Raw genomic sequence first — 144179 nt, 5'->3', positions numbered from 1 at the left:
TACATGATGACAATGAAAACTCTCACGTCGGGTCAGATGAGGTTTCAGTTGTTGTTGATTGTTTGGTGATAGTGTTGTTTGGCGACAGTGTTGTTGTGAAGCTCTCTTAAAGCGAGGAAGGTCGTGTAAGGTGTTACCGTCATCATTTATCATCAAGGATTACCATTCCTGACAGATCTCTAGGCTTGGTTTATCAAATCAAAACACTTCGACATAATTACCCACATGACAGCCCTACTCTGTGCTATTTCAGTTTGTGTAGCAAGATAAACTAAATTGCACTAATTTCAGATTTGTAATAATCTTGACAGTTTTCTGATATCTATTGAGATCAGTGTGGGGGAAGGTGTGTGTTTATTAGTGAGAATTAAGAAGAGAAAACACTTTCTTTACTAAGTTTGAGCTCCTTACTCAATAGTAACTGGTTACAGAGGTACTCTAGTAACTTGTTAGAGTACTTTCAATTTGCCCAAATTAAAGCGGCCTTCTTAAATATACATTTTGGTGATGTCATCACTGCTGTTGGAAAAAAAAAAAAAAAAAAACCTTTACTGAGTGCACTGCACTATCAAGTCTGAAATCATTATAGAGAGGGCCGCTCCTTTTCAATTTACTGAGACAACTGAGACTGACAAATATTTTCAATGTACACGCAGCAAGTAACAAGTCGGCCTGAGTGAGTAGATAGCGTGCTTTCAATCGATTTATTCTTGATTCTTAGAGGAACTCACCAACCACAATAACAGTAACATGGCTGATATGGACATAACATTTTTCAACTAACCTGTTATGTGTTCGTCCATTCTGCCAGCCAACTCGCTTCCCAGCATCATCAGCATCAGCATCAGCTAAACCGGGGGTGTGCGCCACATGTCGCTTTTCAGCCCCTCTGCAGCGGCTCCCTGTAGCTTTGACAAAAACACGGAAAAAAGACAAGTTATTGAAAATATGTGTCACATCCTACCACGTCTATGGCCCAGCGCCTTTCCCAGCAAGTGGCTAATCTTAAATTTCCAACCCCTGGCCTTGGACCACGCCAAGTTAACCATGGATAAATTCAAAAAAGAAAAGTCTCAGAGGAAAATAGAGAGTTTAATTCTGCATGCAGAGAGTCATTTGCTTTCACTGCCAACAATGCTGGCTGATCTGTATGCTTGATATGTGGCATCATAATTAAATACAAGCTGGCCTATTTTTATAGTATAGTCTTTTCCTTTGTTAACGTTCAAAATAGCAATAAAATGCAGTTTTCTCTATTGCCATTCTATAATTTCATAAATGCAACAAACCATAGTTTTTGCATATACACTATGACCATATATAAAACTTTACAAGCTGTGTTATCAAATATGTTTTGCAGCTCCAGATTCATTTTAATTTGGTGGAGGAGGTGGTAAAATGGCACTTTTGATGGTAAAGGCTGCTGATCTCTGAGCTAAACCAAAGATGCTGGGTTGCCTCTGGATAAATAAACAAGTAAACAACCTGCCAGTTCAGTTGCAACATCTCATGCATCATTGCCATGCAAGATCTTCTTTTTAACTTCATAGATTTAAATACAAAGGTAATGCAAGTAAAGTTTTCAAAAGTGATGAATAACCAATAACAATTTATAAAAAAACTAGGGACTCATTTAAAGTAATGCGATGACTGGCTGAGGCGTTATATGTGAGATAAATACTGCAGTGTGACTTTGGAGGGAAAGATGGATGACAAGCGCACAGGCGTTGCCTACACAAGTCTATATCTTGAAACATAAAGAGGACTTTCAAGTCCAACACCATAGCAACACTCTACTGCTTACCTGTTCGACCCACGCATGACTCAGTACTTCTAATCCACCACAGTAATCCTCCTTATGATATTATTTAAATAAAAAATTCATGATGTTGTGAAGCTATCTTTGTCCCAGAGTTCACAGTGTGATTGTGGAAAAAAAAATGAAAAACAGAAAGCTTGTGATTCAACGAAGGCTCGGTTTCTAATTTGATTCTTAAATGTATTCATTTCTTATGTTTAACCAAGGTTTAACTGACACACTGGGATCTATTACGCTGACATGCTATGAACTGCTCACTTCCATGCCTCCAGCAGCTCGGAATAAAATCAGAAATAATGGCATCTCACTTCTGAAATCGCGCTACAGTTGTGAGGGATCTGAAAATAGGCACAATAATTATTCCCTCAGTACTTTAAGCGGATTTGGGTTAATCCACTGGATGACTTGAGAAAACTTGGAGGTGAAACATTTCTTGATCTTGACGTAAACACAGCTAGATGGTTTGCTGAAATGTAGACAAACAAAGGACCAAAAAACAGAGCTGAAAATTCCATATTAAAAAAAAAAAAAAAAAAAAAAAAAAAATCACTGGAGCACTTGAGTTTCAACATGTTTTTCTGATTTTTAATGACAAGAAACACTTTGTAGTATTTATTTTTATTACAAGTATTTATTTATGGTGAACTGAAGAAATTTTATTGGAGTGATACTAGGGGTGAATGTGTATTTCCTTCAAAATAAATTAATGAAATAATCAAATCAATAAAATAATGATAATAATTACAATAAACATCGTGTCTGTTGATCCCACCACTGTGTTAGTTCCTTCTGTGGGTTGAGATATGAATTGTATGTTCCATTATTATAAATCTCTAATTAATTGTTAAGAGCTCGGGGCCTGATTCCACTTTGAACTTGTTCAAAGACAGAATTTCTCTATAGCTTGCCGGGAATGAGATGCATTAATTAAAGAAATTGTTGGCACTCGCCATCACTGCGTGCAAAAGCAGTTTTGTTGGGGAATTCAGTGGAGACTTAATGAAACAGGTACTATTACCAGCAATTTTATGTGCTCGCCATAATGGCTTCTGCATTAATAGATGAAAGGTGTAATGTGCCAAAAGAATCAATTGTTACAAGAAGAAACACCTCAAGGGAATTGGGCGTTTTTTGGCCACACTTGTTGAAATCCTCACTAATGGATACTACTGAGCGTGATCGGACGGGATTACCTTTGCGTCCGCGGCACATCCTCAGGGAAGATGATGATGAATTGCTCTTGAGGCCGTTGGATAAGACTAATACTGGTTACTGAGTATAGCGAGGTGGGTGTTGTGGAATTGGATTGCCTGTCTGATGAAAAAGCAAAGTTATATAATACAGCACTTGGCTTTCTTTCAGCGTGTCAGATTGATATGCCTTATTGATTTAAGTCATTGTCCTTCCTGTTGAAATGTGCTATTTGCTTTCTTGCTTAGCAATAACCGGCTGAAATGTCTGCTTTTAATGCTTTATGCTGTACTTTGATGTTGTCAGTATGTGGTTTTTATATCAAGTTTTTGATTCCTCACTTCCTGCACCCATACCAGAACTTCATTTTGGCAATAATGTTGAATCTCCAGGGTTTCCATCAGGGAAAATGAGACACCATTCTCTACTGCAGCTTTACTCTGTGATTTAGTCAGATAATATGGCTGTTTGTTTGTTTATCTGCTTTAAATTTTGCTCGGTGAAGGTTTAAATTTGTCGGAAATTAAACCTCTTTCTGCTTTTTACGCCGGCATCCTGTTACTTTTTCATTGTTTTTAGTGTGAATGCTTTCGGATATTAGGCTGTGTGATGAATGAACAGGCCAGCCATCTGTTTCAGAGTGGAGACACTATCTTCTTTTCTGTCTCATTTTCAGGTAGGAATTACTTTCTGGTTTGAGGGTTATTGGGAAAAATGATTTTTAGGGTGAACTGTTAACAATCATCGTGGCCCTAGAGTGGAAATCTGAACCCATCTCAAGTTTATTTCCTATATGGTGGCAGTCTTCATTTGAATAATTTAATAATATAAATGCCTTTCAGAGGAAAGTAAATTAGAAGACACAAAGGATACTACCAAGGGGCAGAAAAGAACAGCCCGAGTCAAACATAATGTTCCTGTTCAGTGAGCACATTAAACTGGCAGATTTTTGCTCTTTGTGGCTGACAAGCCCCGGACACCGAGTACACTCGAGGAAACACATTTGAAGCTTAGCCGGGAGTCTTTTCAAAACAGACTCTAAACCAGAGCAAACACCATCGAGACCCGCAGAGGTGCACACCTCCCTAACCTTATCAACCACCACCGTTTCCCACTTCCCACCCCCACACATTCACACACACCTACACACACACACACACACACACACCAACACACACAGTGCTCCCTGATGTCCCGATGCTTTTGTGAATGATGACAAGCGGTGCACTCCAACTCTGAATTGGTGCTGCCGTATTGTTTATTTAGTGGAGCTCAACAGGAGAATTAAAAATATAGCCAGCAGGAATAATACAAAGTGTCAGTGTTCTATATGTTTGGAAATATGCAATGTGAAGTTTATTAAGAGTGGCGTTTCCAACGCAGCAGCCAGAATAAAATATTGCCAATTTACGTTACTATAAACCAGCGAATACTTTGAAATGTCAATGTTTTTTAACCAAAAAATATGTTGCACATCAACATTTAGACTTACAGCCAATGTGGTGGTGGGGCCTGCGTCCACATCACACGGCATTCAAGCATGTGTAAATGCTACCGAACGTTAGCTTATTAGCTACTTTAGCCACTTTCATTTGCTTCATTAGCTCTGTTAGCTTCGTTAGCCACCAAAACTACTTGGTTAAAGTTAGGATAATGTTCACGGTCATGGTTAAGGTTAGGAAAATGACATGGTTAAGGCAGAGTTGCCAACTTTTCAAAAATCCTTGGAGTGAGATTTCATGGGGGGGGGGGGGGGGGGGGGGGGGTTCATATGCATACCTTAACAGTAGGACTGCATGCAGTCCTATGCCTGAATTAATAGCCTACACCTCTTATTTTTCCCGATTTCCTGAGCATTTATATGGGCTAGGCAAACTTCAATCCACATGAAAATAACGTTTGACTGTTTAATTAAATCAACTTAACCACGGTTGGAGGGGGTGTGCTCCAGTACGGTACGGGCGCTCATGCACGAGCACATGCACAGTCATGCACGCAGCGTGCGAACGTGGATACAACGTAAATCATGCCGTCTTCCTGCTTCCGTAAAATAGTTTAATGCGCACAGCGCGATTAACTGCGAGTCGCGGCATTGCACAATCAATAATCAACTAATAATAATAATCAACCAGATCCAGCACACCTGACCGGATGGAGTGGAAAAATTTACAATAGAAAACAAGTCAGATTTGGCGTGAGATTTCTCTCTCGAGCGTGAGAGGGTGAGATTGAGGTTGAATGCGTGACTGTCACGGCCAATGCGTGAGAGTTGGCAACCCTGGGTTAAGGTTATGAAACGTTAGTAAATGTTCACTAATGGTACCTACTTAACGATTGCTAAAAACAAACATGGCTCTCGTCTGAAACTGGTCTGCAGAATAAAAGCCCTCTTGATTGTATCTGCCAGCCCACCCATCTCTGAACGCTGTGTTTTTCTGCTCTTTTTAATACTACATCACAAAACTTGAAAATGTGACATTTCAATGCTGGTGTTTCATAGAAATGTAAAATGCCAACATTTTTCCCTGGTGACTGGGCTGAGCGTTTCAGTCAATTTACAATAATTATGTTTCATTTACAGTCACACAAAAATAGTCCCAGGCTTCCCAGAGAGAACAGTTGCAGCTGAGATTTAAAGGGACATTAAGCCATTTTTTTTTTTTTTTTTTTTTTTTTTTTTTTTTTTTTACTTCTAGCAACCTTTATTAGTGGCTACAGAAATACATCAAAATGAATGGGTGTGTTGCACAGCTTTTGGGAGCTTGTCAAACAACACAGACGTCACATGTTCAGAACATAGACAAGTAACTAATGAGAACAGAGACCCAGTAGAAATACCTGGCGAGGCGGTAATGGAGTAAATGGTATTGACTGACTCCCCTTTCAACGCTCCTGAGATAAGTTACAGTTATTATGTTGTATGTGAAAACCTACACTTACTTAGCCACTTTAAATGCATAATAAATCTTTAATTGTGAAAATCTCTCTTCCTCTATAAATTAATAATATAAGAAGTAGATCACAATACAGTAGAATCATATGCATGTCTCTTAAACAAATAGTATTGTTAAAATTCAGACACTGCTTCCCAGTATATTTTTAGAGTACAGTTCCTCATTATGTCAAATATGATGAGGAAAAATAGACCTGCTAAAATATTTTGTCATACTGTAACCCACGTCTCCACCAGTCCAAACCTCTATTAATATCAGTCAGTGGCTTTTCCATTGTTCCATACTCTAACCTTCATTGAACTCTGGGACTGCCAATGTGTCTTGGTGAAGTAATGCAATCCTCATTCAGATCCACACTCGAGCTATGACAATGAGTCACAAACCTATGGAATGAATGAGAAAGAGCTATTCATCTTTCAGGCTGCGCTGCCTGGTGAATCATACATAACACTTTATTTCATCAAGGACTCGGGCGCTGCAAAGCACAAACCATGAAAGCTGTGGATAATTACTAATCATGAGGGTAAGGAAGCGCTTCAGTGTTGCTTACAGTGACTCCTGAACTTCACTTCTTTTCATGAATGTCACTTCAAACATTTATAGCAAAAAACCCTGTGATCGCCAAGTTCTCCGGATGTTAGATAACCACCTCACACACTTGAATATGAAACTACCGCTGTTTTTTTAAAATGCTTTTTACTTGAACACCACATGTATATTCATTAACATCCATTCTCTTCCCATCTAAATATAGTCCTGATTCCACCGAGATTTTTTTTTTTTTTTTTTTTTTTTTTAATCAGAGATTTCATTGACAAGAGAGAAACACTCCAGATTTATGTAAACCAGTCAAAGTTTTTGTACTCATGCCTCACAGTGACACTATACAGTATACAGTGTGGCAGACTGGATAACATATTATGGTAAGAAAGACCAGTAATGGGACAGAGAGGCAATTTGCTGCAGTCCCCCATTTTTCTCTGTGACCTTTCCTCAGGTGTGTGTAATGTATCTGTGTGCCTCCTGCTGCTCTAAATAATGCCCAGGCAGAATCACAGACCTGCCACGTACCCGCACTCAGTCTGCACAAAATGCCACCCAGTCATCAAACAGACAGACCCAGATTGATGAATGAATTTAAGGTGGTCCGCCTACAAAGACATTGCCGTGTCACTGTAAAATATTGTGCCCATTACGTCCCCCTGAAAACAACACCCAAATGGTCTCAAAGTATTCATCAAACGCTGAATTGGGCATCATCTCAATGTGAAATTTCTACTGCAACCGAAATTAATGATGGCGGGGAAAACACAAAGGCCTGATAACGGATGGGGTTTCAAATTGAGGAAGTTTATTTCAAATGAGCGTGTATGCCATATGATGAATAGGAGAGCCAATTTTCTATCATATTTCCTTGACAATTTTTTAAGTCGAGTTCTGGCTTTTGTCTTCATACATGTAAACAACCTGCATGCTGGTGATAAACAGCGCACAGTGACGCACAACACCAGCGCTGTACCACACGGCACAGCTACACAACGGAAACCGGCTCTCAAAAGAAGCGCCAAGGCCTAATAACAAAGGATTGTCAAGACAGCTTGTGGATTTCCACACATAATTTCCCTACCTCAGCCCAAAATCTGCACCCTGCTTTCCTCCTTTAAGAATATGAGATGACGACCTGCAGCCCCTCCACCTGAATCTCCCGCATCTGGCGCCTCAGTTCTGTTTTGAGATCACATCGTAATTAAAAGTTTTTTCGTCTGCTGACAAAAGCTCCCTCAGTTGCTCTCCATGCAGAAGGACGGGCAAGAGAGACAAGAGAGCTTCCCGTGCTGTACCCCCCCCTCCTCCTCCGAAACAGGAACACTGAGAGGCTACTGAAAAATTGAGTGCTGTGCAGAGGCTGATCTGGGCAGAAAATTAGAAGCACCCATCCACACAGAAGCCACCGGTGTTGTTTTATTCATTGATTGTTTCGGTGTTGGGAGTCGTGTTGGCTGAACGTTCTCAGGCCAAATGTGCAGCCGATTCACAAATGGCATCTTAATATAACGCATATATCACGTGCGGCATTCAGATGGTAACAGTGGAGCGAGGCTAAGGGTTCAACTTTGAGCGCTCTGAAATATTCATATCACGTATGTTCTCATCTAACATGAAACACAAGACTGGATGTTTGAGATGTGATAAGATGAATTGTATTCTGCACTTCGTTCACCTGCGTGTTTCTGCTTTTTTGGGGCGGGCAGTATGGGGCTGCTAAGTGAATCAATCACAGTGCATTACAGAGTCCTTTTCTGGTGTGACAGTACAGAGTAAATAGTGTATGCACTGCTCCACAGTTTGAAGTGCCTCATCTGCTACCTCTTCAGGGATTTGTGAATGTCTAACTGTGTTCAATTAAAGGCCAAGTCATTAAATATGCAGCCAACTTGAGACTGCTCGGTAGTGAGCTGCTTTGGATTTGCCTAGTGGTTCAGTCTACACAAAGGGACACACATAGTGCTTTAACTGTCTACAACATTTAGAGGCACAATTACAACAAACAAACAAGCAAACAAGCGATAAACAACAGCAGGATATTCTGTGAGTCTGAGTCTGTGCTGAAAAAGCAAGACAAAAAAATTAATTATTGCTTCAAAAGGTCAACCAACCAAACTGACAAGAAAAAAAAAAAACATAGCATATTCGTTTTTTGTGTTTTTTGTGTTTTTTTTTGTGTTTTTTTTGTGTTTTTGTGTTGTTTTTTTTTTTTACAGCTGACAGGTTGATGGGGGCAACATGAATCTAAGAATTTTTTTTTAGGGAAGTGATGGATGAAAAGCTAACTGATGAAAAACACAATTCTGTTTGGGCACAATGCCTATAAATGTTGAATAACAGTGATTTACTCTTCACTAAACAATACATTTACTTACATCTGACAGTTTTAGTCATATATTTGAAGGTACTAAAACATATATTCAAAAATGTCTTGGTGAGCTGAAGCATTAAGATTTCCCTTCACTGGAACTAAGGGGCCGAGGCCAACCCCAGAAAAACAAGCCCATAGCCCATTATCCCTCCACCACCAAACTTCACAGCTGGCACAATGCAGTCAGGCAGGGAATGTTCTCCTGGCATTCACCAAACCCAGACTCGTCTCCACCGCTCCAGAGTCCAGAGGTGGCATGCTTTACACCGCTCCATCCGACACTTGGCATTTCGCTTGGTGATCTAAGGCTTGCATGTGGCAGCTTCATGGCATGGCATGCCATGAAGCTCCCGGCTCCCAGTTTTTCTGCTGTTAATGCCAGAGGTTGAAGTGGTGGCATCCTATTACATTACTATTACAGTACCAGGCTAGAATTCAGTGAGCTCTTTAGGACGAGCCATTCTTTTCCAAATGTTTGTAAAGGCAGACTGCATGGCTAGCTGCTTGTTTTTATACACCTGCGGCAATGGGACTGAATGAAAAACCTGAATTCAGTGATTAAGAGATGTGTCCCAATACTTTTGTACATATTGTATATCATATCACATGCACTCTGTTGTAATAGTATCACATTATACATTATGCATTGTTTACCTTTATTTAAGCTATTGTCTTAAATTGCATTCATCACTAAAATTTCATCAAAACTCATATCCAGATTTCAAAGTAAAGCAGTAAACATATGGCAGTGGAAAAAGTTCTCACACTGTGTATTTCACCCACAAGTTAAGTCAGTTTCTGCAGTATAGGGACAAAGTTTCGCTACAAAGTACAAAATCAATATAATCAATAAGTGGGACAGCTTTATTAAACAACTTCACAATACTAGAATAATGAATTGGGGTTAAACTGATTGTATTTGTGCATTTGTATTTGTTCCTTTGTGCATCTTTGTACTATATACTGTGTCAATACACATTGTATGCAAATGTATATAATGATAACATTTATATTTTTTTTCTCTTTTCTGTTTTTTCAGGTGCTAACACAACTATTAAGTTATATCATTCCAGGATATTATTATTATTATTATTATTTGTTGTTGTTGTTATTATTTGTTGTTGTTGTTATTCTTCTTCTTCTTCTTCTTCTTCTTCTTCTTCTTGTTATTGTTATTATTATTATTATTATTATTATTATTATTATTATTACTGTTGTTGTTGTTGTTGTTATTATTTTATCATCATTGGAGTAGTAGTAATATTCTAATTTTATTAATTATTATTATTAATGTTTGCGGTGTTGTGTTTTCATTTGGTCTTCTCACTTTTCAGTTATGTATTTATTGCTTTGCTTTGCTTTGTTTTGTTTTTTTCTTTCCTTGCTATAACCCCCCCCCCTCCCCACCCCACCCCACTCCCCTCCCAACCCCCCACACACACACCTCACCCACCCCCTCCAAGTGTGTTTTTGTGTTTTGTTTACCATTGTGTGTTTTGCTACTGTTGGTTATATAAAACATAATAAGATATCATTATAAAAACAAAGAACAAAGTCCCTCCTCAGGCTACGCTGACTTGCCAAACCTATAAATGTGTCAAGAAGACAGAGCATGGTGATGAAAGTATAGAAAGGTATGAATGAATGCATCCGTGATCACCATCTAAGATCCGAAACACATTATTATTAAGTTATTCTCAGTCTCCCACTGACTTTCAACCCTGCTAAAGAAGATATTACACATGTAAACATAAGAGACTGTAATGGCAGTCGGTGCAGTCACAAAGATTAAATCACTGCTGTAAAATGGAAATAATCGCTGCATTTCTAAGTTTTAATAGTCCAGTCATTTTATGAAAAAAACTAGGATAAATTGCAAGAGAAGCAAACTCAACTGATTTTGTATCCTCAGTTTGTCCTGAGTGAGGGAAAAAAAAAAGTCCCAAGGAATCCCATTATTGGAAAATCACCTATATTTATGACCATATAATACCAAAAAATGCTCTTTTTAACACATAGGTGAAAGGGGTTCAAAATTTTACTTTCAGATATCACTATAAAAATTCACAAGTTGATTACACACACAAAGACAAGAAAAAAATTCAATTACAAGTTCTTTGAATTATTCTGTTTGCACATTCATATCACACATCATCTGATTTGATATGCGCTAATTGGAATAAATGCCAGATCAGATATTTAATCAGTGAATTAAAAGGTTACTATATAAAAGTGAATTAAAAGGTTACTATATATAGTAACCTTTGAATTCACTGTTTAAATATCTGCTCTGGCATTTATTCCTTATATTCCTTATTAGCGCATATCAAATCAGATAATGTGTGATATTCATGTGTAAACAGAATAATTCAAAGAACTTGTAATTGACTTTTTTTCTTGTCTTTGTGTGTGTAATCAACTTGTGAATTTTTATAGTGATATCTGAAAGTAAAATTTTTAACCCCTTTCACCTGTGCGTTAAAATGGGCATTTTTTTTGGTATTACATGGTCATACATAGGTGATTTTCAAAACTTTCCACCAATGGGATTCCTTGGGACTTTTTTCCCGTCACTCAGGACATACTGAGGATACAAAATCAGTTGAGTTTGATTCTCTTGCAATTTGTCCTAGGTTGACCCCAATTTTGGCCTAAAATTACTGGACTATAATGGAGTGTTGAAGCTGAGATTTCTTAACATCACATGGTTTCAAATGCATATGTCAGGGTTTATAAGGCAACACGCATGGAATATAATACATGACCCCTTAACCTTTTGAACTGTCCATTGTTATCAAGAGAAGGTAAGAGTCAAAATTGTGGTTAAGTTATTGTCCTTAAAGGAAAAATGTGACTCTATCACATTGTTGCAAATAAAGGGCTTGTGGTGATTGCTGATTTCCAGTTTCTGAGGTGTCAAGGAAACAGCAACTCGCCATCTGTGACAATACACAGGCTGTAACATTTATAGTGACATTCTCCTCTACAATTTTCCTGTTGTCCACCATAATGAAAACAGACAAGTCAATGCACAAGTGCACGTAATTTATTTTCACTTAAGAGTGACAGGGTGATAATCGGAGTGCACTGAAGATGTGAGATTGTGACCAAAATGAAGTTTAAAGTCTGCGTCAGAGCGCCTTTAATAATTCAATTAGGAATTATATTGCTGCACTGGATATCAGTATTAATTGATTGGAATATTTAATTTTTCAGCCAGAACATTAAAAATGCCTCCCAGCAATGCTGATTTAATGAGGTGCTGCATCACAGATCAGGCAGATGATCAGTGGAACAAATTAACAAAGTTATTTGAATTAATCAGTCGGTACATTTAGGTGAACATTTAAACAGTACTAAAGGGCATACTACTTATGTTTCATTTACATGCACATGTCAAGAGGCAGTTGAAACTGATTACAGTTGATGAACTCGTCAACCACATTTACTTAACTATTTCGCCAGTGTCACTGATACTCATTAATATCTCTTAACTCAGATTAAATAAATGTCATCTTGTGGCGATCACATTTTCCTAAATGACCAAAAGTACCTCTCACCCTGCAAAGCAAACAGAGGTGAGCAAAGATATCATTAAACAATAATTGAGTCAGTGGTAATGGTTAAGTTGTAAATGGTTCAGGACCAAATGTTACTTGTTTGGGAACAAAATAATAAATATCAAAAACCACTGCTTTTAAATACTGGGGCTAATTGTGGAAACTGCTGCAAATCAAGAAGTTCCTGTTAATGGAAGATGAAAGGGGATAACTCCACATCACAGAGCATTATAACACGTGCAGAGGAGACAGGCACGTTTAAAAGACAAAAACACATGTTGGTCTGTGCTCACTCAGTGCATCAGAGCACCGAGGAAGCTCACTCCAAGTTAACAACAAATAAGGAACAGAAGTGCTGGAGGGTTACCAATTACATAATGCAACCTGCAACTCTTGACATGATATGGTAATAATAATAGTGCACAGAGCTCCTACTCCCACTGTGGTTCTAAGAAATATTTTAACATTGGTTTTAGTATGGAGATCTCATAAAGGTTTATTCCAAGACACGCACTCACATTCAGTTGTATAACCACAATATAGTGGGCACTGGAAAAATATGTATATTTACATGATATTTTGTACATTTTTTGGAATTATATTTTTTAAACAGCAAAAACAAACAAAACAAAACTGCATGACAGGGCACATTTTTATACAGCAAGGCTTTTTCTAGTAATATTTGCACCACCATTGCTATATGTCAGAAATGACAACATTTACCTGAACATAAAATGAGGGCTAATGTACTGTAAGGACTACAATACTTGAATGCAGTATTTTCCCTTTAAGAAGCTCTGGTGAGGTCTGCTGATCATTCACAGTCACAGTAAAGGCCTTTGACCAAGCTTATGGTCAAAGTATGTTTGCAAAAAACATTACAAGATCATCTTTGAATTTTTTTTTTTTTTTTTTTTTTTTGCATCACAAGGCAATTTTATTCTTATTCGTATTCTTATTCCTTTTATTACTGTTGAATAAATAATGGCACTTTGATTTAATTAGCATTCAGAAAGAAGTGATTCATGCTGGTGATCACAGGAGAGAATTAGGGAGAAATTCACAACACTGATTTCTTGATTTTTTTTTATTACCTTTGATCAGACAGTAATATAATTAAAGCGCTCAAACACCTTGCTACTGACTTAATTTGTTATTTGACAGATAGCCTAATCGGATTATATTTGGTTTAAGAGATTAGCTTAGCATGGGACAGTTGTAAAAAAAAAAAAAAAAAAAAAAAAAAACGAGTAGACTCATTATCACATATTGAATTCTTAATGGCCGACTTTATTGCTCCAGCTTTGGGGCAGTTCTTGTACGCTGGCTTTTGGTTTGCATATTTATGAGCGTGTAAGGCCGATGTCCACTGTCACTCACAAAGTAGAGCAGAGGATCTCTCCTCTAAACAAACACATGGAAATGAGGACGTGACAAGAAAATTGAAGTACAAGCATCAACTTTCAATGCTGATGCCAAATTTCTGCCCGTAAACCTAAAATTTAGCTCATAACTGTGCCACATTTGAATGCTTCACTCCTTATTATTATTATTGTTGTTGCTCACAGTGTTGAGAAATTAAACAATGCTTTTCCAGTGGCTCAAAGTAATGCTTGACAGATTTATGACACTCTTCCAGCCATCCTGTCCCTTTAAGAGCAAGTAATGGACACACAATGACAATTCAATTTACTAATCTCACAGCTGAGATTAGTAAGATTGCTAACAAGACCAAGGTAATACCACAATGCAAAATACAGTGATGAAGACACCACTCTGCTTTTTGCTTTTGTACCTTGAAAACTAACTTTCTTGCGATGGTGGTCAGTCGGACTTCACGCTGCTCTCTGTTGCTGAGCGGTTGGAAATGCTCGGGGAATAAGGGGCATGGGAGGTTGAGAGTGAGTGCACTGACTGGGAACAGATATTACAGGTTGGAAAGTGAGTTTTGAGAAAAAAAAGTCTTTACCAACTCTTTACCAGAAAGAAAAAAATTCAGCACCTGGTGAAGTAATCAAGGTAATCAGTCAAGCAATCAATCAAAGCAATCAATGAGTCACCAACATCATATTTATGTGGTGCTATGGGCAAGAAAAAAAAAAAAAAAACATACATATAACTTTAATTAGTCCCTTTGAAATTGATTTCGATCCATGCATCTTGAACAGATTGATAATGTAAGTCCAATGGCAGAGGGTAAAGACATTATAAACACTTTGTAATATACTGTAAATACACATACAGGCAAAATACTGTATATAATCTGAATTTCAGATTTTAAAAAATGCAGATATTAATCCTTAGGAGTGCAATGTAAAGCTTTCATTTGGTATCACTGCTTGTAAGTGGGTGGTATGCAGGGAGAAAATGGCAAACCCAGCTCTGTTTATTGAAGCATTCTAAAAAAAAAAAAAAAAAAAAAAAAAGTCCCTAATATGTGCTTTTTTTTTCTTCTAAACCCATTTGCTTTGCCTTTGCCTATATTTTAAACATTTAATGGAGGCTAATCCCAGTGGCTAATCTCACGTGGCAAGAGAAGAGCACAACTTTCAAATGTCATTGTGAAGCAGCTTCTGAACTCAATCTGTAATACAGCACAGCACTCTAGTGGCCGCAAGGGTAATGATTGTGTATGTGTGTGTGTGTGTGTGTGTGTGTGTGTGTGTGTGTGTGAGAGAGAGAGAGAGAGGGAGAGAGAGAGCTTATGGCCGTGCACTACAGTGGCATGAAGGTGTCCCCTCTTTACCAGCGTCCACCTCTAGGATTTACGCCCTTTATAGGATGCAGATGTGTATTAAAAAATTGCTTGGATGCCAGTGTCATTTGCACGCACATTGTTTATAACAGGGTGCATTTACATGCCTGTTTTCAGACATCAGTGATGATGACTAAGTACATAATGTGGAGGCAGTTGTTGCTCAAAGAGTGTAAAGAGGAGAAGAATGAGCCGGCATCATATTTATTCAGACTGCATCGAAGAGACTTGATGAGGCATACACATGCAGCAAATCTGAATGTGAAGGTGTTATGCAGGATGGAGATGAGTGGGAACTGTCTGCAATTAAGATATTCACGTCTGAGATGACGGTTTGACATGGGGGAACCTTTTGCGTGTCTGTGTGTCTGTGTCTGTGTGTGTGTGTGAAGAGAGAGAAAGAGAGCAGCAGAGAGGGAACATTTGTATGTGCGTATGGACCAGTTGACTAGTACAAAAGGTGTTAACTGCTCATATATGACAAGCTGGGATGTGTTTCTAACACTGATAACACTGAAGCATCATCAACTGTTTTGTGCAGCAATCAAACATCCTCTCTCCATCTCTCCCTCCCTCCCTCTCTCTCTCTCTCTCCCTCTCTCTCTCTCTCTCTCTCTCTGCATAACGCCAACGCTCTCAGGTTTTGGCATGCAGGTGGTGTTTCTAACATTTTTAGTGCCCCGAGTGAGATCATGAAACAACACCTCTTGAGAATGTCTTCCAAGGCAACTTAATAGTGCATCTGGGTCCTCAATTTCTGCTCAATCATTTCATTATATCAGAGGAACAAGTTGATCAGAGCAGAAATCTAGTTGGGCTTAATTTACAACAATAATAAATCATCATCATTGCATCGCATCGCAATCATCACATCATCCTTAAATCTGGCCATATAACCCAATGTTCTCACATGTTTGGCCAACAGAGCATTAAAACCTGTGACACGGCAGTCATTCCTGTTTCATTCTTATCCGCTCCTATCCTCAAATTAGTCAAATAAGTCAAATTAGTCTTCCTCATTTTGTCTCAGACCCCCTGGAGCTCTCTCGGGACGTTTTGGAGTCCCAGGAGTAACCGCTCTCAGCCTTAGCCTCAGTCTAAATCTTTAACGCCCAGTATGCGTTAGTAATTCGCTAAACAACATTACATTCATGCAGCAATATGAAAGAGTAATATACTACAAAGCCTCAGGAGTATCTCCCATCAGCTACACCAATTACTGACCATGATGAAGTTAGCTATGTGGATAATTAAGTGATAATTGACAATGAAGTAAAGCTTGAACCCATGAAATGGCTGCGAGCCAAGGTGAAACAAAATGATAATTAGACATTAATTATATTTTGCACCTCCTGCACAGCATTGAAGAAAGACCATGTGGATCCCAGAGCCGATTCTTAATGTCACTGCTACAATTGCTATTATATGTTGTTAATATGTGCAGATAAGCCAATTCTGCAATGCGGTGTGACCTTACTTGGCGATCATTAGTATGTCTATGTTTTATATCAGTGAGACCTCTATCCTTCCCTTGATTTAGTGCTCCTGTGGGCACTTGCATCTAATTTCCATGAATAATGCCCACTGGTGACTTGATCCCTTTTACTGTCTATGTAGAGGTTCAAGGAAACAAGGGCAGTGGTGAGACTAGTGAAGATGACTTACAATTCCCTGCTCAAGAAAGCTAACTGACGTTTGTTGTTAGTTGCTTGGAAATAAAACCAATAATCTGAAATCATCGCTCTCTGACTAGATATTGGAGATGGCAGACACAGTCAGCAGCCTGTCTGCTGACCTCAAATGTCAAGCATGCGTCTAGACAAGAGGCTGAGAAACATATTGCTGTTGTTGTGTGAAAACCTTGTAATTCCTGTTTTAGTGACGTTTTCACTCCATTTCAAAAACTATATGGACTTCTAAGGTGTTGAGAAAATTCACGGAATCCCATCAAAACCAAATGGATAAGATCAAAAAATGCATTATGGTCACTTTAAAGTTGAAATTTTTGAGAAATAAGGTTTTCACATGATGGCAACAGTGTGGAAAAGTGCCAAAAAGAAATGGATGACGTATATATCAAATAGCATACAATATCTTACAAGCCGTTTCACACCACACATTGTCACTGCTAACTACTAACACCTACTTCCAATTAAAAACAACAATCACCGAGAGATTTGTTCCTTTTGAAAGCTGACATAAGGACTGAATCAATATTGATGACTGCGCCTTGTAACTACACTATATTGCCAAAAGTATTCGCTCGGCTGCCTTCACAGACATATGAACATGAGTGACATCCCATTCTTAAACCATAGGATTTAATATGATGTGGGCCCATCCTTTGCAGCTATAACAACTTCAACTCTTCTAGGAAGGCTTTCCACAAGGTTTAGGAGTGTGTTTATGGGAATTTTTGACCATTCTTCCGGAAGTGCATTTGTGAGGTCAAACACTGATGTTGGACAAGAAGGCCTGGCTCTCAGTCTCCGCTCTAATTCATCCCAAAGGTGTTCTCTCAGGTTCAGGTCAGGACTCTGTGCAGGCCAGTCAAGTTCTTCCACACCAAACTCGCTCATCCATGTCTTTATGGACCTTGCTTTGTGCACTGGTGCGCAGTCATGTTGGAACAGGAAGGGCCATCTCCAAACTGTTCCCACAAAGTTGGGAGCATGAAATTGTCCAAAATGTCTTTGTATGCTGAGGCATTAAGAGTTCCTTTCACTGGAACTAAGGGGCCGAGCCCAATGTCTGAAAAACAACCCCACACCATAACCCCCCTCCACCAAACTTTACACTTGGCACAATGCAGTCAGACAAGTACCGTTCTCTTGGCAACCACCAAACCCAGACTCGTCCATCAGATTGCCAGACGGAGAAGCGTGACTCGTCACTGCAGAGAACACGTGTGCTCTAGAGTCCAGTGGTGGCGTGCTTTACACCACTGCATCCGATGCTTTGCATTGTGCTTGGTGATGTAAGGCTTGGATGCAGCTGCTCGGCCATGGAAACCCATTCCATGAAGCTCTCTACGCACTGCTCTTGAGCTAATCTGAAGATCACATGAAGTTTGGAGGTCTGTAGCTATTGACTCTGCAGAAAGTTGGCGTCCTCTGCGCACTATGCGTCTCAGCATCCGCTGACCCCGCTCTGTGATTTTATGTGGCCTACCACTCCGTGGCTGAGTTGCTGTCGTTCCCAATCACTTCTACTTTGTTATAGTACCACTAACAGTTGATTGTGGAATATTTAGTAGCGAGGAAGTTTCACAACTGGACTTACTGCACAGGTGGCATCCTATTACATTACTATTACAGCACCATGCTGGAATTCACTGAGCTCCTGAGAGCGACCCATTCTTTCACAAATGTTTGTAGAAGTAGTCTGCATGCCTAGGTGCTTGATTTTATACACCTGTGGCCATGGAAGTGATTGGAACACCTGAATTCAATGATTTGGATAGATGAGCGAATACTTTTGGCAATATAGTGTATTATGAAGTTGATGATGTTGTTTAAACATTACGATGTGTGCTTACTGCATGACAAGTTCAAGGGTGACACATTGTTTTTCAATTATGTGAAAGTGTGAATTCATGGTTCTAATAAGCTCTAAGCGGTAAGTGACCCAGAAAGCTTGCAGCTGAGGGTTGCTCACAGAATAAATGTCTCCAAAACGGTTGGCATCGTTACTGTAAGACATTGTGTACTGCAAACAAATCATTAATGAAACAAAAAAAAAAAAAAAAAAACTCTTATTTGTGCTTCTCTTAGTTGATATATTTTTTCAGTTTCAAAAAAACATTTGACATCCCTAATAAATACTGACCCTATAAACCCAACTATATAATGCATATTACATAATTACAAAGATTAATATGAAAGTCGTAATCTTACTGTACTATACTATGCTGTACTCTACAACTATACTATATATTCGGGCTGCACAATTAATTGTATTGAAATATATGCAATATTCAAATCACAGCAGCTGCAACTTTTTGATGAAGGTTAAATGTGACAGTGCACCATTATAAATGACATATTTGTGGAGCTACAGAGATGCCCTGGCCTACAAAATAATATTCTCCATGCATAAAAAAAAGATGGATTGCTGCAAGCCCCAGCAAAAATCACAACCTCCTTATTTTACTAGTTTTTCTCAGTTAAAATGAAAATTATGATGCACAAATTATCACTCAAACTGCACTGGAAATATTATGGGAATCACAATATTTGTCTAAATAATCTTGATTTTTTTTTTTTTTTTTAACCATATTGTGCAGCTCTACTATTGTGCATGGTCTTACAATGATACATGCTGTTAAGAACGGCAAACATCAGCTACAGCACAATAGTATTCCCAGTGGTCTGGTATTGTCTAATAAATACCAGCGAGCTCGAACAAAGTTCTCCCAAAGCCAAAGCCCCAGAGAGCCCAGACACAATGACGGCATGATGGACAGTCACATGTCATCAGGATGTACGATCTAACACTGCTGTGGTAGTGATGAATGGGAGGCTTCCTTCACTACTGTCTGAACTTTTGTAACCAAATAGTATCCGTCGTGAACAGGGAAGTACTTATATCATTTCCAAAAATTAAAAATTGTACTGTTAAATACTCATTTTCCACCTTTCATAATTGTTTCCAGTTGTATTGTCATAACAAAGTCTATTCAAAGTCCATTGACAAAGTCCATAATGCAAGTACACACAGTATGCCCACCTATTTTTTCTCACAATTTACAATACACCCACTTATAGTCGTTGAAATATACAGGAGAGTATACCCACTTCCTCCTCAGTAATCTACCCAAATATTTTTTTTTTTTACTGACATCATCAACTATCACTACAGCCATGGGAACAAGTGCTTTCATACATTAATATTGACATATTGTATAGTGATATACCAATTAACATAATAATGGCAAGCATAATTACCAAGCTGCATTCATATGTTCCCAATATATGTTCATATGTTGTCCAATTTATGTTACATAATAATCTCAGGTCCCTAACGGGTTTCCAGGGGGTACAGAGAAAAAATGGGGCATATTTTAATTTCACTATTATTTTATTGACTATAACAGTGGTTCTCAAATAGTGGTATGTGTACCACTAGGGGTCCGCTGGAGTACTGCAGGACGTATGTGAGTTTTTTTTTCAGCCTTGCAAAATTCCTAACATAATTAGCTTATGCTTTAATCAGTTCAATAAAAAATGTAAATGTAAGTTTGAAAGGCCACATTTAATATTTAGCTTTCCCTCCGGGTTTTCGAAGGTGTCAGATGTGTGTGTTTGTGGTTTAAATCTGCTGCTCTGGTCATCGAGCAAGGACGTTGATTCACCATGACCGGAAAGCCAAGAAAAAAAAATCAAGAAAATGGATTTGTTGCTGAAACGTAGCAGCAATGCAGGTCAAAACAAGGAGAAAGAAGTGAGAAAGAAGCAAAAACAGAGCCAACAAAATATCCTCAGTATCAGATTGTTTTCAGACACTGATGGAGCTACACTGTACCTCTTTATTTCTACCTTTTCTGGGGGGGTTGTTTGTTTTGCACTGCTCAGGGGATACTTGGTTAGAAAAAAGCCAAAATTTCAAAGTGGTACAATATTGAAAAAAGTTGGAGACCCACAGGACTAGAAGTTAGCCCAGTGAATAAGAATGACTATTCAATTTCACACTCTTCACTGTTAATCTACCAATCCACAGTATAGGCAGTTATGGAATAACTAAATCTTATTAGATGGGTATCCTTGAGACTCCATTTTATCAAATACCGCAGCCGGGTGTGTACTAATCTGGGGGTCCTTGACACCAAAAAGGTTGAGAACCACTGATCTACAGTATATTTTTGGTAATCAAAATGATCAGACAATGACAGAGAGGGTCAGCCGGTGATTAAGCACAACGTAGCATCCAACCAATTTCATACCTCTCGCCGTCTACTCACAGTGCATGAAAATTCTGCTGAGCCTGTTCTATTTGACATTGTGTGTGTGTGTGTGTGTGTGTGTGTGTGTGTGTGTGTGTCGTGTTCACAGCCATGGCTCCTCATGGATCAGCCTGATGCAGCAGTGGCAGACTTCAGGGGAGCTGCACATCCAGTTGGAAAAAAAAAAAAATGTCATGCAAGCATTTTTGGTAACAGGAGTGTAAATCCCTCAATTGCCCATCTCTCCTTGACTATGTGAGCAGATGTGACTACTAGGCCAGTAGTTAAAATGTAAAAGTCCTACTCATTGCTCTTGCACAGCCTACATATATATTTATGCACTTTTTTTTTATATTTATGTATAAATGCACTTTGAGGCCAGTTTCATTGCTGCAATATAGCTCATTTTAGACAAATGCCCCTTTTTTCCCAATGTGCCTGATAAATGTTGCTGGCTTTGAATGTTGTTGGCTCTCACTGTTTGTGGTTTGCAGTAAACCATTCTGAACTTTTAATGCTGTAGGTCGACAATTAGGGTGTCAGTCATGCCATTTTTGCACCACTAGGAAAACCACAATAAAAGAAGTCAAGTAGCTGATAATTACTGCTGCCTCCTATGCTTTGTTTTCACTCCATCTCACAGCGCCTCAGTTATTTTGCATCTCTCTGCATAAGCAAAGAGGATTCAAAACACCGTCAATGAACAAGACCCCTGGCTAACAATTAAACGACTTTTCCTGCTTTCAAATTAAGCACCAGTGTGAAACTCCAGTGAGAATTCATTGGCAAGGATCCTGCCTCTATGCTTTTTTTGCTGTGGGAGAGAACTTTTTTATATTCAAAAGTATTGATTGAGCTGGGCCACAGGAATATTGTTAGCATAATATTTATTTATTTTTTAAAATTGAAAAGAATTCCTCCTTGATACAGCTTAGTTAAAATTCATTTAAAGTCTGGTGCAGACAACCAAGGAGGCCTGACCTCATCACAGAAAAACTAATTTTCAGGAAAATAGCTGTGCTGTTGCCTGATGAATTTAGTCTGATAATCATGTATTCTGAACGGCGGGTCCTCCCTCTCACAAGAAGAGAAATATACCAAAGAGAAACACAACTTAAGATGCATTAATCCAACCTATTAGTCTTTAAATCTCCAACAAATTTCTGACAGTAAATTCATCAGAAGTTTACCACAAACTTATCTGCAGAATTAGGATGCAAAATCAGGTCAGTGTCAAGGATTATTTCTAAGGATATATGCACAACAAAAAGAACAAAAACCAAAACAAAGCAAAAAAGATGCAGCTACATGTGTGTAACACAACAGGATGTGGGCTAAAGTAACTAATCAAACACTAACTTACACTATATGAGCTGTTAACACTATATTAAACTCCACTGTAGAATATTTCCAATTTGTATCTTCACATGCCAGCAGTCTAATTTCATTGTAATCATTACGGCAGCCAAAACGTTGGCTCGCTGACAAAATGAAACAAGTCTACAAGAAAAGCTATGATATTAACATCAGTCAAACAATAAAAAAAAGATTGTTGAAATGTATGGTAAACTGCCATGACAGCCAGGTCCCAGCTTTATCCTTGGTCACAGGAAATATTCTTCAATGTGCATAAATTCCTTAAAGTCCATGCATCAATGGGAGTGAAGGAAACGGTCAAGCTGCTGCATGCTGATTGGCCAAAAAGGAGTTTTATGAATCTGCACTCAGTGAATTGAAAGTGAGCTGAAAAGAGAACTGGAAGTGGATGTATGTAAACAGTTGAATTTTCAGTGAGGATCAAATACAGTTTAAAATCATTTCATAACACTACATTCAGTCTTAAGTTTATTGAAATTAGGTTCCAGACTCAATTTAAAATAACGCTATTCAGATTCAGCTTTTCAATGCGATTATTCAGTGTAGGGGCTACTACATACTACCACAAGCCACTGAGGGGCTAAACGAGATGTGTTTGTTTGAGGATGAAACTCAAGTCCAAAGCCAAACATCTGTTTATTTTCTCCTTGCAAAAATAAGGGAAAAGTTTCAGCATTCCTGATATCAACAAGCCCATTCATTCACAATGCAAAAGACATTATATACATTTAATAGGACACAGCTTATGGCTCCTGCAATCAAGTCAAACATCATGTGATTCAAATTCATTTTTTAATGACATTTTTCAAGTTGAGCAATTCAAATTCACATGCAAAAGATTCAAATTCAGTTTCTAGTGACACACATTTCCGCTCATACTTATCCCTCTAGGGGTGGAGAAACTACGGCAAAATGTCAGCTCGAAGGCATCAAAATCTGGGGGAAGTTTAGCACAGCTGAAGTGACAGGAAGGAAAAAATTCACCACATTTATCATTAGTCATTGTGAGAATACAGAACCATGGAGCGCCCGCACCTTGGAGGCACTGTCTAATTGGATTTAAAAATGTGACTGATTCTGTTGAAGTCTGAAGCATTAAATCTTTCCTCCAAATATCCTCTACTGATTTTTTCTTTGTCTTATTGTTGAAAATAAATCCAAACAAGAGAGAGAGAGTGTGTGTGTGTGTCAATGGCTGCACAGGTTTTGCTGTCAACATAAAGAGACAGCCCTGAAACATGCTTTACCCTCTATAGCAAGAGACAGTCTCTAATTGTAAGATCATCACTGTAACTGTGAATTTAATACATTTTTTTTTTTGTTTACAGCTTGAGTAAGAAATTCTGTGAATTGTTTCCAGATGATGTTTTGTTTATCACATTACCAAAAGTATCAAACTGATTATTGTACTAGCATCCCACAGTGAGATATTTTGTCAGAATCATGTCAACACATTAAATCACTCTTGAGCTGATTCACAGTGAGATTAAAGGCAAATGGGGCACATTTAAAGCCTTTAAAATAACTGGAACCTGACTGATGAAAACAACAACAGCAGGCTGATTATCATGTACTTGTTTCTGATTCTACATCATGCAGTGAGGGACAAATAAATTTTAAAAAAGTGATACTGAACATCTCTGATCTCTGGACTATGAACATTAAAGTGAGCATGGAGACATTTCCATCAGCCTAATATTCCTTTAAAAAGTTTGGATCACTCTTCCCACAGCCTAAAATGTTGTGAAGCTTCAAAATGAGCGCTCAGCACAAACACAAAACCACTGCATTGTTATTGATCAACTCTAGATAATGAATCATATTTTGTTTCAAGTATGCCTTCCTTCAAAGACGTCTTTGTGTAGACTATTTGAAGTAATTTCATCCAAACAAGCCTTTAATCCTCTGTCATACAATTGTGATAGTAGTTGTGGACCAATTGGATGCTAGTTAACCCGATAAAGATTTGAGTTTAGCTCTTAATAAGTTCTAACGTCACAAACTGAGATAGCTCTTTGTTTTGTCGGCATTTATCTTAAGGATCCAGGATTAGTTTTATGATAGCAAAAAGTAATTTAATATTCAAAGGGTAATTAACCCTAACCCCTAACTACAGCTAGCTCTCATCTGTTTCTGTCTTACGTCATCACGCAGACAGGACAGGAATGTTCTGCGCATGCGCCGGTGAGCGAGGGACGTTTGGTTTATCAACAGCCTTTCACTTTCAAGACACAAAGACAATGACAGCGCGAAAATAAAGTTGCTGCAAGTGTAGCGGTCGTCGAAGCAGAGTCAGGTGTTCACCCTGTGGATACGGAGATTAGGTGAGTATTTGTATGCCCGCGGTGGTTTCGTAAACATTTAATCCTTGACGTTTCAACTGTCGTGTTTACAGCAGGAGCTAACGCTAGCTAGCCATGTAGCCGCGGCGTGTCCTACTTCCGGTAGCCGGCACACTAGCACCAGTTGTGGGGAGTCCCGTGTTGAAGTCGAGACAAGTAGCTGTGTGCAGGACATGTGCTGGGATGGTGGTGATTTATTTATTTTGTGGCAGCAACATTTGCCTCGACAAGGTCTGGAAATGGAGCTAGCACATTTATATTACGCAAAAGTGAGTGAGTGCATGTCAACATGATTTGGGCATCACTTTATAAAGCCTGTTTGAAGAGCTCTATCATGGGTTACTGCGAAAAAATTGCAAAAACTGATGCTGTGGGTAATTGGAGCATGCTCAACATCTCTGTTACAGGAAGAGTGAACACATTCGAAAGCCTCAGGGTCGCAACCCTCAAGTTACACCGAATAAGATCCCTGACTGTATGAAAAAACATGGCATTTGCACCTCTGCAGTATGAGGCACTCTAGGGCTAGCTGTTGGTTATGATAGGAGAAATCAAGTCCTAATTAAAGAGCAAGCAAAATGCGCAGTGGCATCAGCTACATAGGCCCATAGGAAATATTTCTATGCTGCTAATTATCTTGCTGAGTAATTCTCATGTGCCTTTTCCCCCCTTCTCCTCCCACAGGATTAATACAGCATGTCTGCCACCGAGCCCCTCATCAGAACGAGACAGACGGAGACAAAAGTCAATGGAATCTCAACTCAGGTCGTCTGTACAGAATTCAGCAATTACATATTCATAGTCCTCACCCAGTACGGCAAGATTGGGACATTGATATCTGTCACGCCTGACTCCAGATCTAACGATATCGGCACCCCAATGTTCTCCACCAAAGTACTGCTGGGAAAAGACGAGGTATGCCGGGTGAAGTCATTAAAATAAATACCCTATAAGTGCAATGTAGACTTGCTCACAGGATGCTTGATAGAATATTGCCGGCGTATAGGGCATCTCATTTCCTACTGTGATTGGGCAAATAAGATTGCTCCCAGACTCCTCGGGGAGACATGTTTGCAGGCTGGGAGTTTAGCGGTCTGTGCCATAATTAACACACAGGAAACCTATTACTTCTTTCCATTTAATGTTCTAATTGGCATACAGTGTCAGTGTGGCTCATAAATAGAGAAACTCATAATCATCTTGGTCTGTTGTTTACTGTTTATTTGGTAAGGTGCACAGACTGTGGTCAGGTGTTTTTGCGTTTTATTTAACATTCTCTTGGTTAAATGTGCACAGGCTTGGCAGGCATATGTTTGCTGTAGAATGAGGATGAGTTGCAGTGTTGAGGCCCTCTCACACAGATTGAAAAACCTTGATTGAGTATTGTCAATAGTGTAATTAGGCTTTGTGCAGTAGCCCACTCTGCCTGTCAGTCAGTGACGATACATTTTAAACTAGATTACATAGCAAGCAGACAGCCAGCTACAGCGACTGTGTGTCAGGGTTGCCTAAAAACAAAATTGAGCCACATTATCAGATGTGCAGAGGGTACATACATACGTTGTCATCTAGGTGAATTATATTTCTCCATTCATATGTGAAATACAGTCAAATCGATGATGCTGTATGCCAATATATGCAAGTCATAAAGTGTGTATTTGTCAAACATGCTGTGACTGTATTTGCAAAAACTGCGATTGAAGAATTATTTTTCAGTCTGCTTCTTGACAATATGTTGCCAATGTATATTTGTGGGGCAAAATGATTTGCAGTGCACTTGGAGAAAATTTTTTTTTTTTTTGGATGTTTGTTTGTTTTGTTTTTGTACAGCCCCAGTCGACAGCCCCCAGCAACAAAACCGCAACTTTTACTTTTTTCCTGACAGTTATGTAGAAAAGAAACAGTAGCTATCCATAATATCAAAAATGTATCAAAGTATCAAAACAGTAGTGTTGAGTGTATTGGGGGTACAGTAATTTTATACCTGTTAGGTTGCACAGGCCAGGTTTATATCAACATGTGTTGGAGGTGTTAAAGAGTACAGTCCTGCCCCTCAGCAAGCGCTGTGGGAGCGTGTTGTGCACTGCCGTCACCAGATAGAGCTTCACAGTGCAAGGTGCGAATGCCCAGAGATGTGGCAACCCTGTCCTGTTGTGCTGCTAGTAGAGTTTGTGGGCTCAAGAGGACAGAGCAGTGGCACAACTGCTTAGATCTGCACCCTTCTGCAGAGTTGCGGGTCTCCGGTAACACTGCTGAAGCGCTCTTCCTGTTTTGTGTTTTCAGCATGCTGTTGAGAGAGAGGGGCAAGTGTTTTTTAATTTTTTTTTTTTTAGTTGATAAATGGGAAGGAAAACATTTGCAGACTAGAGGTGGTAGAAACATCACCAAGAAACTGCAGCTCTTTCAGAGTGCTTGCAGGTGTCTTTGTGGTTTTCCTCATGATGTTTTTATCACTGCAGAATGACAGTCAACATGTACACACTGTATGTCAGATGTTGTTTGGATTAAATCATTTTCCTGTCAACCATTTTACCCCTGTTGAACTGTGGGTTGGGTTGGAAGGTTTACTGGTGCTGCAGAACTCTGATTTACTTCATTTTTGAAAGTGTTACAGTGCGGCATTATGCAATAGTCTAATGTCTCTTTGATGTTTCTATTTTCAGCCTCTCACACACGTCTGTGCCAAGAACCTGGTAACGTTTGTGTCGCAGGAAGCCGGAAACAGGCCTATCTTGCTGGGACTGGCCCTGAAGGACTCTTCCTTAGAAGCAATAAAACACATGAAAGAAATCATCAAAAGTTGTCAAGTCTGGTAGCAGATCATGAGTGGGAGCAGTAAAATTACTCACCAATGGACCAGAAGCCTGAAAGTTTGGTGAAATGCAGCCCACTTGTTTGCCCTCGTGCGGCTTCTTTCTTGTATCTTACCTTTTCTAGCTGCAATTTATAATGTTTTACTCTTCTACTCTTTTCTAAATGCAACTGAAGTAAATGTCAGTCTGTAATAAAGAAGCCTTGAGGCTAACTTTTCCGAGCTCAGTTTCATTGATTCTCATGTTGAGACTTGAGACATTAAAGCATCGCTAGCAAGCAAGTTATTTTGCATGTCACTGGGTTCTGTAATAAATAGGGATTTGATGAATGGTCTATGTTTAGGTACCTTGCAGTAGATGGACAGTGTTTCCAACAAATATCTGAAATACATGTTAAACCGTTGTGTATTTTGTAACTAAAAATGAGTGTATTTTCATATTCAAACCTACAAATAGGCATACTGACACTCAAGATTTGTTCATAACAAAAACACCTTATACTTCAACAAGTAACTGCAATATGTTGATGTCTTTTTTGCCTGTCTCTGAAAACTTGATCCAACCAGCCCCACTGAAAAGTAATTTGAAGTTAGCACTGTTAACTTTTTTATGCACAAGAAAATCACAGTCACTTAGCAGACTAATCCCTACCAAACTGGAAAATTAGGGAAGCCCTAATCTAATTCGGTTGGGGTCTTCATGTTTTATTTATCAAATATAGTCTCATTACAGTAGCTTCCAGTGCAGTTTGGCGTTGATTTTTTAAAGTCTTATTCATCATCCTCAAAGCAATGCATCATTTGGTGCCAATTATATTGCAGATCTTACAGCACCCCATGAGGAAAATCAGTTTTACAGTTGGTCCACAAAGCTCCACTTACTATCCCCAAGTCAGGACTGCATGATGACATTTGACTTTGTGAATCTCTCCACATAAATTTGATACTTTGCAAAAATGTTATGTTGCACTTTTTATAACTACTAAGAATACATTAAAGTTTCTTTTACACTGTCAATTTGTGTAAGGCCTCTTGTCATCTATAGAAAGCAACACTTATTTTGGATTTATTGGCTCATAAGCACTATTAGATAGATATCTAGTTTTTTTTTTCACAGCACTTAAATGTAATTTTGTCATTTTAAATGTAGCTCTATGTGAGATTCCCTTGCATTGATCACAGATTAAAATAAACAATAAATAAATAATCATAAACTTTGCTGCAAACAACTCACACTGACACCCAGTGACTGTGCAGCATCATGCCAGTCAAAGCACGTTGTGTCTACATGTAGTTGGCTCGGCCTGAGGTTCACGTCATGGTAGATTATTCATCCCTGTTGGCGACGTGATGACGACCAACGTGGCCTTGCAGTCACGTGACCCATTCACCTGTATCCAACCTGTTTATCTGCTGCCCCAACAACTTCGCGTGCGGGGATAAATTTAATCCCCCGTCGTTTTATGGCTAAAGAGTATTTTGTTAGTGATATTATAAAGTCAAGTAAATACCATAGCATGATTTTTAAACGTTTTTCATGATTTGTTTATTGTGCGCGTCCGTGTGGACTTCGACCTCTGTGAATTACCTGTCAGACAAGGAAGTGACTCTCGGCTGCTGAAACTCTGTGTTGATGCAAGTGACAGGCGATTTGTAATGGCAGCACAGGCTGACGATAGGCCATTTTAAAAAGAGGAAATTATTTTTTTCTATTTAGTCGACAGCTTGTTTCTGTAGTAGCCGGGGCGACTTTGTGGAGCGTATTTTTATTTTTCACCTGCTGTAAATCTGCTGGGATAAAGCCGGTCACACTCACAGGGACGAGCTGAGCTGCTGGGAAAGGTAAAGAGGTTCATAAACTGATAAGAACATTTGAAAAACGCGTTTAAATTTATTAATGTAAGCCTGTGTATATGAACTACAATGAGTAATTATAATAGAGCTTGAAAACCCCGGTGTTGTGACAAAGCAAGGTTTCTCTGACGCAATATTTTGACCGTGTTGATGTGAAATAGGTAGCTTTGTTGAATGTCTCATGCAATTATATAACAGATGAAATGCTCCTAATTTCTTTTGGCATATCTGTGGGCCTTAACATTTAATGTTTTGTCACAGATGAACAGCTCTGTGGAAGTCATGGACTCGGCAGTCCAAAATGACTCTGTGGTTCACCTGGATGCACCGATCCTCCCAGACAAGTCAGACATCTCCAACATGACCATTCTTCGCACGGGGAATGGCTCCATCATAGAGGACCAGATGTTTTTGAACACACTGGCTGCTCAGGCCCTCTCGGGGATATTTGTCTGGTCTGCATTGCTGATAACTTGCCATCAGGTGAGTTTATATTAAAAAAAAAAAAAAAAAAAACGCCAGCATGCTCTCAATATGCATGCTCCAAGGAAGCAATCACAGCATCAAGTAAGAGTCATCAGTGAGACAGGCAACCCCAGGCGTTGCTGGTGCAGTATATTCAAATGCAAAAGTGTAATGAGAGACGGCGGAGCACAGGACAAACGCTCCACCCTTGCCAGAGGACAGAAACAATACCTAGGATTAATAATGGCTTTCGCTAACCTACATTCAAGTGAACCCATCAGGAATCCAGTACTCACTTACAAATAAGTTAATCAACCATATGTTTTCGTCATTGTTTCTTTCTTAGGATGACTCTAGCGTATGGCATCGTAGGAATGTTTTGCACGCTTTTTCCTTCACAGTGACAATCAGATTAAAACAGAAAGGCATCCAGCTAATTAAAGTACAAGGAAAACAACACAACAAGGAGTTTCTGTAAAACACAGCACCCGTAATACCACCTTCGCCCAGGTAATATGTCAAGGGCTGTGTACTACAATATTGCCGTAAATGAGTTTTTTCCTGTTGCGTGGGTGTGTTACCCACTGTGTGCTGATGATAGCTTATCATTATGGTTTTATCAATTGCAGAGAATGCAAGAGGGTGCAGTGTGTTATCATCAGGGAAATCAATTGATATTGAGATTGCATTTACAGCGTTATGAAGGATTAGGATCCTATTTTCAAAGAGAGCCCATTTGCCATGCTTTTAATGCTGCTCAGCAGTGGGAATGATACTCATGTTTAGCTGATGAATCGATAACACTTTGTGCTGAATTTGCCTCCATTCAACTTTGTTTGGCTGTGTGGCAGAACGTTCATCGGGGAGTCATTTTTCTCTGAGTGGTAGCTATATTAACTTTAAGTTACTTGCATATCAGGGCTGTGCAGTATATCTCTTTCTCATGTGTTTGTCTCCATTCTCTAAACACCTTAAACTGTGGTCATCAGTTGGATTTTTTCATACACACATAACATAACATGGCAAATAGCCTACTGTGGTCCTAATTGAAAACTAGCCCATTTTTTTAGACACTGACAACTTTACATCCTGCGCAGATCACTCTTTTACTTTGTAATATGCTACAGGGTCATTTGGTTGCTCAAATACAAGGCATTTAATTGAACAAGGGCGGTGCTAGGGCATCAGATATTAAAATTAGGCTATGGAAACGATACACCATCTCCTTGTGACTCTGGGGTGTAAACTCGCCTAAAGCTTTCAGGTTCATTTTTGTAATGACAATTTTGGGGAGGCGAAGCTGCTAATAGTGCTGACTACAAAAAGCGTTTTCACAGGGAGAGGCTGTATGCAGCAACAGGTTCACATCAGACAAGCCCATATGGCGCACAGGGGGAGAACAAATGGTTCGCAGGACTAGTTTTGAAATGCTGGTGGTGTTTCATCTGACTTTGCTCCAGAAGATTGGCTATAGACTCTTCTACTCACATTCTGAATACTAAACGCAGATAGACAATGACCTTATCCTCTTTGCTGTAAGTCACCACTTGTCTGACTAGTGGGGTGTGGCTCATTTTTCTCAATGGGCTTCATGGTCACACTGCAATTCACAGCGTTTGGGTTTACAAACAGCAACACATGCTTATTTTGTGTGGATGCGGCATGTTTTGCACATTGCCCTCTCATTTACATATAATACATAATATCACGACTGCAGTTATTTTTATGGTAAAAACTAGGATGTCTTTGCCTTTCACTTAATAGATTGATCAGGGCTCAACCGAAAGCATTATCCAGGGTGCAACTCTGTATTATTGTCAGGACAGCATTATGGAGTCAAGAAATCCATAGCCTTTTCTGCCCTTTCAAGCAAAATGCAGGGCATCAGTCTCCAGCCTGCTTCACTTCACATCTCAACATGGCCAAATACATCACACCCCCACACTCACAGTGGTCAGCCTTTAATGTGCAGCCCCTTTAACGGGCATTTAATCAATCTGCATCCATCCAGTAGAGTGTACTTGAAGTTGAGCTATTAATAACACAGAGCCTTTTTTGTTTTGTTTTGCTCTGTTTTGTTTTTAAAATTTCCATACCCGGTGATGGTTACTGCAAGGGCAAGGTGCACATTTGCTATAACGGAATATATTCTGTATTTCAAATTTTATTCATTCACAGTGTGTTCCGGACCGAATGTTGTATTTTCCAACAGCGTATGCGCTACAAACCCATACACTTTAAATAAATATGCATAGTATAGACACCATAACTCTTGAGAAATTGCATCAGCTGGCATGAGTTTGTTAAGCATCTACAAATTATGTTGGACCAAGGTCTACCAATTAATATCTGAAAAATGGCCAGCGTTTTCCCGTCTCTGTGAAAGCCACTGCACAGGGGAACTTTTCCTCATTAAATGATGTTGCGAAGTTGCTGTTTGCCTCCATCACTTCACAATGAGGTAATTCCAATTAGATCACTCCTGTTCTTTCAACCTCACATTGGCACCTTTGAACATATTTTCACTGAAGTCTCTCTCATTACATACAAAATCACTTCATGCCCTTGCACTTGCTGACATAAAACGATATGCTACACCACTGACAGCCTGCCTGCCTTTGGAAAATATTCAATCCCCTTGACCTTTTCCGCAACTTTTGGTGTTATAGCCTGAATTCAAAATGCACAATAGAGCGGCAAGAATCCACTTTTGTTTCCCATGTGCCATCACAATGTGGCTGGGAATGCACATGGCCCTCTGTGGTTTTGCAGAAAGTCATAGATTATACAAGAGATTGCTCTGCCTACTGATAGATGGCTTGTGTGCCAGTGTGGTTGTGTGTGTGTGTTTGTGCATGTGTGCCTGTGTGTGGTGGTGGTGGTGAGGGGGAGTCTATAAATAAATAATGAGTACAATTTAGTGTTTTCAGACCCTATCTGCCATATCTGTTTAATATGCAAGAGTAATAAACTCCATTCAGTTAGTTGGTGGTTCATTTGCAAGGCCACCATTAATGCAGAGCAATTTGGTACCGGTCAGCAGTGGCATGAAAGAAATAATCTCAGGTGTTTATGTTACTTGTTAACACAGCTAACTTTCAACTGTGTTTTGTAACATTATAGTGTTAGATCTATAAACCTGCACAAATAACAGTTTTGTTTTCCTCTCACAACTCGATGATCCCAAAACGATATGATCCTTATGATACCAGTGTGCTGCTGGGCTGCATATGCTGCTATTGAACATTGTGTGAAACATTGCTTCAGGCTAAGTGGGGGGAAAAAATGCCTGCATGAATATGGAATTGACTATAAAGCCCTGCGCTAAACTCTGGTTGCTCCTAGTATATGGCAGCACAGTATAGCCGAAATAATATTTTGTGATTATTTCGACATGCTGCAGTTGCGATCCGACATATATTGTGACTCAGAATATCAAGTCTTTGAAGTGTACTTTACCTTTTTGATGTTGTTTGAATTTCTTTTGCTTTAGAGTACGAGACGGCTACACATTTCAGGACACATTCACATTCCTTCAGATAATTTACAGCTATTCCTGAATTACAGCATATAAATGGATAAATGGGTATTATGTTGAGACATTTGCAGTGTTTCCTCAGGGCAAGCTACAACAAGCCAGCTTTCTGCGGCTACTGTCAAAGTATCTCATTTTATTCACTTCTGATGATGACAGTTTTATTCTAAGGCAAATGAGCACAAAAAATGATAAGAATAATAATAACAGTAATAACAAATAACTCTTTTAGTACAGCATTAAAAAAATATGAAAAACATAAAAAGATAAAATACAATGAAATAAATAAGAAACATTTATTAACCAAAAAGGTAAAACACATGGATAAAAATATGAATAAGATGCAGTGGTATGAACATAAAAATAGAAATAATGAGGAAGAGACAAGGCATAGAAAGTGCAATATGACACCAAAAAGCCAATCCGTGAAACCTTAACAACTGGGACATAGCATGTTTAAAACCCAGGAGCACTATTATATACACTTATGTCTTGCTGTTTCTTCCCTTGTGGACACACACAACAGAAGACTCTGAAACTGAACCAGTACACATTCCTAGTTTTGAGCATGGATTCCTGTCTTGTTAAGGGAGAAACATGTTTGTGAAAACGGTAACGCATGACTGCAGGATTTTGAATAAGACAGTCCTGACTGCACACATGCCAACAGGTTGTGGTAAAAAGCTATAGGGGCTAGCTGATGACACTTAGGATAATTATAACTTGTGCTAGAACCTGTAGAAACCTCTACCTACTAGCAAATACCATAGATTACTCTGAGGGTTATATTAGTGCTGGGCAGTGAAGGATGAACAAGCTTTATATTCCTTGGTTCCTGCAAAAGAATCACTCTCATGGACTTCTTAGATAGTATACTATGGATATTTTGAAAAATGCAGGGAAGTCATTTTTATTCCATACTGTTTGCAGGGGGTCAAGGGTGGCGCAGTGTGCAGACACTCCCTGTGATTGACCAAGTGGGCTCCTGGTCACAGTGAACTTGTTTTTGCTTTTTGAAATTTTGTGATTTGTAAGCAAGCACAGCTGATGATGAGCTAAGCACTTGAATGAGGTAGTGATGCTGTTTGTTTTTCTGTTTCTTGAAAAAATAGTTACAGTCACGCACCTTTGTCCAGTTACATTTGCAAGAATATAAAAACAATGCCAAGTAGAGTAATTTTGTTCCAAATCATTTGTGATCTCAGTAAAAAAAAAAAAAAAAAAAAAAATTATCTCTCTGGATAAAGGGACTTCATCCTTGCTGCACTGACAAACCTTGCTTTTAGCATTGATGGTGTCTGGATGAGGCTGCTGACTTTCATATGAGCAGGAGCTTTTTGTTTGGCCGTTCCAAAACCTTATCTGAAAACTAAAGGTCAGTCAGGAGCTTCTTCTGTACAGTCAACAGAGTTTTATCTACAGATCTAAAGTCTTCTGCTAGACACAGGAAGTTAAAAGTCCAAGTCCACACTATAACTCGTTGCCAATTTGTTTAATTGGTAATGTCTTAAAATATGATCTTAATTACTCTTGACTGGAAGCTAATGCAACATAGTGGAAACAGTTAAGTGATTGATCTCTTTATTCCTGTCCAGCCCTGTTGCTGCATTGTAAACTAGTTACAGATTGTTATGGTTGACGGAAGGAATTACAACAGTCAATGCAAGATTAAATAGAGACATAAATAATATCATCCAGGTAAAAAAAAAAAAAATGTTTGGTCGCCATTAGCCTGTCAGTAATGTGACTGAATGGTGTGTTTATCACATGGCATGTTGATTACATATTGCAGGGAGTTGGGTCGACCTGTCCTTAGATCTATAAATCACAAGTCCTTTATATATATTAAAATTATTGTCATGTATTATTATGGGTATAGCTCAGAAATACATTTTAGCTTTCTCCTTTGATTCCTATTACAAGCGAGTTTGAAAATGGATGTTTGCCTCTGTAAAACCACTAAATTGTCACGTTTTTGCCACCATAAAGCAGGGCATATTTGCTATAATAGCTCGCTGTGGCAGGACAATTATGTATAATTTAGTTTTTTTTTTTTTTTTTTTTTTTCACATGTGCAATTTTCCGTCAGAATCCAAAACAAATTGTGTGTGCATGTTAAAGTGTGAAGAAGTTTCAAAGGAGCTGTTATCATGGCCTTTTTTACTGGAAGCTTTGATCTTCAGTGCTCACCAGCATTATAGGAAGAGATTATTTAAGTTAAGCTCAGGGCTGGAATTGGCGTTTTGCATTTCTTTGCTCACAGCCAGGCGGTGCTTTTCATACGCTTTGCTTGTACTTTCTTTTGCAGATCTTCACACACCTACGGTCCTACACTGTCCCCAACGAGCAGCGCTACATCATCCGCATCCTGTTTATTGTACCAGTTTATGCCTTTGACTCGTGGCTGAGCCTGCTCTTCATCAGCAATGATCAGTATTATGTGTACTTTGATTCTGTCCGAGACTGCTACGAAGGTGAGTAACATTATCCTGCCCATCCCTGCTGTCACCTTGCTGCTCTCTGTCTGGACAGTCATGACTGCAGACGCATAACAGATGAACCCCCCTGCCCCCCGTGTTAGATAGCTGCCACAATAGAAGCGAAAAGAAACTGACCAAACTAGTTTTCTCCCCTATCAGTGTTCTCATGTTGGGACGCATTGTTTGAGGTGCTTTATTTCCAGAGGGTGAAACCTAAGTCTGTATTCTTGAAGCAGTGGTGCACCACCGCCGCCTGAGAGAATGAGAAATTAAAGAATGTTAAAGAAGTTATCTAAGTGAAGTCCTAATGTTTTACAAGTGATGATTATATTATGGTTAAAAACATTTTTTGAGCACCAGAACCTCCACAATCATCGCCCAAAGCACCACAGCTGCAAAGAATTACAGATAAAACACAATTGACAATTTGATGATTTATATCAATTTTTTTTTCTGTTTAACTGAGCTGTGCTTTTTTTTATTATTCAAATACTGTGGGAACATTTTCTGGCAGCCATTCTTTCTTTGCTTGAACTTATTCATGTTCTGTAGATTGCAGTTTTAATTATCTTTATATAACACTAATTATGTGCTGCAGCACAGACATACTTCACCAGTGGCAGAGGTGAATCATATGCAAAATGGATTACATGTAATTTGAGAAAGAGAAAAGTAAAAAAAAAAAAAAAAAAACACATTATTCAATGGATTAGTTTCCAGTTTGCAGGCCAATTTTGTTGCTGACTGACAGTGCTCTGCATCAGAAAGCAGGGAGACTGTGCAGTAGCACTAGTGGCCTGAACTAAGACATAATGAACCTTCTCTTGAGTGGACACCATCTGCATTAGCTCTGTTTAATCCCTCCTTAAATAGCAACAAAGGATTAGGAAGGGATTTCCAAGACACAGAACCATTGGAAGCTTCTTAATGTTAGCACTGAAACATTTATTGTTCTAATTATTTTCTATCATGTGGAACTTTTTTTCCCTATACATTTTTTTTTAGCTGTTAATGAGTTGTTAATGACAGCATGTGTGGAGACGATGTGAAATTATTTTACAGTACAAATCAGGTTGTGGCATATACATGATACATGATGTAAAAGTGTAACTATTGTGTTTACATTCCAGCGTTTGTCATTTACAATTTCCTGAGCCTGTCTTTTGAGTACCTCGGAGGAGAGAGCGCAATCATGTCAGAGATCCGAGGCAAGCCCATACAGTGAGTGCTCCCATTTAATTCCTCTGTACAGTTGAGACCTATATGTTTTCTAGAAAGGACACCACAATGGGGAGCTTTCAGACCAGCCTCCTGCTACTTTTCACCAGTCATAAATGTCAGATAAGTTGACCCAGACTCCAGAATTTCACACACTGTGCCTTATTTCTGTTGGCATCTGTGTGTGTGAGTGTGTGTTGCACAGGCCAGCCATGGTTTGGGTTGGGTCCTCTGTGGCAATATTGAGCGAATCTTGCATGCATTGTTATTCTTTTCCCAGTTGCTTATTTTTTTATGTTTGCATTTTTTATACTTATGCATGCACCTTTGCACCAATTGGAGGCACATTTTAGCTTTTTGTTGTGACCAGCCTTGGACAGGTCTGGCGAGGCTGCGAATCCTGACTGACTCAGCCTCAGGCCTGTCAGCTTTTTTGCCAGGATTTGAACACAGTATAAACATTGACTGAGCCAGACAGGCTGCAGCACCACTTAACACTGGCCACTGGGCTGTATGTTTTATTGCATGCTCTGTTGTTGTTTCCCCACCATGCCTGGATTTCCATTTGGCCTGGGATCATAATTTGAAATCTTTTTTTTTTTTTTTATAATCACAACAAATGCTACATTGTCTTTATACAAAAGGGGTAATAATTGTCAAGGTGTAATAAGTCTATTACCTGTTTATGCATTAAGAACATGACTCAGGCAATAATTTCAACACCAGAAACATGCAATGAGAGATATGTGGAAATAAATAAAAAGATGAGCATATGCAAAATAAAGTACATAATAAGTATTTAGGAATATAAAGAAGACAGTATGAGAATTTACAGTATAGTGTGTATACAGACAGGAAAATAAGATAATACGTTATCTACAGTGTATATGCATAATGTGAGCTGTGAAAAAAATTCACCTTATCATAAGTGAATTGATAGATACTTTGGTAGATCAAGTGCATTGCACACAAATTTGAATATGTAGATGCTAGAAATTCAAATGGAGGAACTGTGTGTTGAGAGAGGTGATAGTGTACAAGAGTGCAGTGTTGACTGACATAGCATACATGGGAATATATGGAAATACATGCTAAGCAGAAACTATGCAAGCTGTTGTATAGATAATCCGCAGCAGAAGAATGGAGAAGAAGCATCCGGATAGTTCGTGTTGGCAGTAAGGGTGTTCTGTGCAACAGCCTCCTAGCTGCTGCAGCTGGAGCTGCTGGGACAGGAAGCACTGTACTGTCAATGGTTGGCGGCACAAAAGAGCACCTAAAGTGCTCTGTGCAGCACCTTGATATGCTGAGCCGGAGGCTGAAGTTGCTCTGAAGCTGCATCAGCTCACTATAGAGGGGGTGGGAGGTGTTGTCTGAGGTGGAGCTGAGGTTAGTCTTCATCCTCCCCTCTGCTGCTGCCTCCAGGCTGTCCAGGCTCAGCCTTTCTCACCCCTTTGTTCATCCTGCTGCCTAACCAACACAGCAGCACATTGAACTGAGCACTGCCTATTTAGTAATGTGTTATATGCACTGAATACCTGCTCCCCCACAAGAAAATCATTCTACTCTGCCCTCTCTTGTCCAGTGCCCAGCACCTCTGCGTCGAGAGTCCAGTCAAGTTTCTTGCTGATGTTGTTGTTTTAGCCCAAAAGTGTTCCATTAATTTACAAGAGGCCTTAAAGGCAGAATGAGTAGGATTTGTCAGTTGTGTTTTGTAAACACAACATTCAAAGTTGGCCCCTCCTTCCTGGCTAAACTAACTGCCAGCCGGCACCTACCTGTCCAACTGAAAACAGGCCAACACCACATCACTCTTCATCCTCATCCTCTCCCTCAGCGCTCGCCAGCGGGTGAAAGCAGACCTCAGACTCACTCTCGTTGTGGAACAAGCTTTGCACACTTGATCTTTCAACTCGCTGTATTTCCTTTTTCCCGCGGTTCGCAATTTTCCCAGCTTCCTATCAAATGTTGTGCTATTGATCTGGCACTGAGTGCTTTTATTGGCTGGGAGCTGCACACCCTCTGCCCAAAGGACAACACCCAAAAATGTCCTGGGCTCAGCAAAACAAGAAAACCCAGGCAGAGGGCAGGGTCTCTGCAGACACACACACCAACACACACTGGGTCATAATTGATAGTTTAGAGGGATTATCAGAATCAGAAATATTTTATTGATCCTTCAGGGGAAATTTGGTAATTAGTTTTAATACCACTGTCTCATATGACACATGGACATGGACAGTAAACATGTTAATAAGTGCATATTCTGTGGACTAAAAGACAGGAATCTGCTGTTTTTTCCCTGAATACTGCAAGTCTTGTGTTTTTCCCCTAAGGCAGAAGTATTATATATGCATCAGGAAATTCAATAACTAAGTAGCACACACTTGCTGCATGCAGCTCCTCTTTCAGCATCCATTGTTGTATACTAAGTTATTCCCATTTGGGATATCACCATGGAGGAGTCCTCACATGAACAATATGTGCTCTATACACTTTGCATATGTAGCCTGATTCAACTGCCTTTTAGTGGAATTGCAATTTTCTCTGGTCAAATTCTAATGTAACCAAGACATTTGTTTTCAGTCACATTATATTCTGATGTCTTCACAGGTCAAGCTGCCTGTATGGCACCTGCTGCCTGGTTGGAATGAGCTACTCCATTGGCTTTTTAAGATTCTGTAAACAGGTGAGTTTCAGCCATCCCCTTATCTCGGTCGCTGAGATAAGGGGATGGCCACTGAAATAAATTCACACACACTGAAGATACGGACACACCAGACTGTACAATGGGTATAATTTAGCCCTTTATAATGATTACCGGGCTGCTTGAAAATGACAGTAGTTATAATTGGCTGTCTTCTTTTCAGAGGATAATATCCACTGGTTAAAAAAGGAAAACAAAGGCAATTTAGGCCAGGTGAATCCAGCTTGGTAATAAGCTGAGCAGAGATGATATGAGCTGTCAGTTCAGAGCTCGCCTCCCAGTGTCTTGGGATGCTGCACAAGCTCCCAGTCTAACACTGATGGAAATTGGAACTGAGGGGTATGTCTTGAAAAGAGAATAGATGGTGAAATGAACATTTTTTTAAAGAGGGAGTGATAAACACTCAGCATGCTTTGACAGGACTCCTACGTGAAGTGTTTTCAAAGCAAAACCTCGCTGTTCTCTGCGGTGGCATTTTCGAAAAGGATCATAAAAAATATCCTCTGTCTGAGAGGACAACTGAAGAAATAATGCATAAGATTTGAAAAAGAGCATAGCATTTCCATAACGCGGTTACTGGCACCCACAGGGATGTGCTCTGATCTCCATGGAGTACTTTTAAAAAATTGTAGAGTGGGTACAGTCTGTGCTGCTGAAGTTTATACCATGTACTCGTGACATTAGGTCATCCTCATTGTCATTCATTGAAAAAGGCAAATTTCAGTGGTGTTACACTTACATTGATGGGGTGGAGTGCTGTGAGGAGTCTTGCAGTTTCTTTTATATCAATAAGACAGATTTTACATTATAATTGTCAAGTAGCACTTTTATAGTGTTATAGTGGTACAGTGGTAGATTCTGTTTGATCTCTTTTCCCTTAATCATTAATATGAAACAAATGAGTCAAATGTCACAACAATGTACAGGCACTGCTATTCAGGAGTTAATAGGCTACATTTGTCTCAAACAGTTGGCCTGGTCTCATGAGATTAAGCATCACAGGGCAGTTTGTAATGTAGTTTTTTAGACGGTAGGTTAAGTTTGACTGTAATGTACGCAGCTTTGTTACAGTTTTGACCAAAGGAACTCCAGGTGCCCCCTGAAGCCCCCAGCAAGCCTACATAATGTGAACTTCCATTTTCAGGCATCAATTTATCCTCCGCTTAAAAAGTTATTTAATAATCTTTCACTGGTCCATGTAAATGCTGTTTTATGCTAAAATGCCATGTGGAAACAGCTATTTGACTAATATTACTCCACAATAAGGACCAATAGCTGTAATACAGGTTAGTTTGTCTTAAATTGCTTACTGAGCATGGCATTATATTGATTACAATACAGAGTAGTGACTTTTTGAGTAGTTTTTTTTATATTGGCACTATGCTACAGAACATTCTGATTTTTGGCAATGGGAATTGCACTTAAAGACAAAATTGGTTATGCATTAACACCAGCAAACTGTTGAACAATGAGATTATTAATTCTGTTGAGTTAGGGCATGTGTGAAATTTGAATTGCCTGCTTGACAGACATCTAGATGTGCTGCATGCTCTCAAACACTCACAAACAAAAGCAGGCTATCACACGCTTAGTAGTACCCGCTATTGGCAAGATCAAACAGCAAGCAATCAAAAAACTTAAATGGGGTCAGTCAGGAATCACTTTGAATGAGAACCTGGCGCATACGGTAACCGGCAACAGCATTGAATTGGCCACTGAAATCTCAAATCCTGAGCATAGCTTTCCCACTTGGCTGTAATTGCAAAATTCTGCCAGTCACATCAACACAATCACTTTTCCATTCCTTTGATTCTAATCAAAAGATGTATACATTTTCGTTCAAGGAAGGTGTTTTCAAGCCTTCACGGAGTGTAATAGAAAATGTTTTTACTCCTGTAGTGACACCAGAATAAACAACAAAGTGCTAGAAAGAAAACGTAAAAAATAGAGGTGCATTTTATAAATGAAAAGTAGATAAATAACCTATTTAACTTGCAATGGAGTACGTGACACATCTAGTGTCATTACTTTGAGAGAAAATTTGCCTTAGCCTGAGGAAATTAGACTCAGCCTTAATGAGAAACACAGTACCTAATGTTCTTCACTTGGACAATAATTGACCAATCTTGGTTTTGAAAGTCATCTCACATTACTGCTAATAATAGATATCTATTTTTACAAACTAGCAAAATGTTCTCACTCATTGTTTAGTCAAGTTGGAGCCAGAGAAACAATTACTTTTTTCTCTACGCCTTATAATTTGATGTAAAGGGAACAAAGTGGTCATCAAATTTATTAGCAATATACAAGTACTATAACAAATGAAAGTAGTTACAGGTATTTCATTTTATTGCAAAATCATGAAACAACTTTCATCAGCTGGATGCCGCAGTGGCTCACCTGCTGGGGCACATACCACAAATCACAGCTGAGTCCTGGGTTCAAATCCGGCCTGGGCCCTTTGCTGCATGTCATCCCCTTGTCATCTCTTCCCTGCCTTTCCTTTCTCCCTCTACTGTCACCATTGAATAAAGCAGAAATGCAAATAAATAAATAAATAAATAAATAAACAAACAAACAAAAGAATAAACAGTGTTTTCTGACCTCATAACCTCAGGCAAGTTGTTCAGCTTAACCTTGATTGCAAGTATTCTGATCTATTCTGTCTTTATTATAGACTTTGAAACACCTCATATGTCATTGACTGATTATGTATGACTACACTCACACATATTTAGAGTTCAAAGTTTCCTGATGTAGGTTGAGAGCAAGGCAGTTTATCTGTAATACACTGTATGGACAAAAGTATTGGGCCACCTGACCATTACACCTACAGGAGCTTTTATGTCATCCCATTCTAAATCTATAGGCATTAATATGGAGTTGGTCCCCCTTTACAGCTACAACAGCTTCCACTCTTCTGGGAAGGCTTTCTACAGGATTTTGGAGTGTGTCTGTGGGAGTTTTTGCCAGTTCATTCAGAAGAGCATTAGTGAGGCCAGACACTGATGTTGGACCAGAGGGCTGGCTCACAGTCTCTGCTCTAGTTTATCCCAAAGGTGTTGGATGGGGTTGAGGTCAGGGCTCTGTACAGGCCAGTCAAGTTCTTCAACTCCAAACTCAGCCAGCCATGCCTTTATGGAGCTGCTTTGTGCACTGGGGCTCAGTCATTCTGGAATAGAAAAGGGCCTTCCCCAAACTGTTCCCACAAATTTGGAAGCACAGAATGGTTACCAATGTCTTGATAAGCTGAAGCTTTAAGATTTCCCTTCCCTGGAACTAAGAGGCTGAGGCCAACCCCAGAAAAACAAGCCCATAGCAGTATCCCTCCACCACCAAACTTTACAGTCGGCACAGTGCAGTCAGGCAGGGAACGTTCTCCTGACATTTGCCAAACCCAGACTCGTCCATCAGACCACCAGATAGAGAAGCATGATTGGTCACTCCACAGAACATGTTTCCACCGCTCCAGAGTCCAGTGGCGGCGTGCTTTACACCGCTCCATCCGATACTTGGCATTGTGCTTGGTGATGTAAGGCATGTGTGCGGCTGCTCGGCGATGGAAACCCATGCCATGAAGCTCCCGGCTCACAGTTTTTGTGCTGATGTTAATGGCAGAAGAGTTTGGAGCTCTGCAGTTATTGAGTCAGCAGAGCGATGGCCACTTTTACACACTATGCTCCTCAGCGCTCAGCGACCCCGCTCTGTAACTTTACGTGGTCTGCCACTTGGTGGCTGAGTTGTTGTGGTTCCTAAACGCTTCCACTTTGTAATAATAGCACTAACAGCTGATGGTGGAAGATCTGGGAGGGAAGAAATTTCACAAACTGACTTGTTCAAATGGTGGCATCCTATTATGTTACTATTACAGTACCACACTGTAATAGTATTCAGTGAGCTCTTAAGAACGAGCCATTCTGTCACAAATGTTTGTAAAGGCAGACTGCATGGCTAGCTGCTTGATTTTATACACCTGTGGCAATGGGACTGAATGAAACACGTGAATTCAATGATTTAGAGGTGTGGCCCAATACTTTTGTCCATATAGTGTATATTAAAACTGATTTTGAGCTGTGGATAATTGGGAGTTATGCTATCTCCTCTAAGTTGAAGTCCAGCTGTTTGCACTCTGAGTCACTGCAAACAACAAAGTTCCCCTTGGTTGAATAAATAATTGTTTTGTAAAATATTGTGTCCCCACATTTTACTAGAAATCAGGCAAAATTCCTGTTGTGTTAGCAGAACTCGTTATCAATATTTTATTTCCTTGAAATCAGTACATTTTATTGGTCAAGAAACGTTTCAAAGCAAATAACACGATGCTCCTGTGTGGGTAAAGCAAACACTCCCACACTGTTATTGTACATGGGTGCTGTTTCCCTTCAGCAATCCTAAAAGTTAGTCTGGGATGTACTGTATGGGATGAGTTATTTTAATGCTATAAAACATTGCCAAACAAATGTTTGCAAATCTTACCAGTCAGGAGCTTGCTATTTGATTGCAGTGCATAAATCTATCAGAGGGAGGTTTGACAAAATGTGCATCTTCCGTAGTTCTAACTAACATCAATTCAGTTTGTAGCACTTAGGTTTATCAGTAACAAAAAAAAAAAAAAAAAAAACATTACAGAAACTTAAAAACACCACTGCCAGGCCGTGGGCTACAAATCCTTCCTTTGTATTAAGACATTGGCTGAAGCATTTGTAACAGATGGCCATCGCCGCACACTGAAAGAACTTCCTATCCAACAGATAACAGCTTGTCTCCATGACCCTGGAAATTATCACTCCAACAATGTTGTGGTGTATCAAATGGAAAGTTACAGGATATTATGCACTCATAGATGTTATTATTATTGCCAACGGCCACAACATCATCACTTTTATCTATAATTGTGTTATTTTGTCATTAAGAAAACTAGGGAATCACTGAAATATAACATCTCTCCTGCAGCTTATGAACTAAAGATTTTAGTTCAATGCTGAAATTTTCCAAGCTTGACAGTGGAAATCTTCTGGAGGGATTTGCAACACCTGAGCTCGAGAAATTATTTATACACTCAGTGGCCACTTTATCAGGTCCACCTGTACGATCTCATACAGGTCAATGCAACAGCTCTGTTTATAATGTTTGGTTCTTGTTGACTTTGTAGAGGATGTCTAAATTTAATTCTATGTTTATTATTGAAGTTGTAGTTTGCAGAAGTCTTGTACTGGACTACATTATATTGAGAGGTGTTTCTAATTTTTTGTCCTCCCTATTGATATACATGAGGGGGACAGAATAGTGGAAACACCTGCAGTCCAGTACAACAGCAGCATTAACTATGAGCTCAGTGTCAAACATAGAATTGAATGAACGCCTCTATTATTGTGATAAAACGTAACGTAAGGGACATAAAGCATTTCCCTGAAGCGCCTTTGCTATAGCGATAGAAACATTAGAGGAAAATCTGCAACAATATTTTGTCATTTTTGTCTTGTTCCACGATATATATCATCATATATATCGTATCACACAGCCCTACAACCCAGATTTCTGAGCCATGCCATTTATCCCATTGACAAGGTAGTTTAAACTATTTCAGAAATGTGTTACTATGTGAATGTAGATGCAGGATGAACAGATTTCTGCATAGTTCAATGCACTCTGAAAGAGATTTACTAGATGTGTGGCTTGGTAATCAATATTGTTTATCAAAGCAAAAGTAAACTGCATCGGTAATAAAAAAAAACAAACAAAAAAAACCACTTTTTATTTTATCAACATTATTGATGTCATTTTGTCAACCACACCACAGAGCCCTGCCTTTCAAAAGTGGCCTTAAGGCTAATCGACTTGAGCATCCCTGGTCTATTGCTTTCAAGTGCCGCCACAGTGATGGGAGTTTAGAGCAGCCTCTGTCAAATTGGTTGGTTCAGGTTTCAATGCGTAACACAGAGGGCACCTGTCTGCTTCTCTCTGATATTGCATGCAGGTCTGTGCCCCCTACATATTCTGTTCAGCCCCAGCCAGGTCTCATCCACGTCGGCATTAAGATAGCACTATCAGATGATTTATGTTCAGGGCTTGAAGAAACGACAAGTTTAAGAAAGGATATGTACCATGCACCTCGAGACCCCGTGCTTTTAATTAAAGTCTCGGAGCTGTCAAGACGAGACACAGATGTCAAAATGTTTCGTTTTGTCACAGAATTATGTGAGGCACTGAATCATAATAGCTGTATTTGCATGGCACTTTTACAAAGTGATTCACAATCTAGAGGAGGAGAGAATCAAAGACAGTATCAAGCCTGTGCAAGGGGGAAAAAAAGTGCAGCAGAAACAGTCATAGCTATAAGGTTGGGGTGTGATATAAATGCTGGTTAGGATTGGGGTAAGGTTATATCAGCAAATCATAAAAACATGAATTGCTTGGTATCAGTGAGCGGATTCAAATGAAGATGGGCGTTCCACATCCTATTAGATGTATAAAGCTGATGCCAAAGTCCTTTTTCATGACACTGTGTCCATGCTGATTGGGTCTCTCTGAATTGTAATGTGTTCTGCAGGCGACTCTCCAGTTCTGTGTTGTCAAACCCATCATGGCAGTCATCACCATCATCCTGCAGGCCTTTGGCAAATATCATGATGGAGATTTTAAGTGAGCAGCACCTCTCTTTCCATTTCATTTCATTCTTTGTGTGTCATCTGCATTCATCTCATTGCCTGGAGGCTTGTTTCGCAGTTTAATGTGCACAAGGCACACATGGAAAGAATTTAGAAAGGGGGACAGTCACATCACATCTTGACAACAGCCAAAGTAAAATATGTTAAAAATTGAAGAGTTTCATTCCAAAATGACATACCGTATTGCTGGCCTGAAACTACCCTTTGTGCAGGAGTGTTAGATACTCACTCTACCAAATCTCATATTTATTGCAATTTTTTTCCACAAAATGCATATGCAGTGTTTTGAAATAAAGCAATTTAATTCTGAATACATGCTATTTCAAATAGTTTGTACCAGTGAAAGACACATTATTGTGGTTTCGCAGTGTTATTACTTTGGGTGTGAAGTGACACAAAGTCACAAAGTAAATTGCAGACTGTCAGATTTAATTTTAGGGTATTTGCAGCCATATCAGATGAGTCATTAAAGAAATACAGCTGTTTTTGTTCATCCTTCCTTCACTTCAGGGTGTCAACAGTATTGGAGAGGGTATTCAATAAAAGTTGTCTTTAGTGTGTAATCAAAAGCTCTGATGTCGCCAACCCATGAAGTATTTGTGGCTTAATTTCAGGTGCTCATTTCTGCCTTTCATTTCAGTGTATCTCTCTAAGGATTCAGCTGTGACTGTACTTGTTCTTAAACTACTCTGAAGAAGTACCGAGTTCAATAAGGGACTGAGACTGAAGTTTCCAATCAGTTTCAAATCATCCTCTTACCGCAGAACTTAAAGATTGGCTTGAATAACTTTAATTGTTGCCTCTCCCCGCGCATTTTGCCATAGCTCTCAACAGAAAAAATAGTAGGTAAATATAACCTTTTTTTGTCATATCTGTCTTTAAGCTGTGTGGCAGGAGCATGGTGATCTGCACATTGTTTACTTTCTCATTTAATCAACCATGTTCTCCATACTGCATGGGAGTAATTAGTGTAGTCACAGCTAAATCCTCCCAGAGACACTCTTGAATACCAAATGGGTGGAGAGGGAGTCTGAGGATGAAATACAGAAGAATATGCCAATTTTTATGGGCTGCCTCCTGAAGTAGGTGGACCACGTAGAAACCGGGCTCTAATTCTTTTAACCACTCATGCGATATGACTGAAAATGACAGCAAATTTATGACAGTCTGCTTTTTGGTGCGACGCCATTTTGTCAGTTTACATCAAAAGTAATAGCTTTCCAAAAATGTTGTGGACGTCACGGCGTGCAGGCTTTTCACACTGATAAGCACAAAGCTCAGACAGAGAATGAGTCATGATTAATTGTTGCAGCTTTACCAAATAATTCCCAATGTGGTGTTCCTGACTCTTTTGTCCTGTGCTGCAGCGTGAACGGAGGATACCTGTACATCACAATCATCTACAACTTCTCAGTCAGCCTCGCCCTCTACGCCCTCTTCCTCTTCTTCTTCGCAACAAGTGACCTGCTCAGGCCTTACGAGCCAGTGCTCAAATTCCTCACCATCAAATCCGTCATCTTCCTATCCTTCTGGCAAGGCAAGTCTGCCCATTTAATCAGATCTCAGAAAGTGAAATGAGAATTTCAAAGTATATTTAGTGAGGCAGCGGCTGTTCAGGTAATTCAGAGGCTTCCAGTGAAATATTGATGCTTTTTTAGGAATGGTGCTGGCTATCCTTGAGCGCTGTGGGGTCATTCCTAATGCGCTTTTCATCGATGGAGTTGAGGTTGGCGCTGGCACGGTGGCAGCAGGCTGGCAGAACTTCATCATCTGCATTGAGATGTTCTTTGCTGCCATCGCCCTCCGATATGCCTTCACATGCACTGTCTATCAGGAGAAGAAAAATGACATACCAGGTAAGCACTGTAAGTCTGTGTGTGGGGGAAAAAAAGGAGGCAAGAGCTGTTGAAAGGCTCATTACCACTCTCCCTCCCTTATCCATTTGCCTTGAAAATTTGTTGACATGTTCAAAGGCTAATTGCCCTCCTCCTCCACAGAATAAAGGCTGGCACACACTTGAAAGTCTTAGCAGTGCCAACAATTGCACAGCTCTTTGCCTTTTTAAACTGTTTAACCAATAGTCACAGAGGCATTAGTTGTGCTTTTCAACATGTTATGCATCCTGGCATGTGTGCATTGTTACTAGTTTGCTGTTTAAACAGTAGTGCTACAGTGAGCAGTGTCAATCAGGTCTGAGGTCAGCAGAGGTTGGCATTGGCCTAAGGGTATGCTGTATATCATTACTCATGGCTCAGAAGACACTTGCTAGCACAGCAAAGTGGAGGGAGATGAACAGCAATTCATATCCCCAGTACAGGAACTAGCGTGGAGCAGGAGGTACACCTTTGACGTCAGTGCTGTTCACAAGTCGAAGACAAATGGAAACCGAGGGAAAAGCCTTCTGCAGTGATATCAATCATTGTGCCAGTTTTTTTCCTGTTATAGGAATCTCTCTGTATAGCCTTGAGCAGCATAACATGCAGAAAGACTTGGAACCATGTAAATGCTGATAAAGGATGAAACATTTCCATATCAACTCGATACAGAATGTAAAAGTATTTATTTAATTTATTTCCAAATCAAAATCAAGGACAGCGATCATTGATTTTCCGCCTTAGCCATTTTTTATGCACACACGGGAAAAAGTGCACTTTATTATCTGGATGTTTTTGCCATCCAGCTAAAAATGAATAACGGCATAGCGCCTTAATGTTTGAAAGAGGTTTGTTAAGTTTCATTATTCGGTCAACCAGCCTGTGGTGGATTTTCTTTCCTTTATCGAACAGAGGCTGTAAAGCAGTGATGTGTTTTATATCCTTTACCCTCCTGAACCGGAGTGACTTTCACTAATGTTTCACCAGCACTTAGATTAGTAGTGTGGTTCGGCCGCACCCCCACGTCTTAATGTGTCTGTGGCCATTACAGAGGCTGCCACACCTCCACACAACCGTTCCTTAGCTCAGGCGCTGTGTGGCAAGTAAGCTGTAAGGAGAAGCTCAGGAGACTGTGTTCAAGTGCGTGTACCGCCCCCCACCACCACCACCACACACACACGCACACCCCGTCTCTGCCACCTCCATAAGGTGACCCAGACAAATACCGTCAGCGACCCTGAAACAGAAAGCTGTGGATGTCTCCCAGCTCTCTTTTTGCTTCCACCACTCATTTGGTATTGAGGAAAATGAAACCTGGCTCACACCTGGGTGCCAAGAGACCAACACCGAAGGCAGCGGCTGTGACTGAATTCTGTTCAGTGCATGCAGTGTTGACAGTTCATTAATCGTATATAACCTGTAGCCTGCAGCATGTGGAAAATACCAGCGTGCTACATAACAGCTCCAGTATCCTGAATTCACACCATAATGTAGCCAAAATGATGACACCTATTTAGTAATCCATTGTTTTTGTAATATTGGTCAATACAACATGTCTCACAGTTTTCTACATTCCAGATAGCATTTTTTTTTTTTTTTTACTGTACACTAAGTCAAATGCTGAAACCATTTTTTTCTGTGTGCTGATGTTTGAGAAACCTTTGTCTACCAGATTGTTCTAAATTCAGTGTGCTGAAAAAGCCACTGTTCAGCATACACTGTGTTTTACATGCAGCAAGCACTTTTCACTCCCTCCCCGCCTCTCCCCCCCTCTTTTCGCGTTCACTTCAGCTGCCTCGATTATCCCTACTGGTTTGAGGATTTAAAATCAGCAACTTTGCAGACACACGCTCGATTGTCTAACCATTAGGCCGCTGCTCTCCCTGTCCCCGCTCTGTTTCTGCAGACAATGTCGCCCCCATGCAGAGCATCTCCAGCGGGCTGAAGGAGACAATAAACCCAGGAGACATGGTGCAGGATGCCATCCACAACTTCTCCCCAGCCTACCAGCAGTACACCCAGCAGTCCACACAGGAGGTGGTCCAGCCCGGCCAGAATGGAAAAACGGGGCCGGGGAGCAACAAGGGCTCCCGGAAGTCTGACAAAATCATGCTGATAACCTCTGATGATGAGTTCTAGGCATTTTTTTTTCTTCCTAGCAGGAACGAGGACTTTGTATCCTTGTCACCCCAGTGTCCACTCCACTTCCAACAGCTGTATTGCAGACACATGGCTGGATCTCCAGTCTTTCTGCTTAATTTGTATCGCCTCAGTGTTTAAGATAAGCTGCTCACTTCTGTCCTGTGTTCATAAATAATTCAAGAGCAATGAAGTGGATGGAATTCATTAATTATTCTAACAATAATTATTAGCTCAGTGCGTCCTGTCTCTGCACCTCATTAATAATCACAAGAAAATGGCAAGTACTCATAACTGTATCAGAAATCACAGTCTGTTCAGCGATGATCCTGATTCTGTCTCAGCTCTATCACGTCAGTGCTTTCTCCGGACATCTGAAGTGTGTTCCCTCTGATTCATGTCAATTTCAAAGAGGAGATGATTAATATGTGACTGCAGGAGGGAAGCAGGGGAGCCGGCGATCGCTGGGAACAACATTTCACGGACCGTCCCTTTGCTTGTGCTTGTTTGAAGTATTTGCTGAGCATTCCTCAACATGGTTTCCTGACAAATGGAAGGATTTTTTTTTTTTTCAAAGACACACAAGTTTTGGAGCAGGTACTTCAATCTGCTGACTACAGCACTTGAGATCCTTTGTATCTAACATAGTATGGACACATCAGTCAGCCCTGTCTCCTGCACCAACTGGAGGATTGTAGTATTCTTATAAATATCCTCAGCATACATAAGAGTGCGAATCAGTGCAACTACACAGCAGTTCAGGAAACATTAAGAAGTAGTTTTTGTGCTGTTTCAGCATTATATTGTAAATACCTTTTGGCAGAGCCTTTTGGTTATGAAGTTCATGTTGAAATTCCACATGTCGCTGATTATTAAATATGTACATAATTTGATTGGTTTAATTTTGAATTATGATGTTCACTACCTTATTGTACCTAACTATACCTTATTGTAAAACATCTCTAATCTTATTGTACATGTTCATCTTAAGAATTTGAAAATGTATATGTATACTGTAAATGTGTATAATCCGTTTAGTTTAGGAGTCAAACCAAGCTCATGCATGCTTGCTAATAATGTAAAAATGTGGAAGGAGGAAAAAACGCCACTTGATTGTTTTATTCGCTCCTGATGTTTGTTTTCAGGTATAATGTAATCCTATTATTATGCCACACGGACGACATATAGCTACCTAGCCAGTCAGAGTTTATATATGGTGACTTAGTTTCCTGAATTTTGATACTCTCTTGTGCCAATACTAGCTGTCTTTCTGGGAAAGCAGAGATTTAGAGTTGCGTACAAAGTGATACTTCAAAACATATGGCAAAATAGTGTCTTAGTTCTGTTTTGCACACATGAAATAAAACTCTTAATATTTTTTTTGCTTGCAGCGTGTGTGTTTTGAACTGAGGAATTGTGCTGAGTTTATGAAGCAATACTTTTTAATGAGAAAAATGTTTATTGAAGAGTAAAAAAAAAAACAAAACAAACAAAACAGACACAGCAGACCTATTTATAGGAATAATTTACCTTATTTTCAATCAGAACAGAAACAAATACAGATTTTATTTGTACATGAGGGTAGTTCATTGAGAAAACATGTAAATAAATGAATGTAAATAAAATAATTTAGATGCTGAAAATAAAATTACATAAAAATCAATGAAATAAATATAAAACATACACGAGAAATGACAAGTTGTGGAGGGTACAAACTCGGTTTATGCTGCCTTGTTGCTGTCCTCATTTAGAGATGCCACTGGCTGTAAGCTTCTCATTTACACCTCATTTTGTTTCCATGAGACTAAAACAAGTAAACCCCATTTCTCTTTATAGTCCATCATATAGCATAACTTACAGACACACAAACAGCTAACATTGGATATATTTCACTCTTTATTCATTCTCCCACAACCATAAAGATCATTCCTAAAAGCTGACACCCAGTTTCATAATAGTGGGTTTCATTTCAATTTATAGACAAATCTTTTCGATCTGCAACACTAAGACTGACTTTCTATATGCCTAATGGTAAATAGCTTTTAGGACTGGCAAAGTCTGTGTGTGAACGCTTACTTATCACAATTACATTTTCAGGAAGAGATCATTTCATATTTAAGGCCTAATGTAGGATACATACAATATAATAGCAGTGAATGAATTGAATACCCACTCAACATACACTAGCAACCAGGTTTCTATACAATTGCATTGTTAAAGTTCATAGAAAACATGAAATAGCCAATGGTATCTCCATGGTAAATTTCCACTTCAGTGTCATTTGCGCAGACAAACATTAGTCACTGTGTTCTGCTGATTTACCCCGAATTTGCTCAAGGTCATGTTTACAGCACTTGTCGTCATCAGCCACAGACCACAGACTCTTTAACAGTAATTTGATAAACAGAACTAACTTTATCTTCACAATAAAGACCTTGTGAAACTACTGCATCTACCACTGAAATTATCATTGCAGATCATCCATGGCTTTTCTTAAAATGAGTTTATGAGTGGATTTTAACCGGGTCAGATTAAACCACTGTGTGGGAGACAAACGACAGGGTGCTTAATTCACCTGGAGTGAGGTTTGTCTTTTATTGTGGCATGGTACAGGAAAACGTATCTTTAGATTTATGTGTGATTCAGCCTAATGCGGTTTTTAAAGGCGAGCTGCTGAGAAGCATTCACCCAAGATCCAAATGCCTTACAATAATAAGTGCTAGAAGAAGCTGATGCCTTATTTTATAGCATTGTGTTTTGAAACTTTACCACAAGAGGTCACTGTGATGCTGTGAAAACGTGTCAGGAAAGAAAAAAAAAAAAAACTTTAAAGAATGTTCTATAATTTAATGTGCTGGAAAACAAAAACAGAATTATCATGTAAACAACGTGTAAATAGATTTGTAAATTCCTCTGTTATATTCAGGCTTAGTACAGTCTTTACACATAATAGATTAAAAAAAAAAAAAAGAAAAAGGTCAGGGTGGACGGTCAATAGCAGCTTTGGAAGTATTTTCAGGTAAATTTTCTTAGCTGTTACAAAAGCATTACCATCATCGTCATTTCAGACTGTCTACAAAATCAAGTCCATCACGGTCAAATTGGCATCTTAAAAAAAAAAAAAAAAAAAAAAAAAAAACAATAATCAAGTGTCTATGTTTGAGTCCACAACACCTATTCTGTATAGTATAATAGCTGACTAAGTTTACATGCAGGTTAGTACTTCATTTTAAGAGTTATGTTACTCTTATTCTAAGTGAACATTTCGATGTGTGTAACCCAAAAGGCTGAGTGAAATGTCAGCCAGCTATTACAACCAAACTTCCCCCTGAATCATCTCTTCCCTAGAAGAACATTAGGCTAACACTTTTTTTTTTTTCTTGGAAATTCTGATCACCTGGATCCTCTGTGCTGTTTTATGAAAACAGGCAAAGTTATTTTTTTCAATATGCAAAAATGTTTGGCATGTTTTTCACCTAAATCCCCCTGAAAAAAACAATGTGGAATTTATGTGATCAAGGTAAACTGTGACATTACATTTGAATCTCTTTGCATAGATATTTGATCTGCAACCTCTCATCTTTTATTGCTATTGTCTTTTTTCACGCTCCCATCTTTTTCCAATAGGATTACAAGTTGTAGTACTGAGTGACATAAGGCAAACGTACATGTGCTCCATGCCAACAGTGTGAACTGGCAGCCAGGATGTGATTTTCTTGCATTTAAACAGTTCATCTAATGCAATGTCCTGTCTATTTTGGGTTAGGTAGAGATAACATAATCCAGTTGCAGCCTGTGTACATACACACCAAGTCACTGACAGTCCAATTTGTGGATTAGACAAATGTTAGGTGCTGGGTAGAACTACTCATGGGGTATAAATACAAAAAGACATAAATTACAAGAATGATTTTCTCATGGTAAATGTGAATAATTAGACTTTAAAGAATGATTACATGATCACACCACTCCCAGGATAGTAAAAGACATAAATATAGAAAAATATGTAATATATATTTATATATAATATATATAACTAAATATCAGGAGGAAAACATGGGATGTATCAACATATAAACCAAAAGAAAATACAAAACAAGAATAAGAGCACAGCAATGCCCCTGCTTAAAAATCACAGCAGGTCATACAGCAGCAAAGTCCCCCATAGTGTTCTTTGCAGCTTTGGAACAGGGGAAGAACAGTCATGTCCTCTTAGCCAAGAGAAAATCCTGACATGAACAATCTCTACTGACTTCACTCCAAATTAGGAATGAATCCCAGGTACGAACGACTTGGTTTCAAGTGAATTTTCATATCTCAATTTAAATATCTTAAAAAAAAAAAAAAAACAGACAACAGGAACAAGATGTTTACTGGGTTTAGTCGCCGTGACACCATGGTGTGTCTAGAGTTGGGCGTCAGGAGTTCTCTTGCAGAAGAGTGTGTCAAAAGCAAGGTATATAGCCACTGTTTCAGAGTTACCAACACCGGCAGCAGCACTTTCTCGTGACCCAGCAGTAGGAATGATTTCTATTTGGACGGAGCTTTCAATGTAAAGTAACAAGGGAGGCAGTGGAGAGGCTTACACTTTCTTCTCTCGCGTTACAACTGAAAACACAGCCTCAAGTCTAAGTCTGTAATATACAGGAAGTAAGTTTAATTGCATTTCATTAGCCAGGACCGCTCTCATTATCACTATATCCAATATGGATTACCTACCATAAAATGGCATTGTTTATAGAGGAGAGAGGCAAAAGATCACCATGTAAGTGCTGCTCTATAGAGTATCATAAAATAGACCATATTTAGGTATACTTTGGCTTGACCTTATGCAATAAGTGGTCAGACCACATACAACAATTATCATTCAGTCAAGCCCAAAAAGCTTTAGAAATGCAGTAATAGCCTCTATGTGTAATATTCCACTAACAAAGGCCCCAGGCGCCCAGTATATTTATTTTTGTAGCTCTTCATCTTTTATACTGCGTCTTCACAGTTTCCTAATAAGTGCTATTTAATTATGGACACCGAGCTTTGTTAAATCTTCTCAAAGCCAAACAAATGGGTCATGGGTCAACAACTTCCTGATGACCTCCCAGTGTTTGGGAGAAAAACAGTGGAAATCAAAAGTATTGTTTTTTTGTTGTTGTTTATATATATATATATATATATATATGTATATATATATATATATATATATATATGTCTATCTGATTTAGAATGTCCTCTCAGTCTGTTGGGAGAAAACACAACTAATTTTGTTTTTCTGCAAAACTGGAAGCAGAAATGGTAAGCTTTTGCCTTGTCAAAAAGGGATGAAAAGATATCCGTGGAAAAAAATTACATGCAGCAACAGCTTCCTGTGTGTTTCACAACTTACTTAACTGTGCAAGAAGGGCTTGAATTTTTTGAAGAGAGAAACAGTTTTCAGCCCCCTTGATTTGCATTAACGTTGCTGATATTATGCTGATAAACATGAAACAATTTCTCAACCAAAACACTTGCACAAGAGCTTCAAGGATGAACTGAAAGGACAGCAAGGTTATGAAGCATCAGATAGGCCTCTGAAAAAAAATCTCTATTGAATATTATATATAAAGGGGAGTCCATATGGCCCAGTAAAGGCTTGCATACACCAGTCCATCATGGAGCTGAATTTTACTGAACAGTTCTGCAGTGTAACAGCAAAACTACGCAATTAACCAGAATCAGCTGATGAATGCAAGCCCTTACCTGGTGTATAATGACTCCCTTTCTCTGTAGTATTACTTTATAATTGCTAAACAAACTATCTGGCACAACTGACCACTGAAAGTCTAAATCTTTACTGCACTACCAGGAAAACAGGTATTAGAGTGTATCACCAGTGGAGCCCTTTAGCTAAACATTGGTCAATTACCAACTGCATAGTGTCTGTGAGATTTCAACCCAACCTCAAAACTGGAAAAATACTTCCTTAATGTGTTAAATAAACTGCATGTGAATACTGAATAATAGATCACTCATAGATCCTATTAAGGCAACACCTCCAATGGTTCAATTTATATTGAGACACTGGAAATTATGTGCTTCCACAGACTGGAAATAACGTTTTGGCATAGGCTTTACAAATAGCTTTACTGTCACATAGGTACTAGTTAATCTCTGAAACCAGCATAAAGTATCAGAGCTGTCTCGGGTCAGTGGTGCCGCAGCAGGGCATGTAATATACTCTTTCACACTGGAGTAAAAGCAAATCTCTGCTATCAGTCATGGAGGTAGGGTCAGAGAGGCCCAATGCCCTGCCGGTGCTGGGGGGGTCAGGGGTGAGGAGGGGTGGGGTTGCACAGTGCACAGACAATGTAGATTGTGTAAAAGAGAAAAGAAGGAGAGGGAGAGAGAGAGTAGTGAATGCAGCATAACATCACATAGAGCTTGCCATCCCGCTCCATCCCTCAGTCTAATTACTGAGCTTCCTCTCAGCACGGGGCAGGCGGGTTCAGGCTGGGTCACAACCGGTATACGGACCAGGCGGGATACGGAGAGCCCAGCCCTGTCAGCACTAGGAGGGAGCTGAGAAAGGGCTCGGGCTGGAGTTGTGGTTGGCGGACTTGACGATAGTGATGACACTGGTGGTGGCCACCTTGCCCGGGGACAGGGGCCCGCGGGTCACAGTCCGGGCGAAACACTGCAGCGCCTCGTACTTGGCTCGCAGGGCATCCAGCTCCAGTCTCATGCTGGCGTTCTCGCGGGCGAGCTTGTCCACCTCCTGCTGCAGCTCCGTCTTCTGCCTCTCCAGCTCCTCCTTCTGGGTGACGCGCTTGATGCGGCAGCTGGCGGCGTAGCCCCGGTTCTTCAGGGTCCGTCGCCGCTGCTTCAACCGCACCACGTCCTCCTTGGTCAGGCCGCGCAGGTGCTGGTTGAGCTCCCGCACCGACATGGCCACCAGCTCGTCGTCACTGAGCGCTGGGGCATTTTCGCCCACCTCCTTCTTGACCTGCAAGAGATCAGCAGAGAGTGGAGAACAGCGTCATCTCTGAACAATAAAGTAATTGTTCACCCAAAATATAAAGACATTTCCCTGCTCACCCCTAGAACTATTTATCCATCTAGACAGGTTCTGTGTGATTTGGCTAAATTTCAAGTCTGCCATAACTAGGGCTGAACAATTAATCAAAATATTATCAAAATCGCAATATGGCCAGTGCAGTATCTAAACCGCAGTTTTCTGATGAAAGTAAAAATATGACACAATTTTGTAAATTAAGTATTATGGCGATATAGAGATGCCCTGGCCTACAAATTGGATTTTCCAGATGTAAGAAAACATGTTTGTTTTGTACAGCAAAAGTCACACCATCATCATTTAAATAGATTTTTCAGGGAAAATTTTTAATCATTTTAATCATCACTATCATTCCTAGTAAAATTTTGAATCATATCAAAATGAAAATGTCTGCAAAATGAATTGCAATATGATATTTTCCTACCATACCAACTTTCCTTGCCTGTACAGTGAGGCTGGATCTGTGTTTGTTTATGGAACTTAAACTGTAAGAAATTTGTGAAAAATTCAGCCACGCCAGCAATTTCCAAAAACAATGCCACAGAAAATCGGCACAATCCACTGCCCTCAGGGTTGAAGAATTTTATTGGGAGGCATTTCTTGCAGAAGAACACCAGCAAACTGTATCTATATTCCCCCAAAGAGTATGAATTACAGGCAGATAGATATAGTTTGCCAGTGTTCTGCGGCAGGGAACAGTTTCCATCGACACTCTTCACCCCCAAGGCCTGTGAAGTGTGGCTGTTGAGTTTTTCCACATGTTAATATTTGATGGTTTGAGTTCCACAACACAACATCCATCAAGACCCACTGTATTGGGGTGCTGAGACAGCCATAAAAATACGCCAATTCACACAGGAACTGGATGGACAGAATACATTATGAGTAGGTGTGAATACATATATATTTTTTGTACTTTGGGTGTACTCTTCCTTTAACGAAGTCAAGTGACATTTTGCTCTTCAATCTTACCTTTAAAGCTTTGCTTGTCTTGAAATGAGTCGTCATTCCCTGCATGCAAGCAGCTGGGCTAAATCTCACTGAAGACACACTGAGAGGAGAGAAATCAGAATTACTCAAGTGTATACACTAACTCTGATGTGGGTTAACTTTATGTGCAGAAACACAGGCAGTCATATAGACAGTGAGTCAGGCAGGGGGCCAAAGAGACGCCTACATAATGTCACCGCCCTTTCAGGGGACACGTAAATGCTGACAGATTTCATCACACCATCATGACTTTACTTGCTAAATATTATGCCTGATCTAATAAGAACTGCCTCCAACATTTCCGTTATTTTTAAGTTTGTTTATCAGGCAAAATTGCAGACATGGTTTTCAAAACTGATGGTCCACTTTCCTTTCATATTTTGAAAACGCAGTTGTGATTATGAATTCGAACATGTTTTTTTTCTGTGTACATTTTCATTCAACCTGTATTTTTCCTATTCATTTGTTATATCTTGTTATAGTTACATTTGTTGCTATGAAATTGCTGACTTTTTAAACCATTACTAGTAGTAGCAGAGGTAGCAGCAACAGTAGTAATAGTGGTATCTCTCTTTAAAAATGAGGTATCTAAGTACTTATTTACTTTTACTTTTTTAAGTGGGGCGAAGGTTTGGATGAATGGAGAGGTATGAGGGCACAACACATATGTACAATTTTATTTTCCCTATATTATGATGAGTTTTCTGATGATCAAATATGGATTTCTAATTTACTAAATCAATAAATGGTAGTGAGTCAAGTAGGGAAGCAAAGAGTTCCTTTGCTCCCCTGCTCCCTCCCTTTCCCCCTGTTCGCAGTAAATTCAATGAAAAGACACTACAGCAACATTCCAGGGTTAGGTCATATGCCAATATTTGGGTGTGTGTGTGTTTTAGTGCCAGAGGGGCCAGCAGAGGGCAGCACTACACCATGCTTTACATGGTCAGCACCTGTGTTTACTTGGTGGGGGAAGAGGGCCATAATAATGTAGTTCACTAGACCAAGGAAAACTTAGAAACAGGCCCCCCTCTCTCTACCCCCTCTCTCCCCCTGTCTGTCCCTCTCTCCCCCTCTCTCTCCCACTATACAACTTAATGTTAGGCTCTCTGCCTACACACTGTGCCTAAGCAGTTTTGCCCTGGCAGTTTTTAGAAAAGCCTTGTTGTACTCAGTACAGTGCGACACATGCTTTTGAGACTGCTGCCATGGCCAAAAAAAGAGAGATCACTTTGCTGTGATCCTGTGAGAGGCACACATCCCCCCGAGGCTCCATTTCAGGACCTGCACACACCAGGCTGAGCAAGAGTGCACTGTTCCATACTAGACTGCTGCCATGGAAACGCCCTGCAAATGGGCGTGGGAGTGTGAGTCACATGGTCATCAAGAGGGTAAACAAGTCTCATTCATAACCCCCAACATAACCTATATATAGTAGAAAGCACATCACACTCGCTGACTCCTGTTGATAACCTAAAGGCATCCCATGGATGAAAACAAAGTCTGGCTGTGAGCTGTCATTTGTTCCTGCTGCTTGCCTAAAACCCAAGGTATCATGTAGTTTATTCCTCTAGTCTGATGCCTCTGGGTTGACAGAACCAAAGCCAATGTGCCGCTGCTGTCTGTCTCCTCGTTACAGACATTTATCAGTTCCAGTAACACAGGCCACCGCATCAGTATAACATTTGAAGTTATGCTGAACTTTACAGGGCAGCAGATACGCATGTGGAAAATTCCTGAAGATAGAGTGTCACAGAGAAATAGTTTCCTTTATAGTCACTGATGTATTTTTGCTTTTAGACAATGCACTCTATCGATTTAGGACTGTGTCTCGTTGGTTGGATCCTCTTACACTGGGCTTTCCTGAGCAGCTCCATGCCCTTATTTAACTCTGGTGGATATATTTAGCCCTATGTGCTGACACAAATTTCTGCCAACTAAACAATTTAAGCGAGCATGTGATAAGTGATACCTAAGTAAGAGGGCGAAATATTTTCTGCAGTCGTGTTAGTCCTGCAGCTTTCTTGTAAGAAACTGCTCTGGGTGTGGCGATGCTTTTGGGGATGTTAATCGTACATTTGCCTGTAAATATATCCAGCGATTTCATGGCTTTGCAATTCCTGGTGGTGTGAAGTCGCTGAATGAAAGCAATAGTGTTATAAACACCACTCCACTCTTGGGTGGGACCCAAAACATCAAGCCATTGTTTTGAGAAATGCTTATCTTCAGCAATTTGTAACATCATTTGTCATCATAAATCACTGCGGTGCAGTCGCTGTCTATCTATAAACGGTGTTTTTGTCACAAACATACACGGGCAGAAGGGAACCTCAGACAATCGTGACTTGGAAAGTAAAAAAGATGAAACAGATGAAAAATAGATGTTCCAACTAAACTGGTAAATCTCAGAACCACATCAATTCCTTTTGGAAGATTCAGAACATCTGGTGCTCTCTTTGATCGTCCTTCATTCATTTTTCAAAATGTACAGCAAAAAAATGCATAATTGAAATGGTGGAGGCATCATATAATTAGGAAGAAGTAAAAATCGAACATTCCTCGACAGCAAGTTGACCCAAACAGCTTAGATTAAGTGGTGTTGCGTCAGAGGGGGTCCCTGGGTATGTAAATTGCAAAGGTTTTGGAAAAGCGATGTGGGGCCCCCTCTCTCTATACAAGAGGCCTCCAACTTAAACCAAGAGGCCATGTTGTTTCCATAAAATTCTTTAACCATGTGCTTATGTTTTTGAAACTGGCAAAGGGCAGAGGCTCTCCTGATCAAGACACCAAAGTTTCTCCAGAGAAGAAAAGCAAGCACATGACATAACTAAATCCATTCTTTTATCATTTTGTCAGATAAAATTGATGGGCATGTTTCACAACTGCTTTTGACTTTGCTCAAGAAAACAACTCCTCTACAGTTTTTTTTCATAATGGTAAGAAAAGGAGTCTGGGAAAATACCTCAAAGAAAATCCACAGATGGTGGATAAAGAATGGTTAACACAACCGCATTCCTGAGTGAAGACACATGTGCAAACTCTCACATACACACACACACATGCACACAGGCAGATTTTCATTTGAGAAGGTAAATGCAGGCGGAATATGTCCTGCAATGCACCCAGCTTGGGGGGTGGAGTTCAGACAATCCCACTTGTAAAACCACGGCTGCAAAATCCCTAAAATGTCTGGAATTCAAGAGTGTCTCACTTCTTTCACGTGCCCAAACAAATGAAATGTAGTCTGTGTGCACGTGTGTGTAAGACAGAAGTCCGCAACCTTTCTTGGTGGGTGACATTTAAAAACAAAAACTGTCTAGCTTTCACTGTTTTCCATTTCTGCCACACAGCAAACATTAGCAGTTCATACCTCAAGCTGCTATTACTCAGACACCAATGTAATCAAAAATTCACAACAAGCCCCAACTGTCACATTATCACAACAACACGGGTGAGAGACAAGCAAGCTCCTTGACTAACTGTCCAATCTCCATAACAAGCTCCATACACAAAACATTACATGGCCATGGATGTTTGTGAAGTCGGCGCTCCATTTGATGTGGGAAGCAGCATTTTTTCTGGTAAACCTGCTTCTTTGGGTTTTGGATGTGCACATTGCTTTGAAGATAAATTGTCCCTTTCCAGACTATTTTTAAGACAGCCTGAAAAATACCGAACCAAGCAAAGCCATAACTTCATATGTGCGAGATCGGCACAGCACACAATGGAATATGTGGGGAATTTCCATGCATGGCATATACTGTATGATCATATTAAATACCCACATATGACACATATTAGAATTGGCACATTTTCCTATATGGATATATATTACAACGATGAGTCATCATATATACATATATGACAACATTTATAAGACTATATGAGGCAACATATGTGATGACATTTTTCTGACACAGGAGCATATATGCTCATATACAGACTTCCTTAAAAACTCTGTCAACAACAAATTCACAAATAAACTGACAAACTCCACATCTGACATCGTGAACTGAGACAGACTCAGGTCAATAAACTTGTGTTTGTTTATTATCTCAACAATGTGATTCCAGCCTATTTGTGTAAATCAGGCATCTGTTCAAGTTCAACGCTGTACTTCGCTCATGGCAGGTAACAGCTTTGGGTCCCAGAGTTCTCCTAAAATAAAGAGTATGTCGAAGACTCAGGTACTCATTGTCTAAATGATAAATGCACTGCTGGTGCGTCTGGACTATTTGTGTTTCTTCTCTTTTTGGTTGGATTTGGCAGGAGGTTATGCAGAGAGCAGACGAGTTGCTCCCCTTCACAGCCAGCTGCTAGGCTCCTCTGAGAAAGCTCACACTCCCCTCTGCCTCTCTTGTGTTTTTCTCAGGGAGGTGGAGAGCGCAGACTGGGGCGCGCTGCATTCTGCTCTTTCTCCAGCGCAGCACATTTGGTGGGATATTATGTGAAGGAAATGGAGAGCATAGCTGAGCAGTGAGTCATGCTGTTTACTGGTAAAAACGACGACCAGCGGCAGGGAATCACACCCTCCCGAACTGACGTTTCCTGGAAAATCCCGCTGTTTCACAGGGAGGAAGGAAAAGTACAGAGAACCTTGGAAATGGTTGGCATGACCACCGGAACGTTTGTGCGGAAAGGGAGGAGAGTTCGCTCAGTGTCTGAGCAAAGCTATTCTCCCAACTGGGGACACAGGGATTCAAAGGAATGTCAACTATGCAAAAAACAAGGACATACCTGTAACGGTTTTACTACCTGGTTGCCATTAAGGTGGGAAGAAAAGGAGCAAATATGAATACTCAGATGCAAAAAAAGCTTATTTACTCATGGATCCAGCTGAAAATACAGTTATTAAATTCAGCCCTGCCATCCAACCACTGAGGACTGGATTTGGAGTGAGTGGATGGTACAGCCTGTGGCATCATCATGGCCTACTATTGCATTTGTTTATGCCAAGTTCCTCTTAAATGAAGTAAAGTCTCTCTTTCAAACTGACTGGCTGAGGGATTGGTGCGAGGCCAGACAAGAAATGACAGCAAAGCACAAATTTCAAAGTTTGTTTGGGAGCTATAATTCTTATTGCTGCAAACATTAAAACTGAATAGCAGCACACTCTGTGTCCCACAAATCAAAGATCAGTGAGGAATTCCCAATAACTGAAATGCTCAAAAAAAAAAGCCAACATTTTGGCTGTGAGGCGACAACATTATTTATCTGCCTCTGAGCAATACTGTTCCCTATTACAAAACAGAACTAGATTTCCCCCAAAATGGTACATCTTAATAGCACAATCTGACACAACAGAAACTGACTAAATAAAGAAATAAACTAAGCACTTTCCTTTTGAGAATTGAGACTTTTCATTCCCCTGACCATAATGTGGCCAAAGCACTGGTTTGAGATCCAGGAATTCTGACAGAAAAGCAGGAAAAGGCAGGATGCAAATCACTGTGGGTGGCAGAGTGAGCAGTGTACCATTTGTGGTGACGACAGTGTATGTCTCTCATGCCTCAGACTGTACATAGCTGTCAATGGGACAGCTTGGATGGATGTACCAGAGCCCTGCGCACACATCCATCTGCAATATCGTCTCTTTGCCACGTTTATCTACACATAAAAACTTTCTCTACGATATCAAGAATCAAGACTCAACATCTTTTTTGCCAGTGAAAAGAAAAAAAAGCACATCATAGCTGTGCTCCCTGTGAGTCATAGCATCTCTAACCACAGCTATTTCACTTTCACAATACCTCCCCACAAAGCATTTGAAATCCTTCATCACTTAAGCACAGGTTTCTCCAACCTCCACCAACTGACCAGCAAAATGAAAAGCACCGTACAGCTAGTGACAAATTTAGTTTTGTGATGTGTGCTCAGGGGAGATCTACCGATATGCCTAGTCAGACTACCAAAGTAGTGAGATGAGTAAGTCATCCACAGAAGACATCATCACACTGGTGATTGAACCACATGTTAACCTCATGACAGAGTAGTGCACACATCCCCACTGCTGCTCAAAAAGCAGAAGATACTATGACCCTGACTACAGAAACAATGGTGATTAAAACAGATCTGTCAGACTGAGCTCTGTGGTCAGGTTACTGGAACACTAATATTTTCCATGTACAGTATATGACACCACAATGACCTAAAAAGGTTAAGTCCAAGTCATTCAAAAAACCATAGTAGCAGTATCCAGTAATGTAGTGGTAAATTTAAAAAAAAAAAAAAAAAAAAAAAAAAAAAAACAGTGCAAACAATGACCTCCAGTCAGTGATAATCATGAGGCACCGAACCACCAACACAAAAGACTGGTTACATTTTCAGGAAACCATTCATGTCACCCATTTCCCTAGTGTTATCTAAGCTTAGTGTTGTTTGCTATGATGTAAGAATTAACACCATAAAACTTAAGCTATGTCAACTTAAAAAAAAAAAAAAAAAAGATGTGTCAGCTCCACCAAATTAAATAGGTTAAGTTGAAGTGGGTTTCCCCTTTACTAAGCAGGGCAAAGCAGCCAAGAAATAACATTAAATAATGAATTTCCTGGCAATTCAAATGCCAAGGCAAATATCTTACACATTATATCAAGTTAGCTCCATATTCAGTTTCCTCTTGTACAGGCAACCCTAACTGCTTTTATTGTCAAATCAGCACAAAAGCAGTAAGAAAAAACCCTGGCTGCACTGCATAGTCTAAATTTGTCTCTCAGTCTAATCACTCCGCTGAGCAGCAATTGGCAGTTGCAGTTGCATACTTTTGTTGTTTTATTACTTATTTGTCTAAACATAATTAAGCCCCCTTGGCTATTGATCCTCAAATGGCAGCTTTGACTTTGGGGTTACTTTGGGATACTCTGAACGTTTACCAAGTCGTGAGACACAGACTTTGTTATTCCAGAAATGTCGTTAATGTTATTCTGGAAATGTGCGCTCCCATGAGCCGCGGCTGTTGTTTGTGAAGTGGCTGCTGCTCTTCTGCAGGCCTGCCCCGCGGATCCTCCTGGCGCTGTGACTCCACTCCGTGCCCTTTGTCCCACAACTCTAAAATGCAGACCACGTGTTGTTTCCAATGTCAAAAGTAGACTAATATCTCGCCTTATGGCAGCCTATGTTGAAACGTGTGCTTTCCGATAGGATTTGGATTATAATTCAAGGGGTCGGAAAACAATTTAGTCGGAATACGTTTCAGTGCGCCATTCAATATATTTCACTTCCATTTTTTTCCCCCCGTAAAGCTGATTCAGTTCGAGAGCTGGAGCGTAGTTACAATCCCAAACGAAATAACATTATAATATTTTTATAATGACTTATACACTTTCTGTGGTAGGCATACTCAATAACAAGTTTACAGTGACTTTATCTCACATTGTGGTCATGTTTGAATTATATACGGCACTGTAAACTCTAGTTTATTATTTTATTATTGTATTTATTTATTTATTTATTACCTATTTGATATTTTAGCGTTTTACTAAACCATTTATGCTATGACTATGTAAAATGTATTTTTTTCGTAAGAGGACGTCTGGGAATATTTTCTGGCTGTCCCAGTTAAACCACAAAAGGCTAGATTACCCGAAATTACAAGGCGCGTCACTACTTAAATTTGTGTATTCTGTCAGGTAGAGCTCAAGAAACTAGTTCCTCTACAGATTATTGTAAATTTTTGCCTACGTTTCACTTCCTCGGCGACTACGCGGAGCTTTTTACGTTACTTATTTTTGGCGTTATGTTTGGGTTACTACAACATATCCAACACGTGTCCACATGGCTAAAACAATGTAATAAGTCAACATAAACCGTCGGTTTACCAGGACCAAAACTTGTCCCTCGTGTAGGGAGCATGTAGGTAGGCTACATAAGCACGTCTGCATGCCGAATATGTCACCGTGAGAACTTGAGCAATTTAGAAAGGAATGTCAAAACATCTTCCCGAAAAAACAACAACCTCACCTCTTGAACGCGGATATCTGTGACGGGATGCGTAGAAACTTGCGGAGTAGGTTCCCGACTCACGGCTTGAGGTGACTTGACACAATTGGTAAAAAGCGTCCACCAAACGAGCGGCAGTGTATCCGCGTACTAAATTAACTACAAAACAACAACAATGTACCAACATTCCACGCTCTGCTTCCGCAAGCACTCACGTCACCGATTCCTCGTGACCGCCCCCTCCATTCATGAAAATAACTTTGTGCTGACGTCAGTCCTGGGAGGGGGAGGGAGGGAGGGGGGCTGGGGAGGCCATAAATAGAAAATAGACACAGCTGGCCAATGCTTTTGCTTACTTTACGAAAGTAATGTATAACACAAAGTCAGTCGGTGTTACCAACCCTGGGCAGGAATCCCCAGCACATTAGTTTTCAAGAGGTTTTCAAACTTTAATTCCAAAGTGAAGCCCTGTGCTGTCTACCTGTCTGTTTGGCAGCTGTGGTGGAAGCGGGGAAAAATGGTGATAACCCTCACACCCCCTATCCTGGGCTGTTTTTATGGTCAGGTCCCCACCATAATGTGCATTAAGTCAAAGAGAACAGCGACCTCCCTCCAGCCCACTTGGGAGCGGAGCAGCATTCCATTCCAAAGGAAAGTATGTGGCATAGTAGCCCAGCAGTCACAGGATTTCTCTTAATTTAGGCGCGCTGTTGCCAGCACGTCACAGGCTATTCTGGGTAATTAACTAGGTTACTAAAAGAACTTTTTCTAATTCAGTAGCCTGTAAGAATAGCATCCTCAATATGGCTTCCCTGTGAATTTGCCAGATGCGAAAAGGCACTAGCTGTGAGATTTCTTCACATTTAGGCCTACTGGCAGCCCATAATGCAGCTCATAGACTACACACTTACACTGCAGCACTGAAACCTGCATAGTTCATACAAAAAAGGCAGGAAAAAAGCCTGCCAACTTATTTCCCTTTTTTTTTTTCTTCTGACTGAACCAGCAGTGTTCAGCAGAGTCTTGAAAACATAAAACTTTTTGTATCATCAGTAAAATAATCCAGATTATTAGATCATTATTATTATTATGTTATACATGTTGCAGACTTGAAAAGATCCCGATGATGTGCTGTGTTGTTTACTGTTGGCTGGAGGGGTGGAGCTCATGCCATTGTTGCTTTGGCTCTCTTGTTTTGCTGTCTTGATCCTTCCCATTCCATTTCCCAAGGGACCACGGCAGAAATAAGGTTAATAAGATTGTTTTTGTTTTTGTTTTTGTTTTTTTGTTGTTTTTTTATGATATTTGCTTTTGTAGACTTTCAGCTGAAGTATATTGATGGAATTATGAAATATCCAAATTAACCAATTAATCATCTAGTCCACATTTCTGCTCATTGCTCAACTATACTGTAAGGGATTTGATATTGTGTTTTGTTGAAGGCAGATTTTTAAAAAATGTAAAATGAAAGAAAAGTTGTTAAAATGACCAAGCAATAGGTGGACTGTAATATATTCAAAAACACCAACGCCTCAGGCTTGGGATCGGTTGGCATGACCATAAAGGAGGGTGTGATACAATCAGTATCTCAAGTTTTATAATTACAGTTAAACTCACATTAACCTGTTTTGTGATAGAACAACCAGAATGCACCATGGAGCCAAAGTTTAAATATTGATTAATAACCTAGCTGACCTCACAGCCTGTGTCCAAAAACTGAGGAAACTAGATTGGAGGGATACACTTGGGTACCTGTGTAGTTTCCTGATGACTGCAGTCAGGTCAGTCTATTGTTCACTTATGAATATTAACCCAGTACTGACATATTTAGTTACGCCTTCAGGGTAACCAAAAAAACCAAACAAACAAACAAAAAAACTTTGTTCAGCAAAACATTCTGCTTTTTGTTCCAGTGTTCAGTGTTGTAAAAATAAGACCATGGATGAACAAATTTGAAAACACAGAGACACAAGTGTGTAAGATGCAAGCTGTAGTTAAGATGAAATGTGGGTAAAATGTTGAGTTAAATTTTTCTAGGCAGGCAATTTGGTTTAAAGAGCAACAAGGGAGCGAATAGTGATATAAACTGAACTTTCTCCTCATTTGAAGTTTATATCCTCAGACATATTTCCAGTTTAATGGCTCACAGTACTCGGAATAGACATGAAATACTGTGTGAAGGCTGAATGCTTATATGATTTGAATACAGAGGGCTCTGTCACACAATGGGCCCCAGCTTTGCCTCCAGCAAAACTGACTGATTTCTAGGAATTCACCTCATTTACCTATTGGCATTGTGTGAGACACGCAGGTTGGTGTGGTCTCATGTTGCAATTGTCATGGATTACCGTTAGTGACTCACCAGATGAGCGCCTTCCCCCGAATCACACATGGAATCAATTGATGTGCTCGGTTCTCTCATCCGCACTGGAGTGTGTGTTTGGACTCGAGTGCAAATAAACTTCATCAGATGAGTAATCGTTTAACTTTGTGTTCTGGCTTGCATGCTCCACGTTTGTCTTGACCACAAGCAGCAACGCATCATTTCCTGTGCGTAACCTTCCTCTAATGAGTTAAATGCGCACACAACTGTTGTGCTTTGAGGAAAGGTACAACTACTGTTATCATTCTTGGCTTGTTTTTTAGCTGAGTTATCGTCACCTCTGCGCTTTTACACGCTGTTTTCGTTGAATAAAAGAAAAAAAAATCCACTTCCAGATGTTTCAGTTAAATTATGTCTTCATGGTGGGTGATCCTGATGTGGTGCACCCCAGCAGCTCACCCAGGCAACTTGCCGAAATTTTCCAATTGCCTAACAGGACTAGTTGGCTGACTGCTTGTCTGGCAGACAGGTGCTTTGGTCATGGGTTTTGCTTTGATCCAGGTTGACTACCACCGCCTCATTCCTAAATGAGGTCATTTGTTTATTCTAAATCCTTGTGCAATAAAAATGTGTTTCTATACTCCCATCTGCTATGGCCTTTTGTTGAGTCATGCCTATTCCTGATAAATCTGTATTAAATCTTATGCATTTGTGAGTCAGCAATTATTTGTTGTTATGCATTTCACCAAAAATGCAGGGACTTTTAAAGAAAAGGTCTTTTAGCAGTGGACCAAGCCAGAATGATGAGATGAGACGAAACAGTAACAGGATACAACAGAGAGTTTTCTATGAGAGTTGAGTTAGAGGGGGGCTGTTTTGTTTTCTATAAACTGTGCACTTGTAAAGGCCCCTTTGAGACTATCACAGCGACTGAGGGCTCTAAATAGACTTGAACTTGAACTTAAAACAGCAAAACAGACTATCAAAAACATGGCAGTGAACAATAAAAAATGCACAATGCACATTAGCACATCCAGGCATGATGTCAATATCCTGCAGAATCTCATGAGACATGTCAGTCAAAGTTTAAGAAAAATAAAAATAAAGAAAAATAAAGTGTCTACAGGTCAGTGATCAGTGTTGATTTAGCTCAGTCAGATGTCCAGTGGCCCAGTCAATGGCATACCACACAACCCCTGTCCACCTGGCCTCTGTGAAGGTGACCTGAAATACACTCTTTGTGTCCAGCAAAACAAAAACAGAGGGCCATGTGCTGCAGACTTGTCAGGGTTTTCATCATGTGAACTAGCTGTGGGGTCTGTGCTCTTACTGCCAGTTTTGGGTTACAGGAAGTAAAACTGAGTCCCTAATCTTGCCTCTTTCTGACTCAGACTGTTGAACTCGGAAATGTGATCTGGCACAAAGAGGCCCCCGCGTTGTAGGGGATCATGTTTTCCCTCCAAATGCTCAAAATTATTGGTGAGTAAAACGTTGACATTAACCACACAGGCTCCCTTGTTTTGTTTCATTTCTACCGAGATAATAAGTCCACTTACACGGCAAGCAACTAACACCAGACAAAACCTTCATTAAAATTCATATAAATAATGAATCACCGTTCCTTTCAGGATGTTTTGAAGGTGACTGAAAATGCTTTAATACACTAGACAGTTCCTCCTGGCATAGCAATGCCAATACGTAATTTCAAAAGAAACAATTGTTTTTGCAGATTTGCAGACTTCCCATATGACACGGGGCTTGAAGGGGAACACTGACTGAACATTCCACTGACTTCACCAAAATGTGTTTCATATGAAAACATTTTACATAACAAGTTGGCAGCATGGGGCTGGATGGAAACATACATGGTGAAGTCACTGTAGTAGTAGTAGTGGGAGCTGCAGCCGGCCATGGTAGACTCTTTAAAGCCTGTTATTCACCGGAGTGCTGGAAGATTCTCTCAGCTTTCCCATATGTTGTATTTTCTTTTTGTTTTGTTTTGTTTTTGTTTTTTTTTTCAGCCTGGGACCAGCAAGGCATAATGACGCTTACTCTGCCTGAGGAAACACTTCTTTTATATCTACAGGCAGAGAATAACCTTTTCTTTTTGTGATGGCTTAGTAATGTCCAAGGGATACACACACTGGTTCCTGGCTCTGCAAACTGCCATAGTCCACCAGCAAGATATGGACATTTTTATTTATTTATTTATTTATTTACTGGACTGTGCAGCATCAATAAACAGTTTAAGACGTAGGTGCATTTGTGTGACAGCTAATATCGTGTGTGCTCCATAAACAGTTAACGTGAAGCAAACATAATAAAAGAGCACAGTCTTGTCTTTACAAACCTCGGCATTCCTCAGAACTGACTTCTAAAACATGCTCTTTAAAAACATGAGAAGCTGGAAAGGTCTCCTGCTGAAGTTGGACTTGAAGACTGTCCCAAGCCCAGGGAGCATAATGTGAGAATGCTGATGTGCAACAAAAGAAAAAAAAAATCTGTGTTCATCTTGGGAATGTGAAAAAGAAATAACTTAGGGGACTTTGTCTGGTAGGCAGGGAGCAGCATATCGCCAATATAAGATGGGAGTTTACCACTTATGGCTTCAAAAACAAAAAAGTACATATGACTCATTCTATGTAATTCCAGTGAGGTCTATCCAGCTAGTGAGTAATTACAGTGATTACATTATTGAGGGTGGCAGGATCCCACTTGTCCTCCTCTTGACAAGGAGCAGTTTGAAGCAACAGTGTCAAAACTTGAGCGTCTACATTTCTAAACGATGTAAATTTCTTAGAAAGCGCATATGACTAAGCACATTTCCCTTGGCTCAGGCTTGTCTGTGAACCGTGTGCTTGTCGAACGGCTCAATGGACTTTCAGTTGGCTGAGTCGCACATGGAAATTTGCAACATTAAACAATAAAGTTACTGTGTCTTGTTGCTATTAATATTTCCTCTGAATGGCTCTTAATGGAGGCAGATCTGGGGTTTGTCCCAGTGGCTGATGATTCTATTTAAGTGCTGCTTTGTCTGGGTTGGTTTAGGTTTATCTGTATTAGTTCTGCAATGAAACAAAACAAAAGAAAGTGATAACATAACTGAAGACAAAGAGAAAGTGACTTCCTGTGGGTAACTGATGGTAAACAAACACATGCACAGATGAATAAACATGCACACGTGTACTGTATTATTTAGAGAGGCCTAAAAAGCCAAATAGTTCTCATGAAACCATAATTTGCCCGGGCATTGACTCAGCTTCTTTTTCATTGATTTAAGTTTTAATGTTATGCTTGTTTGGCTTCATTCATCAAGTAACTGCTGAGGGTAAACAGGGATAAGTTTGTCAACTGGGTGCAGTAAAAAAGGGATTACTGCCATCCAGTGTTAAACCAGTGGAAGTGACTCTTTGTAATCATTGAGCTTTCATTGCCACCTTTTTTTTTTCTTTCTGAAAACTTGAAGTTGCCTTTTAGACTGGCATAAAAAAACAGAAGTATTGCCACAAAAGCTGCTCTTCTGCCAGATGGCGACTAATCTGTTTTTCAAGACAAGAAAGTGAATTCACTGTACAAGTCGCATTAAGAAAACTTCACGAGGCATCTGAAACTGCCTCGTCAAAGTTTCTTTTCATGCTTAAATCTTTGTGCTTTTATTTTGTCTGGCAGAACATGAAATAATTTATATTTGGGTTGAAGCGCGCCTTAAGATAAACAGCATATGTTCTGGATGTTTAAGGCAGTGAGTCATTATTGTCTCCAGGAATGAGTGTTTTGTGGAGGGTATTAGAAACAGATTGCTTAATGAGGCTGTCCCACGTTGTCATTCAGTGTAAGGCTCACATACATTTCAGTTCAGATAGAGTGTTTTTCATCCAGATTTAGAATTTAATAGTAAAGCTAGGTTGTACTGCTTCTCTTATATATGTCCAAAACATATTAAAACATCATTGTAACACCTAAAATACATGAGTAAAACAAAACAAAACAAACAAAAAGTTGATTAAAAATACATAAATAAATGTGAATGGTGCATATACTTACACACCAACTTTTTGAGACAAATATTTCCACATCACCCATCCATTTTCACCTATTATTTTGTTAATTGCAGACCTTTTCCACATATCAGCTGTCTTCATTTGAGGGCATCTGAGTAGTAAATGAGCACGATCCACACCTTATGCTGTGGGTAAATATCTGGAGAGCTGGGAATGAAGATCTAATCTTCACCGCATATGTCAGGAATAGATCGACATGTTGTTTCTACTGTTTTGATTGATAGAAAAATGTGGAAAAGATTATGATAGGATGAAGAACTGAAATATTAGGTAAGAGCAGACAAAGTTTTTTTATACTCAGGTGATTATAAAGCAGTGTCTACAAGGGAAGAAGGAGACAGAGGCTTAAGAACAGACATGAGGGTTATACAAAAGTCATACAGAGATTCCTATTATTTCAAGCTCAGTGACAGGTAGTAGATTGGATTAGGCTGACGGAGACGGGGTGTAAAGTACATTAGAATGGTTTTCATTGCATTTTCGAGTGCTTCTTCAATCCAAGCCATATTACACACAGTGTAAGTGCAGAGGTTTGCCGAGAGTGGTGCTGCTAGAGCAGGTGAGTGAGGTCCTGTGTCTGAGCACATGGGTACTTTAACCAAGGACAAGGACGAAATATGCACACATGGACTTCCTATTGCTTTCTTCACTATACACTTAGATGTTGAGAACGTAGATGCTGCACTGGTAATAGAAGAAGAAGAAGAAGAAGAAGAAGAAGAAGAAGAAGAAGAAGAAGAAGAAGAAGAAGAAGAAGAAGATGATGATGATGATGATGGTGATAAAATAGCTGTTATTACACATACCGACGGTAGGTGGCGGTATACACATTTATACGTGTTTGCAAACCATTCCAGTTCAACGAAGAAGCAGCCGCCATGGTACAGTGCCTGTTAGCTTCTCATAGCTGTTTTTAAAGTGGCCATTCCCTTCAGTCTGACCGAAATTAACTTTATGAAACACTTGAGCCACCGTAAACCCACGTTTATTTATTTGTTGGCTAATCAGTTCGTTGTCAATGTTGGCGCTTGGTGGCTTTGGCTCAAATCCGAAGATTATCACATCCAGCCGCTAATGTTAGCCATCCGTATTCATTGTTGCTCATTTAGCGCAAGGCAGCTAACTTAGCACAAATATCGGTTGCGGTGTGTTTTGGTTAGTATGTCACCTGAACCTGAGCACAGCCTTCGTGTTGACGTTATGTTTATGTTGTCACTTTAGCTGCCATATGTATTAATATTAATCTATTAGCCATAGCGTGTAGTTAGACATATTTAGCTTTAGCCGTTAGCTAGCGTTAGACATATTAGGCTTCATTTGTGTGTGTTTACGTTAATTCTGATAGCTGTTTCTGCATTTTTTGTCCTCAAACAGATTGTTTCTTACTAGGTAATGTCACTTGCTCAGTCCCTTCTGAGTCTGATTTGGAGTTGTGTCACTTCATAACGATGAATCGTCCAAAGCCTACAACTCTCAGGCGCCCAAGTGCTGCAAAACCATCAGGTAAACTTATGAAACGGCCTTTTTTTTCCATCAGACAAATTATGATCAGGAAAATCTTAACTAACTCTATTGTTGTGTTCTTTTTGCCAGGCCATCCTCCACCGGGTGATTTCATAGCTCTTGGGTCAAAGAGTCAAGGCGGAGAGTCCAAAGCGCCTGCTGTTCTCCTGAAGCCAGCATCCACAGGTCTACCTGCAGACCGCAAGAGAGAGACCTCCACTGCTCTGCCCTCCTCGTCGGGGCTGTCCAGTCTTACCAAGCGTCCCAAACTATCCTCCACTCCTCCGGTGAGTGCCCTGGGACGGCTGGCAGATGTTGCAGCTGTGGACAAGAGGGCAATATCGCCTTCCATTAAGGAGCCATCGGTGGTCCCTATTGAAGGTGAGTCTGTCATTTTGTCTACTTTTTGAGAAGATGCGCCAGATTGCCCCTCTTGAGTTTACGTAGAGGTCCTTTGGGTTATTGAAATACTACCCTGGATCCTTTAAATCATGGAAAGTTAAGTTTTAGTTAAGTTTTCGTATTTTGTGTTATAGTTCCACCGGCAGTGCTGCTGGATGAGATCGAGGCTGCAGAGTCTGAGGGCAACGATGATCGCATTGAGGGGCTGCTGTGTGGAGCAGTCAAACAGCTCAAGATGAACCGAGCCAAGCCCGACATCACACTGTACCTCAGTCTCATGTTCCTGGCTAAAATCAAGCCCAATGTGTTTGCCACTGAAGGAATTATTGAGGTAAGAGTGATACGAGTGTGATCATCAGCATTATCACTCATTATTAACACGCAAATGTGGTGTTAATTAACACTATAATGCAATGATGCTTGAATTGTTGAGCTAGGTGTTTCTGAACAATGACAAGAAACCAAGGCATGCGTGTAATATTTTTTAAAAACCTTTTGGCTTTTGGTTTAATCGCACACATTAATTCATTTACAAAATAGTAAAGAAGATGATGAAAATTAATTGCAAACAAGGCAAATATCCAGCTCACCATTTATTAGTTACTGATTAAATCGTTTTCCTGTTAGTTTTAATTCCACTTGAATATTCCAGAATTACATCAAGAAACATTAAAACTTAGTGGATCAGTCTGTTTCTGTGGATGTTATTCTACATCCTTAACCATTTGAAGTGTTTTCTTTTAATTTTCTTTCATTTAAAAAAGAAATAGGTGGAAATGATTGTGTTTCAACTGTCAAATCCAACTCCCGATATTGAGTACAGATGTCTGTGACTGTAAAAAGGAAATGCACTTTGCATTTAAATGTAACAGTGAAATTTCTCTCAGCAGCCCAGCTTTGAGCACCACTGGTATAATGTCCTAAGTTGACAATTATAGAATTTGAAACTTAACAGGATTTTCATCAGTTTCTTCTTCTTATGCTCTGTCTCTAGGCCTTATGCAGCCTTCTGCGTCGGGATGCTTCCATCAACTTTAAAGCCAAGGGCAACAGCCTCGTCTCTGTACTCGCTTGCAACCTGCTTATGGCTGCTTACGAGGAGGATGAGAACTGGCCGGAGATCTTTGTCAAAGTGAGAACCTGCTGAAAACACAAATCACTTTTAGTTAATTTCTTCTTGTTAAGTTGCATTTTATCATATACACTCAATTGTTTTTTAAATTTGTCCTAATCTAAAATGTATTTTCAGGTGTACATTGAGGACTCTCTCGGGGAAAGAATCTGGGTGGACAGCTCTCACTGTAAGAATTTTGTCGACAACATCCAGACCGCCTTCGGCACCAAGATGCCCCCCAAGAGTATGCTGCTGCAGGCCGACACTGGCCGCACCGGCGGAGATCTCAGTGCAGGTACATTGAAAAGACATTGTAGCTCATCAGGGTAGACTTATCTGGCTCAAGAAATGAAAGCTGATTGATTATGCTGCCTCACACCTTTGGTTTCCAGGTAGCAGCCCTCACCCATCAACCCCAGATGAGGACGACAGCCAGACTGAACTGCTGATAGCAGAGGAGAAACTTAGCCCTGAGGATGATGGGCAGGTTATGCCAAGGTATGAAAAGGACCCTTATAGTTGTGAGGCATACTACAGATGAATGGACACTAACTGTTGTTAGATTTGCATTTTAGATTAGGTATTATTCATTATTATACATATTATTCCTATAATTTAGATTGAATTATGAAACTAGTCATGGTAGCAAATTTTAATGGTAGCAAAAACATCTGACTTACGCTTACAAATTCTTCTTTTTTGTGCTTTTTGATTTTTGTTCTCCTTTTTGTAGTAGTTGTACATTTCAGCACTGTTGGTCATTAATGCAGTTAACGTCACAATGGTATAAAAATCCTGCAAAACAGATCTTTAAATAACAAACAAATGTGAAGTGAAATGCCTGAAAGCATCTGTTTTGTTTTTTCACAATGGATTACTGTCAGAAGCTCTTCTTTATAACCTCAGTCAGAGCAGCCTAATCCTTTATCCCACAATGTGAGTCACACGTCTGTGTTATTGGAATGTTCTCATTCCTAGCAAATGATAGACAATTTTGTTTTTTGTCTTACCCTCTGGCATACTGTAGGTATGAAGAACTGGCTGAGAGCGTGGAAGACTATGTGCTTGACGTCCTCAGGGATCAGTTAAACCGCAGGCAGCCGATGGACAATGTGTCCCGAAACCTCCTGCGCCTGCTCACAGCCACCTGCGGCTACAAGGAGGCACGACTCATGGCTGTGCAGAGGCTCGAGATGTGGCTGCAGAACCCAAAGGTCAGAGGTCTAACATACATCCTCAATGAATAGCCTCTCTATTTATAGATAAACATCTGTCAATTTCATTTTAAATGTAGTCTTTCATGGTATACCACTACATGTATAAGTACTACTTTTAACAAACTCTTTGGAAGTGGAGTTCCGACCACAGTGTTTGTGTAGTCCATGTTTTCTGTCTGCAAACTGCACTAAAATACCACACTTGTAAATCTGAATTTTCAAAAACATATTCAGTTAACTCATCAGGGTTGATGAGTTAACTGAATATGTCCCCCTTTTTTACTGAAATATGTAATTTAAAAAAAAAAGGAGGATCAGTGGTTGATTCTTATGATTAATTCAAAGTATCAGGGTAGTAATGACATTATTTCATCGCTGTTTTTGTTTTCTGTGTCTACAGCTAACTCGACCAGCTCAAGACCTTCTCATGTCGCTGTGTATGAACTGCAACACGCATGGAGCAGATGACATGGAGGTGATCTCCAACCTGATCAAGATCCGCCTAAAACCCAAAGTCCTCCTCAACCACTACATGCTCTGTGTCAGGTCTGTCTAACTTATTTTGTGTGCAGTCATCTCTGATTTTTATTTTATTTTATTTGTAACACTCTGTGACTCACAGTAATTGTTGCCTCCGGTGTGATTTTTTTCTTTATTTTTTTTCTAGGGAGCTGCTGAATGCACACAGGGACAATCTGGGCACGATGGTGAAGTTGGTGATCTTCAATGAGCTGTCAAATGCCAGGAATCCCAACAACATGCAAGTCCTCCACACAGTGCTGCAGCACAGCCCAGAGCAGGCGCCAAAGGTGAGGCTTGACTCCATTCTGACATAGCACTTTGGAAAAAGAAAACAATTTAGAATTGTTGATATAAATAGTCATTTGGAAACGACAGTTTTTTATCATTAATCTAGATAAAAGACACTGTTGTGTTTTTAATTCTTCCTGTCTCTCATCCTGTCTCTCATCCTGTCTGCAGTTCTTGGCCATGGTGTTCCAGGACCTGCTAACAAATAAGGATGATTACCTCCGTGCCTCCAGAGCTCTGCTAAGAGAGATCATCAAACAGACCAAGCACGAGATCAATTTCCAGTCTTTCTGTTTGGGTTTAATGCAGGAGAGAAAAGAGGCTAGCTATGTAGAAATGGAGTTCAAAGTAAGTGCATATGGAAATCCACAAGCTGGTCTTAAGATTGTTTATTGTTTTTTGTAGGATGCCCTTTAACTAATGCAATCGCTAGTCTTTCTGGGATCCATAAAATAAGATGTTTACACTCTGTTTTTCCTTGTTTCTTTCACAGGAGCGTTTTGTTATCCAGGTAACAGATTTACTGACTGTCTCCATGATGCTGGGCATCACCGCGCAGGTCAAAGAGGCTGGGATTGCATGGGACAAAGGAGAGAAGAAGAGTGAGTGCTTTGTGTTGGTTCACATGCCATATGTGTTAACCAGAGTGTGTATGTGTACATTTGTCTTGAGCATCTTTCTGTTTTGTCTCAGATCTGGAGGTCCTGAGGTCATTTCAGAATCAGATCGCTGCCATCCAGCGGGATGCTGTGTGGTGGCTTCACACGGTGGTTCCCACCATCAGCAAAGTCGGTGCAAAAGACTACGTCCACTGGTACCTGAACAGTCTCTATTATCCAAATTCCATGAGCTAATGATATTAAGAGCTAGTCATGTCATGCACAGTGTATCTGATCTTCACTTCCTTGCCATGTTCCTAGCCTCCACAAAGTGCTTTTCACAGAGCAGCCTGAAACCTATTACAAGTGGGACAACTGGCCACCTGAGAGTGACAGGAAGTGAGCATACCCCGATATTCACAAATTGGACACGTTTTTGCAGTTTTGCTTTGATTATCAAACTGACTGTGGCGTTTTGACTCTTACCAAGATTATTTTTCACTCCACCAGTTTCTTCCTTCGCCTCTGCTCTGAGGTTCCCCTGCTGGAAGACACGTTGATGCGCATTCTGGTGATAGGACTATCACGTGATTTACCTCTGGGCCCAGCCGATGCCATGGAGCTTGCAGATCACCTGGTTAAGAGAGCAGCTGGAGTTCAGTCTGATGGTGTGTGAGAAGAACTAATTGGATTGTACCTGTTTGTACTCGCATGTGAAGTTAAGCCTCTCTTTGGCACAATATATAGACTTTTGGTAAACATACCTGTCTCATACCTTTCTATGCCTACTGAGCAATCAGCTTAAGCCTTCCCAAATTTCCATCGGCCGCCCTGTACATTCTGGCAGTATTCCTTCTTTTAAAAAAAATGTGTGAACTTGTAAAAGCAATATTAGGATTAATTCACAGTAGCTTGAAATTTCTGTATTTTTTTTTCTTTATTAGTATTTGTACTGCTTTTCGTTTAATGAACAGAAGTGTGCAATATCAGCAATACTGATTTGAAGAGGAGCCGTAGAGCTGACTGAGTTTTTTTTCTTATTAAACAGATCTTGATGTGTTGAGAGTGGAGAGGATCCAGCTCATCGACGCTGTGCTGAACCTTTGCACATACCACCACCCAGAGAACATTCAGCTGCCTGCAGGGTACTTCACATGTCTGGTATTTTGTCTGGTATTTTACAACAAGTATGGGCTATGTAATTTGCATTTTAACTCAAAATTAACTGTCAATGTTGAAGGTATCAGCCGCCAAATTTGGCTATATCCACGCTGTACTGGAAGGCATGGCTTCTCTTGCTTGTGGTTGCTGCATTCAATCCACAGAAGATAGGTATGACAGTTTTCTTTGTGTGCCTACATAACTGTTAGGCGGCTATCATCAATCTATATTTTAAGTCTCAAGATGTTTTTTTCATGAAATGTGTGGCATGTTTTTGCTTCAGGTTTGGCTGCCTGGGACAGCTATCCCACACTGAAAATGCTCATGGAGATGGTTATGACAAAGTAAGTAAAAATTATAGTATAATAGTGATAAACTGATTCCAAAGTAAAAATGTTTAACAACTAATACACATATTCTGTGCCTTATAGTAACTACTCCTACCCGCCTTGCACCATTGCTGATGAGGAAACCAAGACTGAGATGATAAACCGAGAGCTTCAGATCTCTCAAAGGGAGAAACAAGAAATCCTGGCGTTTGAAAGCCACTTGGCAGCAGCCTCCACCAAACAGACCATCACAGAGAGCAACAGCCTGTTGTTGTCACAGCTCACCAGTCTGGACCCACAGTAAGAAAATCGGGACACTCTGTACTGTTTAGAGGAGTTACCTGAAGCACATAGCTGAACTTAAATCCATATTTACTGTTTTGGACAAAGCAGATTTCTTTAAATTACTTTGTGAGCTGTAAAGGCATATTTACATGAGCAAAATCTTGAACACTGACCACTGGAGCTTTAATTATCTCTATCTCTAATGCCAGTCCCTGCGTAACACAAGATTTTAAACAATATGCCAAATATAATCCTTTAGTATTACCATTACATCCCATGTGTACCCTGCCAAGGTTACAAAATAGGCTAATAAGCAATATTTGCTGTTTTTTTTTTTTTTTAAATTTCAGTTCCATTCAGTTTCACTTGAGAAACTAGTGGTATTAAATATAAATATAGTTAAATAATGCAGGAACTTGGCTTGTTAAATTGCTCTTGCTTGTAAGAATAACTTGTGAGAGTCGTATTCTCCTTTACATTTTATGTCGAGAGGGCAGGTAACTTTTTGGGCTCAAAATAAGTCAGTCCTGAATTTTATGCAGCAGATCATTTTATGAAAGTACAGCTAGCAAATAAATTTGAAACCATAATGTAGAGTGATTAAATGTTGAGATTTTAAAATCTTGCTCAATACAGACCACTGAGTCATTATTTAGTTGTTTTTAAATCAGATGCGGTGAATTGTAAATTTTCTTCTCTTTGTGTTACAGAGGTCCTCCTCGTCGACCTCCACCTCAGGTCCAGGAGCAGGTGAAAAGCCTCAACCAGTCTCTGCGCCTCGGCCATCTCCTCTGCCGCAGCCGTAACCCAGACTTCCTGCTCAACATCATTCAGAGACAGGTAATGCCGGGCTCACACCACATGACTGTCAAAAACCTGAAATCTCTGTGTTACTCCCATAAATGACCTCATTCCCAGTAGTTTCTTGTCTCACAGACATAATGGGGCCATACTGAATGATGTGACATGAGGGGAGGGTTCTTCTCATGGATTTGTAAGAAGAGCATCTCACATCATGCTCTGTGTAGTCATTTGTGTGGGAAAAGATAAATATGGAGGAGAGAATGGTTAGAGAGATGTAGGCAGAATGGTTTGTCTGCTCTGCAAAGGAAGATAGAGGTAAATTGCAAAGCCCAAACAATAAAATTCAGTCCAAATGTTTGAACTTGAAAGTCTCCCAATTGTCAGAGAACAGCTCAAAGGCTAATTCAGACTGCGTACTCAAGCTTAACAAGCTTTGGAAGACAGCCGAGGGTTTGTTTCGGCATGGAGATTTTGTATCAGCTGTCAGAGTCTTGTGTGGGCTATCTGAAATGGTCCCAAAGTCATGTATGGACTTGGAGCAAGTGAGAGGAATTGGCCTACTGTGGTTTTGGCTTCCTGATGGAATGTGCTGTCAGGTTGGGTTTTACAACTGTAATGCATTCTCTGTTCTCCACAGGCATCGTCTCAGTCCATGCCATGGCTGGCTGACTTGGTCCAGTCCAGCGAGGGGTCTTTGGATGTGCTTCCTGTGCAGTGTCTGTGTGAATTCCTTCTCCATGATGCTGCTGATGACAGCCTGCCAATTGAGGATGAGGAAGAAGGAGAGAGCAAAGAACAGAAGGCAAAGAAGAGACAGGTATACTTGTTTTAGCATCCTAGTTTACTGTTTATTTAGTTATTTGAAGAAAAAATGAGCAATTCAAATTGTCTGTATTTTTTCACTTCTGCTAGAGGCAACAAAAGCAAAGGCAGCTTCTTGGACGGCTCCAGGATCTTTTGCTAGGTCCTAAGGCTGACGAACAGACAACATGCGAGGTGCTGGACTACTTTCTGCGTCGGCTCAGCTCTTCTCAGGTGGCATCAAGAGTTCTAGCTATGAAGGTACAGGAAGGGAAGCAGAAAATACCACATGAACGCTATTAGCACTGATATGTTGAGAAGTTCTATTAAATGTTGCTTTTGTATGCAGGGTTTGTCTTTGGTGCTGAGTGAAGGAGGCCTGAAGGATGGAGAGGAGCGGGACCAGCCCATGGAAGAAGACTCTGCAGACGCTGAGCTCTTACCAGGCTACCAGTGGCTGCTACAAGACCTGCCGAAGCTGCCACTGTTTGATAGTGTCAGGGGCATGACATCTACCGCTCTGCAGCAGGTCATTGTCCTGAATCGCCCTGATTATAGTTGGTGTTATATGTGAATTTAGTATTCTTTATAAAGTATTCATTACTTGGTGTGTTAAGCATGCCGACAATGTGTCTTTTGTTTCAAAGGCTATTCACATGGAAACAGATCCACAGACGATCAGTGCGTATCTCATCTACCTTTCTCAACATGCACCAGTAGAGGAGCAAGCTGCACACAATGACCTTGCTTTGGTAACCAAAACTTGTTTCTTACCTTCCAAAAGTTATTTATTTTTCCTGTATTGCCCACTTTTGTCACTTTCATGGAGCAATGAACTGATGCTCCTTTTGCACCTTGCAGGACGTGGCCCGGCTGATCGTCGAGCGTTCAACCATCATGAACAACCTGTTCTCCAAGCATTCTTGCAGGCCCGAGTCTGACGCTGTGCTCTCAGCTTTCCTCACCATCTTCTCCACCTACATCAAGAGGATGAGGAAGACCAAGGAGGGAGAGGACCTTTACAGCTGGGTTAGTATTGGCAAGGATAACATCAGTATTTGAGCTACATTATCACTTACATAACAGCTAGCTACGTAGATGATGCTCTTATCCAGAGATCTGGCAAGGGCTGCAACATATCAGTAAGCAAAAATAAGGAGTGTTAGGGTTGTCATGGAACTCATGGAGTTAAATGCTTTCGAAGCGCTGATCACTTAATAAATGATTTGCTTGATGAATGTTACTCGTTTTCCAATCTTTGCCTGATGAGTGCATCTTGTTTTCCAGTCAGAATCTCAGGATCAGGTGTTTCTACGCTGGACGACAGGAGAGACTGCCACAATGCACATTCTGGTTGTCCATGCCATGGTTATCCTGCTAACTCTGGGGCCACCCAAAGGTAAACCTGTTTGCTGCCACAATTGAAGGTTTGCAGCTTTGAAGGTGTTGTGAGAACATGCTTTTGTGCCATATATTTCTATATAATGTTTCCAGGAGAGAGTGACTTCTACACTCTGTTGGACATTTGGTTTCCTGATAAGAAGCCTCTTCCCACCGCCTTCCTGGTCGACACCTCAGAGGAGGCCCTTCTGCTGCCTGACTGGTTGAAACTGAGGATGATCCGATCAGAGGTTTCTCGATTGGTTGATGCAGGTACACTTCTGTCAAAACAAAACTATCACAGTGCTAAAATGTGTTTTGTTCATCGTAAATCTTTATTTATGATGCAATGTATTTCTTTTAGCTTTACAAGACCTGGAGCCTCAGCAGCTGCTACTGTTTGTGCAGTCGTTTGGCATTCCAGTTTCCAGCATGAGCAAACTGTTGCAGTACCTGGACCAGGCTGTCTCCCACGATCCACAGACACTGGAACAAAACATCATGGACAAACGTAAGAGTCTGCTGAAGATATTCCACTGCTGTCATAATTATTTTGAGAAGCATGACCTCATTTTTTTGTGTTTATCCTCCACCAGATTACATGGCCCATCTGGTTGAGGTGCAGCATGAGAGAGGCGCCACTGGGGGGCACACTTTCCACTCTCTGCTCAGCTCTTCTCTGCCTCCTCGCAGAGGTCAGTGGCTTAATCCTCAAAGTGGTGGGCTCTGTGCCACTGAGACCAATATACAGCAACTCACATTTATTTATTTTTTTTATTAATTGGAGTTATTTGGTTGTTTTGCAGATGTTTTTTTTCACAACCTTTACATTCTTTGTAGTTTTACTTGGGATTTGGGTGTACACGGCAGCAAATACATATGTAAATAGTCTAAATGTTGTAATTTTAGTTTTTCATGTACCCGTGTGTTTTATTTAAAGCATCACCTTATCCTTTGTATGTTAACTCTTTCCCCCTGTAAAGATTCTGCTGAAGTGAGTAAGGCCAAAGTTACCGTGGAAACGCCCCACAGCTCTGTGAAGATGAGAGCAGCCAATCAGATTCCTGTGATTGGGCCTGAAGATGACCTCACTGGTTTGTTGCTTCAGGTAAAAGCTTCTCTTTCACCTGCCATTTTCTTTGAGTTGTTTTGGTAACATGTTGTGACAAGAAGTCATTGATCAGTGATTAGAATTATGTTGACATTCTCATTAGAATTTTCTTTATGAAAATCCTCAGTGAGAGGAACACTTTTTTGTTGAATACTGTTTTTTACTCAGCGTTGACAATATGATCTGCAGTTTGTTTCATAACTGCATAATACTAATGTGCTAGTGCAGTATTTAATTCACTAAGCTTGGCTCAATTCGCCCTCCAGTGGTTAAAGTAAGTAGCTGGTGTTCAACTGGAGATGCAGGCGTATTCATGGACCGAGGTCATTTGGTTTAACCCTCCTATTATGTTTGGGGTCAGTATGACCCCAGTCAATGTTTAACATCTCTAAATAAATGATTAACATCATTTCTTTTGCTTCATATTTAATGAGTTTTCCTAATGTAATGGGTACTACCACGTAAACATGACATTCACATGATATGTTTTCAATGTCCTGTACAAACTTTGTAATGCATCTGTTATAAATAACAAAAATCTGTACTTAGAAATAATATAAAGCCATTAAAACACCAAAAATTAATATTTCTTTCCAAGTTTAGGTCAATCAGTGAGATTTTACTCACATAAAGTACTTGACACATAAACTTTGGTAACAATTTTAGTTATAATAATTTTGTGGAGGTTTAAACTGCTGGGGTCAAATTGACCCCAAACATAAAAGATGTTTGTAAATTTGAACGTAACGGGAGGGTTAAAATAAACAAACAAACAAAAAAAAAAACTCTCCAGTCTTCATCATAACATGCACATAGCCAGAAACAGACCACACTACAACAAACCACTCCTTTCTCTTCCTCACTCTTCACACCCACTGTCTTGCATTCTTTTTCAATGACACAACAGGCAGAGAGAAGCTCAAATTGGGTGCAGGATTACTCTTAAATCGCAAGGCTGTATTTTTGACCCCCAGGCTAAAAGTATGTGTCTCTAAATCAGAGGCAGTTGAAAGACAAAAAGTAGTTGCTGCTAAGGTTTAGTTAGATCTCCTAACATTTTACCTGGTAACTTCGAGTCATTCTATTGCAACCTTCATGACAGCCTTATTTTGGCCTCACATGCCTGTCTGTTCATGAGAGATATTCATTTGGAAAAAAAATCTATTTGCATAAAAGATAGATATTTAAGCAACTCAGTGAAGCACAAGGCATTAACTTGAAATGAAGCATGAAAATTGTCTTTGTAGTTATCTAAAGCTTGTGCAGCTTGTAGTAGGTCAGGTGTGGGTTATAGTAACCTTGCAGGATGTGTGCGGGTTGCTTTGGCTGACCGACTGATCTGTCAGTTTATGATCAGATCACTGCTTGTTTTGATAAATCACACGTAGCAAAAACAATATTCATTAATACAAAAATGTGGTGTTGCTTGAACTGGATAAGTGATTTATTTCCTTAACTGTTACAGTGAATGACATCTGTATGTTTCCTCTGCCTCTACAGATATTCCCCTTAAAGGTGGATCCCCGCTGGCATGGCCCTCCTCCTAACCAGCTGTCCCTGGCCCTGCAGCAGGCTCTGGCAAAAGAGCTGATCCGGGCCAAACAGGGCCACATTCAGCAGGGTGGGTTGGCATTTTGCCTCCTACAGGCCATAGCAGCCCTGCTATCCTCTGCCCATGCAGGACCTATTGTTATGGCAATGCACCGCAGTCACGCCCTCTCCTGTCCTCTGATGCGTCAACTTCATCTCTACCAGGTATCTGAAGATCACACAATGCCGTCATTCATCACATAGAGATACGATCAGGTTATAATATTTACCTTTCTTACTTCTTCCCTGTTCTTGTGCTCGATGCCTGTGCTTAACAGCGCTTGGTGTCCCAGGATATTGCTTTCTCCTCGCTGTTCCTGAAGGTCATTGTGGAGATGTTGACCTGGTTAGAGAACCCAACTGTGGAGGCAGGACCACTGAAGACCCTACTCAAGTCCTTTGCTGGCCAGTATTCTCACAAACACAGGCTCAGTGATGGTGAGTAGCTCTGCAATTTAGGTTTTTAGATGCTGACTGGTTCACTTCGTATCATACATAAATGAAGAGTGTCCCTCTGCTCTTCAGTTCGTACAGGTTTCCTCCACCTGGCCGAGGCTCAGGCTTATCGCAGGGACACTGAAGTGCCAGTGAGGGCAATCATCGCAATGCTAAAGGCTGGAGAGAGATGCAATGCAGAGGCTGAGCTCATTAGCAGAGGTAATAAGTCTTTATTGCTGGTGTCATGGTTTAAATGTGCGTGTGCCTTGATTAAGTATGAAATGAGTGTCTGAACTCTCAGTAGCAACAACAGTAGCCCTACTTATAAAATGGTACGGGTGTGGTTCAGTAGCCTCAGACTTGCTTATGTTTTTCTGCCTCTTCAGTGTCCCAGTGGTGTTTTTCTGTACAGTATAGTATTCTATATAATTTTAGAACTCTTCTTTTGATCCCAAACAAAAACAACTTTAGTTGGCGGCCGGCACTGGCCTCTTTGAACATGCATATGTCCTTAATGTGCTTTATGCAACTGAGCCAGAAAAGATGTTACCACAGTTAATTTTAGACTTGGTTGCATGAGGACACAATAATGGCAAGCCAAAACCAAGCATGCTGTTTTTTAGTTTTACAGGGGCTGATGGAGGTGAAGTCACCTTATTTGGAGGAGCTGCTGTCACTGTTGATGACTATTGGTACACAGAATGGGACAGCTGGCCCTGTTGCCATGGTGATCTCACTGCTGCTTCAGGAGAGTGAAGAGCGAGCTGTGAAAAAGGAAATAGATTCTAACAAGTGAGCGACGCAATTCTATTTCCCTCTCAAGCCATGCAAGAAACATTTATATTTGACAGGACTAAATGACAAACATGGCTGGCTGTGACAAAAATAGCAAAATAGCTGTCTCTGGTCTTGCACATGCTTATAGACTTGTATCGGATTTGGTTTGGAGATGTTTAATTGGTTTTTGCAACTTCCCACTGGCTGTACACACATTCACATATCATGAATTGTGGATATCATCGAGCACGAGATTGTTCAAAATGTTGCCTTTGTCAGTGCACCAGCAGCAACATTTTCTGCAGGGCAGTTACACCCTGAGAGCTACTATAAATAGGACACTGTTTACCGAGTAGAAAACTTCACACATATTTAAGTGATTTGATAGCATATCTGAATGGGTTCACCACACTTGATTAACCTGCTCTTTCAGAGGTATGTTTTGGATTGTTTTCATGCACTCTGGGAGCTACCTTGGCATAATACACAGTATATTATTTTGGTAACCACTGATTATGTACGTCCTCAACTGAAACCAGGACTGGAGAACAAACAGAAGTTCTCAGCATGTCTGAGCAGAAAAGTTGAGAACAAAGTACAATTTCGGTATTATCTACCACATCATGAACATTTAATAATGTTGGGCTTTTGAATTGTTATTCAAGTTAAAAAAAAAAAAAAAAAAAAAAAAAAAAAAAATTCTCAGCCCTTGTCTCCAAGCATCAAACAGTGCTGTTAAGCTGAACTTTGACAAATGTAGGCCACTGTCGAGAGTTTGTTCACTCGCTGTCTCATGCAATGTGTGGTTGGCATCTCATCATCCAGTAACTACAAGTAGATTTAGGGAATAGCGCTCTCTTTGTGCAGAATAGTGTTCACAGTGAAATTCAAATGTAGATCTGTATTTTGTAGGTTATACTGTGTAGAACGAGTATAACACAGTATATAAATATTTGGAAAGCAAGGGTAACACATAGCAGTTATTAAAGCAAATAAAAATGCCATAACAATTTGAAGATCAGGCATTTTCAGCCCTGAGTGAATTTGATACATTTATTTTTACTGGCAATGGTCGTAAATACAAGAATACTTACAGGCCTGCTGTTGCCTTGTGGCATTTGTTATACCTGTTCTAGGATGATTAAATATTTATTTGTCAATATTTTTGTTAGACTCTAAATTCATGTTCACAAATTACGCACAAGGTCTCAAAATGTCGGTGCCTTGTGAGAAGTTTTTGGTTTAACTGTAGAAACCTTTCTATCATTGTCTGAACCTAAAGCATATTGTGTCGTCACAGCAGCAGCTTGCTCTTGTGTATTATGCCATTATAAGGGAAATATTATGTTTGACAGCAGATGGAAAATCAACTAAACCAGGTTTTAGATGTTGTAAAGTCAAGTATTGCTTGAAACCTTGGATTCGGTTTTTAAGAACCTAAACATTTTCGTCCAAACATTTCTAAGTGAAAGAGTACTGCAGCTCTTATACATAGTGGATTTATTTTATCTTTTGAATGCTGTGGGAACTCAATGGATGTTCAGCACCAGTGAATAACTTTGAATTTCACCTTTCAGCAGCTCTGAGGTGACAAGGACAGGGCTGAGTTCTGGGTTGCTGGTTGATTGGCTGGAACATCTCGACCCGGAGGTTACATCAGTCTGTCCAGACCTTCAGCAGAAACTGTTGTTTTCCCTCAACAAGGTAAACTCAGCTTTTCTGGGGTTAACGGTGTATGTCTCTGTCCTTATCACACTGGAGTAGGTGTTTGCACAGGGTTAGTCATTTCTTTCTGGTTCCTTGTTGCAGGGACGAGGCACCCCTGCTTACAGACCCTACCTTTTAGCTTTGCTTACCCACCAGTCCAACTGGACCACCCTCCTGCAGTGCATCAGTGCTCTTCTCAGCAAGCGGAGAGATCAGAGGTACATTGTTGTATCAAACCCTTTCTCATTCATTGTCTGTAGTGGCTTTAGCATATTAACAGAATTACTCAGCAGTTCTGGTTGTGCCTACCGTTTCCTAATGTGAGAGATAATTTCTAAAAGTCTGTGTAACTTTTGTCAGACTGGACCCATCATCAGCCCTGGATTTCCTCTGGGCTTGCAGCCACATCCCGCGCATCTGGCAGGGACGTGATCAGAAGACACCTCAAGTAAGATCAAAGTCTCAAGACCAAGTCCAAGATTTCACAGTTTTCCTGCATTTTTAATGAGACAAAAGTCTAGAGTCAGAGGAGAGTTCACTCTGATGTAGCCGATGCCTCACACTTATCCCTTTTTTGTCTCTGCAGAAGAAAACAGAGAAGTTTGTGCTGCGGCTGAGCTCAGAGGAGCTCATCAGCCTGGTGGACCTGATTCTGTCAGAGTCAGAGCTTAATGGCCGCAACTCGCCCGACGACAAGAGCACCTTAGACCAGGCCTCCTGCTCCCTCATCCAGTCCAGACTGCCTCTGCTTCACTCCTGCTGCAACGGAGATCTGGAAAACATCAAGAAACTCTCAGAGTACCTCATCAATTGCACTAAGAAATGGGAGGACAGGTGAGGTTTAAACCAGTTGTCAGTCAGTATTACAATACATAACTCTTAAATATTCATCGTTTGAACTAATCCTAGGCAGACACCTTTGTACTGATGTTTTTTTTTTTCTCCTCACATTTTCTTCAGTCCTTTCCTCTGTTCCTTCCCTAGAAGACATGTATGTTCAACACATTTTGTCCTACAAGGTTCACCAAAGTGCTCACAGGCCATCCAGTCCAGCACATTGTTTTGTTCTTTCTAATTAGCCCGGATACTGAACGTCTTTTTTTTTTTTTTCCCTGTTACAGTGGGCTGATAAACTTGGGGTAAATCACTAGATTTCCCTTCTCAGTGCAGATGAACTTTTCAGACTTCCTCTGCCAGCCACAATGCTGTGGACCAGGGAAAACTCGATAATTAGGTCTATTGGTGTGAAATTAAAACCAGCAGAAGTCGTCTGTTCTGTGATCTCTTTAAAAGCTCAGTGTATTATAATGAAGCCAAGAGGATTAAGGCTGAAGCTCTAAACTTGCCTGTGTTGTGAATTCCTGCTCTGACTTAGCTGTCAGAGATCAGGGTGCAACTCTTTGTGGAAGCAAAACCTCCTTTCATGAATATGTCTCTGGTTATTAAACCACTTTAATGAGGAAACTTTGGCCAAGGTCAAGCAAAATTAGCTTCCGAATTACAATATTTTAAGTACAGCTAAGCTGTCTGGTAAAATGGTTGCTACTGAAAACATGGTTTGATAAAAAACATGTTGAAAGGAAAGGGTTTGGCCTTGTTGAATAAACACTCAATTGTATGTTAAGCATTCTTCTTCTGGCAAAAGCTCACTGGCAGATAAGCTGGTGTTTATTCCAATTACACATCAACTATTGAACAAGTGGACGCTTTACTTTTGGTCAAGGTCGTTCTGATGTGCTTAATGCATTGCAGTAATAAACTCTTAGTTTGGAGAGAGTGCATCATTTGAGCTTGACAAGAGCCTTAGCTAGTAAGAGGATTTAATGAAACCACAGTGACTTGAAGGGGAATACCTCTGGATTTCATTAATCAAATATGTTATTCATGTGCCCAGTTTGTATTAATTACATCAACTACTGTTCCTTACAGTCAGGACCAGTAGAGAAATGCTTTGTCATGCTCTCTAATCTGTGATCTCATATCAACAAGCAGCTCTATTAATCAGTCAGAGGAGATGGAGAAAGTGACTATGAAAATACCCAGGGTAATAATTTGAGAAAGTGGGCACATTAGCTGGCTTGCAACATTAGTACTACTATGCAAAGGGAGGGAAAGCTCACATGGGTATAAAAGCTCTAACAAACTTTCTCTGGGTCCATGAAGTCAGTCAGCCAGGCACTGTCAATAAAACAGCTCCATGCTACACAACTCAATGACATCGGGGATTAGAGTCTTGATTTTGTTAATAAGCTTCCAGCTTTATGAGGAAATTGGTCATGTTCACAAATAACAACTGAACTGTCTTAAGCTAATAATAACATGTAATTTATTAAAGTGAGTGGCGTGCCCCTGTACTTGCTGGCTTCTCCCTAAACTACGGCATAAACTTTTTTTTTTTCTGTTGTTTTCCTCAGTGCGATGGGTCAGCGGTGCCAGAACCTGCTGCTGCAGATCTACCTGCACTTCCCTGAGGTCATCCAGCACGTGACCCTACCTGACGCCACCTTCAGCAGTGGGGGCGCTGCAGATGGTAGCAGTTGCAAGGTAAACAATTTTTGTATGTTTGATAGTTCTGTCCTACTGCAAAATAGAAGTGGCATCGTCTGTGTTCATATGCTAGACACATTTTGGTGAGCACAACAACTCAAGAACAAAACATGATGTAAACTTTACCCTAAGACCACAGTTTCCCACTATAGATTAGATCATGCGATTAGATTTTGCAGCTTTAAAAAATATATTTCATGTTAATACCACCCATGTGTGAAGACAAGTAAATGTATGTGTTGACACTGGCGTCGTAAGTGTAACTGGTTACATTTTAAATATCATGGTAGTTATGTCAGAAATGAAGCAAGTGTGCAAAGCCATTTTTGACCTAACAAATGGCATATGTAAGGTAACATACACTATATTACCAAAAGTATTCGCTCACCTGCCTTTACTCATACTATGAACTGAAGTGCCATCCCATTCCTAACCCATAGAGTTCAATATGATGTTGGTCCACCTTTTGCAGCTATTACAGCTTCAACTCTTCTGGGAAGACTGTCCACAAGGTTGAGGAGAGTGTTTATAGGAATTTTTGACCATTCTTCCAAAAGCGCATTGGTGAGGTCACACACTGATGTTGGTCGAGAAGGTCTGGCTCTCAGTCTCCGCTCTAATTCATCCCAAAGGTGTTCTATCGGGTTCAGGTCAGGACTCTGTGCAGGGCAGTCAAGTTCATCCACACCAGACTCTGTCATCCATGTCTTTATGGACCTTGCTTTGTGCACTGGTGCACAGTCATGTTGGAAGAGGAAGGGGCCCGCTCCAAACTGTTCCCACAAGGTTGGGAGCATGGAATTGTCCAAAATGTTTTGGTATCCTGAAGCATTCAAAGTTCCTTTCACTGGAACTAAGGGGCCAAGCCCAGCTCCTGAAAAACAACCCCACACCATAATTCCTCCTCCACCAAATTTCACAGTCGGCACAATGCAGTCTGAAATGTACCGTTCTCCTGGCAACCTCCAAACCCAGACTCGTCCATCAGATTGCCAGATGGAAAAGCGTGATTCATCACTCCAGAGAACGCGTCTCCACTGCTCTAGAGGCCAGTGGCGGCGTGCTTTACACCATTGCATCCGACGCTTTGCATTGCACTTGGTGATGTGTGGCTTGGCTGCAGCTGCTCGGCCATGGAAACCCATTCCATGAAGCTCTCTGCGTACTGTACTTGGGCTAATCTGAAGGTCACATGAAGTTTGTAGCTCTGTAGCAATTGACTGTGCAGAAAGTCGGCGACCTCTTTGCACTATGCGCTTCAGCATCCGCTGACCCCTCTCCGTCACTTTACGTGGCCTACCACTTGGTGGCTGAGTTGCTGTTGTTCCCAAACGCTTCCATTTTGTTATAATAGAGCTGACAGTTGACTGTGGAATATTTAGGAGCGAGGAAATTTCACGACTGGATTTGTTGCACAGGTGGCATCCTATGACAGTTCCACGCTGGAATTCACTGAGCTCCTGAGAGCGGCCCATTCTTTCACAAATGTCTTGTTTCACAGTCTGCATGCCTGAGTGCTTGATTTTATACACCTGTGGCCAGGCCAAGTGATTAGGACACCTGATTCTGATCATTTGAATGGGTGAGCGAATACTTTTGGTAATATAGTGTATCTCAAAATCTGTTGAGTAAAAATTGGTGAGAATTGGTGAACACCACATCCTCCACAATGGATCAACCCTATCAGTTTCCTCTAGCACCACCTTCAGGCCAAAATTTCAACTTTGCACACAAGATATCATAAAATATAAGTAGTCGATTGGCATAACTGAAAAGTGCATTCATGTTCCCTAAAGTCATGTCATGTTCATGTTTTAGTCACTGTGCTGATTAAAACACTGAAAAACATGATTGATTCCTGCTTACTAGAAATTATTTCACCATTTCCAGGGTGTTTTTTTCTTCTTCAGTTTCAGATATTGTAACGTATCATAGCTGATTATTTTACAATATATTACATATCATAGAACCTCTTGTAACGTGATTCTGATGCCCCACGTAGGCTAAAATGGCAAATCTGATAAAATCTCAAAATCTGTTGGGCAGCTATGAAATTTGGAAAACATATTCCTGCTAGTCAGAGGATGAACCCTGTTTGTATCCCAATATGCACCAAGCCAGCAGGGCACCAGCGGCGGAGGGCCCACGCTTTTTATGATCTGCACAAAATGTATTACAGTAATCACAGAGTATTACTAATTTGTACACACACTGTGCAGCTCTACTTCCTGATGGAGGTTCATGAACAGTGGAGGTCCTGCAAAAAATGATGTTTTAGGCAACCTTGTCTGGCAACAAAGATTCAGATCAGGAACAGACTGGAAAGATTCCAGATAAAAAACCAAAAACTTAATCTTTACAGTGACTTGGTGATGGTAGATAAGTAGATTATGTCCTACTATGACAGTGTAAGCAATGTGATCTTGCCCAATCCCTCATGTGTCAAACATGTCACTCCAGTGCACCTAAACAGCATTGACACTTGAGAAAATTTTAACATAATCATGTCTGTTACTGAGCAGTGTTGACTTAATAGAAGAAAAATGTTCTGTTATGAAAATATAACCTCAGATACATTTTTCATACCTGATCCTCCTCTTGTATTCAGGAAGAATATGAATATGTGAACTCTCATTACTCAAAGAAAAAGCAAACTCCTTATGTCGTGATTGAATTCTATCGTAAATGTGTCTCCATAGCACCATGTACACAGTTTATACTTCTTTTATGTTCGTATTTCAGCTTGATGTCCTAGTCCATCGCCTGGTCACATTGCTCGCTGATACGGGAGACTCAAAGTCGGCTGAGAACCGCATGTCTGATGCCAACCTTGCCTGCAGGAAGCTGGCTGTGTCCCACCCTGTCCTCTTGCTCAGGTGAGCTAAATAGGAATTAAATAGTTTGTGTGACTCTAAGTTGCAATGTTTTTTTTACGGTTGTACAATTTTTTTTTTTTTTTTTTTACCATATAGCAAATATTTCAACCTGCTCACTCCTTTATCTTTCTGTTTTTTCAGACACCTGCCGATGATTGCAGGTCTCCTACACGGCCGCATTCACCTCAACTTGCAGGAGTTTCGGCAGCAGAACCACCTGACGTTCTTCACCAATGTGCTGGCCATCCTGGAGCTGCTGCAGCCGCTCGTTTTCCACAGTGACCACCAGAGGGCGCTGCAGGACTGCCTTCTCTCTTTTATGAAGGTCCTTCAGGTGGGTGTCTCACTCACTTTCAAATCTCCAGGGGATTTAGAGTCGAGTTTAGACACAGCAGAGTGTTTTAGTGAGTTTAAAATGGGAGATCTACATTGATGTTATTTGATATTTGTGCTGTATGGTCTTTACAGAACTTTCAGAGGTCTCGTTCTCCGTTGGTCTTCATCAGTAAGTTCCTGCAGTTCACACAGAAGTACATTACGCATGACGCAGCTGCAGCCATTCCCTATCTACAGAAGCACTCCGACATGTTGCAGTAAGTTTCATAGTACAAAAATATGTATGTTTAGACTAATATATTTGTAAAAAAAAAAAAAAAATCATTGAATTACTCCATGAATGAGTTTACTTCATGTAACGTATTGCAACAGATTTTGTGCCCCTCAAGCTGATGACATGAGCTTTTGTTTTTGTTTCTCCTACCAGGAGCCTGTGCTCAGAAAACCCGGACCTGGTCCAGCTGAAGTCTCTGCTAGCTGGGCTCACTTTGCCGGTGAAGAGCTCCTCTGCAGAGATCGCTGCTGAAGACAGAGATGGTAAGCGCAGCTGTTTATATCGACGTGCTGGAGGTTTTTTCAGGATCTTGTGACGATGCAGTTTTACAGAACACGCTGAAACATGAGAACATTTACAGTAGATAACTAGTTTGCATCTGCTTATGTCCGTATTGTCCTAAAGTGTACAGTGTGCAGTGCATTCTACCAAATATTTTTGTTTTCCCTTTTTCGCAGATGATTCATCCACTGGTTCCCTGCCCCTAGTCAACATATCAGCTTCTGTTACACTGACTGCTGCTGACATGACGATGTACCTCAAAAAGATGTCCAGAGGAGAGGCAGTCGAGGGTAACTGAACCACTGCCTCAGCACTTTCACATGTACAAAATCCACAATCACACTGAACGCTGTGCTGATTTTATCTCTTATTTGCCGCAGATGTGCTGGAAGTGTTGACTGAGGTGGATGAGAAGTCTCGGAGGAGTCCAGAGATCATACAGTACTTCATTGTGAGTCACAGACAACGGCAAAAAGAAAGGGTCAAGTGCGGCGCCTGTATGATGTGCAACATTTCAGTCACCACTTTTTTGTTTCCGTTTCTAGAATGATCTCCAGAGACTAATGGCTTCCTCGGAGGAGCTGTGTCGCAACATGGCGTTCAGCCTGGCTCTGCGCTGTATCCAGAACAATCCCTGGTAGGTTCACACCTATTCTCAGTTTACCTGTGGAGGGTATAGGTACTGTAGCGAAGGCGAGGGAACTGCAGTGGAATGTGACTGAGATTGACAGAGGGAAAAATACAGATTTTCATCCAGTTGGCATTTTTTTTTTATAGGTTGTAATGTGCTTTGCCAAGGAAAACGTAGACTCTAATCTAATTGACCAGAACTGGAATTTGAAATGAATGAAAATACACTTAAAATATGTTTTTTATCGGGTGGACAAAGTTGGACATTAGTTGGTTTTAGTAGATCTAGTAGATGTTGGTTAGTGATGTCGTGTGTTTTTCTGGTACAGCCTGGCAACAGACTTCCTGCCCACCGTCATGTACTGTATGGGCAGCGATAACTTTGACGTGGTACAAACTGCTCTCAGGAATCTGCCAGAATACGTGCTTCTCTGTCAAGGTAAGAATATAGTTTCTAGTCACGTACTGGTTTGACAGTGGATCTAAACAACTCCTGTGCTTGTCCTACATTGTTGTCAGAAAACAACCCGTCTTCCACAGCACATAAATGTTTCAGTGGAACTTGTAACTAAAATGGGAGTGCATGTTCAGTATTCATAATCAAAGTGAGCCACACATCCATACATGTGTCAGAGTTGTTTCTTTTCTTTTTTTTTTTTTTTTCATTCTTCAGAGCATGCCGACATCTTGCTTCACAAGGCGTTTTTGGTGGGGATCTACGGACAAATTGACACCAGTTCGATGATCTCAGAGTCGATGAAGGTCCTTCATATGGAAGCAACAACATAACTCCTTCTGACAGGAAACAGCATCATGACCTTCTCTCATTCCAGAGTTAGATTTATTTTTTTTAATGCCTTTAGCTCAACCTGGTTTCTGATAATATGACAGACTGATGAAAGTGGTGGCTCTTAAATTTCAGTGACTGAAGGACGTGACAGTACATTTGTAGCAACTGATAATATGGTAACTACAGCCTAATTTAATAACCTGTAATGTGTAAAATCTCCCTCCTAAATGAGTTGACAATTTAATGAAAGCTGTCAATAGAGATGATTTCTGGAGAATGTAATGATACGTTATTACTTTAAGTATTACAATACATTATATTGATACAGCATTGACTTCTTGGTTGTTATGAGCTACTGCTTATAATGAAATATTTGGATTTGGTACTTTATTAGACAATGTTGTTGTTGTATTGGTTAAAAATATGCAACACTGCTTTTGGAGTCATATTCACCAGTTTGATGTCCTTTTGTAATGTGATGTTACATATTATATAAGCGGATTTTATTAAACCATCAACACTTTTATGGAGGGAAACATCACTTGCTTCAGAGCTCTGTCAGTGTTTGGACAGTGGCACACTTTTTGCTTTGGCTTCAGATTTTTAACAGTTTGTTTTTTGGGTTAAGCAGCACTTCATTTTTTGACGTATTGGATGAACATATTCCAAATTAAAAGTACCTGTCTGATAGTTGTGGGTCTGGCAGTATGGTAATTTTTTTTTTTTTTTTTTTCAACTACCAAATTTTCCTAATGATTTTTTAAAAAAAATTCAAAGTGAGAACATGTTAAAAATTCAGCTAAAGACAAAAATATTGAAACTACTGATATCTCCCCGAGATGTGGTGCCATAAACACAGCTGCATTTCTTTCTTTCTTTCTTTCTTTTTTTTAACTGGTCATCCTGTATGGCTGGCAATCCCCTCCTATTGAAGTTTACAGTCAGCACTTAAAGCTTATGATCATTATTTTATAATTTGGCATTCAAATAATTTAAGACTATGTGGACAAAGCAAATAGATGTGCTGCTGTCCAAATTCCTCTAAATCACACTATTAATTTGTGAATTCCTTCAGTGGCTGAAATGGAAGTTACTGAGGCTTTGTGTAGTACAGTCATGTTGCTTTACTGTAACCTGAACACCACCTGTAAACCACTGTCGTGTGTTGAATAAAAAAAAAAAAAAAAGCTTTCTGAAGTTTTCCTTCTTTTTTTAATTTTCATTTTTATCACAATTGGAAAAAGTGAGCCATGTTGCAGATTCCAGTAATTAACCAGTGGTTCACTGTAGAAGTTTTAATGCTTAATTTTGAAAGCTGTTTAGTGTTGAAATTGTATAGTTAAAAATGAAAGAAATTTCACAAGAACCAATTATTACCCTTCATTTTAATATTTCAGCACTTTGAAGACTGAAGGGTGGGTGGGGGGCAGGATAAATGGAGCGAGGCCTTGTGCCCTTTCATTTCATTCCAATAATTCTTGGATCCTGATAAAACTGGAAACAGCTGTCATAGGTGCGCTTGCTTTTCACTGGGGTGTAGCAGACAAATTAAAGGCATGATGCGCATGCTGTGATGGAAACCATTTTGCCATGAAAGTGTGAGTTGTTTTGCCCAGTGCAACTGACTTCATCTGAAAACCTCTTGATGGAGTCAAAGGGATAAGTTAACCGATGTGCAGGCATGCCGGTAAACCAGGAAAGTGGTCGTTCCTATTTGTGCTAAATTAAGCATGAGGGTAATTGTTCAATCACACAGACCAAAGGGGCCTTTGAAGACATGATGTGGGTAGGCCATTTTACTGCACAGACACTGTTGCTGGTGTTTTGTTACACAAGAGAACGTGAAGATGAAGCTGCTGTGTGGAGAAGGCTGGATCCTGAGGGTGCGACATGCCCACACTGGTGGGTCAGTGGAATCTGTCATTCAGGTCCAACAGGCACTCAATAAGCCACAATGACTGGACGGTTGAAAACAGTCTGTCTTGTGGAGGGCAGCCCCGCGTCTCTGCGTGTCCTGTCCCTTTTAAAATGTCATACAGTAACTTTGAAAAACTCCCTGCTAGGGCTGAGCCACGGACAAAATCATACATCACGATCTCCGACTGACTGCCTCTGTTTTGATATTTTGACAGTGTTAGGGATGTGTTTTCATGAGATATTCACAAACAAGTGATTTTTAAAAGAAACAATCATGAGAATATGGTGACCAAGCAGGTAAAAACAAATAACACAACAGTCTAATAAGTTCCGAAACTTGCATCCAATTACAGTAATGCAGCTTTTAAAGTAAGAGAGACAAAACAACACTTACGTCATATTACAATATTATAACATCCAAACTCCCAGAGGATATCGAGTCTCAAATCACAAAATTGTTTGCACAATGAGATCACCAAATGAAAGCCATCTTTATTTCACCAATTAAGCAACAGAAAATCTGTATAGATTTAGTGTCACACATGTCTGTTTTTAGCTTATTGTGAAGGCTGATGGGACCGATGAGTCATGAGAGGGATTCAGACCCACAACAGTGAGTATTTTCCATGTAGCCTTTGACTACTGAACCATCAGGATGCCCCGAAACCTTAAAAATATATTTATTCATATGTTGTGTAACCCCAAGAAGATACATCCTGTCCTGCTGCCAGTGCACACCATACCTGCTGACCTCCCACTGCTGTTTCTGGGTGATGTGTTAATTGCACCTGTAAGGTGTCCTATAACTAGCTGAAAGCTCTGTTTATGGTTATCCATCAACTTACTGCACAAGTCTTAGCAGCCTGGGCTCTTGGTCAGGCGCCAGTATCCCATTGGCTGGGCAGCAGTGAGGCGGAACAGAGATGAGTGACAGCTAACAAGGAAGTGGTGGGAGGGGGGCAGGTTGTCGCTGAGTGGTGTGATGGACCACTGACAAGTTAACAACCTCTGCCTTTATTCATCATACCAGTCAGGATGCCCACAAAATGCAGCTGGCAAGAGCCTCTACCCCTACATGTGAACGTTTTGCTTCATGTTCTCTCCCTATTGGCTATCTCTGTGGTGCGACTTTGTGCAAGCAGCCATGTGTTTGTTGGCTTGTAAAATGCTGTTTCTCAATCCAGTGATGGCTCTCGCTGGTCTTCCTGCTCACATGGAAGTGGACAGTGAACGCGGAGTGAGCAGGAATGTGACCAGCGGAGGTTTCCTGGTGTCTCGACTCAACTAAGGGAGGGGCGGCGATGTGCTGCTACCTGCCCGTGCACATCTGTCTGCTCTCCGTCTTCCTCTCAATGGCACCCTCGCCTTAGATCATCTCCTCTTCCTCCACGCTTGAGTTGCACTTGGCTTGCGTGGAAAAAATGTGGACCGTCTCTCGCCTCTCTTCTCCCTGGCACTTTGATGTCTGAAGTGTGATTGCACTTGGATTGTGGCCGCTTTCCCTTGAAGGTTTTGACATGAAAAGCAGGCTGGGCTCTCAGGTTTATCCCATGGCCAGTGATCCAGGACTAAAACAATCAGCCTGCTCACTGTGGGATACTATTACCGGGGAGAGTGAGGCACCGAGCATAGGGGCTTTCTCAGCCATGAAATACACTATTCTTTGTCTTGCCTGAGTTACAAACACATTTTAGATGTGATGATTGAATTATACCAATTCTTGAAGCCATTAATAGATTTTACTTTGAATTTTGTGCAGGCCGTTGACACTAAAAGTCATGTAAGCAGCCGGCGAGTACATTCCTGTTGCATTTGCACAGAGGTGGAAGAGCGAAACTATTCAACATTTGTAATGAATTAAAAAGAAATGAGGCTAGTAATTGTAGTTAAGATTGACCCAATCTGATAAGTATGGTAATGTGACATGTCATTAACAGCAGAAGCACAAGTGACAACCCTTAAGCTTCACTTATACTTTCATTAAATATTGATCTTATCTGTGCTCATTGCTGTTCCAGCCTGCAAATTACACCAGATAGATATATTCCCATGACAGTGGAGCTAACGATAATCATCCATCTTTGCATGACATTTGGCAGAACTCTTGTTTTATGAGCTCAAGTGCCATTCTAGTGGATGAGTAATGATATTGTGCAGCGTTCACCATCTCTATCATGTCAGGTCATATCTGAGCACACCCTGCATCGAACGGGATAATTAAGCCACTTCAGCCATGTCCTTCAAGGAAAACGGGGAGTAAATATCCCTTATCATGCATTTATTATATCCTATAATATGATTCAGATTTGAGGTCATTCCAAGTGTTTGTCCTGCAACAAAAAATCTTACAAAAGGAAGGGATCTCTACTTATTTGCATTAGCCTTTGTAACAGTTTCGGAAGTGATCAGGACATCACTAGGACATCAAAACTATCCCATAAAAACTAGGTTAGATCGAGTTTTAACTCTTAGAAGCAGTAATTGGCTTTTCTTCCCGCCTACTATTAGGTGTTTTCAAACTTGAGAATCATTGTGTTACCCAAGATCTGAAAGCATGTCACATATCCGGTTGCAGGGGGATTTCACATGTCCCTTTCCCCTCCACTCCTTAATGAATGAACGCAAGCTCAAACAAGTCTGTTTCAAGCTAAAGCCAGTAATGGATGATGGGCACCCCGCTGGTGGCTTGTTAAACTCACAGGTAATGTGCATTTTGTCCCTCCAGTTTAAGGTCTGCTAATGATACTATGATTGTCACTTAAGCTGTGGATCTCGGATGTTGCCTCGTCATCCAGGGAGCTAGAAATACCTGAGAGGCCCATAAGGCCTGGCATTATCCATTACTATTGTTGTCTTAATGCCCCCCTTCAATTATCCACAAGCAGCTCTTTTGAGCGAGGGTCTGCGGCTCATGTCGGAACCACCCCCACCGGTTTTTCACCAATTTCTTCCCTGATTATCTGGATCAATGGGCATTAAAGGACCCAGGCACAGACAAACACAGCAAGATAGGTGGGGGGAGGTTCTACTTTCAGACAGAAATCCCTCTGTCTACCTGTGTGCCAGGGACAAGCAGACACGGCTATTCAGTCGTCAGTCCCACCACACACAGTGTTTGTTTAGCCACTGCTAAAACAAGACACTTTTAATCTATTTTCCCTTTTCCCACAGAGCCAGCCGACCCAAGAAATTATTTATTTCTCTCTCTGTCTCTCTCACTCACACATGCATGCCTGATTGCATGTGGACATAGACTGGATCAATATCAATATATACCAATATTGTGGGCTGATATTGGTCATTAATTAAATATCAGATATTAGATGCTTTATTTCCCCCTGATCACAGCTACATAACAACTGTAAAAGCTGCAATGCAATTTACAATTTATTTTTTTCTTTTTCATAAATATATACATTTTCTCTATAACTTATTCACTTCAAGCATGATATGTATCCCAAAGCTGAAGTGGGACACGTTGCCTTTAAAGGTGCTAACCATGTAGGCCTAGTGTATGGGTTGCAATGGAAAGTTATAGTGTTACATAATCTAAAAGTTGTTTTAGAGATCTTTCTATGCTACAAAGAATTCAATTTCTCTTCTTTTCAGTTTTTCTTTTTGTCCACATCTACATAAACTGAATATCAGCACACAATAGCAACTTTCAGCAGCTTCCTTCCAGAGGTGTCAGTGTTGGCATCAGCTTTCAGAAACCCAAACTGGTCAAACCCTAATCCTGACCTCTTTATTACCTCCACGCGGGCATTAATTTAGTGTTTGAACAGGTGCAGATGAAAGAGCCACAGGTGAGGCAGTTGTCGTCCTCGCTCCTGCAGAGGAATGACCAGCCTGTGATTCAGCTCAGCTCCGAGCAGCCGGCTCTGACCAGCTGGCTCCTGCCGGGGTCCTCCGCTGATCAAAGCCGCCTCAGCCCGCCGGTTTTAGCCGTGACAGCACTGACAGCGGCGTGTTTTTGCCGCCGTCTGAACTGACGAGCAGTTAGTAAGATGTGTTGTTAGGTGATAGGTATCTTTGGATTAATTGACACACCTGGGTTTCATTCATGTGGACAGTGCTCATGATCATCTCATCACAGCTCCGTCAACGCTAAGCTACAGCTGCCTTGTTAAAAAAAAAAAAAAAAGAAAGAAAAAGGAAAGAAAAAGAAAAAAGAGGTGTTAATAAGCCTCCTGTCTTGGCTGCTAATGTGTTGAGACACAAAAGTCCCGTGCAGAAGCTTTGGTAACACTTTATAGCCTATGACTAACACATCTATAGCGCTTTGTATGGAATTCGACTCCACTCAAAACACCTTATGATGAGCACGCTTATAGGAATGCATAATGCTACACTCACTGATAGATCTTCTTAGCCTGTGTGAAACATCATAGAAGTAGTGAATTATAAGTATGTGTTAAAATGGGTGTTTTATTAGTGTTTTATTTCACAAACTCAATGATTATCATGTTAGCTCACTTTCACAAAGTGTTATTTTGGACTATTTGACAGCAGAATACAGTGAATGATGCCTTATGTTCCTCACAGTCAAAATTAATATGTATTTAAATAAGTCAAACATTTGAATGCACTGAATTTTACTTTACTGAAATGGTTTTATTTAGATTGTACTTTTCTGAAATGTAAGAAATTCACTCCTGGGTTGGACTTAAGTGCAATGTTACGTGTGCATTTGTGCAACTTGCTCGTTCCGTTTCCATTTTCTAAGAGTCGATACTTGGAAAACGCTCTTTTGATTTGTTGAAGTTAGCAGGAACCCGGTTTTGAAGGTTTCTTATGAGTCTGAATGTGATGCTCTTTCAAAGTTTGTTCACCTCTCAAAACAGAACATGAGGTGCAACACAGGGGGCAATTTTACCATCAATAAAACATAAATAGTTGTGAAAGATGCACTTTTCCTGTGACACAAATAAAGTGTTTCTTTTCATCACCAACATATTGTGGCTTTAGCTCAATTTTAAATGACATCCAGCTGTATGCCTATAGATGATCTCACCTGCCAGCCACCGGTCATATCCTAATACTTAGAATTCAATCTTATGACACAAGACACACACTACAGAAATCAATATCAATCAATAGCACCCTCAAAAATTAAATATGAGTTAAGAAAAGAAAGCGTAATGCTCATGCTCATGTTACTTTTGATGCTTAAGTGCATTTAACCACAGTTGCCTCAGTATTGTCACTGGTTGAGAGTTTTGCAGGACTTCTATCAGATTAATATTTTATTAGTATACTGGCTATCTCTGCTTCTATGTAAAGAAAAGATCAGTGTACGTACTCTGCCACTACTTGTCAAGGTGTTTGTTTCACATTTTGACACCATTTGATGATACTTAACACATCCTGTTTGGCTGCAAATTAAATTAAATTATAGATCCCTGTTTTGGGAATACAGTAATATTAAAACAACAATGAAGTAAATTAGACAGATACGCATCTAGGGTTACTAGGGGGAAAAAAAAACATTCAGTAAATCAGCTTTCAAGTTTGTCACTTTGTTTTTAAGAATGTGTTTATCCTGGAAGCGGTGACTCAGTGTCTGCCGCCTTTGAGCTTGTTCCAGTGCCTCTCATTTCCACAGAACTGAACACGTTGTTTTCACAGAGCTAATTTGTTCATATCAAACTTGACAACTCAGGCAAGAGTCACTAACGTTTTTAAGGTGTACGTGTCCAAATGAACATTCACGTCTTCACAATTCAATTTTCCACACATTGAGGTCATATCTCACTGCTTGAAACTTCAGAAGCCAAAGGTGTCTTGACTTGTCCAGGTTAAGCAGAGAGAGAGAGAAACTGAGAGGGAGTATAGCCTACTGTATCAAAACAATGTAGGCCAACTAAAAATGGACTATAGGATGTTTCAGATATTATATGGTTGGAAGAATAATGATATATGCAGCAAACTCTGATGAATTAGTACCATGGCTTGATTATCTACCAACAGATGAATCACAGGTTCTCACCTTCATCCTCTATAAACCAAACCCTGCTAACTGTCTGAAAAGTTTTTTTTTTTTTTTTTAAGTCATGTGACCGGGGTGGGAGGGGGACATTATGGGAGGAGAAGCACAGCAGGCTAAGGTGAGTCCACCTCCACCACTTAAGACTTACCTTTACTCTCCAGCCAACACCTTGTTCCTCAGCTGAGCTCCTCGATTGCATAGCAGCTCCTCCTCACTGACACCTGGACTGACTGTGGCTGATACCTGAGTCCCAGCCCATGTGTGTCTAGTGGATGGGGTTTTTTTTTTTATTATTATAAGGCTTTTAATGTTTTTATTTGGGACATTGTGATGCATTTCACCAATCCATCAGCCTCCCTGTAGGACTCAGCCTGGCCCTTTTTACAGGACTAACGCTTAAGACTGGACTCTAATAGCTTGGACATGTTCGGCCCCGGGCAGCTGATATCTACTCTCTTTCCTGCAGTTTTCCACTCACCTGCAGCGCACTTTTTCCCTGCATTCCCAACAAGACTGGGCTCTCCAGCTCAGATCCTGATCCCAGGGCCCTTTATCAGCTATGAGTCCTTGAGGAATTATCTGCAGCCAGAGCCATGCAAGGAAGCTTTGCTCCTAGCAACACAAGCAGCAGGGATGGGACAACTCGCAGAGGGAATAGGTGAGCCGCAGCTACTGCTGCCTGAGAGAGTCAGCTCCTGCAGAGGAGACCTGTGCGGATAGTGCAACATGTAACAACCAACAATCTCTAAGATTGTCAGTGAGCACCATCTGATCGCAGAGCAAATGTTTATAAAAGATTGGCTAACAGCTCGTAACTAACAATCAATTATCAAGCAATGCTAAAGCGGGCCTAATGAAGGCTGCGCTAATTATCCATTCTAGAGCCATTAGTTCCTTGTCACCCTTTGGCAATTGTGTAATTGGTGCTTGTGCTGTGCTTTCCAGATGAACAGAGGCCAGTGAAGCAGCGGCGTGCGCGGGCCAACTACAGCAGCTGGCAGCTGGAGGAGCTGGAGAAGGCCTTCGAGACCACGCACTACCCAGACATATTCATGAGAGAGGCGCTGGCCCTCAGACTGGACCTCATCGAAGCCAGAGTGCAGGTAATTTCCACACCGTCTGCTTCTGGAAACTCAGGCCACTGATAATGATTTTTCCACGTGGTGTACAAATGAAGGTTTATTCTGAGATACAAAGAAACTGCAGGTGCAGAGAACCACCACTGTTTTAGACAGCGGCTGAAAACAACCCTGAAGTGAGCAAACTATTTAAAGAAGGCACAAATCCATACCCTAATTTTGGTCTAAAACTTCCTCACATTTCTGATTTCTCTTCTTAATTTTTTTTCTAGGTGTGGTTTCAGAACCGCCGAGCTAAGATGCGGCGACAGTTGAAACTCCAGGGCCAGCTCACGGGGCCGTACGTGAAAAGTGACAGTGACGACAAAGCAGAGAAGGCCAGCAGGAGTTTAGAGCAGGCGGAGGGCTGTGACGGAGAGCACTGGGAGAGGCGACAGGAAGGGGAAAACTATCCATGGACAAAAGCTCCGAGTGCTGTGTTGACCCAGCATGTGCAGCCTCTGATCCAGGGGTCGGGGAAATGGGAGGGGCCGGAGGTACCGAGTTCGGAGGAACTGCGCTCCTGCAGCATCGCCAAGCTGAGGGCCAAAGCCAGGGAGCACGAGGCCGAGATCCACAGCACTGTAAACATGTCAGGAGCAGACAGACAGCCACAAACACAGGAAGCTGATGCCATACAGAATGACTGATGATTTTCCTTCTTCCTGTTTGTACAGAAAAATAACACTTTTTAAATAGGTTGCATTATCAGTAAGGAACAACATACTGTGTGTATATTTTGGGGGAGCTATGAGGAACTTAATTATCATATTGGAATATTTAGCTGCCATTGTCTCTGGTTGTATAAAATGTTAAACAGAGGGTTGAGATTGCTTTCATGTCAAGTGAGTGGTTATCAGGGTTTTTTTTTTTTTTCCCTCATACATTTCAACCAAATTCTTTAATGGCAGTTTCTGGGAGACATTTTAGGTATAAATTACACTTTTTTGTCTAAGATTATGAAGTAGTGAAAATGTGTATCACTTTTTTTGTCTCTTTCCATGCAACTGTACAAAATGATGAATGCTTTCATGCTTTCTTTTAATAACTGGTTGATAATCAGTTGTGCTCTGAATACAAATTTTAACTTGATGGATGTGTGGCTGAGGTCTGCTCTTAATGGAGGGCTCGATGGATCCACAAGTGTTTGCATTCCCATGTTCTTCTTGTGCCAAATTTGATCCCTTTCACCCTTAAACACATTGAGGAACTGAAATGGGAAACAGAAAATTTCTCAGTGATTTCGTCGATGACAAGCTCACCCCTGACCCTATCCTGTTACCCTCACAAACAGAAGCATGCATCAACAGGAAATAATTGAAAAATGAAATCACAAACAGTGGATCGATAAAGATTATATTATAAACATGTCTTTTTTTTTCCTTACAGTAATATGGCACCACTAACTGTATAATGAAAGAAATAACATTACTTACTGGAAAGTAAATTTGCCCATCGATCCTGACATTCATAAAGAGCTGTGAAGCTAAAAACATGCAGTGAATCTCAACTGATAAGGAAGTAAATACTTTTTTGTTGTTGTTGTTGTTTTTTTTAGGGTTATTTTTGGCATTTTCCTTTATTTCTTACAGTCACAGTGGAGTCGAAGCTGGGCCGATGTGTTAAGGTTCCAGCCTTGTTAAGTGATATGCACTCCACCAGGTGAGCCACTGGGCCGCACCAGAAGGAAATGCTTTGTGATTTCCAAGTGTTTAAACACACACTGTTTATGCTTCCTGAGAGATGAAAAGAAAAATGGTCTCAGCAGTTGTATAGGGAAAAACCTTTAAATCCCAAAGTGGGAGCATTTCAAAACCCCATGTTTATGTTTTAAAAAACTGTATAGTAACCCGCACCCAGTCAATAAAACCAAATGCAAAAGTGCTGGAAGTTTACCTGGTTAATTTCAGAGTTTTGTGCAATTGTACAAAGAGCATCATGACAGTTGAAAAACGGTGTTTCAAAAAATGAGAGCAGTTTTCAGTTTTTGTGTCTAAAAAAATAACTAAGAAGACACTTGAACCATTTACTATACAAATATAATAATAAATGATATAACCTCATTAGGGATTTAGAAATAAAGGCAAGCAATAAGGTGGCTGAGTATAAAATTGCTTCTTTTTTTTTATCCTATATTGTGTGATATATTTTCATGACAGTATTATCAGTCTCATCCACATTTCATTTGATAAACTGTGCTGCACCAGAAACATGGTTTATTGTTTGTGTGCAGACAAGTTCAAAATCATGATTTCCCCCTTTAAGTTTTGCATGGAAATACATGAATATATACTAAAACTGTTTATGCACACACATTGTTTCTGCATTTGATTTGACCCTGATATGGAGCAGTGAGACAGTCTCACAGTGCCCCCCTCTGGACACGGAGACGTCCTCCTAAACCCAGACAGGACACTATAAGAGTTTCTAGCACACACGTTTGACTCCTTATCACACAGCCTGAGCACACATCCTGCATTTGTTATGTGCATTACTTTGAAACTTTCAGAATTATGTTACTTTTGCTTCATTTTCCTCAAGCCCTCTTGCTGTGACAAATAAACAATTCATGTCTAATTTGTGGCCCATTTCAGTGAATGAGGTCAGCATAGGTCACACTCACATTTCAGAGAGACTCAAGTTCAGCTCCAGAGTAGCACTAATTACATTCTCTATGTCAGAGGGTTGAAAGCCCACTGAAGGGGTCTGTGGGTCAAATTTGAAACTGCTATTCCAAATGGGTCAGTGAAGCACAATTGGAGATTAGCATTGTTTTCTGTTAAGGTGGAGAAGCTGTTGAACTTTCAAACTTGAAAGTTGAACGAGTTTGAGCTAATTTGGGAAAAGTTGCCATCAGAGCGTTAATTCGTCATGATCAGGATGCAATATGAAAGTTGCTGAGGAAAACAGTTATACAAGTTTCTTTTGGAAATTTTGTGGGACGGCATAATTGGGGCTAATTAGGTCAAAATCTTTATTTGACAATAGCTGGCCTCAATTAGGCCTCAATTAGGCCCTGCACAAAGCAGGGTGAGTTGAGGAATGCACGTCATGGATTTTGTCATTTGTTCTTATATCCTTCCTAGAGTACTGTGACCTTGCTTGATTTGCTGGATGGAACGGCAACTCGGGTGTTTAATTGCACAAATAAATCTTCCAGGCATCTTTACGTGCCTTCCACCTTCAGTGAGAACAGTTCTGATCAGATTTGGCTGCAGATGAGATTCATGGCTTTTAATGAAACAGTATGGTAACTGTCCACATGCTATAGACGTGATGCTTTGTGCAGAGAGTGAGAGTCCAACACACAATGCAAATGAGAAAGAAAGGACAGCAGCATCCTTTGTCAGAAGACAATGCAGTGGCTCATTAGTGGCCCAGCGTGTCTTTTGTTGAACCAAGAGGAACCCTGACTACAAACAGCACAACAACATCGGACTGAAGACACTGACTGTATAGACACTGACTGGATGTTGAAAAAAAAAACAACTGAGGTTAAGTTAAAGAGAGATCGAGTGATCAGTATGAACCACTGTCTTCATTTTGCTTAAAGGTCACACTAGAAAAGAACAGTTATGATTTCAACATAAGGGGCACTTTAAAGAGATGCCATGACATTTCTTAGTGACACTCTTGGGTGAGGACCCCCTGTTAGCCACTTGTGGCACTGTGTGTTGTGCAGGTCTGGATATTTTGCTCACTGTATTAGAAGTTGGTGCAGAATAATGCACCAAAAAAAGACAAAATCCCCATTTGGATATAACTACAGCTTTAATCTCATATTACACTCTATTTCCAATTTTGCCATTTCTGCTCATGTTTCATGTTTGCGAATGCATCGCAAACAGAAATAGATCAAACATCCAAACAAAATTTTAAATGCAAGATGAGCATTTAACAGAGGTTATATGATCCTTGGAAAACTATTCAGGCCAAACTTACATATTTCAACAACAGTGTGCTTACACTTCCCCCAACCCCTGATCATTATGAGGGAAAACAACCACCAACCACAAAAAACAATTACATTTTCAGAGAAACATGTTCTTTTTTCCCTCTAAAAAACACCGTACAACACTCACATAACTTACTATCATGCATAGTCTGACTTTCATGTCATAAAGGTTCATGTGGGCCTAAACTGAATTCATGTTCTCCTTCCACTACATTCCTGCTGGTTTTGTGCACCACCAATCAGCCAATAAACCTGAAACAATAAGGATTATTTAATTCAGATGCTGTGGGAAATCCAATTAAAACTCTGGACTGGGACTCACTTTATGGAATTAAACACCAAATTTTGAATATATCAGTATTACTCGCCCGGCAGCTCAGTGGCTTTTAATCAACTGTTGTGAATGACGAATCAGCACTGTGTATCAATTAGTGTAATGAGCCGGGAGAAAGCCACACCAGCTCGTCATGACAGGCAGCCCACCGGCCAGAGGAGGAAACAGGACGCAGCTGCCGCGTCGCAGTTCACGGTCAAACCCACAACTGAGTCAGTTTAGTCTGTCTGTGTGAGTGAGGGTGTGTGTGTATGCGTGTGTGTTGTGTGTTTTATCACTCTTTTCCTGCGGCTCCTCCACGCTGCAGGGCTGCCTGTTGTGCTTGACGCGCTGGGAAGGAGCATGGCTGCCATCAAGGCGCTGGAGCAGTGGTGCAAAATCCAGTGTGAGGGCTACCGAGACGTTGCCATCACCAACATGACCACCTCGTTCAGGAGCGGACTGGCTTTCTGCGCGCTTATCCATAAATACAGACCCGACCTGATGTAAGCATTTAACCCTACAGGACCGGTTTTTTTTGTGTGTGTGTGTGTGTGTGTGTGTGTGTGTGTGTGTGTGTGTGTGTGTGTGTGTGTGTGTGTGTGTCATTTTGCTGGGATTTAGTGTGAGATTGGCAGCGGGGGTGATCATTAAAATGTCTTCGGGCAGGCTGAAATGTCACTATAATGTTACTATAATATTCCTGAATGGGTTTATAGTGCGTCTGTGGTGCACAGTGGTGTGTTTATAGTGTCCTTACTGTATGTTGTGGTGATTTTTCTCTAATCTAGGCTGCAGTATTAGTATTGAGTAGTTTTTGACTTCTTAAAAACTTTGCAGTGTTTGCATTTGCTCTAAATTTAATTTCAGGATTACCTGGTGTATTTCCTCTTATTGAAAAGAAAACAAGACAGAGAAAAAACAAAACACCACTATCTTCCTCAACATAAGTAATATTGTTTAATTAAGGCTGAACTTCTCCTAAAAAGTTAACATCGATAAGAGTTTTCTTCCTTATTTGGGTGTTTGATTTTCACCTACATATACAGATCTAACTCCTCCCACTGTAATATCTTGTGTTTCTTTGTCTTCCCAGAGACTATGACTCACTCAGTAAAGAGGATGTGTTTAAGAACAACAGCATGGTAAGAATGGAGCACCTGCAGCCGTGACTTGTAAATAATTGTCCCGCAGCCGCCGACACACAAAGGCAAAAGCAGGACAGCATAAGTGGCAAACACACACAAAACTTACAGCTGTGTGTGAAGAAGTTTTTCTTGCTGTGGCGTTTATGCAGTAGATGGGTTTCAGTAATAACACAGCACTCTAAAATCTCCACCTCTCACAGAATAAATGTTTGCTCCTCTAATGTTGATGTATTGAGTCTTTATACTGTACCCCTGTCCATTTATTGTCCAAATTTATTTTGTTAACCCCTCAATAACCCAAACAGCACAGCAGGGACTTTTCCATTATTTAGTCCTCCTCCATTTTACTGACTGGCTTCCTCTGAGGATTACAGGCCCCACAGAGCGCTGAGGTGGAGCACAGTACTACGTAAGGCCTACTCACGACTTGTCTGGATCATCCTGACAGTGTGAGCACCGAATTTGAGCTGAGGAGAGGCTCTCCAGCTTATTCATTTTGAATGAGGCTTACTGTCATCGGCCACTCGATCCTCGTGATAGAGCCTCATTTTACGGCAGGGTCTTGGCAAACCTCCGGACGGTTGTGTAACAAAGGGAATTTTACACCCTCGGAGAACCCGTGGAGGCACAGTGTGTTTGATTAGCCTTAACTGGTGATCAGCTTTTGGAGATATTCCCGATACCGCAACATATGTGACCTGTGAGGTGTAATATCATCCACAATTGCACCTTGTATATTTCATGAATGGTCTCATATTTCGTACAGGTGGTTGTTCTGAGTTTGCTTTACATGTATTGAGTGAAGCCCTCTGCAGTTTTCAGAAGCCACCTCGCAAATCCAGACATCTTTTATTTTCCGTCCTCCTCTTGTCACACTGGCAGACTTGGTATTCAGCGAGGCTTTGCTACCGATTTTAATGAGCATGTCCAGGCTGATCCTAAACAATGCCCCAGTATCCTGCTCCCTCCATCTTCCTCCTTATCCCTGAGAGTGCACAGGAAGTGTGCTATTCATTATACAGCCCCTTGTTCAGACCTCCCCAGGCCCAGCCACAAAATGTGGTTCACTGTGCTGCTTATCTATTTATAGAAAATTGTATTGTGTGACATTTTTACGCATACTGTAATTCTAGGAGCAAATTTTACTGTACCCATTGAATTCTGTGTTTTTTTTGTGTGTGTGTTGTGAAACAATGTTGAAAGTTCTTATTTGATCCATGTTTGTGGTGCTATTAAATGTGGCAGGTGTTTACAGATTGCTAATTAAACCTCTTTTTCTCTCTCTCCAGGCGTTCCAGATTGCAGAGGAGAAGTTGGGGATCCCGGCTTTACTCGATGCTGAAGACATGGTGGCTTTGAGGATCCCAGACAGACTGAGCATCCTCACCTACGTCTCCCAGTACTACAACTACTTCAACGGCCGCGCTCCCAGTGAGAACATGGCTCACTCACTTATCTTTAGCAACTTTGCAGATTTATCTGAGTACCCCATTCTTATAACCAGGCAGATTTCCTTTTCTTCACCGGTTTCTATGAATATTTCTGGTTTATGTAGTTTTCTCTCCTGTGCTGCTGTGTGATATTGTGGTTGGTAATGTTATTTTTTTCTCCTCAGTGGGAGGAGTAAAAAGGCCAGCAGAGGGCTCCAAGGAGGAGCCATCAGAGAAGAAGAATCTCCCAGTGGTTGCCAAAACCTTTGTGTCTAAAACAGCCATTGAGAATCGTTTACCACCCACTCTCGTAGCTCAGACTTCACCCAAGTTGGCCAGAACCGCCACTCAGGTTCGTAGATCGATGTCAGAGCTCATAGCATCATAGCATCTGAGGTTGGAGAACTGTGGCTGATTTTTATAGCACATCTCAGTTGGTTTGGTAAATGTAAGAATATCTCTTCAGACAGAGGATCGCCTGAGTTTGTGGTTTTTGTTCTTCCCTTCTGCAGAAGACGGTTCTGGTTGAAAGCTCCAATAAAAGTGGCACTCTCAACAGTAAATGTGTTGCATGCAAGAGCCAAGTTCATCTGGTTCAGAGGCACTTTGTGGATGGGAAGCTCTATCACAGAAGCTGCTTCAAGTAAGAATTGAATTTCTCTTGATTAGTTCTCCCATTGCTTGGGGCTGGAAAATATGGACAGAATCAAAAATCACTATGTCCTTGACCTAAATACTCTGATATCAATATTGTTACAATATTATAGGGATAGCCATCATTGTTTTCATGTGATATTCACACACCAGACATTTTTGATGAACCATCATTAGTAAGGCAGACTCAAAACAGTTCAGCAAAAGTTGAGAAAATGGCATTGTTTTACTGTAACGCAGCTTTTAAAACCAGGAAAAGACGACATATATGCCATATCATGATATTATGATATCCAAAGTCCCAGAAGGTATCTAGTCTCATGTCATAATATTAATCGGCTAGGCATGATTTGCTAATGACTGCTAATAATCTTAAAACCCCCACCAGATGCAGTGTGTGCTCCAGTGTGCTCCATACTGGAACCTATAAAGCTGGGAAAGAGCCAGGCACTTTCATCTGCAACAGCCAGAATGGTTGCAAATCTTCCTCCTCTGAGGCTTTGATCAAAAAAGGACCTGCCAGTTTGGTTGCGCGACCAAATAGTGCCAGTCAACCTCAACCCACCCCAAGTGCTTCCTCGGTGCCGCCAACCCCGCTGAATATCGTTCTGAAGCCGGTCAGTCCCGCTGCAGCTTCCCATTCCTGGACGGCCTCTGCCCAGAAGACGCAGGCAGCCCGCCAGAGGTTTTTCCAGGCTGCTCCGCCCGTTGCCGAGGCCCCAGCCGGCAACAGGAAGCCCCTTGAACCCCCGAATGTCCCTGGGAGGCCAAAGGTCGCTCTTAGCCCTGATGAGAAGAGCAGCGCCAAGGCGACGATTGGCAAGAAACTAGCAGAGGAAAACTGCAACAATAACAACAAGCGCCTGTTTGTGATCCGATCAGCAGAGAAGAGGTGAGCAGAGCACGTTATCTACTTTTTGTGACCGCAATGGATTGGCTTCTTCTTTAAAAAAAAAAAATATATATATATATATATATATCTAGTCTGACTTACCGTCTGTGAGGTTTTTGACTGATTTTTATTGCTACCATTATTAAGGCTGATGGTGACGGTATTCTCTCTCCTCAGGTTTGGAGATGAGCCAAATTCAGCTGACAGCCCCAGTTTGAAACAGGATAAATGCAGCCAAGGCTCAGCAGGAAGCCAGACAGGACAGTCCTCCACCAGCCAGACCAACAATAAGAAATCGCCATGTGTGAAGCCCGTCAACAAAGACAGCACAAGGCCAACAACTGTATACACAAATGCCAAAGGCAAGCTTAATTAAATTGACTTCAGGTTTTTCCCGCTTATCCATTTGTTATACTTTCCTCCCACACACCAGCGTTCATAGAAAACACAGCCATTTTGTCATGTTGGCCCCTATTTACACTGCCAGAGTGACTAGCATGCTGCTAGCTTGTGGCTGGGCTCTGTGCTTGCCGCTGACATTTTAATTTCCCCCTCAGAATTGTCATGAACTTTCACAGTTTCCTTGCTGTCACCGTCTTGGGGGTTGACGTGCATCCATGCATGGGCGTAATGTTCTGTCAGAATCAGTAAGTTTGCAGACAGAAATACATCCTGCAACACGGCTGGCTTTAAAAGAAGTGTTAAACGGCTTCTTTGTGGGTTCTGAAAGACCCCCCCCAACCATCACCACCACCGTGACCTTGTGAGTGTATCTCTGTGTGACTCCTCTGCTTACAATGCAGACAAGACATGAGGCTTTAGTCCAACTTGTCCAAACTGGATCACCTCTTGTCCAACACACTGCAGATGTTTTAGATAATCAACTCTGCAGAAGCGATTGTTGTGCACATATTCAAGTGAATGTGTGGCATGGGAAAGATCAAGTCAAATGAGTTTTGTGTGTGTGTGTGTGTGTGTGGATCTTTTGAACTGCTTTGAGTCCATGCCCAATGCCTAAAGAAGGTATCAAATGAAAAAAAAAAAAAAATGCTCTCATATCCCAGTGGGTTTGAATTTGGGATACATACAATAGAGCATTTAAAGCAGGGGTGTCAGACTCATATCAGGCAAGTGGGCTGCATTTGTTCAAATGAGACCTCACGGGGGCTGGATTATTTTTTGCTTACGCCAAAATGACTCAAGTCGATATTTTAGGCTACTTCATGATTTAATATTCTAAATCAATCAGTTTGCGGGCCCACCAATCAGACATTGCATGCAGGGAAATGAAAATAGCACACAATGTAGAATTACATAAAGCAGAGGAGAGAATGCGACAAATATACAGCATACGGGTTTGCCATTTACCTCCGCTCTTTCCATCTTTCTTGAAAAAATGTACATTCCATGTCGACCTTTCACTTTTTTGATAGCAGGTTTGCTAAACTGACGTAACGCAGCAACTAGCCTGCTGGTTTTTCATCTACTTTTTGCCAATTCTACCTTGAGCCGATGGATAGTTTGGACTAGTTATAATTAATTTATCATATTTTATCATTAATGATGATGAATTTGACCCCTGTGCCGTATCTCTGATATCTCTGATTTGAAGTAATAAGTGGCTTTTGCCAAGTTGCCCTTGCATCGTCGGTCGTGCTTTGTTGCCTCTAGGACCTGTCTAAATGTTTTTGTTTTTGGCTACAGATCCGGGCCATCGTGACTCGCAGACAAAACTCAAACCTGTCCAAACTGCACCGGGACTACGGTAGGTCTGCTCAGCACGCCTTGATAAACCACAATCACTTTCTAACTCACTCAACCGGAAGAGGGCAAAGTCACACAGGTGGAGGAAAAAATGTGTTCAAGCATTTGTCTGACCACGCAGCTTATTCACTTCACTCCTCCAGAATGTCAATTCATCCAGCATCACCTGTTTCTGTTATTGCTGAGTGGCTCAGAGGGCAGCCGCTAGCTCTGCCCCCCGTCCTAACAAGCCCCGAGGAGTGCCACGCCTGAGCAGTCCCCTACTAAAACACTAGATTCCTAATTTCTAATCCCTCCTGATGGTTCCGTCATTGTTTTCACAACCTTTTAATCAGTGCAGTGTGTAAGGTGAGGCGGTTTCGTATATTTGCATTTTATTTAGTGCGTTCAGCCTAATCGTCATTATGCCAGATGTAACGAATCTTTAAAAAATGTCGCTTTGGATCGTTTTGTTGTTCTTGCAGAAATCTTGAAGCTGAAGCTGGACCAGCCACTAGTGAGCCTGGATTCATCTCCACACCTTCGTCTAACATGTCCTTCAGTGCAACAAAGTCTCTCTCAGCTGCAACACCTGAAGCGTCTCCAGTCAGCTTTCCTCTGTTTGATCCTACACAGCTCAGGGAAGTCCCTCCTTACAAACCTCAACCTGGATCTGGAAACCAGGGTGAGATGGTCTGCTTGTATCAGTCTACTTCAAACAGAGCATTTGTCGGGTTTTATACTCCTCATCGCTTATTGATTTAGCTGGTGTGGTGCATCACTGCATGGTTATAGTACTTGGAATATATATTTTTTTAAAACTTTGCCTTGTGAGCTCATCTGGCCACCCAATGCACCTGTAAAAAGATGAATGGATGAATAAATACATCCATCAGAACCAAACCACAACTGACAAGAGCAGGGCAAAGTAATTGGTCTGTATAGAAAGAATTTTTTCACTAATTAATTCATTTTACATACCTGGCTATTTGTAATCAGGGCCACAGGAGGCTGCATGTCATGAGTGGAAGGCAGTGAAACACCCTGGAAAGGTCGCCAGTCCCTCATGGGGCCAAAACACTCTCCTATATACAGTTCAAAGTAATCAGTTCACCTGATCTGCATGTTTTTGGGCCATGTGAGGAAACTGGAGCATCCACGGGAAACTTGCACAAACATGCAAACTCGACACAGAGGAGGAGCGGGGTTGAGATTCAAAGCCAGGACCCTCTTGTGGGGAGGGGATGCTGCTAACCACTGAGCCACCCCTAAAACATTTACTCCATAAAAAACATTCTGAAATTCTCCATCAATGGCACTGCATCATATTGCTTCAGACATAACCTCGTGCACAGATATATTCCCATGCACAGACATGTCACAGTAACCCCTTTTGCACTGCAGGGCTTCCTCATTATTTCCCGCCGAACAAAATAATTACACTCCTTTCTGATCTTGTTGCATCCACATTATCCACATTGTCATTATCATCAAAAAACAGTGCCATCAGCCTTGTGTTAGACATACAAGTGTAGTTGGCCCTCGCCCTGTGTAGGCATGCCGTGGAAAAAGGGGCCACTGATGCCAAAATGTGTTTCTACAACTGCCTGGATTCAGTTTTTACCCAGAAAACAAATTTTGGAAGTCAAACTTTTTCCCAACCCAAAATCCAAACTTTACATTCTTTATTTTAGGTTTGAAGCCTGGGAGTCGCTCATCCATAAAATCCCCACCCAGATGGCCAGCTGTTGAATCTGCTGGCTCCTCGACAGCTGTTCCAGCCAACTACGGGAATCCGCTGAATAGCTGTCCCTCAGGTTGGGCCTCGGGCTTTTTACATTCACCGCCTCAGCCAGATTCATGGCCTCAGCCGTCTTGTTGATATTTTAGTTTCCTCATATGAGCAAAATAAATCAGGTGAAGTCATATGTGACAATGCTTTCCTGAAAAGCTGCCATAAAAGGTCTATCTAATCCTATTTTATCTACCTCTTAGGTGCTAAAAAGGGAAAGTATTTGTCACCCACCAACGCCTCCAGGACTGAAATGAGGTCACCCTCTGTAAGTTCCCTCCATTAAGTCTCTTAAGAGATTAATTAACAGCTATACAAATATGCTTTCATTATATTCCAGGCAAAAATGGACCACCTTCTTTACATTCTTCAGTTGCTGAAGTCAGAGCAATATTGATTTATCCATATAAATTTGTGTATCAGGTTGTTATGACTCTTCCGCTTTTTTTTTGTTTGTTTGTTTGTTTGTTTTTAAATCAGATTATGTCTCATCACATCCCGGTGGATCAGATTGAGAAGGAACTGAGTGATATTGAGAGAAACCTGAGCGACTTGGAGAGGGAGGGTGTGGAGCTGGAAGAGAAGCTTCGCCGCTGTGAGGAAGGTGCGTTTCCTCCCGCTCCTTTGTCTCCACAGCTCAACATTTACTTCCTCCTCTTCCCCCTCGCTCACATGGACAAAGGACGTGAAATTTAACGTCAAAAAACAAGAAAATGCACGCTCCTTCCAACACCTCCATTGAATTTGATCTTTGGTTTTCCTTTCTGTGCCTGGTGACACACACCAAATAACTTTCAGAAACTTTTTTTTTTTTTTTTTTTTTTAATATTTTATTGCATTTTTGTAAACAGCTGAATCCCTCTAGTACATTCTGTTCTCATGGTGGGATGGTTACTTCACCTGGGACACACACACACACACTCAACTACAGCCTAAGGTTAGGTGAGGAGGGGGTGGTGGGGGTTGACCGGCCATTTCTATTACTGTTTCTATCGCCAAATGAGGTGAGAGGCGTAGACAACCCACAGGGATGCTGCTTCCTCTTTTGAGGAAGTGGGAGTACAGGGGCCTGATTGCTTTGCTCAAGGTCAACATGGCTCGGGCATACTGCTATATATTCTGGTCGATTGCTCACTCCTTTCCCGCGCGCCGCCCTGGAAGCCTGAGCCCACAATCTTTTTGGCCAGAATTTGACATCAATTCCACACCACCTGGGAGATCAAATACTTCTGAACTGGAATTTCCAGGGCAGCTCAAGTTCAAACTCAGAAGCAAATCGTGGCTCTTCTGGGCGATGGCAGAACGTGGGCAGTCCTGTTCTCAGTGCCCGTCCGACCCGCGGCTCACTTTATTGATGCTTTGATTGATCGGCCACAAACGGCTATGGGCAGATATTCAATCTTAAAAATCAGTAGATCCACCTACTCAGGTGTTGCAGTCTGACTTGATGAAGCAGAAAATGCAGGTTGTTGGCATCACTGCTCATGCGAGTCCTCAGTATTGCACGGTGTTTAAGCGCATGCCATAATGGTCAAACAAATCACCACCACGTATACCAAGTTAGGAAGACATTTCAACATTTTTTAGATATTTAAAATCTATAAACAAATCACTGTGGGTGTCAAATGAGTTTGCAGTAGAGCTTCAGTGTACTTTGCTTGTTCTAATATTTAAAGAAAGAGTGGGGGGAAAAGGAAAATACCGCCCATTCAGGACATGCTGCTCCATTCAGAGTGCGAGAGGTGTTTGGATAAATCAAGATTAAAGCTAACCCCTGTTGGATTTCCTCTAAATCATTGTTAAACAAGTTTTGATGACAGTCTGCTCTTCCTTCTGAAGCCGCTCGGACTCGGCCTGTGGTGCCTGGGCAGGTTAATATTCGCATATTCAGACAACATTTTGGCTCACAGAGCTCGTCATAAAGTTTGATCTTAATTTGTTCTCTGGTGACAGATGGGGATACTGGAGCTGCTCTGTTTTCCCTGTTTAAAAAAATGTATTGAACTCATTCTAAAATATTGTCTGGAGATATCAGGTAGCAAAAAAAATAGCTGTCTTGCCACTGTGATAACTTGCGGCGTCATTTGAACATTGTTTAACAGTGAGTAAACTAATAACTAACTAGGCTAAGTGCTTGTCAAGAGACAATATCCTTTTAATGAAGCATTTTTTCAACTAAATATTTTTCTCCTACAAGCATTGGATTTGTGTAAGCCCCTGACCCCATCTACAATATCCTCGCACAGTGATTGTTACATTAAAATGGCTGCTTTACCATTTGATTAAAGCTACCCCAATGTTAATAATTTAGATGAGTAATTTTCGGGCTACATTAAAGCGCAGGGCTGCAGCGTCACCTGCTACACTCCTTTATTACATGATGTTTTAACAATTTCCCAGGAGGCGAGCGCACCCTCCGACTCAGCAAACCTGGGCTGCATACACTTAGACCACAACTTATTTTGAGGTTGCGTTCACTTTTATAGAACGACGACAGTGTAGTGATACTTTTGAATGCCATTACAGCTGAAGTGGTTTGTTTTTTCTTGACCTTTTTATCTTATGTGGATGAAAATGCCCTCAAAATGAATCTACAACCTGTTTTTTCACCTCATAATCACCACATCATCCAAGTCATAAAAGCACTGTGCCAAAGCTTTTTCTTTTTTCTTTTTTTTTTTTTTTAATTTAATTTGTTTTGCACATTGCTGTCTAAATACATTCTTGGAGCCGTATGCATCACTGCAGGAACTGCTTCAGTCACCAAGTCAAAGCATTTTTCAATTTCCATTACACTCCACAAGTTACTCAGAGTACAGAGTAGAAGGTAGAAAGCCTCTTAAGGTTCATAAACACACTTCTTTCAGAAATTTCTTGAAGGCCTACGGCTAATATCATTGCAAATAAATTAGATCATAAGTGATTTTAAAAAAATGCATCTAATTTCCAAGAAAGGTCATTCAGTGTGTGCTTGCATGTTCATAACTGACCATGGAAAAAAAAAAAAAAAGCTTGTAGGCAGTCATTTATCTCATTAATAATATTCTGTCTGTCATTAATTGCTTTTGTAGAAAAAAACTGTTTGTGTGTCTTTCAGAGGGAGAAGGGGACATTTTGATGGATCCCCTGATGGTCGACTGGTTCAACCTCATCCGAAAGAAGCAGATGTACGTCAGGAAGGAATCAGAGCTTGTATATATGTGAGTATACTACCTGGTCTATAGCTTATTAATTGAACGTGACGCTATCAAATGATAACCTCATGTGTAATACACCAGAACTCAGTTGTTTCTTCCCTGTTTCCAGTAAAGCCTATTCTAGACTTAAAGAATGTAAAAAAGACATTATATACGAAAACATCCCTATTTGAAATGTCTTTGAGTAGTGTCCATTTATGAGAATAAAAACCTTTTCATTCATTGTCATTACCCAATAAACTGTATTTAACACCAGGAAAGTGTGCTCTGCATGATATCACTCGGATAAATTCACTGATTAACTGTCAAAACAAATGAATTCATGCAAGGGTGTTTACAGTTATGGGATATGTGTGACATGAGGCATGTAATAAATTATTTTAAGTGCATGAGCTACATATGATTAATGAATGCATATTGTATCTCAGAGCCAGGACTCAAGACCTGGAGGAGCAGCAGCCAGGTGTGGAGGGGGAACTCCGGCGGCTGCTGGAGAAGCCAGGTAAGAGCTCGCCGGCTCTCCGCCTCACCGTCAGCTCTGCCACTTTCTTGTCCAACACTGAAGTCTGTGGCAACTTGGTTTGACAGATCATTTAAAGTCTAAAGAGGAGCAACAGCGGGAGAAGAGGCTGATGGCAAGACTGGTGGAGATCGTCGATGGCAGAAATGCCATCGTGGAGGTTTTGGATGAAGACAGGCTGAGGTACCACAATGCCTCTCATCAGTCATTTATTTTTAGATTACTGGGGCATGGCTAATGCAAAACAATCCACACCATGTGTAACGTGCAGTTTTGGTTTGCACTGTTAACTCAAGGCTAAAGGCTTAATTATGGTGAGAGTAATTTATTTTATTTCATTAATTCCAGGGAGGTGGAGGAGGATCAGCAGTTGAATCAAATGATGCAGAATCTTGGTAAGTATTGTTTAAAATGTTCATCTCCGTGAAGAGTTTTTTTTTTTTTTTTTTGTGTCCACATTAGATGCATCACTTTGGTGTACTTAAAAACCATTTTCCCTGTGAATAGGAGTAAAGAGAGCCAAAAACAAGAGGAAATCCTCCATCTCAAAGCTGTTCAGGCGGAGAAGTAAAAGACTGGTGGAATGATCCTCGGGGGGAATCTGACTGAACTGCCGTGCCCTGCTACAGGACCTGAAAATCACGTTCTTACAATGTATCATATTTTATTTCACTTTCAGTGGGTTTTATATGAAAGAACAGTAGTACATAATGTGCTAATGAGAAAAGTCTTTTATGGCAATGAGAGATATGACTGATTGGGGAGCATAAAGGATCAAATCGTGTGTTTCACCTGAAATCTTTGTGGTTTACTGTTTCAGAATTTTTCCAAACTCAAGTGTTATGGTTTAAGAGTCACCTGCAGTTCTTAGTTTAGTGCTATTAAATGAAATGAGAATTGGCTACCTGGGCAGTTATGATTCAATCCTGTCTTATTTTTGTTTGTTTGTTCTTGTTTTTTTGGGTTGGTGGGTTCACATCATGTTTCCAAACAGGATGTTTATAATTATGTGTAAATGCGAGTGCTTCGCCTGTGTTTGTTAGACATTAGTGGGTTAATGCCACAAGAAAAATTGCCGCCACTGATAGATATTTTTATTATGGGCTATATATTTCAGTGCTTGTGGGGCAAATATTTAGAATCGTCTTCATTTTAACGGTGTGTGTAATTAATTGTTAGAGCAAATCGATGTCCACTGGGTCCAAAAACAGGATGTGGAGCCAAAACCACACTGTTATAAAATATACAGGAGAAACACTAACCACCACACAGCCTTGGTCCAAAATTAATTAATCCAATATTTAATAATGGATTTTAACAAATTTACTTGAGGGATATTAATAGGGAGGGGGAAAAAAAACCTTGACAATTAAGTTTTGAATGGCTCTGGAGTGTAAAATGGAGACCAAAGCCACACATGTTGAGCTCCCCTGTTGTCGCCTGCAGTTCCTCTCTCACACTGTACTGTAGGTGGCAGCCTGGGTATGCAGTATCAGAAGGCAAGAACTTGAAAATCCAATTTGCCACAGTACAGACAGTTAATTTCTTTGCTAATTTTATAAATGCTGCAAAATGTTCAGCTGTGCTGATGCAATAATGTTATGTGAAAGAGGATTAGGTAGAGCAGTAGCTTATGGCCAGGGAAGGCTTATAAACTATAGGTTGTATTGAGCTCTTTATCTTCAAACCTGGTTTAATTAAACATTACTCGTTACTAATATCTGCTAAAGAATTGCTCCATACCTGGGCTACTACAATGTTCACATTTCTAGCGTTGTTGACATGCAGAGTCACTCATCTGTGAAAGTGGTATTCCCACTATTTGTGAGGAATGGACTGAAAATGTTGCATTTTTAGAAGTGATAATAAATGGTGTGTACTTATGTATCTATTTATAGTATTTTTAAACCTAAACTTTGTTGTCCAATAAATCTTTTGAAGATTACTGTGGTTGAATTATTTGCTTAATAATGGTTTCATGTATCATGCTTCCTTCAATTTAAACTGGCTGAACTTTTTAATCGTCGTGTAAACTGTGCTGCAAGCCTCAGTGGCCGTTGATGCCACACAACAGCCCACAAGATCCCACTTTGACTGAGACCAACAATGTTGCAGAGCCGCATGAATGTATGCATTTAATGTGGGTTTTTAAGGACGGCATCAAGATAATTTACTCGCGTCAATATATTGAAGCTACTTATAAACTACATATCCCTCATTTTGAGATGCATGAAATTGTGATCATGAACTTGGAACACAATCTTTCTAGCTGAGCAGAGCTGCGGATGATATTGGTACAGAATGCCATGCGTGCTGTGGGTGACAGTCAAGACTGAATATATGTGATATTAGAGTTAATTAAAGCTTTGCGCCCCATCTACTGCAAATGCTTGCACTTCTGCAATTAAGAATCAAAGGCGAGGGCTTAGTGTCAGGGGGGTGTCTAATACATGGTTTTAACAGGAATGGGACCTGATTTGCCAAGCTCCTAGCGACAAGCATTAACAACAGCCTCAAATTAGAGGGACATTAATATTCATAAGTAAAACAATTCATCCTGTGAATGTGTGATGAAATGGAATCCTCTGAGGTGAGCTCTTGTGTCCAAGCTGCCATCGTTCATTAAAATATGCCATTACCCATGAAGTGCTTAATCTTTATGAAAGGGTGGTAAAAATCTGTTTGAACTGCTCTGACAGAAAGGTGGAAATTGTAATATCCTTCAAAGCCTCAGAGTAAAGAATATCTGGTCATTTTTCAATGTAATGATGCTAAACAATATGTATCCTATAGCTGAATAAATTAAAAATGTGATTTAGGCGTCCTCAATAAAAATGAGCGATGCATCTTTTGTTTGTGCGCGATGATATTAGTCTGTCATTTTGTGAATAAGACATCCAAAGGCTGGCTGATGTTGTAGGTTTGCTGTTGTACGTCGAAACTTGCATCACAATCTAAATCCTGTGTGTGCCTTTGTGTGTGTGTGTGTGTGTGTGTGTGCATGTGTGTGTGTGTGTCGTCTTATTCTGAGTGCCAGAGTCTCTGCCACTAGCCTGTAATTATGATCCTCGAGGTAATTTTATCAGGCTCATTAGCTCTGATGAGTAAACGAGAAGCGTGCCTCTAATTTATTGGCCATCCAGGCTGGAGACTTAATTCTCATCAGAGAGATCATAATATTTGTATAGAGAGACAGATATATATACTCAGTTACTAGGCTCTTAGACCAACACTGAGGCTGAGAGGAGACTTTTGTGACTTAAATCCAGTAATTACACTGCTAATAGTGGACTGACATGGAGACTATACAGATAATTGGGCATGTGCTAAAATTATTTCCATAGATGTCATTCTGATGAGCAGGGCACCAAACAACGTCCCATTATTCTGATCTTTGGTTTAAGCATGATTTCAAATGAAAGTTATTACTGTTTGTATTCTACCAAGTCTTGTGACTTTATCTTACTGCACAAAATTAGATTCTCACACCTCTGCAAACAAAATTGCATTGTTTTGTTCCCTGTTCAATAGAGATGATCCATTTTCTGTGTCAGAGAGTGTGTTAAGGGAGCAGGGTAAATATGCTCACAATTTCCGTGTGTAGAAATTTGCATTGAGGAGAAATTATGCATGCTGGCTAGTGGAAATGAAATGTATAAAGTGCATGACTGGTAGACTTGACAAGTGCAGCTTTCATCCATCTCAAATGAATAATTTTCACTTCCCTTAAACATCCTTAATCCAACCATGTTATCAGCGGGCATGCAGGATTCTGCCAGACTTTCTCCTTAACGGCACAGCAACTTTTAACTTGCCTGAGATTCTGCACTGCAGTTGCTTACCACATGGTCTTAGGGACTCACTCTTATCCGTTCCTGCTGGTTTTGTGGATCAGTAAAATTCCTTCAAAACACAATATATACATAACGCAAGTCTTAATAGATAGCAGAATGTCTCACTCTACCCTCCTCTGTGCTTCCTCAGAGGTCGACTTAATGCACTGTATTTTACCTCTGATTCACATTGGCAGAGAACTCTGAGGATGGTGTCTAAAAAACCTATTTGCTTGGTGGCCCTTTGTCCTCTATTTCAAATTTCAGTGACAGACCCTTCCATGCTAGTATAACGTCGTTTGGAAATTCACATGGCGGTAAAGGGATAGAGAGGGATATTCATGGTAAATTACTCATTTACAGCGCAGCATTCAGCAGTTTGACTTGTTATTTTGGGGACGTCTTCTTATTCACTAATATTTTACCATTTCTGAGGCTGGCTCTTCATTGATATTTATACTTGGCATGATACTATAGCGAAGCCAGTCTCCCCCCTGTGTTCCAATCCTTTTAATTTATGCTTTATAGCGTGTTTTCTAAATACTATGACAATAAACAATTAAATGTGTAATTGGTGTTTATACTGTTAATCCCTGTGATAGCCTCTAATATGAAGGGTTACCTGGCTATTTTCAATATCCACTTTCACAGAAGCCTCAGTTTGCGATAAGAATATTAACCTCATCAATTTCAGGTAACTTTCAACGCTTTAACATCTTGTCTTAAAGACCTACGTGTTAGCAGGAGTCTCAGCCTTGGCATTTAGTGACATTTTAAGCCTTTTAACAGAATCCAGACAGGGATTTGCAGTTTCCACCAAAGGAAAATAATTTATATCCTCCTTTCTGAGAAACTGTGGGTAGAGGGATTAAATGCACCAGAGAGATTTGTATGTGGTGCAAGTAAAACAATATTGTGACTCAGTTAATACATTTCCTACCATCTACTTTTCATGCTTTGAGAAAGTCAGAAGTTGTTACTCATCTGGCTGAAGTTGTCTCCGATGCTTTTCTCATTGAATTTTCTCATTCGCAGGGTATTAGGGTGCACGGGTCACCGCGATGACAAAGCTGTGCACCTGAACTCTCCCCACAGCGGTGTCACGAGATGCCACACGCCAGCACCTCACAGTTGTGCAGCGTCTGAGGCGATGAGGAGTCCGACCCAGACCAATTATTCTGCATTCTTTCCCAATCAAGCTTCCCACAAACCCCTCGTAACAAGTGAATGTTTTCACCCCACTTAGAACTACATTTAAAACATAATGATGTACTGCTCACAAATCCGTTTATGAATGACAGTTTGGAATACAAAAGGTCCTTTCTGAGTGTTGGATGGGTTGTGGACTGTGTATCTGCCAGTGTGTCTGATGGCTGCTGTGTAGTGGAGACTGGGCTCTGTTCTCTCTGTGGGCAAGCAGCTTTGATGCACTGCCTCTCTTATCTCATGCCTGGCAAGGTTAATGAAGTGGTGGCACTTTTGGAGGAAGTAGAAATGGGATGAGTAGCAAAGACCAGAGAAAGCTTGGAGATGAAACGTCCCACTCTTAGCGGCTGTAAGTGGCAATTTTGGTGAATTACATAGACAATAAGAAAGGGGTTGTCATCCTCTTAAACACAACAGTCGTCTGAATCAGGAATGGTCGATTGCATCTCTTTCAGCCTGGTTCATGTGAAATTACATTAGCATTTAGGCCTCACTTGTAATGCGATCTGTCAAACATCTCCTTATAAGGCCATGTTAGTGTTTCCATGCAACATTTTACTCTGTTTTTTTTACTCACAAATGTTATGAATTGTACTTTGTGTATGGCACAAAAGAATAATATAACACCTTAAAAACCAGGGAATGCCAAATGCATAAAAAAGAAAGCGGTTTTCATTCTTTCAGCCTCAGATTGCTCTCCATTTAAATCAGGAAAGCTCAGATGGTTTTCAGCGGGGAGCAGTCGAGTCCGGTCCTTCTAAGGACTTCTGAAAAACCATTTTGCCTTTGTCAGGGGCAACAAGTCTCACTTAAGTGAAAGAGATGGCTTATTTTATTTGTAATAAGTGTCCTGGAAGTTGGCTTTTGGTTACAGCTTAAACAAAGGGCAGGAATGCCACTTTAATATAAACATAATAACAGGTGATGTACTGCTAATGCTCTGTATTCCCAGCTTTTTTGGTTTTAATATTCCAATTCCCTTTGCATCTATAAGACCTAATAGGTAAACAGTCCTGAATGGAAGAAATGAAGCAGGTCTACATGCCAATGAATTAGCATATAGATGAGTTCATCTCATACAAATAGTGCTCTTTTGCCCAGAACTCCCTGTGCTGAGCAAAGATCATGTATGTAAAGTATGCATGCAGAAAATGTAAATTAATCCATTTCAATCATCATTCAATCTAATAAGATTTTTTTCCCCCTTCTCTCGTTTGTCCCTCGTTGCTCAAATGTCCAGAATTATTGAGAGGGCGGTCAAACCATTCCCTGAAGCAGCCTAATTGTTTAAAAGAACTACAACAACATGGAAGAATCGCAGACGTAAAATTGATGTCAATTACAAATAAGCACCGGGATGGGATCATTTGCATGTGGATCAAGCTGAATGCGAAATTTGTGGAAAATATTCCTGAAATAAAGGAACGCTTTCCTTTTCAAAGCAGAGGATCCATAAAAGGAGCGTCATTGACCGTATGTTTTGTATTTGATCCTCATTATTGTAATTCCATAAATAAACACTGTCTCTGTGAATCACAACTATTTGTTACATAGCTCTTGTTAATATGCTAAAAGAAGCTTATCGAATTGGGTCAGCTAATTAAGCAATTAGCTTATTTCAGCTCTGTGGTCAGGCTGTTACTAATCTATGGCATTGTGAGCCCAGATATGCCAAAACGGAGAGGCTTGTCTGTCTGTGTTGGGCTGTGCTCCTCTTTCCTATCCGCTCTCACAAAGGATCATGTTTGAAGCTATCCTTCCCCTCAAAGTAGATTCAGAAAGGGAGAAGACTTGTCTCTGTTCGCTAATGCTCACATTTCTCATGCAAATCCCTGGAATTGAATAGGTTGTTTATTGTCTAGTTAATATATTGAGACATTTATGTAGTGCTGTTGAAGTGTTTGCTCTCTGCGTTTGTAGCTGTGTTAACACACATGAAATCCCAGTCAGATTAGAGTTTGATAGCATTAAAGCCACGATGAATGTCTGTGGCTTTTAGCAGAGCCCACCACGTGGCTTCTTACCAGGCATCTGACGATGGCAGACTTATGCAGCGTGACTGTGGAACATTAAATCCATCCATGTTGTCAATTATTGAAACTTTCTTTTTAGTCAGCCTCAGAGCCTCGGAGACTGTAAAACTTCTCTGTCCAGAAGAAACCAGCACTACTCTTCCTGACACACTTACTGAGTGTGTATCTTACACCCAACTCAAATCCACTTGTCAGGCCAGGGTTAACAGATCTTTGATGTATATCCACTTGTACAATATAGTGGGGCGGTAGCATAGTTTCAGCTGGTTATCAAAGAAACACTTCACTGAAACTGAGCTGGCTACCAAGGTAATACTTACATCTGTTGCCGAGTAGTAAATTTTAGTCTGTATTATTTTAAAAAGCTGCATTATAGATGTGTAGTATATGTATACGCTACAGTATGGTAATAGCCATTTGATGAGAGAAATCTGAGTGTGCCTAATTGAAGGAAAAGGCTTGAAATGCATTGTTAATGGGTCAGAGCAACACCACTTATGGTCATGATGATATGCAAGGTGTGGAAATGCATTCCCAATCTCTGTGGCTTGAGCCCATCAGTTTCCATTCAGAAGCGTGCGCACTTGTTCATTAAGCTTATGCATATCATCAACTGGTGCACTCATTCTATCAGGCAGATATGGCAGGGATAAAACGATGTGAAGGATGGAAATTCAAACAACCATTCTCATTTGCAAAGGTCATTAAAGCCTGGCATACATTAGAAAATCTGCTAATTATGAAATGGCTTAACTCCACATTCAGTGGGATTATGTCTGCTCATTTAGAGTATGTTGATCCCCTCCCTTACTCGTCACAAGACAGTTGATGTATGGGACTTGTGGCACAGAACTAATGTTCCCAGTGCTTGTCGGTCATCTTTACTGACTGTAAGAAGTCCGTAAGAGTGGCCGTCTTGTAATGAATGAATATCTGCATCAACAGTACAAGGCAGACATAAGTTTTATAACTACTGGGGGAATCCACTTCGGCAGAACTGGTGATATTTAGGCTCAGCCATCTCTTCTTCTCTGGTTTATAGCAGACGCATTGAATAAGTAATCTGTCTATAACCAAATAGTGATCAGTGTAAACGAATTCAACTAAATCTGGGATGAAGATTTCTACCTGCACCTTGTGACAAGTTGCATGAGGTGTGTGTGTGTGTGTGTGTGTGTGTGTGTGTGTGTGTGTGTGTGTGTGTGTCAGAAATAGATACAGCTGATCTTTAACAATCAGTCTAAGTACAGAACAATAATGTAGAACCCAGGTGGCATTCATTATATGCTGATACAATTACTAGCTTATCAAAAAGGCTCCATTGCACAAGCATGCCGGTACATTTTTGTTTTGTTTTTTTTTTAGTGTCACTTGCCTATGGTTAACTTTCATAACATTATATAGTTTCTAGAACACTGAGTAGTGTGGTATCACAGCTATTCTCTGTTTTTGATTTTTGATTTTGCAATGGCAGAGATGGGAAATGATAAACAATATAAGGTTTATATGCTCATTTGAGTCCCTTTGCAGATGTTGTTAGACATCAGAACAACAAAACAATAATACATCAATCTGAAAATACACTCGCCAAGAAATGTGACTCTGAGAGTTGCCTCATTTACTTTAGCATTACATGAAAAAGTAACTGTCATGTTACTGCTCCAGTTTTGGCATAAACAAGTCTTGATCAGTCAATTCACATGTTCACTAACTCACCAAAACCAATTATTGTGACAGTTTTGTTGAACCATTTAGATTTTATGAACTTGAAATCATTAGCTTTCAAAATTACCAGTTTGTGGTTCCCATTTGCAGTCGGAGCTACACACACAGCCTTCCACATCACAGACTTTAAGTTTGATTAAATAAAAAAAAACAAAAACAAATAAATAAATAATAGATGAAGGAAGTAAGTGATTAAATGAATACATTGAACAACTTTTGGTAAAACATTTTCCTTGGCAATGCTCTCCGTTTTCATAAATATACTGTATTACAATGATGTCTAACATGGTTCAACAGTGGCATGAAATGTTTGAAAAAAAAATACATAAATATGTTAGTAACATTCAGTTAGTAGCATTTAATTACTTTATTATGCATTTTGAGCATTTTCAAATTGCATGGTGCTATAGGTCTCCGAGTAGATTCTCAAATCAGCTGAATATTTGGGTCCATTTTTGCAAAATGATTTTGAATTGTTAATACTGAGAATAATTTCTGTAACCGTGGTCATTTTTTATGCTATAAATGTGCAGTTCACCCAGTGCTGTGTGTTTATATATGTATATCACTTCTATGAACATAACAAAGATGCCTTCAACTCAATCTATTTAAACTGAGGTGTACAAATCCCTATGAATGATATTCCTCCTTTCTCTTATAAGGCTTGCAATGTGAAATAGAGATGAACATTCAAATTTTAGCATTTTATTTTGTAGCAATAGGTATTTCAGTGATTCGATGGAGCAAGAAGAAGCAAGAGGTTTCTCCAGTGGAGGTAAAATAGCTTGTCATAACGCTGCAGCGGGTGTCTAGACTTTCTTGGGTGGAGAAAAAAACCTTTAACCGATCTAGATGACGTTAGCATTAGAGGTGATCAACTGAATACTGAATTCCCTTCATCAGCAGCATTTGTTCAAACCTGATGCCACTTTTTCATGTAGTATTTTGCCATCTCTTGGCACTGAATCGAGAACCGCACGTTGACCGGTGTTACTCTCCGTGACTTAATGACTTGCCCCAGCACCGTTTGTTGGCAAGTCTACTATTGTCTGCAAGTCCTCCCAGAGCATTTACTTTAGAAAATGTAACCTCTGCACGGTTCGAATGCGCACATTATCAGAGACTACACCTTTCACAATAGCCTCCACACTGTAGATCTTGTTGGATCAAATCACCCTGAATTTGGTCTATTAAATAACCCAATTGCCAATTAAGACAGGCGGCAGTGCTCAGATCTATAAAAGGTTAATAAGCCTCAGCTGCAGTGTGTTTCTCTTGGGTAAATGTCACTTAGATGTGGGCCACCATGGGTCAAGATCTCCCTCCAGATCTAAATTTAATCACACAGCATTGCGTTGCCCCATCCTCACCCTCATTAGTCCCTGGCTTGTGCAGGAGTATGATCTGTCCTGTTTTAGCCCTGGCACTGTCCCTTTAGCCCCTTACTCTGCCCTGAGATGTGCGATCAGCCAGCAGCATCCACACAGCCGGACAAAGCCAAACTCAGTAGCGTCGTACATGCAAGTGTGTTTGGATATGTTTGGGCGCTTGTTTGGAGGAGTGGGTGTCCACGCTTTTGGTCGCGATCCTGGGAGAAAGGCGATGCCATCACATGGTGTGATCTGTTGGCTGAGCTGTCACCTGACGCAGGCCTGTGCCACCTGTCGGCCTGCCCCAGATAATGGCAGAGTGACCAGAGTGATTCAAGCAGCCGTCTCATCTTAATTATCTCCTCAGAGTTTAATTAACTAGCTCATCTACTGGCCCAAAAAACAGCCTTGAAGTACTTCGAATCACAGCCACCGAGACACAACGGCTCATCGAACGACAACTTCATATCGCACCGGTTGGTTCCACTGACATTTAAGTGGAGGGAACGTACACAGCCATCGGATTATTGTTTTGTTCGGAGCAGTTAAAATGTATGAGGTGCATCATGATGAATCAATCCTGTGAGGTTGCATATGATTAGAACGGAGATATTACCATATTGTTTGTGGGAATACGAGAGGAGGATCGCTGCTGCATGCATTATATGAGTGTTATGAATGTGTCCCTTATTTTACTGCTGTGCGCTGAAAAGATGTCATGGTGTAAGGAGTCCATATGGAACAGAATACAAAATCATTTAGTTCTGAATGTTAATATGAATTACATACAAAATGGATAATAATTCTTCTGCCCTACAGAAATGATTAACATAATTCTGATAAATAGGCAGATGGCAGAATGTGTGAATTGAGGTAGATTTATCTTAATTAATATCTTGAACCTACTTGGAGAAAGGTAAATGGCTCCACCGGGGCCAGAGATGTTCTTCTGTCTTGTGTGTGTATCTTTCTCATGGCCTGACATGTAGTGGTGGCCTGAGGATATTAAGTTGCTCTCCAGGTATGCATCAAACCCAGGCAGCCTGCTGATAATGAACACATACCATGCAAGCAGGCAAACACACATACGCACACACACGCGCACACACACACACACACACATACACACGGAGACGCACACATCCCCCCACGTTTACCCTGCGACATAAAACAGGTTTTCCCCTCAACTGCGATGAACTGCATGTGCTCTTGGTAACATTCGTCATCATTTTACTGTACGAACACATGACCGTAAGCTCAAATTCCTTCCTTTACTGGCAGCGTAGACTAAAGTGTGAATTTCTTTTACTCATCACAAATTAAGGCAATTAAAATGTTAATTATTACAAGTAGAAAAGGGACAAAGGAATCCAAATAAATTGATGTATTGACGTTTTTTTTTAATTAATTCATTCGGGTTCCTACTGTGTTGGATAATTATGCTTAAGTGTTTAATTACATATTTTGATGGGATCCTCAATTACTCAGGCTTAATAAAATATCATTAGCCTGTCTCCTAGGTTCTAAGCTGTGGAGGCATACTGTATTAGCCGATGTATTTAAATAAAATATTAGATTACAGGCTGGTTGGGATATCTGGCAGGTCTCCAGCTCTCAATCTCCGGTAAATCTCTGTTAACCTGGAAGCTGCTCCTCACATCAAAGTTTGACATAGCAGCAAACAAACAATGTAAAATTTACATATTAATTAGTGGCAGGCTATCAGCAGTGGTGATGAATTCAAATGCGTGGCCCTTGCTGTGGCTCCATAGCAGTCTACAGTCACAGTGCCGCCTTGCGGGGAGCTCAGCACACACTCAGCAGAACAATGAGAAATTACCTAGACCTAAAGGCCAACTAAACCCCACCATCACAGACATGATAGCTTTTATTACATGGCGAGAGTAAATATTCAATATCCTTTCACCGACTGTGTGGCTCACAAATCAATTTGCAGTGTCACGACATCAACTGCAAAACATGCAAAGCGCAGATAAGTAGCTAGTTGTCACCAATCCAGTGTTGCTCAGTCAACTTCCTCCGTTCACATATCCTACAAATGGAGCGATAGCTGCCATCCTGTTCCTGTAACTGCATGAAATTATCTTGTTTAAATCCTGCAAAGGTTATTGCTGTTGAGCGAGTGATCTGTCAATTTTTCAGCTCTGTTTTACACAGCATGGGAGCACAGAACATATTTCCACTCTAGGCCTTTACCACTTCAGAAAGAATTTTTTTTTTTAATGTGTTTTACATCTTCTAGCACAGGAACTAGGATCCTTGGCAATGGCTCAGAGGCAAGATCCTATAATTAGAACACAGTTCAATTGGTTAGCAGGTAATTTACCTTTAGGGGGAGAAGTCTAATTATTGTCTTTGAAAAGCTAATTTAGCGTCAAACACTTCAGGTGTCTTTTCCCCTCTCTTCAGCAAAGGGAAAGGTATCCCGGAGCAGTGTGGGGCCCGAGCCATCTCATGTGCCTGCTGCATTTAGTGTTTTATGTTTACATGGCTGAGTCCTAAAGAAGAAATTAGGAGCCTTGAAAACAGTACAAAAACTCCCTTTTTTGTTGTTTTATTTTCCTTTTGTGCGCTTTGGCAGGTGTGAGGGGTTTCTGAGAGGAAGGCACCACTCCTCAACCCTCTGATAAATGTTCCTAGCGGGTGAACCTGTTTCTGGCAGATGGTGTTTGTGAGTGACACCGGTTCCCAGCAGAAGCAGGCCAAGGGAAACGATCACAGTGGAGTCTCTGTAGAGCAACCCAGCCTGGATACCTGACGGCATATGCTCTGCTGTGGCCTACACCTGCTGAAGGATGGCGTTTACACCACAGTCCCTGGGCTCCACCTCCAAGAGGGCTGTTAATCACAGCTCACTGCTCATTCAAGCACTTTTAAAACCAGTAAATAACTGAATAGCAGGGGGGCTTCTCACTTGAACTTAGCGCTGTGCTTTTGTGTGCGTCAGATATCAGACCATGTTTTGTTGGTAGATTTTCCATTAACTGTAATATTTAGGAGACTTTCAACATTGTTAGTATTACAGTACGTTGGGAACTTTGGACTGGGCATGTGTGTGTATTTGTTTGCCACACAGACACTTCTGTCCCAATTTTGAAAAAACTTGGCTGAACAATGCATCTTGCTATAGACGTCTATTGTTTGCAAAAATGTTCTACTTGGCCCGAGCGGACACCATAGCAGCTGAAAACTGAAACTTTGAGCAACTCTACCTCCCACCCTCTTTGAATTTTTGCGGATATATCTTCGCGGCCAGATGGAAACCTTTTATCTCCAATATGCCAACTTAACTAAGAGCTTGACAACAATTCATTTTCACTATAGCCAAAGAATTTTCTAGACCCACAAAACAACCCAAGTAATCCTTCAGATGGAGGTGGGAAAAAAAAAAAAAATCAGCGAAATTCCAAAAATGGAGATATGAGGTTTTCATGTGATGGCAATGATATGCAGTTTATCACAAAAAATGCAATTCAAATGTCTTTGTCTTAAACTTGTCTCATCAGATCTCCCGGAAATAAAGACCTTTGTTTCCCATATAATGGAAATTTCAATTGTGGACACTAATTGGCTCAAAATGGGCGCCGCATCATGGAATATACATAAGGCTCGTGAGATAAAATTATCCAATTTGTTCATGTGGATATCTGCGCTATATGCAAATATGAGGCTAAAGACACTTTCCTAGGGCTCTTATGCTGGCTTTTTCCCTCGCGCTGCTGTATTCCATTCACACCAGCAGTGGCTGCAGTACAACAGTGTCCACAGCTACAGAGGTCAGTAACAGGTCCGATGCTGAAATATGCACAAAGCATCAATAGTCTGGAATTGCTCTGTCCAACTGGAAGCCAGTGAGCTGCTAAAACAGAGCTGGTGATTAGGACACAGTCACCCCCGTCGGTGCCAATTCAGATGTCTTTGCAACCCTGAGCACGGCAGTTTGATCTGCCTTGCTGTCATTGATTCACAAGGCTTCCAGCTGGAGCAAAGATCCCCATTGAAGCACGAGATAGAAACCTTTCCATCTTGGCACATCTTGGCTGGCTCAATCCCCTCCAGGCCATTAGGGATAGAATATGTTGTTTTCTATTTTTTTTTTCCAGAAGAAAAATACAGTCTGTCTTCATGCTATAACAGCCATTACTTAATTGTGCCGGATTTTCCGAGCAGAGTGTTGCTTTAATTAAGCAGCTAATTGCAATGTAGCTCTTGATTAGCTTTGGGGGATGGGAATGTTCAGACAGGCTGATATGTTGTGCACACTTCAGAATCATTTACAGAAATTGAAGCTAATTTCGCTCTCTGTGTCTATTGCTGCATTAATTTAATTTGGGTTGCTTTTAGCTCATTAACACTTCTAATTAATACGTTGACATCACTATTAAGATGTCTCTTTGAAATTGGTGTCTCCTGATAATCAGGATGGAAGAGGCTGACGGATGGAGTGAGAAGCTGACTGGGGAAATGGAGAAAACTCCTTCAGACTGAAGGGGAGGAAGACGCTGTCCTCATTTATAAACCTCTAATACTGAATCATGCTGGACGCTAATAGGGCGCTGTGGCAGGTGACTAAATTGGAAATGAAAGGAATGCTGATTGTTTTAAAATTTGATTGGGGTTACTGTGTGTGCATGTGCGTGTGTGTGTGTGCGCGTGTGCATCTGGGTGTGTGTGTGTGTGCGTACGTGCGTCTGGGTGTGTGTGTGTCTGTGTGCGATCCTCTGGGGAGTTGGGGGAGGAGGTGCATTAGGGCCAGATGCCATACACAGCTGAAGATCACGCCTGACTAACTGTGTGTTTGGGTTTGTCATTTTAATGAGCAGAATTTAGTGACTATGGGCTGGTAACACTGTGTGTGAAGCCCCGTCACATTACCATCATTTTAGCCATCTTCCACTGACTAGTGCACATTTTCTTTTTTTGACTTGTATGATTTTTGAAATTAAAAAAAAATAAATGAATAAATAAAAAATAAAAAAAATATGCTTTTTTATTTTAATGATATCACATCTGATTATATTAGCAGACTGTTTTGAGGCTTGTGCGCTAATTGTTCGTAGTTGCATTTCTTATCTGTAAAATGGATGGAAGAAGTGGTGAGAATTATTATTAAAGCAACACTGTGCAATTTTTCCAAATTAGTTAATTAACTTCTTGAGCTTGCACAGAACAAATGGAAGCCACTGGTGCCTCTGTACACCAAGTGGTTTCACTGCTGGAGCCTGAAACGGTCTGGCGTGATGAGCCTTCTCGCAGTCTTCTCACGAGACCACACATATATCACAACACTCTGCAGTGTCTTGGTAGCACCGGAAATGATGTAAGGAATAGTGAAAAACGCGGGCTCATATTGTGGCAGACAAAGATGCAGCTACTTCAATCGATTCGCCTGGAAGAAAGTCTGTAAGCGAAAAAGTAAGGGATGCATGTTGTGACAAAACAGGAATTGTAATCAGGAAAAATAATGGCAGAAATCAGAATCAGGATCCGAAATGGTTCATTTTTGCTGAGCGAGTGAGACAGTGTTTCCCATGCATAGGCTCATCTGTAGGAGCACCACCATGATGTCAGCCACAAAGTAAGAAGACGGTCATTGTAAAGATGCATAAAATGTATTTAAATCAGCGCCTGTTTGTGCATCACATTATGTTCTGCGACCACAGAGACTAACAGCTCTCAGCCTTAGTAAAAGTCTTACTGTGTTCTCCTGTGTTTGGAATAGAGTCGCGTTGATTTTGGTTTCTTGTGCCGTTGGTGACCAGTTGTCACTGATGCGACATGGAAAGGAGGTTCATGGGAAACGCATTGACAACAGTGTGGAAGTTCCCAACCATCAAGCTGCTACTGTGCCAATCACTGTAACTGTAACCATATCTGTACCCATAGTATCCGATCAGCTGCTGTGTTGTAAGTCCAGTTTTAGATCTGCTTGTCACCCTCTCGCCCTCCTCGTCCCATGCCATAAAAAAGGAAGAAATCTGATAAAATAATCTTTAAAAAAAACTGTCATCTTTTCTCATGAATAATCTAAAATCTGTGAATTAAACCAGTATGATGTGCTTTCATGTGAGATGAATCACGGTGGAAATATGGAGACCAAACCATCAAGAGGCTGAATTCAACAATTTTTTTTTTCCCTCCACATGACAACCACAAAGCCATTCATGCGCCCTAAGCAACATTACATCTCTCTGATTGACTTTCTCTCACTCTGTCTTCTATTAGGGTCCATAAGTTGAGAAATAAGTATTGATTGGGTAAGGATTCAGTTATTTGGCGTGACAATCAATAGGGGACCTTGTTTTCCTATGAAGTGCTTTGTTTCTGGAGTATTCCTGAGGACAGGCCACACTGTAGGAAAGCCTTCTGTTTAGCACTTCATTAAAACTGCCTCTAATAGGAGCCACTGGGGAGATGCTCCCTGCATCGTGTGTAAAAGCTATCAACATCTGCATCAATTAACCCTTTCGTCCCCACGGGGCCCATTAGAAAGAGGAACACCCTTTAAAACTGCATATGGTTTTAGCTCACAATAGAGAGTGAACTAATATACAGTAAGTGCTTGTTTGCTTTATCTTTTTTTGTTGCTTGCAGTATGTATTTCAATCTGGTGTTGTTGTTGTTGTTTTTCAAAATAAAACAAAGGCACAAGTGCAGTTGAAGCAATATTCAGAGCTGCACTCTACCTCATTAATCATTTTTAACAAATAATTAGCATTTAATGTAGGTTATGTCAAAACAAAAAACAAAAAACAAAAAAATCCAACTTATTGTAAAAAGCTAACTTTTGTTTTGCTTACTGCCACAATCAGTGTTGGATATTTGGCCCAGACTTTCTCTACTTTAAGTGACACTCAGTATTTAGATTTTTTTTTCCCTTCCTCTCCTCACTCAGGAGATCCACAGACGGGTTCAATTAGGGAGTCTTTACAAGCAGCAGTAACAACAGTGTGGACACCTGAAATCACTATTGGCAAGAAGCAAGAGGAACATTTATTAGTACGACTTTTACCAGCAAAACAAGGTGACCAAACAACATTTGGGGAGCTGTTGTAATTGTAAACGGCAATATAAATCCAAACTGTTAAACAACTCAGCATCTTTTAAGAGCACCAGATAAATTGTGTATTAGGATACGTGGACTGATTACATCCATACAGCAGAGAGAGTAATGTTATAAGTATGAATATGCCAAGATCAAAAGAATCCTGCACGCGGAGCCATTATATTTTGCAGACTGCATTGCCATAATTTTAGTCATGTTTTGAGCCATGATATTATATGCAAGATATTAATAGAGCAATTTATCATTGAAAAGAGGGCATTATGTTATAGCAGAGCACCATTTCAGAGAGGATTTCAGACAGCACAGGAAATTTTGAGTGAGAAAATTTGCTTAATGAGACTCAAATTGTTTAATTTTGTGGGCAACATGATATACATTTGAATTGCGAGCAATTTGTTCTTATACCACAGCAGTAAATGACATTAGACTTGAGTCAACCTTGCAGTGTAGCTGAGCCACTAAGTCTAAATAAAAATTAAAATCCTACATGAAAAAAAAAAAAAAAAAAAAAAAAAATACAGTTAACCACGCCATGGTGTAATTTCATGTCACTATGATTTAAGTGCACACTTTGAAACCTTGGCAGTGAAATTTCAGAATTAATCCAAACATTCAAAGTCAGAGGGATGTTTTTTTTCTTCTTCTTCTTCTTCTTCCTCTTTTTTTTTTCTTGAAATGTGACAAAGCTTTAATGAGAGGCTTCAGCTTAAAAACTGTTACCTGTCCACATCCACCAGCAGTGTTTACCCCTCAGTAAGCAATGACAACTGAGCTTTGATACGTCTAACAAACCCCAAACCAAATCAAGAGTAATAAAATCACTCATTTTGGTTAATGAGCATATTAACAGCAGAGGTAGTGTTTAAGCACAAACAAGAACAACAACATTAATAATTGCAACTCTCTAGTGCCTGGCTGATGTAAGCTTTAATAATTAACAAGTCTTTGTCTTATCCCCCAGAGGCTATACTCCTATTATCCAACTAAGTTACAAACGAGTAATTACGCTGTCACAGAATGGTCAAAACACTTCCCTCCAAACGTCCTCTGGTCCAATTTTAATACCCGACTTCAATCTACACACATCCAGCTTACCTGACAGATGCCTCAGTTAAAGGCAAGGCATGGCATTTCAACTTATTTATTTCACTTTTTCCCCTCTCATTAGAGGATTACTCCTCTTACCTCCTGTGTTTACATATTAGTGCTAATCCAATTGAGTCAACAAGGGCACTTAGTACAGGCTATGAACTGAGTCTGAGGGACTTAAAAATGGGAGGGAGGGGATATTAATTTACTTCTTCAGATTTTAGGCTTCCAGGGAAAATAGTTTTAAACATCTGTTATGACAAATGAAGCATTGCGAGAGAGCATGTTGTCAGGAAGAGACTGAGCTCTCTGCTGGTGGAAGGGTGACTGGAGGGAGCAGCCCGCCTGTAGAGGGAGCCCCTGGTTATGAGTCTGCTTACGACCCGGGCCAGTGTGAACAAGCACCGCTCTATATTATATCTATATTGTACTCTTGAAAATTGCATGCTTGTATTTTTTTTTTTTTTTTTAAACCTTATACCTCTTCAAGAAACTACTCTTCTGGGATATGACAGATCAATTCTATGTGATCTATATCTGTATCGGTCCTGGCACAAAACACAGATCAAAAAGTGTTAACACGGGGCAAACATACAGCAGCGAATTTCTGTCGTTAAGTGTAATACAAGTGATTAGAATGGGAAATGCATTTGGATCAGTTTAGCCTGGGATTTGATGCAAGAGCAACAATCTCTGGTTAATGAGGATTTGGATCCCATGGCTCCCCCTGGTTCTCTCTCTCCACCATCATCCCCATAACATCAGTCATGATCTTTGACCTGAGGGCCATAGCCTGTGTCAGCTGAAACTAATTAGCCTTTGATCGCTGGTGACTGCACAACACGAGTCACACAAGAGAGACTTTTACCACGGGATCCGGCTGCTATATTGGCATAAGCACGCAGACACCTTAAAATTACTTGGCAAAGTCATCTTTTCAGCCCAAAATGTTATCTAGATTTTATGTTTTAATGCTACATATCCAGTGTTATGTGTTCACCAAGACAGAGTGTCTGTACAGTTAAGATCAGTTACCCCAGTTCCCTCTGCACACCATGCAAGATCTAATATAGCAGGTTTCCAATCATATCACCCAGAACTAAATTAATATATCCTGCACTGTGTCGGCTCATTATAGAGCCAGTATTTGTTTAGTTGAACCATTTATCTTCTCCTAATTAGTTATAGATCAATAAAGCAATTGATTTTGCAGTGTGCTCGGAGAGTCAGTGGAGGAGTTAAACCATGAAAAATGCAATACAATCTGACCATTACATACAGACAGAAACATGACTCTTCAGATTTCCCTGTAGACTTTGCACTGTAAACCATTATGGAGCTCCAAATACCTTATCAATTTTCTAATTGCGCCTGCAGGTTTAGCTTCCGAAAGAGGGAAACGCTGTCATTTACAAATGCAAACAGTATCATAAAATTCCCATCTGTGTTTGGAAAAGCAGAGACCGCTAAACAAATCTGAGCCTAATCAGGTTTGTGAGCATAAATAATCTATGAAGGCTTCAAGGAGGGTAAATCACAGCAGTAGTTCACGTCTGCAGAGGACACAGGATGACATGTTGTGTTTTGTCAAAGGTTTTTTCCAGGCATTTTTATCATTAATCATTAGCCTGTCCCTCTTTCTCCAGGGCTTGGCTGATGGCAGCTAATTAAGTAGTGGCTGGTGTCAAGTATGCTAAGAGACCGTGTTAGCCAGGGAGCTGCTCTCACAAACGGCTGACTTAAAGTGCATAGGGCATTTGTTCTCGCTAAACTTTTTTCCCCCACCCTTTTTCACCTATTTCTTTGAAACATCGCAATCTACAATAGTGCACTCCTCTTTCCAAATTCTCCCACTGCAAAATAAAGAGCGGTAAATTATGCAGTGTGGAGGGTTCAAACAAGGAGGCATGCAAAATGGTTTGGCTTTGTTCACAGCAGACTCGTGGAAGACAAAATTTGGCACTAGAATTAGTCAACAGTGAGAGGTTTTTCAAGTGTGCTGAAGAAAACAGTCAGGACATAGTGTCACAACAAAATGAATAAGCAATTTTACCTTATGAAGTTGAGCTGCTAATTTTTGTATTTTATTTGGGTATTAGCGGAACCACTATAAATTGTAATTGCTTTTTTTTTTTTTCTTCTCTAAAGGTAGAGGAGGAATATTGGTGAGTGAAGGGGCTTTGTGTGTGGTACAACCAGGCTAGTAAAGTAACACCCATTAAAACCTAATTTGCACCTTTAGGCAGTTCATTAATATAGTGAATGGTAGAATCACACCAATATAGTCTGTCCTCACCTCAGGGCACTGACTCTATTCATCAAAATACACACACAAATTTCTCATTTTCACTAACATTAGTCACCAATGGTGAGCTAAGGACCTGCACTTGTGAGACAATAGACACGTGTGTGTAATGTATTACAGTTGCTGTCAGCCATCCCGAATGGGCTGTCCAACTTTATTATTTGTTATTCTGGGGCTAAACAAGGTTTGATGTAATCTGTGTCTTTAACAGTTACATATTCAATACTTTCTAACATGGATTCTTGCCGGCGCACACCGTGCTTGCCAAGAAATGACATGAAGAAAATAGAATTATTTATTATGTAGTTTTATTACTATTGTAAATTTTATCAACATGCTGCAGGCGTATCATAATTTTGTAAATGGCTTGCATTGTCATTTGACTCAAGTGTCTATTTCAGGGAGGTTATCACTTGAATAATTGCCAGAGGCTGCAGTCATCCAGTGAATCAGCGTGACTGAACTTCATACAATTCAGTGTTCTTAACTCTTAAACACAGGCTTATGGCTTTATCCACAATGAAGGCCACACATAAACAAAATATGACATGTACACACACCCTGAGGCCAGTCGACAATGGGTGCAGTTCTGCTCTCCGCCGGCAGATGACCAATTCTCTCTCTTTTCCCCAGTGGACCGTTCTGTCTGGATTCTCCATGAATTTCCCTTTCTTTTCATCACTCTCTGATGTCCAGCTGCTCCTGTCAACACCTTCTTACAGCAAGCAATTCATTGCAACACACTGGCAGCTGAGACCCCTGTGATGAACTTCAATCTGCCGTTTGCAGAGGGGGCTTCACCCTGAGTTGGGCTAATCAAGGGAAACACCCCTTCCAAGAGGGAGGGCGTCTACCGACAGATTGAGCCCAAGTTACCCCGTAATTACCCTGCCACTGCCCCTCTGCTGCAAGCTGCTGCATCTGAACCCGGTCAGCACAGGAACAGACACTTAGGTGATTACTTTCCAATCTGTTTAACATTGAACAACAACAACCTATGTGCTTCCATTACACTCATAAACCATAACTTTTTTTTTTTTTTTTTTTTTTTTTTTTTTTTTGCTGGGGACGTTTTTTAAGGGTTCAGAGCACGAGGCATTTTGTTATGCTTCCTTCGGTAACACAGTGCAAATGTCTCTTGCCGGGGGTTTCGATTATTTCCAAGTTGGTACAGTCCCTGGGGGGAAGTTCTCGGGGCTTTCTGAATTTTATTAAAGCCTCTACAGCTGATTACTTGGAGTGAGGTGCACAGGTTGGCGCATTTTAGGAGTGGAGTGGAGGCCTGACAGGGTCATGTTTAACATGTCCACAGGCAATCAATTCACCTTAACCCCTCCTGGTACTCCAGCCCTCTCCACCTAAGCTGTCCTTAATAACCAGGCAATGGCGAATTACTGATAAGGCACTGGGGTCTGTGACCTATATATCCCTCCCTCTATGTATTGGAAAAATCCACCCTGAAAGAAATGTACATTTATAATGCATAGAAATAGTGAAATTAAACAATCGTGTGCTGAAAGGTTGCAAAATTCACTTTATTCTTTAGTTCCCCATACAGAGATTTGTTTGGTGTTATCTAGGAGAAGCAGTGAGCCAAATTGTCTAAGTGAAGCTGTATCAGGGGCCACAGGCCCACATCAACAGTTCGGTTTATGTAGTGCCAATAATATCTTCATAAACATTTAACGAAACATCACGGCAAATCCTCAAAAGTGTGTTATATATTAAAAATAGAGAAAGGATTCTGTCATGCAGCAGATGTCTGCTTTTTCTGGGGGTTAGTTGATTATTTATTTCAAGTAAAAAACAAATAATAATAAGCTTTCTTTTAAATAATCTAAAAATCTGTGTTTTGAAATTAAAAGCTACATGTAAGTCAGACAGACAGAGAATGACAGTGTGTCGGGGTCTGATGGCTTACATGGTTTGGCCAAAGAGATTAAATATTATGGCAGAAAATGAATAAGGAGTCAATAGAAATCAAACATTTAGAATAAAAAGCACGCTGTATTTTTGCTCCACATTCATACCACTTCCAGTGCTTTTGCAGTGGGTCAATAAATAAACTTGGGGATGGAACTAGATTTTTATTTAAGATCTTAGAGTCTTATTGTAATAGTGGATTTTCTTGTCTGGCTTATGCA

At 40.5% G+C, this 144179-nt stretch overlaps 6 protein-coding genes across 10 annotated transcripts; 5 read left to right on the top strand and 1 right to left on the bottom strand.

Annotated features, from left to right (window-relative positions):
- Positions 1 to 24663: 24663 nt before the first annotated feature.
- psmg3 (proteasome (prosome, macropain) assembly chaperone 3) lies at positions 24664 to 28590 on the top strand. 2 transcript variants are annotated; one of them, XM_030059045.1, is made up of 3 exons: positions 24664 to 24838; positions 25541 to 25771; positions 27520 to 28590. In XM_030059045.1, the coding sequence occupies exons 2-3, from the start codon at positions 25553 to 25555 to the stop codon at positions 27670 to 27672; spliced, it is 372 nt and encodes a 123-aa protein (XP_029914905.1). In that variant the 5' UTR covers positions 24664 to 24838; positions 25541 to 25552; the 3' UTR covers positions 27673 to 28590. The 2 variants fall into 2 exon arrangements, with proteins under 2 accessions (XP_029914905.1, XP_029914906.1); XM_030059046.1 differs by lacking the exon at positions 24664 to 24838 and adding an exon at positions 24974 to 25125.
- Positions 28591 to 29035: 445 nt separating this feature from the next.
- Positions 29036 to 51985, top strand: tmem184a (transmembrane protein 184a). Its single transcript, XM_030057070.1, has 9 exons — positions 29036 to 29510; positions 29784 to 30005; positions 35831 to 35996; positions 37133 to 37223; positions 39831 to 39906; positions 46475 to 46566; positions 47960 to 48129; positions 48251 to 48448; positions 50373 to 51985. The coding sequence occupies exons 2-9, from the start codon at positions 29784 to 29786 to the stop codon at positions 50603 to 50605; spliced, it is 1248 nt and encodes a 415-aa protein (XP_029912930.1). The 5' UTR covers positions 29036 to 29510; the 3' UTR covers positions 50606 to 51985.
- A 3767-nt stretch (positions 51986 to 55752) lies between these two features.
- Positions 55753 to 66692, bottom strand: mafk (v-maf avian musculoaponeurotic fibrosarcoma oncogene homolog K). The gene is made up of 3 exons (XM_030057071.1): positions 66594 to 66692; positions 58623 to 58701; positions 55753 to 57581 (listed from the first exon to the last, which is right to left on the bottom strand). Exons 2-3 carry the CDS (start codon positions 58665 to 58667, stop codon positions 57147 to 57149), a joined length of 480 nt encoding a protein of 159 aa, XP_029912931.1. The 5' UTR covers positions 58668 to 58701; positions 66594 to 66692; the 3' UTR covers positions 55753 to 57146.
- Positions 66693 to 73822: 7130 nt separating this feature from the next.
- Positions 73823 to 97916, top strand: ints1 (integrator complex subunit 1). Of its 4 annotated transcripts, none has more exons than XM_030058080.1 (48): positions 73823 to 73837; positions 74331 to 74459; positions 74550 to 74840; positions 74996 to 75192; positions 75856 to 75993; positions 76111 to 76270; positions 76368 to 76473; positions 77003 to 77189; positions 77593 to 77738; positions 77860 to 78001; positions 78174 to 78350; positions 78496 to 78604; positions 78696 to 78816; positions 78923 to 79000; positions 79112 to 79269; positions 79650 to 79746; positions 79842 to 79933; positions 80046 to 80106; positions 80194 to 80391; positions 81087 to 81216; positions 81818 to 81997; positions 82093 to 82242; positions 82331 to 82510; positions 82629 to 82733; positions 82843 to 83010; positions 83269 to 83380; positions 83476 to 83634; positions 83726 to 83872; positions 83958 to 84056; positions 84345 to 84469; positions 85973 to 86227; positions 86341 to 86500; positions 86588 to 86719; positions 87124 to 87292; positions 88855 to 88981; positions 89087 to 89202; positions 89345 to 89432; positions 89571 to 89818; positions 91399 to 91528; positions 94274 to 94407; positions 94549 to 94741; positions 94876 to 95000; positions 95171 to 95280; positions 95476 to 95589; positions 95680 to 95750; positions 95845 to 95936; positions 96259 to 96368; positions 96603 to 97916. In XM_030058080.1, the coding sequence occupies exons 2-48, from the start codon at positions 74405 to 74407 to the stop codon at positions 96716 to 96718; spliced, it is 6558 nt and encodes a 2185-aa protein (XP_029913940.1). In that variant the 5' UTR covers positions 73823 to 73837; positions 74331 to 74404; the 3' UTR covers positions 96719 to 97916. The 4 variants fall into 4 exon arrangements, with proteins under 4 accessions (XP_029913940.1, XP_029913941.1, XP_029913942.1 ...); XM_030058081.1 differs by lacking the exon at positions 73823 to 73837 and adding an exon at positions 73845 to 74032; XM_030058082.1 differs by lacking the exon at positions 73823 to 73837 and adding an exon at positions 73845 to 74111 and having other exon boundaries at positions 88858 to 88981.
- A 4511-nt stretch (positions 97917 to 102427) lies between these two features.
- On the top strand, positions 102428 to 106393 carry LOC115363175 (visual system homeobox 2). Its single transcript, XM_030057278.1, has 4 exons — positions 102428 to 102540; positions 105042 to 105283; positions 105571 to 105728; positions 105977 to 106393. The coding sequence occupies exons 1-4, from the start codon at positions 102428 to 102430 to the stop codon at positions 106391 to 106393; spliced, it is 930 nt and encodes a 309-aa protein (XP_029913138.1).
- A 3728-nt stretch (positions 106394 to 110121) lies between these two features.
- On the top strand, positions 110122 to 123332 carry micall2a (mical-like 2a). The gene is made up of 18 exons (XM_030059072.1): positions 110122 to 110244; positions 110340 to 110517; positions 111108 to 111156; positions 112449 to 112590; positions 112775 to 112941; positions 113102 to 113232; positions 113632 to 114135; positions 114313 to 114497; positions 115840 to 115900; positions 116364 to 116563; positions 117573 to 117695; positions 117874 to 117938; positions 118151 to 118274; positions 120768 to 120870; positions 121296 to 121369; positions 121456 to 121570; positions 121736 to 121782; positions 121895 to 123332. Exons 1-18 carry the CDS (start codon positions 110166 to 110168, stop codon positions 121972 to 121974), a joined length of 2427 nt encoding a protein of 808 aa, XP_029914932.1. The 5' UTR covers positions 110122 to 110165; the 3' UTR covers positions 121975 to 123332.
- The last annotated feature ends 20847 nt before the right edge of the window (positions 123333 to 144179 follow it).

Source organism: Myripristis murdjan, chromosome 8, assembly GCF_902150065.1.
Source record: "Myripristis murdjan chromosome 8, fMyrMur1.1, whole genome shotgun sequence".
NCBI lineage: Eukaryota > Metazoa > Chordata > Actinopteri > Holocentriformes > Holocentridae > Myripristis > Myripristis murdjan.
Note: the sequence above shows the minus strand (reverse complement) of the source record. Positions and strands in the feature narration are given on the sequence as shown.

Coding starts and splice junctions, on each gene's coding strand:
- micall2a (XM_030059072.1), top strand. CDS start 110,166: ATGACAGGCAGCCCACCGGCCAGAGGAGGAAACAGGACGCAGCTGCCG. Junction 112,591..112,774: donor CTTCAACGGCCGCGCTCCCA/GTGAGAACATGG, acceptor TTTTCTCCTCAG/TGGGAGGAGTAAAAAGGCCA. Junction 120,871..121,295: donor GAATCAGAGCTTGTATATAT/GTGAGTATACTA, acceptor ATTGTATCTCAG/AGCCAGGACTCAAGACCTGG.
- tmem184a (XM_030057070.1), top strand. CDS start 29,784: ATGAACAGCTCTGTGGAAGTCATGGACTCGGCAGTCCAAAATGACTCT. Junction 30,006..35,830: donor TGCTGATAACTTGCCATCAG/GTGAGTTTATAT, acceptor TTTCTTTTGCAG/ATCTTCACACACCTACGGTC. Junction 39,907..46,474: donor TTTTAAGATTCTGTAAACAG/GTGAGTTTCAGC, acceptor TGTGTTCTGCAG/GCGACTCTCCAGTTCTGTGT.
- mafk (XM_030057071.1), bottom strand. CDS start 58,667: ATGCAGGGAATGACGACTCATTTCAAGACAAGCAAAGCTTTAAAG. Junction 57,582..58,622: donor AGACAAGCAAAGCTTTAAAG/GTAAGATTGAAG, acceptor GATCTCTTGCAG/GTCAAGAAGGAGGTGGGCGA.
- ints1 (XM_030058080.1), top strand. CDS start 74,405: ATGAATCGTCCAAAGCCTACAACTCTCAGGCGCCCAAGTGCTGCAAAA. Junction 83,011..83,268: donor GAGAGGACCTTTACAGCTGG/GTTAGTATTGGC, acceptor CTTGTTTTCCAG/TCAGAATCTCAGGATCAGGT. Junction 94,408..94,548: donor CACCCTGTCCTCTTGCTCAG/GTGAGCTAAATA, acceptor CTGTTTTTTCAG/ACACCTGCCGATGATTGCAG.
- LOC115363175 (XM_030057278.1), top strand. CDS start 102,428: ATGAAAGAGCCACAGGTGAGGCAGTTGTCGTCCTCGCTCCTGCAGAGG. Junction 105,284..105,570: donor ACAACTCGCAGAGGGAATAG/GTGAGCCGCAGC, acceptor TGTGCTTTCCAG/ATGAACAGAGGCCAGTGAAG. Junction 105,729..105,976: donor TCATCGAAGCCAGAGTGCAG/GTAATTTCCACA, acceptor TTTTTTTTCTAG/GTGTGGTTTCAGAACCGCCG.
- psmg3 (XM_030059045.1), top strand. CDS start 25,553: ATGTCTGCCACCGAGCCCCTCATCAGAACGAGACAGACGGAGACAAAA. Junction 25,772..27,519: donor TACTGCTGGGAAAAGACGAG/GTATGCCGGGTG, acceptor TTCTATTTTCAG/CCTCTCACACACGTCTGTGC.